At 41.8% G+C, this 136,589-nt stretch overlaps 3 protein-coding genes across 5 annotated transcripts; 2 read left to right on the top strand and 1 right to left on the bottom strand.

The window, feature by feature from the left end:
- Window positions 1-15,980: 15,980 nt before the first annotated feature.
- ntsr2 (neurotensin receptor 2) lies at window positions 15,981-42,018 on the top strand. Its single transcript, XM_018094482.2, has 4 exons — window positions 15,981-16,934; window positions 32,878-33,163; window positions 40,259-40,349; window positions 41,028-42,018. The coding sequence occupies exons 1-4, from the start codon at window positions 16,293-16,295 to the stop codon at window positions 41,299-41,301; spliced, it is 1,293 nt and encodes a 430-aa protein (XP_017949971.1). The 5' UTR covers window positions 15,981-16,292; the 3' UTR covers window positions 41,302-42,018.
- A 4,770-nt stretch (window positions 42,019-46,788) lies between these two features.
- On the bottom strand, window positions 46,789-113,103 carry greb1 (growth regulating estrogen receptor binding 1). 3 transcript variants are annotated; one of them, XM_012963456.3, is made up of 33 exons: window positions 112,984-113,102; window positions 91,372-91,528; window positions 88,403-88,519; window positions 87,753-87,929; window positions 85,146-85,328; window positions 83,594-83,734; window positions 82,202-82,315; window positions 81,296-81,421; window positions 80,688-80,825; window positions 79,436-79,621; window positions 78,065-78,415; window positions 75,262-75,390; window positions 74,621-74,728; window positions 73,637-73,834; window positions 72,072-72,252; window positions 65,669-65,861; window positions 64,672-64,808; window positions 63,141-63,480; window positions 62,358-62,473; window positions 60,928-61,127; window positions 60,147-60,221; window positions 59,513-60,036; window positions 58,482-58,584; window positions 57,416-57,574; window positions 56,190-56,332; window positions 53,832-53,993; window positions 53,202-53,406; window positions 52,918-53,092; window positions 52,017-52,235; window positions 51,680-51,815; window positions 50,169-50,369; window positions 49,575-49,713; window positions 46,789-48,762 (listed from the first exon to the last, which is right to left on the bottom strand). In XM_012963456.3, exons 2-33 carry the CDS (start codon window positions 91,526-91,528, stop codon window positions 48,599-48,601), a joined length of 5,697 nt encoding a protein of 1,898 aa, XP_012818910.1. In that variant the 5' UTR covers window positions 112,984-113,102; the 3' UTR covers window positions 46,789-48,598. The 3 variants fall into 3 exon arrangements, with proteins under 3 accessions (XP_012818910.1, XP_012818911.1, XP_012818913.1); XM_012963457.3 differs by having other exon boundaries at window positions 112,989-113,102; XM_012963459.3 differs by lacking the exon at window positions 74,621-74,728 and having other exon boundaries at window positions 112,984-113,103.
- Window positions 113,104-121,391: 8,288 nt separating this feature from the next.
- On the top strand, window positions 121,392-132,567 carry e2f6 (E2F transcription factor 6). Its single transcript, XM_002942183.5, has 7 exons — window positions 121,392-121,613; window positions 123,209-123,254; window positions 124,836-125,052; window positions 127,013-127,171; window positions 127,499-127,613; window positions 127,940-128,087; window positions 128,924-132,567. The coding sequence occupies exons 1-7, from the start codon at window positions 121,530-121,532 to the stop codon at window positions 128,926-128,928; spliced, it is 774 nt and encodes a 257-aa protein (XP_002942229.1). The 5' UTR covers window positions 121,392-121,529; the 3' UTR covers window positions 128,929-132,567.
- The last annotated feature ends 4,022 nt before the right edge of the window (window positions 132,568-136,589 follow it).

The following is a 136,589-nucleotide window of genomic DNA, read 5'->3' as shown; positions in this document are numbered from 1 at the left end:
TTCAAATCTCTGATCTGCTACTAACAATTTACTCCTGATAGAAAAGGTTTTACCCCCTGATCCCAAAACACTGGAGAAAATAGTAAACAAAAGAAAACGTAAAGAAGCAGGTTCTGTGGCATCATGTGAGGGCAAAGCATCAGATTTGCTGTACAAGTGGGTCTGATTGGTACTTGCTGCTCAGAACCACTGAGATCCGGCTGCCGCGCCTCTCTGCGAGCCCAGAGTGATTGTTTTGCCTGATGGCTGATTTTGTGCAATGACTGTAATTTACACAACACAAATCAATACCCAGTTTACTTTCTGATGATTCAGTACCTGTTCCTGCCATTCCGGCTATTTATTCAGGCCAAATGATACACTGCGAAATGACCCAAACTGACTTGAGAGCCACTCACTGCTGATTTGTCTTTGTTATTGTCATGTACTCCCCCACCCTATGGCATTCAGATATTTACTATTACCAAGTATTGCTAACTGCCTGTAGCCACCATTGCTTGTCCGGGACTCGTGAGTTTTTTTGAGGGTAATAATACATGAGGAGATTGGTCGCCCTTTGGTTAATCTCCACTAGTGTTGGTGTCTAATCTCCTCCATTGGTGAGAATGCTTTGGCTTTCCAAAGTCGCCTGAAGTTGCCTTTTGGGGCCACTAATCTCCTTGTCCTTGTCTCCTTGTCATTGCCCTAAAACCAGCTGTTTGGCTACAAACTCTTAGATTTTCCCCCTCAAAAGTGCCAAAAAACCAGCCCTGTATCCTCCTATTAATGGAGAAGGCCTAAACTATTGCTGCTTTTATACCCATTTGTACATTTCCAACTGTGCAAATAAATCTATTAAATCGATAACACTTCTGCCCTTTTATAAAGAGCAGCACTAAATCAATTGACAAACATCACTTATGGAGCTCACAAGGGTGCCAGGAATACACTGGGTGCATTGGGGTGTGGGTCAGGTTTGTGCCTTTCACTAAAGGGTCTGATAATAAACATCTTTAAAGGAGAACTAAAGCCTAACTATGGAAGTAGGCTAGAAATGTTTTACATTGTGTTTTGTGCTTCTGTACCAGCCCAAGGCAACCACAGGCCTTTAGCAGGGAAGATCTGTGCCCCCAAAGATGCCCCAGTAGCCCCCCATCTTCTTTTCTGCTGATTCACTGCCCATACTCTGTGCTGCTGTCACTTACCTGAGCTTAGGGGCCCACTCACACTATCCTGTATATATAGAATATAAATGTCACACTATCCTGTATATATAGAATATAAATGTCACACTATCCTGTATATATAGAATATAAATGTCCCACTATCCTGTATATATAGAATATAAATGTCTCACTATCCTGTATATATTGAATATAAATGTCTCACTATCCTGTATATATTGAATATAAATGTCTCACTATCCTGTATATATAGAATATAAATGTCACACTATCCTGTATATATAGAATATAAATGGCACACTATCCTGTATATATAGAGTATAAATGTCACACTATCCTGTATATATAGAATATAAATGTCACACTATCCTGTATATATAGAATATAAATGGCACACTATCCTGTATATATAGAGTATAAATGTCACACTATCCTGTATATATAGAATATAAATGTCACACTATCCTGTATATATAGAATATAAATGTCACACTATACTGTATATATAGAATATAAATGGCACACTATCCTGTATATATAGAATATAAATGTCACACTATCCTGTATATATAGAATATAAATGTCACACTATACTGTATATATAGAATATAAATGTCACACTATACTGTATATATAGAATATAAATGTCACACTATACTGTATATATAGAGTATAAATGTCACACTATCCTGTATATATAGAGTATAAATATCACACTATCCTGTATAAATAGAATATAAATGTCACACTATACTGTATATATAGAGTATAAATGTCACACTATCCTGTATATATAGAGTATAAATATCACACTATCCTGTATAAATAGAATATACATGTCACACTATACTGTATATATAGAATATAAATGTCACACTATCCTGTATATATAGAATATAAATGGCACACTATCCTGTATATATAGAATATAAATGGCACACTATCCTGTATATATAGAATATAAATGTCACACTATCCTGTATAAATAGAATATACATGTCACACTATCCTGTATATATAGAATATAAATGTCACACTATCCTGTATATATAGAATATAAATGGCACACTATCCTGTATATATAGAATATACATGTCACACTATCCTGTATATATAGAATATAAATATCACACTATCCTGTATATATAGAATATAAATGTCACACTATCCTGTATATATAGAATATAAATGTCACACTATCCTGTATATATAGAATATAAATGGCACACTATCCTGTATATATAGAATATAAATGGCACACTATCCTGTATATATAGAATATAAATGGCACACTATCCTGTATATATAGAATATACATGTCACACTATCCTGTATATATAGAATATAAATATCACACTATCCTGTATATATAGAATATACATGTCACACTATACTGTATATATAGAATATAAATGTCACACTATACTGTATATATAGAATATAAATGTCACACTATCCTGTATATATAGAGTATAAATGTCACACTATCCTGTATATATAGAGTATAAATATCACACTATCCTGTATAAATAGAATATACATGTCACACTATACTGTATATATAGAATATAAATATCACACTATCCTGTATATATAGAGTATAAATGTCACACTATCCTGTATATATAGAATATAAATGTCACACTATCCTGTATATATAGAATATAAATGTCACACTATCCTGTATATATAGAATATAAATGTCACACTATCCTGTATATATAGAATATAAATGTCACACTATCCTGTATATATAGAATATACATGTCACACTATCCTGTATATATAGAATATAAATATCACACTATCCTGTATATATAGAATATAAATGTCACACTATCCTGTATATATAGAATATAAATGTCACACTATCCTGTATATATAGAATATACATGTCACACTATCCTGTATATATAGAATATACATGTCACACTATACTGTATATATAGAATATAAATATCACACTATCCTGTATATATAGAGTATAAATGTCACACTATCCTGTATATATAGAGTATAAATATCACACTATCCTGTATATATAGAATATACATGTCACACTATACTGTATATATAGAATATAAATATCACACTATCCTGTATATATAGAATATAAATGTCACACTATCCTGTATATATAGAATATAAATGTCACACTATCCTGTATATATAGAGTATAAATATCACACTATCCTGTATATATAGAATATAAATGTCACACTATACTGTATATATAGAATATAAATGTCACACTATACTGTATATATAGAATATACATGTCACACTATCCTGTATATATAGAATATAAATGTCACACTATCCTGTATATATAGAATATAAATGTCACACTATCCTGTATATATAGAGTATAAATATCACACTATCCTGTATATATAGAATATAAATGTCACACTATACTGTGTATATAGAATATAAATGTCACACTATACTGTATATATAGAATATAAATGTCACATTATACTGTATATATAGAATATACATGTCACACTATCCTGTATATATAGAATATAAATGTCACACTATCCTGTATATATAGAATATAAATGTCACACTATACTGTATATATAGAATATAAATGTCACACTATACTGTATATATAGAATATAAATGTCACACTATACTGTATATATAGAATATAAATGGCACACTATACTGTATATATAGAATATAAATGGCACACTATACTGTATATATAGAATATAAATGTCACACTATCCTGTATATATAGAATATAAATGACACACTATACTGTATATATAGAATATAAATGTCACACTATCCTGTATATATAGAATATAAATGACACACTATACTGTATATATAGAATATAAATGACACACTATACTGTATATATAGAATATAAATGTCACACTATACTGTATATATAGAATATAAATGACACACTATACTGTATATATAGAATATAAATGTCACACTATCCTGTATATATAGAATATAAATGACACACTATACTGTATATATAGAATATAAATGTCACACTATCCTGTATATATAGAATATAAATGACACACTATACTGTATATATAGAATATAAATGTCACACTATCCTGTATATATAGAATATAAATGACACACTATACTGTATATATAGAATATAAATGTCACACTATCCTGTATATATAGAATATAAATGACACACTATACTGTATATATAGAATATAAATGTCACACTATCCTGTATATATAGAATATAAATGACACACTATACTGTATATATAGAATATAAATGTCACACTATCCTGTATATATAGAATATAAATGTCACACTATCCTGTATATATAGAATATAAATGTCACACTATCCTGTATATATAGAATATAAATGGCACACTATACTGTATATATATAGAATATAAATGGCACACTATACTGTATATATAGAATATAAATGGCACACTATCCTGTATATATAGAATATAAATGTCACACTATCCTGTATATATAGAATATAAATGTCACACTATCCTGTATATATAGAATATAAATGTCACACTATACTGTATATATAGAATATAAATGTCACACTATCCTGTATATATAGAATATAAATGACACACTATACTGTATATATAGAATATAAATGTCACACTATCCTGTATATATAGAATATAAATGTCACACTATACTGTATATATAGAATATAAATGTCACACTATCCTGTATATATAGAGTATAAATGTCACACTATCCTGTATATATAGAATATAAATGTCACACTATCCTGTATATATAGAATATAAATGGCACACTATACTGTATATATAGAATATAAATGGCACACTATACTGTATATATAGAATATAAATGTCACACTATCCTGTATATATAGAATATAAATGTCACACTATCCTGTATATATAGAATATAAATGTCACACTATCCTGTATATATAGAATATAAATGGCACACTATCCTGTATATACAGAATATAAATGGCACACTATCCTGTATATATAGAATATAAATGTCACACTATACTGTATATATAAAATATAAATGGCACACTATACTGTATATATAGAATATAAATGGCACACTATACTGTATATATATAGAATATAAATGGCACACTATCCTGTATATACAGAATATAAATGGCACACTATCCTGTATATATAGAATATAAATGGCACACTATACTGTATATATAGAATATAAATGGCACACTATACTGTATATATAGAATATAAATGGCACACTATACTGTATATATAGAATATAAATGGCACACTATACTGTATATATATAGAATATAAATGGCACACTATCCTGTATATATAGAATATAAATGGCACACTATACTGTATATATAGAATATAAATGTCACACTATCCTGTATATATAGAATATAAATGGCACACTATACTGTATATATAGAATATAAATGTCACACTATACTGTATATATAGAATATAAATGTCACACTATACTGTGTATATAGAATATAAATGTCACACTATACTGTATATATAGAATATAAATGTCACATTATACTGTATATATAGAATATACATGTCACACTATCCTGTATATATAGAATATAAATGTCACACTATCCTGTATATATAGAATATAAATGTCACACTATACTGTATATATAGAATATAAATGTCACACTATACTGTATATATAGAATATAAATGGCACACTATACTGTATATATAGAATATAAATGTCACACTATACTGTATATATAGAATATAAATGTCACACTATACTGTATATATAGAATATAAATGTCACACTATCCTGTATATATAGAATATAAATGACACACTATACTGTATATATAGAATATAAATGTCACACTATCCTGTATATACAGAATATAAATGACACACTATACTGTATATATAGAATATAAATGTCACACTATCCTGTATATATAGAATATAAATGTCACACTATCCTGTATATATAGAATATAAATGTCACACTATCCTGTATATATAGAGTATAAATGTCACACTATCCTGTATATATAGAATATAAATGTCACACTATCCTGTATATATAGAATATAAATGTCACACTATCCTGTATATATAGAATATAAATGGCACACTATACTGTATATATATAGAATATAAATGGCACACTATACTGTATATATAGAATATAAATGGCACACTATCCTGTATATATAGAATATAAATGTCACACTATCCTGTATATATAGAATATAAATGTCACACTATACTGTATATATAGAATATAAATGTCACACTATCCTGTATATATAGAATATAAATGACACACTATACTGTATATATAGAATATAAATGTCACACTATCCTGTATATATAGAATATAAATGTCACACTATACTGTATATATAGAATATAAATGTCACACTATCCTGTATATATAGAGTATAAATGTCACACTATCCTGTATATATAGAATATAAATGTCACACTATCCTGTATATATAGAATATAAATGGCACACTATACTGTATATATAGAATATAAATGGCACACTATACTGTATATATATAGAATATAAATGGCACACTATCCTGTATATACAGAATATAAATGGCACACTATCCTGTATATATAGAATATAAATGTCACACTATACTGTATATATAGAATATAAATGGCACACTATACTGTATATATAGAATATAAATGGCACACTATACTGTATATATAGAATATAAATGGCACACTATACTGTATATATATAGAATATAAATGGCACACTATCCTGTATATATAGAATATAAATGTCACACTATACTGTATATATAGAATATAAATGGCACACTATACTGTATATATAGAATATAAATGGCACACTATCCTGTATATATAGAATATAAATGTCACACTATACTGTATATATAGAATATAAATGGCACACTATACTGTATATATAGAATATAAATGTCACACTATACTGTATATATAGAATATAAATGGCACACTATACTGTATATATAGAATATAAATGGCACACTATCCTGTATATATAGAATATAAATGTCACACTATACTGTATATATAGAATATAAATGGCACACTATACTGTATATATAGAATATAAATGTCACACTATACTGTATATATAGAATATAAATGGCACACTATACTGTATATATAGAATATAAATGGCACACTATCCTGTATATATAGAATATAAATGTCACACTATACTGTATATATAGAATATAAATGGCACACTATCCTGTATATACAGAATATAAATGGCACACTATCCTGTATATATAGAATATAAATGTCACACTATACTGTATATATAGAATATAAATGGCACACTATACTGTATATATAGAATATAAATGTCACACTATACTGTATATATAGAATATAAATGGCACACTATACTGTATATATAGAATATAAATGTCACACTATCCTGTATATATAGAATATAAATGGCACACTATACTGTATATATAGAATATAAATGTCACACTATACTGTATATATAGAATATAAATGTCACACTATCCTGTATATATAGAATATAAATGTCACACTATCCTGTATATATAGAATATAAATGTCTCACTATACTGTATATATAGAATATAAACAGACAAACCTCATTTTCTCCTTGATAATTTGCGACAACCCCTAGGCTTAGCTTCTCAACAGCAGCCCAGAGCCCACTGAGCATGTGCAGTGCCACTGACACTTTCCAAGATGGTGACCCCCTGTGACAAGTTTGAAGTCCTGGTTCATTGCTGCTACTGAGATGCTGAAACTTTAGGTTGGTGCAATTAGTTCACTATATAAAATATGCCATATTTATTTTTAGGTTTAGTTCTCCTTTAAGTTAACTTTTAGGATGTTATAGAATGGTCACTTCTTAGCAATTTTTCAGTTGGCCTTCATTTCTTTATTGTTTTTGAATTATTTGCTATCAATAGGAGGTCACTGACCCCATTAGCCAAAAAACTATTTCTGTTTGAGGCTATTTCATTGTGATGGTTACTTATTACTTTACTTTCTATTTAGAGCCACTCCAGTTCATATTCCATTTTCTCATTCGAACCACTGCCTGGTTGCTAGGGTAATTTGGATCCTAGCAACCATATAGCTGCTAAAATTTCAGTCTGGAGAGTTGCAGACTATAAAGTTAAATCGTTAAAAATGACTATTTGGTCCTCTCTGTATCATGGCTATATATATATCACTGTATATCACTTATCACCAGTCACATAGTAAAAGGGGCGATTAGAGTGTCAAGTGCTTAATGTGCAGCCCTGTATGATAAGCAAACACCGGCCCAGCAGCAGCACCTGTGAGTTGTGTAATTCAGCAACGCAGCGGGGAGACTAGGAGTGTGAACACCAGATGGGCACACACATGTACTGCTAACTGTCAGTATATAGGGGGGGGGGGGGGGGCAGCTCCATCACTGTAACCTGTGTCTATCAAGAACATTAGGAGGGGGACTGAAAATGGGTGCAAGTTAAATACAGCCAAGTGCTAGCAAATAAAAGGCTTTGCTTTCCGCTAAAGAACAGCCTTTCTACTGTACAACATAGGGTACTCAGGCTGTCATGCTAAACTGCCAGCTGCCTGCACGGCCATCAGGGTAGGGGTGCAACCCGGGGACAGACTTCCTGCTATATATATATATATATATATAAAGCAGCATTGTCTGGTTTGTCAGCCATTTATCTGTCAGTAGGGTTCTGGGAGTATATTTCAGAAAAAAAGAACAGTCCCTTCCCAGAGGCTATTATCTCACTGCTACTATAGGCACCATCTCTCCCTATTATACCTGCTATCCCACAGCCACAGTCCCTTCCCAGAGGCTATTATCCCCCCACTGCTACTATAGGCACCATCTCTCCCTACTATACCTGCTATCCCACAGCCACAGTCCCTTCCCAGAGGCTATTATCCCCCCACTGCTACTATAGGCACCATCTCTCCTTACTATACCTGCTATCCCACAGCCATAGTCCCTTCCCAGAGGCTATTATCCCACTGCTACTATAGGCACCATCTCTCCCTACTATACCTGCTATCCCACAGCCACAGTCCCTTCCCAGAGGCTATTATCCCCCCACTGCTACTATAGGCACCATCTCTCCCTACTATACCTGCTATCCCACAGCCCCAGTCCCTTCCCAGAGGCTATTATCCCCCACTGCTACTATAGGCACCATCTCTCCCTACTATACCTGCTATCCCACAGCCCCAGTCCCTTCCCAGAGGCTATTATCCCACTGATACTATAGGCACCATCTCTCCCTACTATACCTGCTATCCCACAGCCCCAGTCCCTTCCCAGAGGCTATTATCCCACTGCTACTATAGGCACCATCTCTCCCTACTATACCTGCTATCCCACAGCCACAGTCCCTTCCCAGAGGCTATTATCCCCCCACTGCTACTATAGGCACCATCTCTCCCTACTATACCTGTAATCCCACAGCCACAGTCCCTTCCCAGAGGCTATTATCCCCCCACTGCTACTATAGGCACCATCTCTCCCTACTATACCTGCTATCCCACAGCCATAGTCCCTTCCCAGAGGCTATTATCCCACTGCTACTATGGGCATCATTTCTCCCTACTATACCTGCTATCCCACAGCCCCAGTCCCTTCCCAGAGGCTATTATCTCACTGCTACTATAGGCACCATCTCTCCCTATTATACCTGCTATCCCACAGCCCCAGTCCCTTCCCAGAGGCTATTATCCCCCCACTGCTACTATAGGCACCATCTCTCCCTACTATACCTGCTATCCCACAGCCCCAGTCCCTTTCCAGAGGCTATTATCCCCCCACTGCTACTATAGGCACCATCTCTCCCTACTATACCTGCTATCCCACAGCCACAGTCCCTTCCCAGAGGCTATTATCCCCCCACTGCTACTATAGGCACCATCTCTCCCTACTATACCTGCTATCCCACAGCCCCAGTCCCTTCCCAGAGGCTATTATCCCCCCACTGCTACTATAGGCACCATCTCTCCCTACTATACCTGCTATCCCACAGCCCCAGTCCCTTCCCAGAGGCTATTATCCCCCCACTGCTACTATAGGCACCATCTCTCCCTACTATACCTGCTATCCCACAGCCCCAGTCCCTTCCCAGAGGCTATTATCCCCCCACTGCTACTATAGGCACCATCTCTCCCTACTATACCTGCTATCCCACAGCCCCAGTCCCTTCCCAGAGGCTATTATCCCCCCACTGCTACTATAGGCACCATCTCTCCCTACTATACCTGCTATCCCACAGCCCCAGTCCCTTCCCAGAGGCTATTATCCCCCCACTGCTACTATAGGCACCATCTCTCCCTACTATACCTGCTATCCCACAGCCCCAGTCCCTTCCCAGAGGCTATTATCCCCCCACTGCTACTATAGGCACCATCTCTCCCTACTATACCTGCTATCCCACAGCCCCAGTCCCTTCCCAGAGGCTATTATCCCCCCACTGCTACTATAGGCACCATCTCTCCCTACTATACCTGCTATCCCACAGCCCCAGTCCCTTCCCAGAGGCTATTATCCCCCCACTGCTACTATAGGCACCATCTCTCCCTACTATACCTGCTATCCCACAGCCCCAGTCCCTTCCCAGAGGCTATTATCCCCCCACTGCTACTATAGGCACCATCTCTCCCTACTATACCTGCTATCCCACAGCCCCAGTCCCTTCCCAGAGGCTATTATCCCCCCACTGCTACTATAGGCACCATCTCTCCCTACTATACCTGCTATCCCACAGCCACAGTCCCTTCCCAGAGGCTATTATCCCCCCACTGCTACTATAGGCACCATCTCTCCATACTATACCTGCTATCCCACAGCCACAGTCCCTTCCCAGAGGCTATTATCCCCCCACTGCTACTATAGGCACCATCTCTCCCTACTATACCTGCTATCCCACAGCCATAGTCCCTTCCCAGAGGCTATTATCCCACTGATACTATAGGCACCATCTCTCCCTACTATACCTGCTATCCCACAGCCCCAGTCCCTTCCCAGAGGCTATTATCCCACTGATACTATAGGCACCATCTCTCCCTACTATACCTGCTATCCCACAGCCCCAGTCCCTTCCCAGAGGCTATTATCCCACTGATACTATAGGCACCATCTCTCCCTACTATACCTGCTATCCCACAGCCCCAGTCCCTTCCCAGAGGATATTATCCCACTGCTACTATAGGCACCATCTCTCCCTACTATACCTGCTATCCCAAAACCACAGTCCCTTCCCAGAGGCTATTATCCCCCCACTGCTACTATAGGCACCATCTCTCCCTACTATACCTGTAATCCCACAGCCACAGTCCCTTCCCAGAGGCTATTATCCCCCCACTGCAACTATAGGCACCATCTCTCCCTACTATACCTGCTATCCCACAGCCACAGTCCCTTCCCAGAGGCTATTATCCCCCCACTGCTACTATAGGCACCATCTCTCCCTACTATACCTGCTATCCCACAGCCCCAGTCCCTTCCCAGAGGCTATTATCCCCAGTGCTACTATTGACATAAATGTCACGTTGCATGTTGCAGCATCTGATCTATATCTGTGAGAGATTCAATTTCCTGTATGATATTATGATAGACAATCCTGCAGGGCTGTGGACCTTTAGAGCCTGAGGGAATTTATTTAGCAATATTGCATTCTGTATTCAATAAATGTTTTCAATTAAAGTTACAGGTATATGCTGTCAGTAAGTACATGCCATCGCCAGCTACAGAATTTGAGTATTTGTTGGTAAACCAGTCCCACTATCTGGGGCTGTTTGTGGGCTGATTTAGCCCCCTTGTCCAAATAGGTAGCAGATCAGCCTGTGTATGGGACCAAATCAACCTTCTTAAGTGATCAGTATCTGATAGGGGGGCATACCTGAACACAGTGGTTTGATAACCTGAAGGTCCACAAATTAGGTGGTTAATTAGGCCAATATAAATACCAACCTCCCGGCATCCCTGTAGGCCCCAAGTGACTGTCTGAGTATTGCGCAATTATTGCATCATGAAGGCAATATGGCCACAGCATTGTAGTGCATTTGCAAAGATGTTGGATTTCTTGGTAAAAAATGTTGCATATCAAAAATGTAACAAACCAGCTAGAGACATAATCAGGGGGGAAACATGACGGCACAGCTGTAATTATCTCCCATACTCATTCATTTCACAGATACGCCCCCAGCTTGTGTTAATGTAAAACTTGCTAACTTTTAACATTTTAAATAAGTACCTATTATTTTATAAAAATATGTTTAACCACTTCACAGCCAGAGAAGAGGGAGGCTTTCGGTTGGCTGCGTCAGGTGGTATTTGGGCCGGAACTGTCAGTAATGATGATGCATTGTAGGATGAGCAGAGCAAGGGGCAGATGGTTCGGCTGGGGCAGGTTACAGTGGGGCAGATTACAGTGGGGCAGATTACAGTGGGGCAGATAAAGTGGTAGCTGCAGGTTGCTTTGTAGTTTTGGCCTGATGTACTATGTACAGAGACTGGTCCAACACAATTATTATGTCATTGATTTGCTGTATAATGAGTGCCCTTTTGCCAGTGTGTGAGTATTTATGGAAGGCGAGTGTGTTTAAGGTGTGTAAATGTAGATGCACTGTGCTTCTCTGCAGCTTGCACTGGCATGACTCTATCCATGAAATTTATATCCCAGCCTCTGTATAGGTTCTCTATATTTTTAGAGCCAGGTCTGTCATGCCCTTCATTCAGCCAAGGATCAACCATGGATCTGCCTGGCATGGCTGAATTGGGCGACATTTGGGAGCAGAAATCTGAGAGCCGTTGGCTGTATGGCAACATAACAGTGTGAATGTATGTGCAGCAAAGGCTACAGCTGCTACTGTACTGGCAGAGCTCCATGCTCCATCCGCCATGTTTCAGGGGTGCCAGCTGTAGGCAGACATTCATTCCGCGTCGAAGACCCGAATGGGTTTCCCTTCTGTGCTCAAGTGTAATGTCATTCAGTGCCTGGCTGAATATAAGACCATAGTAAACACTGAATGATGATAAAATATCAGAGAGTCAATTACTGTAAATTCAGGTTTTTATATACATTATCAATCCATAACACACACACATATATACTGTATATAAAAATATATGTATTTATAAGTCTCTGTACATCTATTCTATCAGAAGTAATCTATTCCATATAAATACATTATTATATAGAAAATATAGAAATATGTGCACGTTATTGTCTGATTGTATCTGTCTTATACACCTATATTTGTGTTATAATTAATGTTCCTGTAAGCAAGCAATAGAGCTGTATTGTATTTATATGAAAGCTGCTGATATATAGTAAGATAGTGTATCCATCCCAAGTGCCATCTCCATATCAGTCTGCCTTCTAATATACTTTCTGCTATACAAATGGAGACGGAGCTGGTTTTGCTCTCCTGGAGTTAGAAGATAACTTGTAGGTGCAGTTTTTAATTTAGAAACCTTTTGTGTGCTCTGAATGAACAGAAAAAGCCTAGTTGTCCCCAGACCCAGACCCCAGTTGCAGGAGGTGTGTGACTTTGGAAAAATGAAGTGATACGTATGCCTTTCCACTGGCAATTTACTTTGTTGCTGGTGGAAAGACATTTTGGGGAGATTAGTCACCCACGGTAGCAGAGATTTAGGGTGAAGACACACAGAGCTACTTAGTAGCAGCTACTTGTCAAGGCTACTAAACTCCAGAAAATACCCTGCCATAGACAATACTGAGAATTGCCTCTGCTAAAACACACCTAGAGACAGTTATCAGTAAATGATCAGCATTGTCTATTTTAGTAACCACGACAAGTAGTTGCTACAAGTAGCTCAGTGTGTCTTCACCCTCTACAGGAAACTTACAGAGTTCTCCTCTTGTGAATCATGCGCAGGGTGCCTATAGACAGAGGGGAGCCCTGGCAAGGTGGCCAATTAACTAATTAACTATTAACTGCACCCAGCCCTCCAACCCCCTTCTTGTCGCATTTTTTTGCTGTGAATTCACATCTGAGAAAGCTTGTGGAGGGCCACCCAAAAAGTTGCGGACCCAAATGCAATCCCCGTACCCCTGGTAGTTCCGCCGTATCTTCAGGGCAATCAACTGCCGCACACAGGGAATCATGTACACACTTTAATTTGATGCTGAGCCCCAGAAGTGACACCATCCGAACACAGAATTGTGGGAAACACTGTGACTAATAAACATGGCAACTTGCACGTGAAATTTCCCTTCAATTCATAATGATCCCTATGATCTTTAAATAAGGTCCCTTACTATTTAGTTATAACTGTGTCCTTCAAGTAAAAACATAACCGTATAGGATTTGTATTTTCTATATACCGTAATAATATTGCTTATTGCACTGAGCACATTATAATTTTTTAGATTTCTATACACAGCAACTGCTTATGGGCTGCCTGATTTCCCTCTATCTGACGTAGATAAATGGTATCAACCTAAGCAAATAGGAGACAAATGATGTATTTTCACTCTGCAAGTGCAGTTGTGTCCATCGTTGCACCTTAAGGGCAATGTCCCTAGAGAAGATTAGTTGTCTGCGGATAATCTCAGCTACCGCCAGCTACAATCTCCCTGAAATGTCTTTCCACCGCCAATAAAGTGAATCGCCGGTGGAACCTTATAGGATTTGTGTTTTCTATATAATAATACTGGTTATTGCACCAAGCACATTATTTTTATTTGGAGATTTCAATATATATACAGTATAGCAACTGCTTATGGGCTGCCTGATATCCATCTCCCTCTATCTGACCATTGAGCTCCAGTCTATCCACCTTCTTTATTACCTTCTGTCCCATTTTATAAACCTCCTCTTATATTCTATATTATATATATATATAGACAACGCACACACAGACAGATGCACACATACAGACAGATGCACACACAGAGACACACAGACACACACACAGACAGATGCACACACAGAGACACACAGACAGATGCACACACAAAGACACACAGACACACACACAGACAGATGCACACAGAGACACACAGACAGATGCACACACAGAGACACATAGACAACACACACACAGACAGATGCACACATACAGACAGATGCACACACAGAGACACACAGACACACACACAGACAGATGCACACACAGAGACACACAGACACACACACAGACAGATGCACACACAGAGACACACAGACACACACACAGACAGATGCACACAGAGACACACAGACAGATGCACACACAGAGACACATAGACAACGCACACACAGACAGATGCACACATACAGACAGATGCACACACACAGACAGATGCACACACAGAGACACATAGACAACGCACACACAGACAGATGCACACACACAGACACACAGACAGATGCACACACACAGACAGATGCACACACACAGACAGATGCACACACACACAGACACACAGACAGATGCACACACACAGACAGATGCACACACACAGACAGATGCACACACACACAGACACACAGACAGATGCACAGACACACAGACAGATGCAGACACACAGAGCCCACAATCTGCACTGTATCTCTATACAATGTAGGATTCCTTGTGGGCAGATATGGGAGCCCAGAATAAGTGCAACAGGGATCTGCGATACTGTAACTAGCGACTGTGCAGCAAGTCCTCAATGAGAGTATGAAGTGTGTGCGCTCCAGTGAAGATAATGTGCCCCCCCCCCCTTCCCTCTCCCCTTCCCAATCATCAGCTTCTCAGCCAATAGGCACTGCTCTGGTCTCAGCCTGGTCCTGTAATTCTACGGTGTGTTGGCTACTGATGGGAGATGGAGAGATTGCTGGGGATATTAACACACACCAATATCATAAGGGATGATTTTAAAACATTAAATTCCCTTAGGAGAAATAAATGCAGCCAGTCTATAGATTGAACAAACGTTTTTTAGAAGCAGAGAGAGAACAATGGACTGTGGAAAGCAAGTGAGAAAGTCGGAAGATGTTGAGTATTTAGTGCTTAGCCACCTGGAATCCCCAACCTGCCCCTTGCTGAGGTGCCCCTGATGGAGGTAAGTCCATCTCTCTAGCACTCAAGCCTCTACAGGTTCCAAGTTCTGGCAGTGGGCTAAGAAGACTAATGGACGAGATGTGGGCTGTAAGGAACCTCAGCTTGCCCATGGCTGAGCCCAATTCCACCAGTGACCTTTCTCACCAGCTGGACGTGGACACTCACTTCTCCTCTAAAGTTTTTATCACTGTCTTCTACATTCTAATCTTCTTGGTGGGCACCATTGGGAACGTACTGACCATCAGGCTGGTGCTGAAGAAGCACAACCGGCACAAGCTGCAGGGCACGGTGCATTATCACCTAGTGAGCATGGCTCTGTCGGACATCCTCATCCTCCTCATCAGCATTCCCATTGAGCTCTACAACTTTATCTGGGTCCACTACCCCTGGATTTTTGGGGACGCGGTGTGCAGGAGCTACTACTTTCTGCGGGATATCTGCTCCTATGCCACCGTGCTGAACATCACCAGCCTGAGCTGTGAGAGGTACCTGGCTATCTGCCACCCCATGACCGCCAAGCGGATCATGTCCAAGATGAGGACCAAGAAGATACTCTCAGTTATATGGTTCTCCTCTGTGGTGTTTGCCATGCCAATGGCTTTTATCATGGGAGTCAAATATGAGAACACAACCCCAGAGGGAGAAGAGGATCCCTCCTCCCTAATATGCACCAATCTGGTTTCTACTGCCACCCTGAAGGTCTTTATACAGGTACCTTACTCGTTAGTCTCATTAGAACATATTGGGTTATTGCTGGGATGTTCAGCCTGTTGAACTCTTTCTTTGTAGGACAAATTGCAGCTGGGGTGCAACAGGTTGGGAGTGCCATGTTGTATTTGCCAGTTCTGTGTAATGATTATTAGGTGTAACCCAATACCCCGTGAAACTTTTCCTTAAATTCTGTATAGTCATTTAAATCTTAAAAATGAGAATGACTGCCATCAGCCTGCTATAAATCAGCCAGCACAAATGTGTGTGTGTATATATATATATATATATGTTGATTTATAGCTTTTTTTTTATTGATATAGCTGTTATATACCTGATCTTAAATATTGAAGTGCTTTATACGCTAGTGGGGGGCAATTATCAAAGGAGTGCAGTGTGTATGTACAATGCTCATCCTCACTTCTCTGTGGCAGTTCTGACCTATATACCCCCCAAATAGCCCCTCTGAGGTGCAGATTACACAGCACAACCAGACAGTTCATACAGTAGCTGAATATACAGTTGAATAGAAAGGGTCTATCAGTAAATGTTTTGCCTGTTTCTATTGTTTTCTGCATTCAGAAATGCCAAATTTCTGCCACACAAACACACCTTCACCCATAGGCACCGTACCCGTGTAGCCAGGGGTGGGCAGAAAAGTGTAAATATATGTACAGTTATCAGGCAGAATGTGGGCACATATTGTGAATTAAGCCTCTCATGAATTTTGTTCGTTGGACCCTAGCAACCAGTCAGCTGCTGGGATCCCAAAATGAACGGCTGCTAAGGAAAGGTCATTTACAAACCATGAAAAAAATATTAAGACCAACTGCAACTTGTCTCAGTATATCATGGTCAACATCAGTGGCCCAACTATAGGGGCAGCACACTTGGGGGCAGTGAGACCCAGTAAGAGAGGTTAATCGCAGGTCCCACACCATGTTCTTAGCTGGGGGGAGGGATTCCCAATGCACGTAGACATTTGGGGGGGGGGCAGTGCAAAGACTTTTTGTAGGGGGCATGAAATTCTTCCCAAATGGGTGGTTTACCTTTACATTAACCTTTATTGTGTTACAGAAAGTCCTATTCTTAGCAACTCTGCAATTGGTCTTCATTATTTATGTTTTATAGTTTTAAAATGATTTGCTTTCCACTTCTACATCTTTTCCAGCTTTCAAATGGGGGTCACTGACTCCTGCAGCAAAATTCTTATTGCTTTGTGATCTTACAATTTTATTATTATTGTTAATTTGTATTACTTATCTTTCCATTCAGTCCCTCTCCTAGTCATATTCCAGTCTCTCATTTAAACCACTGTCTGGTTGCTAAGGTAAACAAAACCCTAGCAACCAGATAGTGGCCATAGCCACTCCATATCCATATCCATATCCTGTGGTCATATTGTTTGTGTGTTTCACCACACATGAACAAAGTAGTTACCTGATTCAGGCTTCTCTATGGGGCTGTATTGATAGTCCCCATTATGAAACAATATAGTTACCAATAAAGCTGGAGTATAAGCAGCTAGTATAGAGTACATACAGGCATATTGTGTGAGCCTTGTGCATTACCTGTTGCTATAACACCAGCATTGCTATAACCAATGTGCCACACCTGGATTTCTAGCTGACATGAATAATATATACAAATCTCTGCAGAACTAGCATTGGGAATGTGTGGACTGAGCTAGAATTTGCTGTACTTTGGGGCAGCAACATCAACTCATGTCATTAAGGTCCATTTGGGCATTTTTTAGACCTTCACTCTACCATTTAAACTGGAAAGGAATTAGTACAGACAAAGAAATGAGGTCCTCTGCACTCACCCATTATACATATATATATATATATATATATATATATATATATATATATATATATATATATATATATATATATATATATATATATATATATATATCATGATTTTATGGAGTTCTTTTTATTTATAAATTACACTGTTTACATAGCAAATAATTCACTCTGCCATTTAAAATTTTATTCTTGAACCAACAAATGTATTTGTAGCTGTAATATTGGTGTGTAGGCGCCATCTCAGTGCATTGTGCCTGAGTCTGAGCTTTCAGCCAGCGCTACCCATTAGAACTGCTTTCAGCTAACCTATTGTTTCTCCCACTCCCATGTAACTGGAGGAGTCCCAAGCCGGACTTGGATTCCTTACTATTGAGTGCTATTCTGATACCTACTGGGAGCTGCTATCTTGCTCCCTTCCCATTGTTCTGCTGATTGGCTGCTGGGGGGGGGGGGGTATCACTCCAACTTGCAGCGCAGCAGTAAAGTGTGACTGAAGTTTATCAGAGCACAGGTCACATGGCTGTGGCACCCTGGGAAATGAAGAATATGGCTAGCCCCATGGGAAATTTCAAAATTAAATATTCTGTATGCGTTTCTGAAAATGGATTTCAATGCAGGATTCTGCCAGAGAAGCTCAATTAACTGATATGGTTTTCATGACAGCATTCAGGACAGGCCAGACTGGGGGTGAGTGAGTGTAGGACTGGCCAGACCGGGGGTGAGTGAGTGTGGGACTGGCCAGACCGGGGGTGAGTGAGTGTAGGACTGGCCAGACCGGGGGTGAGTGAGTGTAGGACAGGCCAGGCCGGGGGTGAGTGAGTGTAGGACTGGCCAGACCGGGGGTGAGTGAGTGTAGGACTGGCCAGACCGGGGGTGAGTGAGTGTAGGACTGGCCAGACCGGGGGTGAGTGAGTGTAGGACTGGCCAGACCGGGGGTGAGTGAGTGTAGGACTGGCCAGACCGGGGGTGAGTGAGTGTAGGACTGGCCAGACCGGGGGTGAGTGAGTGTAGGACTGGCCAGACCGGGGGTGAGTGAGTGTAGGACTGGCCAGACCGGGGGTGAGTGAGTGTAGGACAGGCCAGACCGGGGGTGAGTGAGTGTAGGACTGGCCAGACCGGGGTGAGTGAGTGTAGGACTGGCCAGACCGGGGGTGAGTGAGTGTAGGACTGGCCAGACCGGGGGTGAGTGAGTGTAGGACAGGCCAGACCGGGGGTGAGTGAGTGTAGGACAGGCCAGACTGGGGGTGAGTGAGTGTAGGACAGGCCAGACCGGGGGTGAGTGAGTGTAGGACAGGCCAGACCGGGGGTGAGTGAGTGTAGGACTGGCCAGACCGGGGTGAGTGAGTGTAGGACTGGCCAGACCGGGGGTGAGTGAGTGTAGGACTGGCCAGACCGGGGGTGAGTGAGTGTAGGACAGGCCAGACCGGGGGTGAGTGAGTGTAGGACAGGCCAGACTGGGGGTGAGTGAGTGTAGGACAGGCCAGACTGGGGGTGAGTGAGTGTAGGACAGGCCAGACTGGGGGTGAGTGAGTGTAGGACAGGCCAGACTGGGGTGAGTGAGTGTAGGACTGGCCAGACCGGGGGTGAGTGAGTGTAGGACAGGCCAGACCGGGGGTGAGTGAGTGTAGGACAGGCCAGACTGGGGGTGAGTGAGTGTAGGACTGGCCAGACTGGGGGTGAGTGAGTGTAGGACTGGCCAGACCGGGGGTGAGTGAGTGTAGGACAGGCCAGACCGGGGGTGAGTGAGTGTAGGACAGGCCAGACTGGGGGTGAGTGAGTGTAGGACAGGCCAGACTGGGGGTGAGTGAGTGTAGGACTGGCCAGACCGGGGGTGAGTGAGTGTAGGACAGGCCAGACCGGGGGTGAGTGAGTGTAGGACAGGCCAGACTGGGGGTGAGTGAGTGTAGGACTGGCCAGACCGGGGGTGAGTGAGTGTAGGACAGGCCAGACCGGGGTGAGTGAGTGTAGGACTGGCCAGACCGGGGGTGAGTGAGTGTAGGACTGGCCAGACCGGGGGTGAGTGAGTGTAGGACTGGCCAGACCGGGGGTGAGTGAGTGTAGGACAGGCCAGGCCGGGGGTGAGTGAGTGTAGGACTGGCCAGACCGGGGGTGAGTGAGTGTAGGACTGGCCAGACCGGGGTGAGTGAGTGTAGGACTGGCCAGACCGGGGGTGAGTGAGTGTAGGACTGGCCAGACCGGGGGTGAGTGAGTGTAGGACGGGCCAGACCGGGGGTGAGTGAGTGTAGGACTGGCCAGACCGGGGGTGAGTGAGTGTAGGACTGGCCAGACCGGGGGTGAGTGAGTGTAGGACTGGCCAGACCGGGGGTGAGTGAGTGTAGGACTGGCCAAACCGGGGGTGAGTGAGTGTAGTACTGGCCAGACCGGGGGTGAGTGAGTGTAGGACGGGCCAGACCGGGGGTGAGTGAGTGTAGGACAGGCCAGACCGGGGGTGAGTGAGTGTAGGACAGGCCAGACCGGGGGTGAGTGAGTGTAGGACTGGCCAGACTGGGGGTGAGTGAGTGTAGGACTGGCCAGACCAGGGGTGAGTGAGTGTAGGACTGGCCAGACCGGGGGTGAGTGAGTGTAGGACAGGCCAGACCAGGGGTGAGTGAGTGTAGGACTGGCCAGACCGGGGGTGAGTGAGTGTAGGACAGGCCAGACCGGGGGTGAGTGAGTGTAGGACTGGCCAGACCGGGGGTGAGTGAGTGTGGGACAGGCCAGACTGGGGGTGAGTGAGTGTAGGACTGGCCAGACCGGGGGTGAGTGAGTGTAGGACAGGCCAGACCGGGGGTGAGTGAGTGTAGGACTGGCCAGACTGGGGGTGAGTGAGTGTAGGACTGGCCAGACCGGGGGTGAGTGAGTGTAGGACAGGCCAGACCGGGGGTGAGTGAGTGTAGGACAGGCCAGACCGGGGGTGAGTGAGTGTAGGACAGGCCAGACCGGGGGTGAGTGAGTGTAGGACAGGCCAGACCGGGGGTGAGTGAGTGTAGGACTGGCCAGACCGGGGGTGAGTGAGTGTAGGACTGGCCAGACTGGGGGTGAGTGAGTGTAGGACTGGCCAGACCGGAGGTGAGTGAGTGTAGGACAGGCCAGACCGGGGGTGAGTGAGTGTAGGACTGGCCAGACCGGGGGTGAGTGAGTGTAGGACTGGCCAGACCGGGGGTGAGTGTAGGACTGGCCAGACCGGGGGTGAGTGAGTGTAGGACAGGCCAAACTGGGGGTGAGTGAGTGTAGGACAGGCCAGACTGGGGGTGAGTGAGTGTAGGACTGGCCAGACCGGGGGTGAGTGAGTGTAGGACAGGCCAGACCGGGGGTGAGTGAGTGTAGGACTGGCCAGACTGGGGGTGAGTGAGTGTAGGACTGGCCAGACCGGGGGTGAGTGAGTGTAGGACAGGCCAGACCGGGGGTGAGTGAGTGTAGGACAGGCCAGACCGGGGGTGAGTGAGTGTAGGACAGGCCAGACTGGGGGTGAGTGAGTGTAGGACTGGCCAGACCGGAGGTGAGTGAGTGTAGGACAGGCCAGACCGTGGGTGAGTGAGTGTAGGACTGGCCAGACCGGGTGTGAGTGAGTGTAGGACTGGCCAGACCGGGGGTGAGTGAGTGTAGGACTGGCCAGACCGGGGGTGAGTGTAGGACTGGCCAGACCGGGGGTGAGTGAGTGTAGGACAGGCCAGACTGGGGGTGAGTGAGTGTAGGACTGGCCAGACCGGGGGTGAGTGAGTGTAGGACAGGCCAGACTGGGGGTGAGTGAGTGTAGGACTGGCCAGACCGGGGGTGAGTGAGTGTAGAACTGGCCAGACCGGGGGTGAGTGAGTGTAGGACTGGCCAGACCGGGGGTGAGTGTAGGACTGGCCAGACTGGGGGTGAGTGAGTGTAGGACAGGCCAGACCGGGGGTGAGTGAGTGTAGGACTGGCCAGACCGGGGGTGAGTGAGTGTAGGACTGGCCAGACCGGGGGTGAGTGAGTGTAGTACTGGCCAGACCGGGGGTGAGTGAGTGTAGGACGGGCCAGACCGGGGGTGAGTGAGTGTAGGACTGGCCAGACTGGGGGTGAGTGAGTGTAGGACAGGCCAGACCGGGGGTGAGTGAGTGTAGGACTGGCCAGACCGGGGGTGAGTGAGTGTAGGACTGGCCAGACCGGGGGTGAGTGAGTGTAGGACTGGCCAGACTGGGGGTGAGTGAGTGTAGGACAGGCCAGACCGGGGGTGAGTGAGTGTAGGAAGGCCAGACCGGGGGTGAGTGTAGGACTGGCCAGACCGGGGGTGAGTGAGTGTAGGACAGGCCAGACTGGGGGTGAGTGAGTGTAGGAAGGCCAGACCGGGGGTGAGTGTAGGACAGGCCAGACCGGGGGTGAGTGAGTGTAGGCCAGACTGGGGGTGAGTGAGTGTAGGACAGGCCAAACTGGGGGTGAGTGAGTGTAGGACAGGCCAGACCGGGGGTGAGTGAGTGTAGGACAGGCCAGACTGGGGGTGAGTGAGTGTAGGACAGGCCAGACCGGGGGTGAGTGAGTGTAGGACAGGCCAAACTGGGGGTGAGTGAGTGTAGGACAGGCCAGACTGGGGGTGAGTGAGTGTAGGACAGGCCAAACTGGGGGTGAGTGAGTGCAGGACAGGCCAGACCGGGGGTGAGTGAGTGTAGGACAGGCCAGACTGGGGGTGAGTGAGTGTAGGACAGGCCAGACTGGGGGTGAGTGAGTGTAGGACAGGCCAGACCGGGGGTGAGTGAGTGTAGGACAGGCCAGACTGGGGGTGAGTGAGTGTAGGACAGGCCAAACTGGGGGTGAGTGAGTGTAGGACAGGCCAGACTGGGGGTGAGTGAGTGTAGGACAGGCCAGACCGGGGGTGAGTGAGTGTAGGACAGGCCAAACTGGGGGTGAGTGAGTGTAGGACAGGCCAGACTGGGGGTGAGTGAGTGTAGGACAGGCCAGACCGGGGGTGAGTGAGTGTAGGACAGGCCAGACCGGGGGTGAGTGAGTGTAGGACAGGCCAGACCGGGGGTGAGTGAGTGTAGGACAGGCCAGACCGGGGGTGAGTGAGTGTAGGACAGGCCAGACCGGGGGTGAGTGAGTGTAGGACAGGCCAGACTGGGGGTGAGTGAGTGTAGGACAGGCCAGACCGGGGGTGAGTGAGTGTAGGACAGGCCAGACCGGGGGTGAGTGAGTGTAGGACAGGCCAAACTGGGGGTGAGTGAGTGTAGGACAGGCCAGACTGGGGGTGAGTGAGTGTAGGACAGGCCAAACTGGGGGTGAGTGAGTGTAGGACAGGCCAGACCGGGGGTGAGTGAGTGTAGGACAGGCCAGACTGGGGGTGAGTGAGTGTAGGACAGGCCAAACTGGGGGTGAGTGAGTGTAGGACAGGCCAGACTGGGGGTGAGTGAGTGTAGGACAGGCCAGACCGGGGGTGAGTGAGTGTAGGACAGGCCAAACTGGGGGTGAGTGAGTGTAGGACAGGCCAGACTGGGGGTGAGTGTAGGACAGGCCAGACCGGGGGTGAGTGAGTGTAGGACAGGCCAGACTGGGGGTGAGTGAGTGTAGGACAGGCCAGACTGGGGGTGAGTGTAGGACAGGCCAGACCGGGGGTGAGTGAGTGTAGGACAGGCCAGACTGGGGGTGAGTGAGTGTAGGACAGGCCAGACCGGGGGTGAGTGAGTGTAGGACAGGCCAGACCGGGGGTGAGTGAGTGTAGGACAGGCCAAACTGGGGGTGAGTGAGTGTAGGACAGGCCAGACCGGGGGTGAGTGAGTGTAGGACAGGCCAAACTGGGGGTGAGTGAGTGTAGGACAGGCCAGACTGGGGGTGAGTGAGTGTAGGACAGGCCAGACCGGGGGTGAGTGAGTGTAGGACAGGCCAGACTGGGGGTGAGTGAGTGTAGGACAGGCCAGACTGGGGGTGAGTGAGTGTAGGACAGGCCAGACCGGGGGTGAGCGAGTGTAGGACTGGCCAGACCGGGGGTGAGTGAGTGTAGGACTGGCCAGACCGGGGGTGAGTGAGTGTAGGACTGGCCAGACCGGGGTGAGTGAGTGTAGGACAGGCCAGACCGGGGGTGAGCGAGTGTAGGACTGGCCAGACCGGGGGTGAGTGAGTGTAGGACTGGCCAGACCGGGGGTGAGTGAGTGTAGGACTGGCCAGACCGGGGGTGAGTGAGTGTAGGACTGGCCAGACTGGGGGTGAGTGAGTGTAGGACAGGCCAGACCGGGGGTGAGTGAGTGTAGGACAGGCCAAACTGGGGGTGAGTGTAGGACAGGCCAGACCGGGGGTGAGTGAGTGTAGGACAGGCCAGACTGGGGGTGAGTGAGTGTAGGACAGGCCAGACTGGGGGTGAGTGTAGGACAGGCCAGACCGGGGGTGAGTGAGTGTAGGACAGGCCAGACTGGGGGTGAGTGAGTGTAGGACAGGCCAGACCGGGGGTGAGTGAGTGTAGGACAGGCCAGACCGGGGGTGAGTGAGTGTAGGACAGGCCAAACTGGGGGTGAGTGAGTGTAGGACAGGCCAGACCGGGGGTGAGTGAGTGTAGGACAGGCCAAACTGGGGGTGAGTGAGTGTAGGACAGGCCAGACTGGGGGTGAGTGAGTGTAGGACAGGCCAGACCGGGGGTGAGTGAGTGTAGGACAGGCCAGACTGGGGGTGAGTGAGTGTAGGACAGGCCAGACTGGGGGTGAGTGAGTGTAGGACAGGCCAGACCGGGGGTGAGCGAGTGTAGGACTGGCCAGACCGGGGGTGAGTGAGTGTAGGACTGGCCAGACCGGGGGTGAGTGAGTGTAGGACTGGCCAGACCGGGGGTGAGTGAGTGTAGGACAGGCCAGACCGGGGGTGAGCGAGTGTAGGACTGGCCAGACCGGGGGTGAGTGAGTGTAGGACTGGCCAGACCGGGGGTGAGTGAGTGTAGGACTGGCCAGACCGGGGGTGAGTGAGTGTAGGACTGGCCAGACCGGGGTGACTGTGACGTAGTTGGCCAGCACAATCTCTGTAGCATTTAGTAGCTTAATGCACAGAATGCATATATATATATAGTTAGTGGGTGGGTGCAGAGGTCCCCCTGTCTCTGTAGGAAAGTCGCAGCCACAGCCTCATTGCTCCCTCGCCTAATGATTTAAAATTGCTTTGTGATGAGCACAATTTGAAACCCATAAATGAGAATGCACTCAGGAATCCCAACGCTGACAGGTTCAGTTAAAATAATAAATCTATTTTTATTAAAGTGTAAAGCTTTTCATGGATATGTAAACTTTAATAAAAATAGATTTATTATTTTAACTGAACCTGTCAGCGTTGGAATTACTGAGTGCATTCTCATTTATTTGTTTATAGTGTAATCCGCTCCCTCTGGCTGTAGGTATAGGGGCTTGGCACCCAAACCAGCGACTCTACTGCTGCACCTATGGGGTTGGGGTGCCTCTGCTCTCCCTTTGTGAGAGGTGGCATCATGTCATTGGCTGACACAGATCAGAGGGGGGGGGGATAAGGATTGAGCAGGCCCACCCGGGGGATCTTTACCTGGGGCCACAGGGGCCTTTTAACCAGTTGTTATATTGTTTGTTATTGTGGACGTTATGTGTGACTTTACATATATCTAATTATTCTGCTATTTTCTGCCCAGCCCAGTGTCGTGTCCCAGGCTTTGTGCAGTAACTGAAATGTCAGGCATCCTTTCATCCTATAGAGAGATGGCAGATAGACTGAGATAGATGATGCATACCTTCCAACATTTGAAAAATGAAAAGAGGCACGGCAATTTTTTTTGACCACACCCACTTTTGTGGCCACGCCCCAATTACCACACCCCATTTAAAAACAAAAATACTCCTTTTATATAGTAGAAATGGCGGGATCAGACGCAAATGTGCTATACCCTCATACTGTACTACCTAAGGAAAACAATATAGCAACTCCTACATTAAAATACAAATATAGAGAGAAGGCAGTCAGTTATAAGTGAGTTCTAACTATGTCCCAGTTTTGCCCCCCATACACAGTAGCCCCTCATACACAGTACCCCCATACACACTAGCCCCCCATACACACTAGCCCCCCATACACACTAGCCCCCCATACACACTAGCCCCCCATACACACTAGCCCCCCCATACACAGTAGCCCCCCCATACACAGTACCCCCATACACAGTAGCCCCCCTATACACAGTAGCCCCCTCATACACAGTAGCCCCCCATACACAGCAGTCCCCCATAAACAGTGCCCCCTATACACAGTAGCCCCCCATACACAGTAGCCCCCCATACACAGTAGCCCCCATACACAGGTGCCCCCCATACACAGTAGCCCCCCCATACACAGTAGCCCCCCCATACACAGTAGCCCCATATACAGTAGCCCCCCATAAACAGTGCCCCCTATACACAGTAGCCCCCCTATACACAGTAGCCCCCTCATACACAGTACCCCCATACACAGTAGTCCCCCATAAACAGTGCCCCCTATACACTGTAGCCCCCCTATACACAGTAGCCCCCCCATACACAGTAGAGTACCCCCCATACACAGTAGCCCCCATACACAGTACCCCCCCATAAACAGTGCCCCCCATACACAGTAGCCCAACCATAAACAGTGCCCCTATACATAGTATCCCCCCATACACAGTACCCCCCCATACACAGTACCCCCCCATAAACAGTGTCCCCCATACACAGTAGCCCAACCATAAACAGTGCCCCCTATACATAGTAGCCCCCCCCCATACACAGTACCCCACAGGTGCTCTGCCTTCTTCTACGACTTCTCTCCTTATGCGGCGGTGCCAGGCCCTTTTATAAGGTTGCGCCCCGTGCGTAATGACGTCACGCGTATGCACGGTGCGCAACCTTATAAAAGGGCCTGCGCGCTGTACAAGGAGCCGCATAACGAGCAACGCCGCAGTAGAAGCCGGAACGTCCGGCTCCAGCCAGCGCATCCTGCTGTGCTGGCTAGTTCCATGAATGTCCCGCAATCCGGGACAGCGGGACGCGCCATAAAAAGCGGGACTGTCCCGCGAAAAGCGGGACAGTTGGGGGGTATGATGATGATAGATGACAGATACATAGATAGATAGAGAGACAGATAGATAAATAGGTAGATCGATGATAAATAGATAATTAGACAGACAGACTAGATAGATAGATAGCTAGATAGATAGATGATAGATAGATAGATAGATAGATAGATAGATAGATAGATAGATAGATGATAGATAGATAGATAGATAGATAGATAGATAGATAGATAGGTGATAGACAGATAGATAGATAGATAGATAGATAGATAGATAGATAGATAGATAGATACTGTAGATAGATAGATAGATAGATAGATAGATAGATAGATAGATAGATAGATAGATAGATAGATGATAGATAGATAGATAGATAGATATAGATGATAGATAGAGAGATAGATAGATAGATACATAGATAGATTGATAGATAGAAATATAGTTAGATAGATAGATAGATAGATAGATGATAGATAGATAGGTGATAGACAGATAGATAGATACTGTAGATAGATAGATAGATAGATAGATAGATAGATAGATAGATAGATAGATAGATAGATAGTAGATAGATAGATAGATAGATAGATAGATAGTTATAGATGATAGTTAGATAGATAGATAGATAGATAGATAGATAGATAGATAGATAGATAGATAGATAGATAGATAGATAGATGATAGATAGATAGATAGATAGAGAGAGAGAGAGAGAGAGAGAGAGAGAGGTAGATAGTTGATAGATAGATAGATAGATAGATAGATAGATAGATAGATGATAAATAGATAGATGATAGATGAATCATTTACCTGTGAGATCAAGTGCTGCGTTACATACTATAGCACTTACATAGCTGCCAAATCATTACAAATCAGGAGGCACTTCATGCAATTGAGCTTATTTAATATGAATATGAAGCTAATAATTAAGGGGGCTGAGGGGGCACTGCATAGAAAAGTACATTTATCTGTTTTTAGCTGCACAGCGCCTGAAGGCTGGAAATACAGCAATAAAAAAATATGTGTCAGAAATAACATATGGTACTGTGTAGTGCATAATTATATATGTTGTGGATCATTGTGGTTATATATAGGACACTGGAACACAAATTGGCTATGCCCAGACCCTGTGCAAGTTCAGCAATGCCTAGCCACCATTCTTTCTTGTTGGCTGATCACTGCCCCGGGGGGGGGGGGGGGGGGGCAAGAACTGACCTCACTGGGGTTAAGGCTAATGGGACATGCTGCATTTTGCCTGCTACAGTAGCCAAACTCAGCTTTACCAGCCTGTCAGCACTTCCAATACAAACACATGGGAAATGCACTGCTGGGACCAGTTGGCAGGTCAGCATTAGCCAAGCTTTCCTATGGGAAGCAACCAAGAATATTATGGCTGCTGTGGTTCTTCCAAAGTGTATCTTAAAGGTCAAAACTCTGTGTGTGCCAAGGAACTAACATTTTTCCATTTCCATAACTAAAGCAAGGACCCCCTAATTCTTCTCATGGCCCTTACATAACCATTCCATAAAACTATACTAGCACGGGCGTACCCCTGTACTAGACACAATTCAGGTGGAAGGGTATAGGGCAATGATCCCTAACCAGTGGCTCTGGGGCTCTGGGGCAACATTTTGCTCCCCAACCCCTTGGGTGTTGCTCTCAGTGCCCCCAAACCAGGGAGTTATTTTTGAATTCCTGACTTTGTGGCAAGTTTTGGTTGAATAAAAACAAGATTTCTTACCAAATAAAGCCCCTGTAAGCTGATAGGGTGCATAGAGGCACCTAATAGCCAATCACAGCCCTTATTTGGCTCCTCCATGAACTTTTATGGTGCTTGTGTTGCTCCCCAAGTCTTTTTACATTTGACTGTGGCTCACAAGTAAGAAAGGTTGGGGATCCCCGGTATAGGGTATAGTGTCCATATAAAGATCCAATGTGGACCATTCACCTAAGACCCCCAAAACACATCATCATTAATTCTTTTCCAGTAAAGACAGTGACACCACCTGTAACAATGGAGGGACATTTCACACTATACTAACAAGGTGCAACTGTCGCCCAGTTACGCCCATGGCACGCGCTTCTGCCTACCCCTAGTTCAGGCCCTGGGAATAAAGCACTACGTTGCCAAAAAAGGCAGTGGGTATAAAAAGTCCCTTTACAAAAAAATATAAAAATGGAAAAACAAGTTTGCAATTTTTTTTTTTACTCATTTTTAAAGATGATTTGGTTATGTTTGGTTATGAAGCTGGACGTAATTGTGTTTTCTACTGATTACCTTGTGTTGCAAACATGGGAAAGAAAGCGAGCGGCACACCTAAAGCGGAGGTGTATTCTGGCAGAACAGTTGTGTACGACTGGGCCCATACTCATTTCAGCATGACGGCTCATTAGTGCATTTATATATCCTTCATCGCCATGGATACAACATTCAGGGCTAGAGGTCTTACTTTGCCATACTTAGTGAATGACGCGTCTGATTGGTGTGTTTAAGTCATGCAGAACTATAGGATGTGATTTCCTTCAGAATCCAATTCATTTGGAAGTCAGAAAACAAAAAATGAAAATAAAAGCCATTCTGACATCAATTATGAAAGCATAAAGAAATGCTATTAGCCTATAGATATAGAGGGATAGGTGGGACAATTATAACTGAGCGTGCATACATGTACTGTACGTGCAACATTGTCATTCTTACTGTGTACATCATGTTTTTACTTTATTATTATATCAACTAGACCTTTATTTGATGTACCAGAAAACAACCTATAAAGGTTAAAGGATACATAAGTATTTTAATATCCCCTAAAATTGCTTTGTACAGCCCCCAGAATAACATAACTTTCTCCCTTTATGCAGATTTATTTTGTTTTTCTATTACAGGCAGCCAAACTGCAGTTTATTAGCTGACTTCCTTGTCTAGTATGAAGCTCCACCCCCTTTTGCTTTCTGAGCACTCCTTCTCTGCCTACTGGGCAGGCTCACTGTCTCTCAAAAAGGTGCCTACTGGGCATGCTCACTGTCTCTCAAAAAGGTGCCTACTGGGCATGTTCACTGACTCTTCCCCAATTAAAATCAATCAGGCATGCACAGCAGGCATCTTTTTGAGGTCTTCATAGTCAGAGAGAGAAGGAGTGCTCAGAAAGCAAAAGGGGCGGGGCTTTACACTAGACAAGGAAGTCAGTTAAAGAGCTGTAGTCGAACTGGCTGTAATAGGGAAACAAAATAATTCTGAATGCAGGGAGAAATGTATTTTATTCTGAGGGCTGTACAGAGTAATTTTAGAGATTTTTTAAAAATCGTTTACGCTTTCTTTAATACAAAAGACCCAATAAAAGCCAAGGAGGAGTGCATCAGTGCAATGATGTGGTCCTCATCCAATTGATTTCTGGTGAAGGTCTAGTGCAGGGGTCCCCAACCTTTTTTACCCATAAGCCACATTCAAATATAAAAAGACTTGGGGAGCAACACAAGCATAAAACATGTTCCTTGGGATGCCAAATAAGGACTGTTATTGGCTTTTTGGTAGCCCTGATATGGACTGGCAGCCTACAGGAGGCTCTGTTTGGCAGCAGGGTGGGCCAAGCCAACCGGGCGCCCAAGGCAACCTCGGCCACCTCGCCCCTGCACCTTCCCCTCATGTTTCAGCGCGCATATGCAGTTCTGGGGTGGGGGGGGCAGCTACACTATAGTTTATTGCCCCCACTGCGTATTGACAAGCGGCGGGGGCAATGAAAAAGGAGGGGGCTTACCACTAGTTCCGGCCCTGTTTGGCAGTATATCTGCCAGGAATTCAAAAATAAGCTTTAAGGCCACTGGGAGCAACATCCAAGGGGTTGGAGAGCAACATGTTGCTTATGAGCCATTGGTTGGGGATCACTGCTCTAGTGCATGAAGTGGTCCCAGGGCCAAACTGACTGATGGCACAGGGGTGGCCAAATCAGGCAAAGATCTGACAATGTATGGCCACCTTAATTTTAACAATTGTAGTAGAAAATAGCATGTCCTTTGTCTGAACCTCAAATCTGCCTGGATTCCCCACACACATTCCCGTTTTTAAGATCTCTTTTTTACAAACTCGTTATTCCATTATTCAAGGGGCTACCTCTAGGGGTTTAAAGAATAAAATGTTTTAGACCAGTTTTTGTCAGGCTTTTCCAGTTCAATCTCCTTTTTCTCCTCCAGCATTGGTCTACACCTAAAATGCTCTTTTGGTCCTTCTGATCCTGTACTGAAGCAAATTAATTGAAATATAAATCATCAAAAAAATCTAGGTTGCAAAAAGACTGACTGGAGCTTAAGTGCAGGTAACATGGAGATTCTCGGCAGCTGATGGAACTGTGGAATATGGGGGGAACCATCCACTAAGCCTGTTGTAATGTGACTTATGATGACCAGGTATCATCCCAGTAGAGAGCAGGTAGATAGGAAAGTGTGGTACATGGGCTAGAGGTCCGGCCAGGAGATAAAAACAGAATCTTGAGAGAGTTAGAACCAGGAATACCACAGAAGAAGACAGATAAGTGAAGAACCTCAAGAACTGGCAAAAGACATAATAAATAAGGCAGGGATGGATGTTTAAAGCTGCTCAATTCAACTATAAACAGTATTTGTCTGGGTTTTATTTTGCCCCAGCTCTTTATGTTATGACAAAGTTGAATGTGTTTCCTGAGATATATAGGTACCTTGCAACCTTGCAACCCAACTAGATCCCAACAAGAGCGCTAGCTGCAAGGAGCTGGGTCTGAAGGCTTTGTCTGCTACCACAGATATATTTATATAACACAGTGAATTAGTGGTTGGAGTCCTAAATTTTAATCTGACCAGGGAACTATCTGCAAGGAGTTTATATGTTCTCCCCATGTCTGTGTAGGTTCCTCCGGGTACTCGGATTAAAATGCAGCAAACCACCCTAACCAGGTCTTCATTAGAGCGTCACAAGTCAAATGACACAAGCTGGGGTACAGGCATTTACCTCACTGCTGCATGTCCCATGGGTGCTAACCCATAGGGAGTTTGGAGGCCCAGTGAGGATAAATCAAAATGTTTTATGGACAGAATGCAGTATTACAGTGTTTAAGAGAATTATTTTCAATAGAAAGCACAGTAGATAACTCACTTTAACCTTGTGGTCTCTTTCTTTTAGGTAAATGTATTTGTGTCTTTCCTTCTTCCTCTGGCGCTGATCTCCTGCTTGAACTGTGTGACAGTCAATCAGCTCGAGTCCTTGCGCTCTCGCTACTTCTTGTCCTTGCATTCCTCAAGCAAAGCTCCTCAGGCTTCCTACAGAGCCCACGTGTCCCTCAAGCCTGTTTCTTCATCGCCTGCAGTTAAAAAACTGTCTGTCGCTGGAGCAACCTCCAAGAGTAGCCTCACTGTGTCCTGTGAACCAAACCGCATACAGCCTATCCAGCACAGCATTTACATGCTCAGTTAAGTAAATCCAGCCATTTGCACTCTCTCTATATATATATTTATCTAAATATTGAGCATTTGTGACAGTCATCTATAGCACAAGACAGTAACAAGTTCAACTGTTTAGATAAAAGTAAAATAGTGAAACCATCCCAGATTTGATCCAACTAGTCCTAGCAAGGTGTGTTATCCCAGTAATTTTGTGTTTCCTGCATTGCCTAAAAAAAAGCATTTGGTCAAGTGGATCCACCAAAGAGCTCTGAAGAGAAGGAGAATGTCTCAACTTTACTACTAAGTCTTTTGAAACCCTTTCTGTGACTGGAGAGGAACCCCCCCCATTCCCCTTCCATCTAATCACATGCCATGGTCAGTGTGAAGAGCTAGTTAATGGGTTCCTAGAGAATGGTATAGCCCTCGTGTAGTATATCTTTTCTCTCTTTTCTGATGTAACACAATGTCACGTTGGCCTGCAGAGCTTCATAATCAAAATGTTCAATTCCATTCCTTAGGGCTCTGGCACACGGGGAGATTAGTCGCCCGCAACAAATCTCCCTGTTCGCGGGCGACTAATCTCCCCGAGTTACCATCAGTTGCCATCCCTCCGGTGAAAATGTAAGTCACCGGTGGGATGGCACACGCTGTGCAAGCGATTTCGCGAGGCATTTTCGGCGAATTTGCCGAAATCGCACCGCCGCGTGTGCCATCCCACCGGCGACTTACATTTTCACTGGTGGGATGGCAACTGATGGCAACTCGGGGAGATTAGTTGCCCGCGAACAGGGAGATTTGTTGCAGGCGACTAATCTCCCCGTGTGCCAGAGCCCTTAATGTAATTCCCCTTCTAAATTACTCACTACTGTAAATAAAAAAAATCCTTCCAGGTAATGTTTATAAAAATATTAGCAGGGTTGGACTGGCCTGCAAGGGTACCTGCTTGGCCCTGGTCCTTGTGGGGACCCATCCAGGGTCAGACTGGGCCGCCAGGACACCAGGAAAAAATCCCAGTGGGCCCCGGCGGCCCAGACCCAACCCGTGCCGGTGCTCCCACTGCCTGACCTCCCCTGACCCGTTAAATTTATGCACATTTGGGAAGGACGTCGGGTGGGGGCCCCTGTAGGGGAGGGGTATGGGACGCGGCCGGAGGGGGCACCTACAGGGTCCCTGGGGTGGGAGCCCCGGTGGACCCTGAAACCCCCAGTCCGACCCTGGACCCATCAGCTACTTCTTGTATAATCCGCAGGGCTACATAGCACCTATAACTTTTAGCAGTAACTATTTCTAATTCCAAGAGATCAGGTTCTCTGAGGGGCCCAAAGAGCGCCAATCCAACACTGGACCTTCGGTCTAGCACACTATCCATACACACAGTGTACACTGTACAGATCAGTGTTGTACAGGCCCTGAAATAATATGAATCTGAATTAATCATACATTAATGCAAATGACTTTATGTATGAGCAGACCCTATGACCACGTACGTCATGCAGAGGTGACATATCCAGCCTTCGTGCATGCTATTTTAAAATTAAAAACACAGATTTTTTTTTTATTCATCCCTGCCCATTTATTTGAAATATCAGGGCAGAAACTTTAAATTATGCATCTTTTAATTTGCGTGCAGAGAAATGTAATTAATTTCCTTGAAATGGGGAAAATTGCTTTTTTGTGGTATGTTATTATTTGCCACATAGTCATTTAGGGTTTATAAAGCAGCCGGGTAAAATGCTATATCATTATGAGTCATTTAAAGATCTTATATGGGAGAAATCAGCATGTAATAATAATATTAATAATGAAAGGTAAGGGCGCCATTGGTCTTTTATGGAAGCTATTCCCTGGCTTCATAACAGCTCAGCTGGGAGCTATACATACGGTATATTGTTCTGTACATATTCAGAGGAAGCATGCTAGCGGGTAACAGGGTCACATGGAAACACTATTTATTATACAGAATTTTATCAAGCCAAATAAGTACAAAGTTGTTGGGGCACACCGGCTGCTACCTTAGGGGCCCTCACTCCCCCTCACTCTGGGTGGTGTGGGTCGGTGAGGGGAGAGCACCCAAGGTTTCAGACAGGGAGAAGGGCTGAGTTGGTGTGGCCCACAAGGGTTGAGGTTTTTTTCCCAGTGTCCGGCTGGCCTAGTCTGACCCTGACAACAAACATACAATACTGACCAGGAAATTGGCACACAACAGTATACTATTAATCCTCTTCCCTAATTCGCAACAAAAGGCTTGGACAAAAGTGACCAGGTCCCACCAGGATAGGGGACAACCATCAGTACCTTCATCTGCTATAGTTTTGCATGGTTCCTTCCCCAGAAACGTTACATTCCTCGTTTTATTCAGCTCAAGCAAAGTTTCTCAGGCTTCCTATAGAGCATAACTGTCCCTGTTTCTTCCAGGAAGTCCTGCCAGTAAGTGTGTTAGGAAAAAGTCACATAATCACAGTAGATAGATGTTCCCTAAGTGGGGGAGGCAGAAGTTGGAGTTGCCCAACCTTTAAGTTGTTCCAACCCTGCCTCCATTTTGCCAGCCACGGTAGAAAGCTAAAGCTGGCCGTACATGCACCGATGATATTGTACAAACCTCGTTTCTTGCGATATTTGGTACGTGCATGGCGGCTCGACGAGGAGACCAATATTGCAAAAGGCTGTGGATATCAGTTGACTCGTCGATCGGCCAGGTTAAAAGATTTTGAGCAAAATCTATGTTCAGGGCTGAATCAGCAGAAGGAGGTAGAATTTCTATTGTTTCTACCTCCATATCTGACGATTCAGCCCTGAACGTCAGTGGAGGGTGGGAACGATCTTTCGTGTAAGATCAAAAATTGCTACATGAATGGCTACCTTAAGAGAAGAGTCTGTTGCAGGAATATATATGTTAGAACTGGAGACATGGGGGAGAGAAGGGAAGCGCTAAAAAGTAGTAAAGAGAATATAAAGGTGAAGAGCTATGACGGAGCTGAGAAGATAGAATGACAAATTGGAGGAAAATTGAAAACGTTCATAGAATCTCATTGACTGCGTTATCGTAAACAGCAATTTAAAGTTGAACTGCCCCTTTTAACCATTTCAAAAAAATCCCTCTTGCATGAGGTTGATGTCAGGCAAATGTAACTCTCCATCACTAATGTAAATGTCTCTCCGTTCCATAAAACTCTGCGTACAGCAAATACATAGCAGTAACAGTCGCCAACGTGAGGAAATATCCTGATTACACACTGTGCAATCTGTAGCTCAGGTTAAACAGCGGAGAAGAAAATATCCCCCCATGAATGTATTTACTTTACTAAAGAGCTTTTTTGTGCTTAGAAATTCATTTAATATCTCAATCTCTAGATGTGAGCGTGATGGACATTGGTTTCCATAGCTCCCCGTACCTTAGCACAATCCATTTCCTATGTCTCGGCAGGGCACTCATTGCATATGTATTTATAAATCACAGCAGCCGCAATCTGTGCCCTGTGGGCTGGAGAGGCCCTGAGATCCCAATAGCGACCTGATGAAATCTCCTTGATTGGCACTTGCATAGAGAGAGCACGTTTCAGGTGTTTTTCTGCTATTTTATATTGATCTGGGGAAAAACGGACACTAAATAAGGAACATCCACAAATAGTGCTCTAATACCAGCTCTGGAAACCTATAATCAGCAAGAAAAGTAGAGTAAATTGCGCCGTTGAGATGCTAACGTGTGCTCTGAGATGAACTTGATGAATTTGTCATTTAATACTTATATAGCTACTGGATTTCATGTTAAAGCACTCTGTCTTTTCACCATCACCCTGACAGCTGAATGGCAATTGCTTCAATATCCATGATCACAGCTTAATTAAAGATTCAGAGGGATTGTCCAATGAGAAGGCTGCTTTAGGCACAGCTGCCTGTTCTGTTTCCCGCCTTGGAGGGATCAGACATCTTTCCTTTAGTGCCAATTTGGGCTAGCCAATTTGGCTAGCCAATTTGGGTCAGGCTAGCCCCGGATACCCGGGAGAAATCCTGGTAGGTGCCTGTCCTAGTGGCGCCTGTCCTAGTGGCACTTGCCACCCTGGATCTGGGCACAAAGGTCAATATGGTGTGTGCATTAGACAGGTTTGCATGTATAGGGGTGGGGTAGCGGGGGGGGGGATAGATGTTATCAGTGGTCAGGCCATTCAGTGGCAGTGGGCAAAGCTAAGACTCCAAGGCAAGATCCCCTAGGTTACCCCCACCTTATGCTCGGTAACCCCCACCTCTGCAAGCAACACCCCTCTCTTTTACTCCCCCCCCAACTGCATTGCCACTCCTGTTCCCCTCTGCTTGTCCCTATCACTACCTGATCATTCAGGGCAAAGGTATGTGCCTAGGATCCTAGCACCCCCCACCGTGGCACCCTAAACACATGCCACTATACACAGTGATCTCCCTATGTTATAATGAATACAGGGTCTGTCAGGTGATACAGTAGTAGAATCACAGCACAACCCTACATATTTAATTTGCCATTATATTTTCAACAATGGTTATTTTAATTAACAGTTGGGTCATCTCTATATAAAGAAAGAATTATCTGTGTAAACAGACACTGACCCTGACCTCGGGTAGCTCATCCTAAATCCAGTGCTAAAAATAATTATATGGGGAATTATCAAAATAAGAGTAAAATAACTGCAAAAGGAATGATAATAATCACTGTGCCCTCTGGCTGGGAATGCGCAATATGGTGCCTTAATAACAAGAAACAGAATCTAGATTGTGTCCCGCAGGGTGCACTGAATAGAGGGATTAAAACAAAATAAATGATAAAGATCAATCTGTAGAAAAGCTGTAATAAAAAGAACAATAACTGTGATTACTGAGATTGGAGCCTTTATGTTCGAGTCAACTGATAAGAAATGAAATACACAGTGAATAAAATATACTAAATACTGCTGCCTGTACTACTGTACTGTGTGTATATGTTGTACATAATGCCTACATGGTTTGGCTGTCTGGCCATATTGGCCTTCGCTACCAACTGCCTGGGCATGACCTTGGGGGAGTGAAGTCTTACTCGATTACAGTAATTCTGTCCAAATTGAGAATGTGGACCAATGAGACACAGCAACCTCTGACTTGTGCCCCACTAGTCATATAATAGGGCTACAAGCCAGGACACTGGCACTACAGCTCTAAGGGGTACAAAACCACTCCACTGAGTATTCATTCACTTACAGGTCTGGACTGGGATTTACAATAGGCCCTGGCATTCCAAGTACACAGAGGCCCAAACATCCCCCCACCAGCCCAATAAATAGTGACCCCTCTGGCATATCCTAATCCCAGGATGCCACATTGTAAGTCTCCCTCATATGTCACTGACTTGCCTCTGACACCATCAACTTTGCCCCTGATGGCATCCAGCCCCTGTCCAAATTGTCTCCAGGTAAAAGGTGGCAGCCCATCTATTCATTGGGGAAGGGGTCTTCATGCTCCATTTTGTAGTGCCCAAGCCTGCAGACGTTTTGCATAAGCCGGGCAAGGAGGAAAGTGCTAAAAACATGACAGATTGAACATGCTTTGCACCATGCATGGAATATATGACCTTTAGTAACTCAATGAATTAGTGCAACTTTGGCCATCTGGGTGGATGTTGGACAATATCCTACTATTTGGCCCCGAGCTGTTTGGGCACATAGCTACTAACTCCGGGCACCTCTGGCTGCCTTCAGTATAGATATTAAACATTTGGAGCGCAATGAACATTCTTTAATTTGGGGGAGGGGGGGCTGTAGTAATGAAATATGCTTTAATGGAAGCGGCTTTGTTCCTAGGCTGTATTACCCACAATGCATAAGGAGCAATTACAGTTTAATAGGGTCGCTCTCTCCTTTTGTCCTTAGAAACATTAGTCCCATTATTACCCCATTCAGCTACAGGAATTAATTTCAGATTTCATGCAATTAGCATTTAATGAGGCATTCCTAGCTGTAAAATCTGTCGGAGGCGCAGATAGGAAAACGCTAAAAATAAAATGTAAAAACCTGTTGTTACTGGAATTCTCAGCATGAAATGACCCACTGACCGGAAGCTCAAGATGGAGAGGTTCTGCGCACTCAACCCTGAGGCCGGCTATGCCTGCACCATGGCTATGGCCCGTTGCTCTAGGAGAGGAAGGGTACAGTTATGGAGGCAAGAATAGATAAGCGCATGTAAAGGTGAGAAGAGAGGAGGAGACAGGGCTCTGGTCTAAGGTCTTCTGGTGGGCCCCTGGAGCCATAGTTCAGTACTGAGTATATATTAATAGAGGAAGGGAATACAGGAAAAAAACATAACCCTATGTCTACCGTATGCATTCCCACATTCTAGGTACAACTAAGAATAGAGTTAGGGCTAGAACTAGAGGTTGGATAAGAGTGGTACATATCTAAAGGTGTCCATACACGTAGCAATTCCGATCTTTTGTGCTACGATTGGTTACTCGAAAGATCGTTCCCACCCTCCACTGACGTTCAGGGCTGAATTGTCAGATATGGTGGTAGAAACAATAGGAATTCTACCTCCACCTACCGATTCAGCCCTGAACGTAGATTTTGCTTGGCAGCCTTCAATGGCGCCCAATCACAGTCTTTTAACCTGGCCGATCGATGAGACGACTGATATCTGCAGCTTTCTGTGATATCGGTCACCTCTTTGAGCAGCCATACATGCACCGAATATCGTACGAAACAAGGTTTGTATGATAATATCAGTGTGTGTGTGGCCAGATTTAGTTGCTGCCATATGTTTAGTGTTTGTTAATAGTTTTGTATCGAGAAGTAATACATTTTGGGGTTGACAAGGAAAACTGATTTTACTCTTTTCATAGAACAGCATATGTTTCATTTCTTTGCCCTACTAGTCCCCCTTCCGAAGCTCCCTCTCATTTCCAGCTTCAGATGGTTAGTATTGCTGCCACAGGGGTTCTGATTCTGATTCTGACTGGGGGGCACTCTCAGCAAGAAACTGAAGTGCATGATGTGCAGTCTCTGCCTATGTTGGGTGTTATATAAATGAAGGATAATCCAGTAACAAGAATAGAATAGCCAAGACCCAGGGTCACACTAAATGAGTATGAATGGTTATTCTAAAGTGATTCCTATCTTGCATTGCAGGAGCTATTGTGATTGCCTATGTTGTTTGCTGGCTGCCGTACCATGCAAGGAGACTCATGTTCTGTTACATCCCAGATGATTACTGGACTGGGTAAGTCTGTGAGGGAAGATTATATAAGATATGTGAGAGAGAAAGCACAAAATGAAATCTCTTTCAGATTCATCAAGCTTAATATTTGTGATTTAATTCAGTTTGCATGTACAATGTATGGCCTAAATTATCCAGACACCCCATCAAATGACTGGCAAAGGCTAAGTGAAACCATTCGGTGTATAATTAAGCAGAAAACCATGTAATATTAGGATACAGAGATGTGGTACAGTGGACGATGGGGCACAGGGATTCTCAGGCATAAAAAGCCTCCTGTGGCTCCCATGCAAGTGAAGATTAAGGGGCATATTTATTATAGTGTGTAAGCCCATAGCAACCAATCAGAGCTGGGAGGGAGATAGAGGGGCAGAAGAACAAAACTGGATATGGGATGAGGGTTTGGCTGGGGGTGGAACAATATATGGTATCTATTATTTGTACCTCTCCTTCTGATTTCCATCACCTGCAATCATTGTTACTCTCCCTGCTGTCCTGATATACTCAATAAACTGTCCAATCACAAGCACCGGGGCCACAAGGGAGTGGTCTATATAGTAAAGACATAGTGGGCCATGTGAAGGAAGCAGTTGGTAGCCATACAGTAGCCAGGACTACATGGATGAGACTGCTCATAAGGCCCTGATTAGAAATATTAATGTTTTTCCTTGTTGTCTGCAGGTTTCTATACACATTCTACCACTATTTCTACATGCTGACCAACACCCTTTTCTACGTCAGCTCTGCAGTTAACCCCATCCTGTACAACATGGTTTCCTCTTCCTTCCGAGAACTGTTCCTAGAGACACTCGGCTTCTCCCGCCGACGCAAAGAGCAGCAGCTGAATTCCTCTGTATCGCTGCAAACCAGCCTCAGGAGCGATACATGCACTCTCCATACTCCGACCAATCACCGACAAGCAAGCAGGGAAGAAACCGCCAATGGGAAGATGTAGAACAGCTCATTAAAGGGCAACTTAAAGTCAGAACTAGCAGTGCACAACTGGGCAAACAGACAATGCTTTCAAAAGCAATTACATTTATATATACAGTAACTGTGAAATCATTGAAAATGTGTAATTATTGTTATTGTCCGGTTAACTAGAACGGTATGAAATGGCCTCAGAATATAGTGGGAGAAAATCATGTACCAAGTAGGATGGAGAGGACTGTCTTCTGCAAGTTCCTGGGGTCCATTTACTAAGGGGTCCCCAAGTAAGGCTAATCCTGCAGAGTTTTGCATGTTTTCCCCAGAATGCCGCAGTGCTGCCCCCTATCTGTACTTATGTTATGGAACCCTCAGCAATAACGAAGGATGCTGGGAGTTATCCTTTGCAATAACCTATTAGAGATCTGTGGTCCATGACTGTGGTTCCTAAATCATTCCTAAATCATGGCCACCAAGTCAGTAAAGGACTTTGCAAGACTATGGCAGAATTTTCATCCAACTGGATCAGCGGAATTTGAACTGTTGACTTCAGGCCATGTATTTGGCATGTACAGGACACTGAGAGTATGCTGTGTGCTCTGCTGCATCACCTCAAGCCTTTAATAGAGCAAGAACTCTCCATAGATGTCCCTATACCTGAGTGCCCTTAAATATTCCTAGAACTTTCAGCTGTCTATGGGAAACTGTACAAAACTGTCTTCATCATAAATCATATTTACTGTAATCCTGATGCATCCGCCCATTGTTTTACTAACCAAGCTGGTCTTGGGGGGGTTTAGTTTTGGTCTATGACTCCCTTCCTTTATTGTTCCACCCAACTTGTTTGCTTCATAAAGAGTGTCTGGGGTTGACTGACGTATTTGGCCATTAAGGCTGTGGCATTGTTCCTTTATATGGTCAGGATGACTTTTAAGGCCAATGGCCAATGGGGCATTTTGACCAGAGCTGCTGTTGCCAGTAATGGGAAACAACAGCGGCCAAAATGCCTTTGTCTGTCTCTCAACACTGATATACACTCTCAACAATGCTGATATAAATAGGTAAGGCCCCTGGCTAACACAGAGCAAGGACAGCAGTCACCGGAGAAGAAAACATTTTGGTGCTGAGGCCCGACACCACTCCATGTATGGCAGGCAAAGTTCTTTCTGAAGCAGTGACTGCCAGTTAGGGGCATTTGTTTCCCTCCAGGCAGCAGATACAGATGTCCTGTGTGCACCTTATAACCATATTAAAAGAAAACACTACTTGATGCAGCGTGCAGCGCTCTGGAACACAAAGTATAGGGTTCTCTGACTGTGGCTTGAGGCCCCTGGAGCTCTTGAATAACTAAGGGGGGGATGCCAGGAAGGGGTGTATCCTATCTAGGGATGCACCAAATCCAGGACTCAGGTTGGGATTTGGTCAAGATTCTGCCTTTTTGAGCAGAATTTGGATGGGCAAATCAACACGCCTGGCTGAACCAAATCCCAATCCATAAAATCACATAAACACAGAAGTTGACAATTTTTAACCACAATTAGGATTCAGATTCAGTTCAGTATTCGGCTGAATCTTTCATGAAGGAATTCAAGGTGCAGACGAATCCATTATTCACTCCGAGATCTGCCCAAATCCAAATCCTGCATTCAGTGCTCCTGCCCAGACGAACCGCATCTGATCCAGACAAATTACATCATCAACTTTTTCTTAACAGAAGATGCACATTTTGTCATTTTTCTTAAATTTTAAAATTCAGATTGGTGGTTAGTTTTGGGTCGGCATAGGATCAATTGCCAGTAAAATTGTAACTCCGGCCCGGCCCTAGTTGGGGGTTTACCGGCTAGGTCAGGCAATATTATCTACAAATGCACAGAACTATGCCTTAGGGTGCTACCTGCAGGCCAAAGTGCAATAAAATGGACATATTGCACCTGCCTGTTCTTTTTCATGTTTTATAAATGAGGTCTATAGGGAAAGCATATTGTCTTGATTGAATACTAGATTACTGCCAGTTTATAAACTGGTTTTTGTTTTTTTTTTATTTATTTAGTTCAAGATTTCCTTCAAGGCTGGATAAGAAAGATATGGGATTTATATTCCAGAGGGAAAATGAGGCCATGCAACACAAAGCTTGGGTCAGGTTGTATGAGCAATGTCAGTAACCTACACACTGACTGGAGCAATGGGTGATACATCATAAAGAGCCCACAGGTTTGTGAGGCTAAATGACAGCCTCTGAGCTAGAAATGAAACCAACTCAAAAAGATGCTCTTTAGGATCTTGGAAGGCCTAATAATGGTGAATTTAATTCCAGCATGTCTGTGGGTGAGCATTTGGTACAGTCCATAGCAGGGTACTCTTTGAGATTATGTTACAGAGACTGTTGTGTGAAGGAGAGACAAAGACCCTACATTTTAGCTTGAAAAGGGCATTTCTGCAGCATATTCTATATTTTACAAAAATTGAAGCAAGAGCCAATAGGACCCTTGGTATAGAGTAGGTGAGGTCAGTTGCTTGATGGATAGATTTTAACAAGTGGTGATGAATGGAACATTTTTTTAGTTGGACCAATCTTATAATGGAGTGCAGCAGGGGTCCTTGGTTCACTGATTTTTAATTAACTTATAAATGGTTTAGAGATTGGCATTAAAAGTCTCATCTCTGTGTTTTCTTATTATACTAAATTATGCAAAGCAATATGTTGCAGTCAGGAAGTCTCCATTTAGCAAAAGGATTTGTATAAACTGCGGACTGGGCAGAATGAGACGATAAATCCAAAGTTATGCATTGGGGCAAAACAACTTTGTAATGACCAGAGTCCTTAGTGCAATTGTAGGGGCAACTAATTGTAGTGTTTGGGGTAGAGGCCTAGAAGGAGGCTGAGAAACAGACAAGGCAGGAAAAGGCAAACTGGATATAAGGCATGGGCCTCCCTCATTGTGAAGGATTGGGGATTATTGTGGGTAACAGACAGTGAACGTCTAGGCAGTGTCAGTCAGTGTCTACTAAAGCTAATAGGGTACTCTTATGTATAAAAGTGGATTGATCAATAAAAACTCTGTTACAGGCTCATCTGGTATATGCAGAGCAGTACTGGAAGTCATTACATAAGAAGAATATTAGTGACCTGGAAAAAGAACAGGGACATAAAACTAAACCAGTAAGTAAAACGAAAGTTGGGCTTGGGAGGGCTCCTTTCTACTATGTGCCTGCTGATGCCTTCTAATCGGTATACCTGAACGATGCACAACTTATAGGGCAGGCAGAGGGCAAGACTGGGGAGTCTACATTCCCAAATCCCCTGTTACAGTTTATATAGAATAATACTGTTTTTTAATGGGACCAGGATTTGGCCATGGGGCGTGCTTCACATAAAAAATAACAGATAAGGTCTGTAGATTACAGTGGGTTTAGTTCTTTTATGGAAGATAAACATGGGTCAAATATCGTCCATGGCTCTCTACAGAACTAGAGTAAAACTTCTATCTCATATAAAAAGGTATTTGTGTAGGTGCTGAATGAACAGAATCAATTTATGGTATTACTGGTCCTTTAAAAGAGACTTTGAGGGGCTCTGGAACAAGCAAAATGTCTAATCTAAGCATGTTATATCGATACACACACCCACACATATATACTGTATATATGAAGATATCCAGAGTCCACGTACCCAGGCCTGTGTGCTGCTGGTCAGCTGAGAGTAGGAACAAGGATTTATTCTTTCCATTTTAATCTCTCATTGTTCTCTGAACACACTGGTTACATTGCCCCAAGTTATTTCATTGGTTTTACTTCAGCTAGCTGTCTGTGTTCATTATATATCAGAAAACCACACGACTGAAACTGAACAGAGGTAAGTAGCCTGTAAAGGTCCCCATACGCGTGAAGATGCGCTCGCTTGGCGAGACCGATATTGGTAGCTACAATCGGCCCGTGTATGGGGACCTTAAATCTATGGATGTCGGTCTTTGGTCAGGGATTCAGCCAAACAGAACTAGATTTGGATCTGCTCAGGGGAAAGGACTCTATGCCCGAAGCAACGCCAGTGGCTCATCACTGTGTGGCCCAGGGGGCTGTGGGATGCTCTTCCTAGTAATGTAGCGATGGTGTGTCCCACTAATGGAGGGGGGGGGGGGGGTGAGTGCTGCTGAGAAATACACTGAAGGACTGAACCCAATGGTCCCTTTTTTCGACTAAAATTGCTGGCTGCAAATATTGCAGATTTCCAGGCACAAGGCTGAAGGCCTTTTTATCCTCATATTTTACAACAGGGGGGTACATTTTATAATACACACATTTCAGTGATTTCAGTGACTAATTACTTCACTTATTACCAACGATAACTGGTGGCATCTTGTTTTTGCAGGATATTCATGGTGCTTGTGTAAATGTAAGGGATCCATTATCCAGAAAGTTCCGAATTACAGAAATGCCATCTCCTCTAGACTCCATTTTAATCAAATAACTCACAATAATAAAACAGTACCTTGTACTTGTTCCCAACTAAGATATAATTACCCCTTATTGGGGGCAGAACAGCCCTATTGGGTTTATTTCATGGTTAAATGATTCCCTTTTCTCTGTAATAATAAAACAGTACCTGTACTTGATCCCAACTAAGATATAATTACCCCTTATTGGGGGCAGAACAGCCCTATTGGGTTTATTTAATGGTTAAATGATTCCCTTTTCTCTGTAATAATAAAACAGTACCTGTACTTGATCCCAACTAAGATATAATTACCCCTTATTGGGGGCAGAACGGCCCTATTGGGTTTATTTAATGGTTAAATGATTCCCTTTTCTCTGTAATAATAAAACAGTACCTGTACTTGATCCCAACTAAGATATAATTACCCCTTATTGGGGGCAGAACAGCCCTATTGGGTTTATTTCATGGTTAAATGATTCCCTTTTCTCTGTAATAATAAAACAGTACCTGTACTTGATCCCAACTAAGATATAATTAATCCTTACTGGAGGTAAAACAATCCTATTGTGTTTATTGTATTTAGTAGACTTAAAGTATGGAGATCCAAATTATGGAAAAATCCTTTATCCGAAAAACCTCATGTTCCTAGCATTCTGGATAACAGGTCCCGTGCCTGTATTTTATATATATACAGTATATCATATACAGTCCATATAGAGCACACTATATTCATGTACAAGACTTGAGTGCCAGAACCATATATAGAGAATAATGTACCCCCGGAAAAATAAAAGGACATTGGAAGTCACTGAGCAGTTCCAAGGCCATAAAACTGTCAATGAATGCTATTATTCTCATATTTTTCAACAGCAGATATATCATTTTTTTCCTTTATAATACACAAGTTACAGTGAGTCATGTGACACAATGACACCACCAAGTGTGGATTATAACCGATGACATCACTGAGCACCTTTTATAAGGATTTTATGCACAATATGTATTCATTATACATTTCCAGCCACTGGAATGCGCCTCTTTGCCGCCGCGTCGGCCGTACACGTTGAAAGAAAGGCCACACCATTCAGACAAGTTTAAACTTTATAAAGGCAACCTTTAAATTAAAAGTAAGGCAAAACATGACATAAAAATGCTGTACACAGTACATTTTCTATTTACATACAAACAAAAGGGATGTAATTTCAAGATTGAAATGCAAAAAATACAAACTACGCCGAGTAGTTTTCTAAATACAGCAATGTTGCACGTGGCTTTCTATAACACCGGACGATTCGATTAAATGAAACAGCGCCAAGTGATTTCCACAAAGACAGAGCATGTAGCAGTTACGTATGGATAGAGATTACGCCATGATGATACATCACACACTCAGTACATTCAGCCTTTGTCCATCTTAATGGCTCCTAATCAGTTCCACAGAGATGCTAGAGGCCCTGATGGGGACTATGTTGACATTTAGTACATTATAGATAGACCTACCCTAACCAACTTGCTCTTCATTATTTATTGGGTATCATTTCTGAATTACTAGTGTTCCTATTCTGCCTGTTTCCAGCCTGAAACTAAAACTGGCAAGAAAAATAACCCTCCAATTTATTGCTATTATTATCTTTCCTTTCATGGCCTTCTCCTATTGATCATACTTTCTGACTTCCAGCCTACTGCCTGCTGGATAGGGTAATTAAGCCCTAGCAAATAGATGGCAGTTGATATCCCAAGGCTGAAGCAAATATGCAAATCTTAAATATAATTAAAAATAAAGGCTAATTGCATATTGTCTTAATATCCAGTTGCCCTGCATATTTCTTGAGTCTTTACTAGCGATGTGCAACCTGACTGATCCAAGGCTGGATATTCTTGGCTTATAAAGAAGAACGAGTGTCTGTCCGTCTGTCCAAGTCCATCTTTAGTGATGGCAAGGCCCACAGCAAAACATACTTGAAGGGTCCCCATCGACTGCATTTACATTTATATAAGGTAGGGTGAGCCATCCTATCAGCCTACAGGATTGTACATTAATAACAGTTAAGGAGTCTCAGCTAGGGTATCGCTGCTTTACCTGATAATGAGATGGCCTGCTACCATAGGTGCCCAACTGAACCAGAGCAACCAGTCAGATTTTTGCTTGCAACAGGCAGATCCCAGATATCCTGCCCAGAGGCTATTATCCCCACTGCCACAGGGGTCGCAGCACAATTAAGAGGTTAATATATGGTACATTATTGGAGCTTCAACATACTCTTCTCTTCTATGTGGCCCCCTTATCTGTAGGCCCAAGGGCAATCACCCATGCAAGGACCACCATGAAGTATTCCTTGCATTGGCCCAACACGGCACATAGGAGGGAAAGAGAAAGAGCCTCTCCTCTGACACCTTCATTCAAACCTTTCCCTTTATCACAATTCTTTTCATCTCTTTTCCCCAGTAAGCATTACATAGTAACTTATTATCACAACATGGCAATACTAACAATATTTAAGAGCACTTTGACTTACTATAAGGGCAAACGAAATACAGTTTGTCTGTTATCAGTTATTAACACATTGTTAGGATGGGACCTACTGCATCTACAGATAAAAACTAAATTACAAAAGTCCTCCTTTTATAGTGCTTGTAAATATATATATATTAAATAAAAGATAAGCTATAAATTGCCTAAAACTGTTTACAGTGTTTCCTCCCGCTGTGTAGAATTTCATGAATATAAAATATATCTGAAGGGAAGGAAATGTCCTTTATTGCTTTCATAGCAATATAATATCCAGTGCAAAAAAAATGAATCCCTATAAAGTTGAGAAGTTGTGGCTTAGGAATAAGAACCGGAGGAAAAGAGCATAAGTCTGTCAGTCTGGCCACAAGGCACTGGGGAGCTTTACACATGGCGGCCAGTAAGGATGAACAGAGGCTTGTCTTCTTTAGCATTAGCGGTTTGGAATTCATCTCGTAGCCGGAACTGCCATTCTTCTTCCAGTTCCAGCCGAACGACGGTCTGGCGCAGAGAGTTGCGGTCCTGACATGTCACGCACAACGTCGCCCCTGAGTAAGAGAACACACACAGTTATAAGAGTCTATCAAGGTTCCCAGATAGGCAACAACACTAGGGATGCACAATGACATTTTAGTTGAAAAAAGGAGAATATTCCCAGTGCAATGAACTCCAGTGTGCAGCCCTAGTCTCCTAGTAGGGCACAAAACATTACTCCTTTGCCTATCATAGATCAAGATATACCTAGAGACATGGATTCAGCAAGGTGTGACTGCTGGGAAATACCTTTCAGAAACTGAAACCCCCTCTTCCTCTCATAAATAAAGGGATACCCCATAGACTAATATTCAGCAAGGTGTGACTGCTGGGAAATACGATTTACCTTTCAGAAACTGAAACCCCCCTTCCTCCCATAAATAAAGGGATGCCCCATAGACTAATATTCAGCAAGGTGTGACTGCTGGGAAATACCTTTCAGAAACTGAAACCCCCTCTTCCTATCATAAATAAAGGGATGCCCCATAGACTAGTATTCAGCAAGGTGTGACTGCTGGGAAATACCTTTCAGAAACTGAAACCCCCTCTTCCTATCATAAATAACGGAATACCTTACAGACTATATAGATTGTAAGCTCTACAGGGCAGGGACCTCCATCCTCTTGTGTCTTTGACTCTTAACTTGTTGCACCCGTATTTATCTTGTATTTATCTGTATTTATTGTTATACTTTGTATTTATCTATTATTATTCTTAATAACCCCCTGTTTGTATTAATGTATTCTACTGTACAGCGCTGTGTACATAAGTATCTCTAGTACTATTAGTATTCAGCAAGGTGAGTCTGCTGGAGAATAACACTTACCTTTCAGAAACTGAAACCTTTTCAAAAACCCAGCAACCACAAAGGAGTCAGAAAGGTGCAGGAGGAGGCCGCTGAAGAGCACTCCGGGGCAGCTAATGTTGGTAGAGTGAGGGCGAGAGCTCACATAGCAAACTCTTATCTGAAAGAGCAAGGTAACAGTATTCAGTGCCACGTAACTCAACAGTCAGGCTTCTTTAGTAATAATATGCTTTGCATATGGAGCTTTAGCTTCATCCATTCCAGCTCTACAAGTCCACCTACTACCATGTATCAGACCATGTAAGCAGATACAGCATTGCCCTAATTAAATGAGCTACATCAGGAATATATTTATTAGAATATAGTCAAATATATGTAATTGTACCCCACTTTCACAGACCCATTGTAATCTATAGGTATAGGCCAAAGCTCACCCCAAGTTTTAGAAGCACAGCTAAGGTACATTGATGATTACTCCCCAGCTACAAACCAGCCAGTTCCAATGGCATCTACTAACAAATAAGCTCCATCTGTATTGAGGAATAGGTGGATCCTATGAACACCACATTCTCTATGCACTGTACTTATAGGATAACTGTACTTCTGATTCCGTACCTGTGGCCCCAGGTTAAGGTAGCAATCCACTATAAGCACAGGGTGGCTGCTATTGTTGAGTGATATTGGAAAGAATCTGTGGCTGTGAAACTGAAGGAATTTCTCGAGCAGCAGATGAGCCGGTGCAGCTAGAATTGTGTGCTTGCTGTCTGGGGCACAGATGTACTGAGCAGGGGAAACGGACACTGAAGGGTCTAGAACCTGGGGGACAAAAGATAAAATAAAGATTAATATTACACAGTACCAATACCTGCACTTATGACTACATGTGGTTAGTGCTAACAGGGGAATTAGGTGCCTCCTGTGACACTGTTTATACTTTAGATGTGAGGAACTTCATTTTGTTTTGATAAATCTGCCCATTTAGGGAAAACTATACCCCCAGAATGAATACTTAACCAACAGGCAGTTTATATTATGTTAAGTGACCTATTAAAGAATCTCGCCAAACTGGGATATATATATCAGTAAATATTGCCCTTTTACATCCTTTCCCTTGAGCCGCCATTTAGTGATGGGCTGTGTGTTCCCTCAGAGATCAGCTGACAGGAAATAATGCCGCTCTAACTGTAACAGGAAGTAGTGTGGGAGTAAAAGGCAGAACTCTGCCCATTCATTGGCTGATGGGGCCTAGCATGTATGTGTGCCTTGGCTTGTTTGTGTGCACTGTGAATCCTATGATCCCAGGAGGCGGCCATTAATTCTAAAATGTCAATTTTCTATTTAGGATTATCCAATGGCACATACTACTAAAAAAGTATATTTTTATGAAAATGGTTTATTTAGATGAAGCAGAGTTTTACATATGAGCTGTTTATACAATATATTTTTATGGAGACCTACATTGTTTGGGGGTATAGTTTCCCTTTAAAGGCTCCTTGCTCTGGTGAGTACCAACCAATAGCAGATGTGAGGCCACAGTGGCAAATAAACCCCTTTCTAATGACATCCAGGGCATCTGTATTGTGATTGGCTTCGCTCTACTCACATGATAATCTGCCCCAACTGGTAGCAATGCAGACTAGAGGGATTTATGTAATAAAAGACAATAATTTTGCCCAGGAGCAGTAACCAATAACAACCAATCAGCACAAAGCATTAACAGGTCACCTGTTTAGAATCAAACATTTTATTGGTTGCTATAGGTTGCTGCTTCTGGGCAAACTTGTGTGCATTTTATTATTTATGGGGGTAAGAGTCATTTAACCCCATATGTAATATCAGATAAGACTAAATTGGCCATACGTGGGATGATTTCTGTAATTTCTGACTGATCAGCCCTCAAACCCACATATGTGAATGACCAAATTACATAGATCTGACCAACTGGCCCCAAGACCCATAATGACCCAGCAAATAAATAGCTTCTTATAAAGTGGCGTGTCCTCTAGCACCATGGACTTATGGGCACTGTCTGCTCATCAGAGGACACCCGCCTACCCAAGGCCCAATATACAGGGCAGCAGTGAGGAGCTTAACACAACATTTTAATTGCTATCCTTGTGGCTCACCTTTGATTTGATATGTAGGGATCTATGGCCACCAACTGCAATCTGCTTTTTCATAACACTGAAGCGGTTGAATCGGCCTATTAACAGTCCAGAGCTGTTCACCCGAAGATTGAAATCAACATCATCGCAGGTAAATCTAGCACAGAAGACGCATATGGTTATTACGAACCATTCTGATACCCACAGGAATCATCCTTATTTACCCAAGAGCCAATGCTCTGTATCAGTTCTCTGTATCTACTACAGTGTATATTATCAAAGCACCACTGTAGTCTATGTTGGATTTGGGCGTGAAATTGAATTTCACATGGAATAAGCATAGGCCCATAATACTAACCTGTTTTGGTTGTACTGTACATCCTGCGTCAGGTTTACGTTGAGCAGGACAAAATCATGGACATGGCAGCGGGAGAAAGGCTCCTTCATATCCCTTTCATTGTTCTTACTCGTCCACTTCCGCATTCCAAGCAGAGCATACTGGGTAATGTCCTGGGAGGCTTCCATGTGCTGAAGGATGTACTTCAAAGATACGTTTCTTTCTGAACATGAAGAATCCCTGTAAGTTATATTTTAAAAAAAAAAGGGGTTAAGTCAGAGGAGAAAAGGAGCCTAATAAAAGAATTAAGGCTGTGTGGGGCCCCATTTTTTTAAACTAGTATTATTCAACCAATGGCCCTTCAGCCAATCCCCTACAACAGTGGCTGGACTCTATTAGAGGCTTCTTCTGAGCAGCTTCTTCAGTTCAACTGACTGGTATGGGAAGTCCTCAGCATCTCAGCATGCTGTGGAGCACAGCATTCACACCTGTGAGTTTCACATGTCACCTTTCTAAAGAGTTACAAAGTGCCATTGTGATTGGATTAGTGGAAGAGTATATATGCTGAGGACTTCCCATACCAGTCAGTTGACCTGAAGAAGCTGCTTGGATGAGTAGTGAAACATCTTCAATGATTACTTAACAAGTCCAGTTGCTTTAGATTTATTTATATTAGATATACCATGACCTGGATGAATGAAAAGAGTGCCTGATTTTACACTGCACTACTGAGCACTGTCCTTTATGCCTTGGCCCAGATTTTCAATTTTGCACCCCATACAACTCTAGTATGGACCCCTAAATGTCTTGACTGAGAAATATATATATATATATATATATATAAAATGTAACTAGCAGCAGGTGATATGTATGTGTGAGCACCCTTCCTTAGACAAGAGCACATACGGTTATAATACATTACCTAGGTTGATCCCCCGTTACGCTGACATCCACAGTGTTCCACATGACACACGAATCGTCAGCAATGACGACGAAAGGCCAGACATCTTGTGGCCTGATGCCCAGCTCCCCTTGTCTGTTGCGCTCCAGCTCCAGGTTATGATAAGAAAGCTCTTTGATTAGGAAATGAGCTGCCCCTAAGGAAAACAAAGCACAGTAAGTTGGATGTACGGCCATGCAATCTGATCATATTATGAAATGGAGGATACAAATATAAATATATATGTATTTGAACGTCACTCTTACCTACACCGGCGCTGTTAAAGATACTGGGGAGAACCAACATGATGTGGTTTGGCCAGTATTTTTTATATATCGCCATCTCATATTCCTTGACCACCAAAATGTGCAAATGGCTGCTGCCATCCATAGCATGATAGAGATTGAAGAGCCCGTGTTCATGGCGGCCTGTGGTTGGAGTAAAGATGGGACTCTTCACACAGTCAGGATTCTGTTTGCAAACAAAGATAGAGCAAAGAATGAAAGCTCTTCCCTTGTACCCCAAATTGAAGCAATGTAGTACCACGCCTTCGTATTGGCAACTTTACTCGTCTTTAACCAGGACCAGACAGGCAATCTGTGGGTTCTGGCAAATGCCAGAGGGGCTGCTGTAAGATGCCATAGTCACTCACTATTTATTGGGCTGGTGGGGGCTGTTTGGGCCTCTGTATTTTGAATCCCAGGCCTGGAAACTCTCTAATCACCCAGTGACAATAGGACAATAGGTGTAAAGAAAAACGCAATAATATTTAGGCCACACTAGAAGGATACCAGACTGCAACACCTCACCCCCGCCCACCCCCACCAACAATACAACTAACCCAGCAGGCTTTATAATGATTACAAAACCATTTATGCCCACTACCTTTTACTTACCTTATCTGCGACCAATGGCAACCTCATGCTTTCCAGCTGGCCCCCCGGCTGGCTAAAGACAAAGTGATGTTCTTTGGACTTGGGTATGATGAAGTGCAGCTGAATTTCTTCACCCAACAGTGAATAGGAGAATGCAAAAGCATGCAGGGTGGATTCGTACATCTAAAGGGAAAAGTGAGATGTTTAGAAAGGCAAACATTAAGTAGAAAAGGATGGGAAGGGTCATTAAATTAAATACTGTATAACATAGGGATTATTTGTGCAAAGTACAAGAAATGCTGCAATTGGATGTGTTCTTGCACCCAACAGTTCTCTAGTGTCAAAGTTGCCAGCAGAGTTGTATTAAGCATCTCTCAGAGTCTAGGGTGCAATAGCTCTTATACTGTAGGCAACTGTAAACCCTAATGAGAAGGGACCTCTAGTAACTAAGAAAATCCCACCGACCAAAGTTTACCCACAACTTATATTTAGCATTAAGCATAAAACACATCAATCCCCAGATCAACACATCTCTCTAATTCTCTTTTTCCCAATTAAGGAAACCTATACAACGTTTGAAAGTGGTCTGTAAAAGAATATTTTTTGTTTATACCTCATTCGACTGTGAGTTTTAATTGGGAAGCTCTGCATAATAATCTGACAATGTCAAACTGAAATTGCTCTGTGCTGACTTCCCACAGTATTAGAGCATGGACACAATGTGACAGTTAGTGGTTGTCACACTTACTGCCACCTGGTAAACAAAGCAATGCCATTACATTCCCAGTACATAAATGGCCTGTGACAGAGCTAATTGGAATCATGCTGATGTAACATCTTGAATTCTGTCAAAGTTTTAGAAATTTCAGTTTATGGTTGTTGTCACCTTAAATTACTTTTTCTTCACGTAATCCTCCAGGGACCCAATTGAACAGTGATGTTTCTGGGGTCTATGCGGCCCAGAGGAGCCTTTCAGATGCCGGCGCCCTCGCAGGATTTTGGCAGAGGTGTGAGAAGGGGGGGGCTCATTACTTGTGCAGAGAGTGCAATTGTACTATCTCTGCGCTAGCAGAGACTAAATTATGGAATTATGCAAAATTGGAATTTTAAAGTTACCAGGAGCAGATTTTTGACACATCTGCCATAAAGCAAGGTACGTTTCCTTGCCTTATGGCAGCAGCGCCCCTGCAAATAAAGTTGCAGAATCAGCTTTGAGACTCAAAATTGGTTTAGAACCTCATTACTATTACTATTTTTATTGGAAGAAAACATTTCATATTATTAACCCTATTACTGCCAGCCAATTTGGTCACTTTCAGAACTTGTGTTTTCATATTAGAGAAAGTACAATGGGAAGTCCAATGTCTCCTAAACATGCCCATAACAAATATGTGTAGTTTAATGGAGATTTCTCACTTGTATGGCTAAAAAACTCCCAGCACCACATTGCCAAATTTCCAAAACACCACTCCACAAAAATTCCCCTAACAGTAGGTTTACCCTAGGAGAATATACATTTTTGGAAATAACCGATTCTGATGAATCCAAAATAGGTACATATGTCTTTCTACCACAAACTACCAAGTTACAATACTTTCCTAAAATTATCGTTTTATAATAAAAATTTGTGAATTTTTTAAAGAAAAATAATCTCAAAGCTTCCAGTCTATAGCATCTTACCTCCTACAGGTCATTAGGTAACCAGATAAAACATCTTAAATATGAATGACAGGGGTCCACTGAACAGTTTGTTGCCCAATGTGCTTAGGATTACCATGTGGCATGTAGAGGCCCCAAGGTAAACATACCCCACATGATCTATCATTTCAGTTACTGCAAAATAAACACTTTGGAAAGTACACATTCTCCCAAATCCAAAATGGGTAAAGGTGTCTTTCCATTACAAACTACCAAACGTCAAAGCTCTCTTATAGTGGTGAATTTAATAAAGTTTACAAAAATTATGCAAAGCTTCCAGTTTCCAGCATCTTATCTCCCAAATATCATTAGGTACCAAGATAAAATATCCCAAATATGAACTCCAGGGGTCCACTGAACAATTTGATGCCCAATATGTATAGGTTTACCTAAGTATGTGGCATGTCCCAAAATGCTGGAGCGCACTGCCATGCAGGAGGCTGCTTGTGGGGCCACAGATGCCTTACAGAGATATAACATAAATACGCTATATATTCTGGGTACAGGTTGCCCTACGTGTGCTCTTTTGCCATTTGGCCAATATGTTTCTTAGTAACAACAATGCCAAATGTTATTCTATTTTTCTCATCTCTTTATATATGTGTAACCTAATGGGGCCATATAGTGCCAAGAACAAGTATTCTCTTTTGTATTTTTCACTTCTATGTGGCCCCTGCTCACCTGGAACCTGGGGTTGTATCCCATGTATTGGTGGCACTGCTCACAATGGTGGTACGTGTTGTAGGAGGCATACTTTGATAACCTCATTCTGGTCGTGGGGCGCCTCATATAAACATCTTCATTCTTCTTTCGGACTGGTTTACCTGCAGGTATATCATGTTATTGCAGTCAGCAAGAAACTAGAGGGGAAAATCTCAGACATGTCATGCTGTTATCTTGTTGCAAAAAGCTGTGGTCTGCATCTGTTCCTATTTAGCCTTTTTACATTCCAGTGTGCACAAATAATCATCACAAAATATACTTTAATTTGCATAAAATGAATTTTTATCATGATAAAATACATTTTGTCAATATAAACTAATGTTAACACTGAACTGAACTGACCAGAAAAAAATTAGGGGACTAAAGTTTCTGAGCAAAGATAAGACTTTCCTTTTCTCAGTTACTTAATTTTCTGCCGACTGTGTATGGTTGGCCAAAATAAACAACTGTGGCTACTGTTCAAATTAGCAGTGTAACAACTGGTAGTATTGTGCAAAAGTGCTTAAAGGGATACTGTTGTGATTTTTATGGGGTACTTTTTATTTCTAAATTACACTGTTTACTTAGCAAATAATTCACTCTACCATTTAAAATGTTATTCTTGAACCAATAAATTTTTTTTTTTTATAGCTGTAATATTGGTGTGTAGGCGCCATCTCAGTGCATTGTGCCTGAGTCTGAGCTTTCAGCCAGCGCTACACATTAGAACTGCTTTCAGCTAACCTATTGTTTCTCCTACTCCCATGTAACTGGAGGAGTCCCAAGCTGGACTTGGATTTCTTACTATTGAGTGCTATTCTGATACCTACTGGGAGCTGCTATCTTGCTCCCTTCCCATTGTTCTGCTGATTGGCTGCTGGGGGTGAGGGGGGGATATCACTCCAACTTGCAGCGCAGCAGTAAAGTGTGACTGAAGTTTATCAGAACATAGGTCACATGGCTGTGGAACTTTGGGAAATAAAGAATATGGCTATGTGAAATTTCAAAATTAAATATATATAAATCTGTTTGATATTTTGATTTTTGAATGCAGGATTCTGCTAGAGAAGGTCTATTAACTGATGCATTTTGAAAAAAAAATGTTTTCCTGTGACTGTATTCCTTTAAAGGAGCGCTCTGAGCAATCTGCCATTCATTTGTTTCTTGGGTTTACATCTCTTTCAATGGCTCAGCAATAAGTTTACCTTCAGTGTGGAAATCCTGAAAAGCTGAGCAAATGGCACTGGCATCTTCATACTTGGGGTCATGTAAAGTGTAATCAAAAGCCATCTCCTTTATAGTTTCCACATTAGGCCACGTATCCAAAATCTGGTGGAAATGCTGGTCGGATTTGTCTCTGGGGCCTGCCATGGATGCACACAAACATATTCACTCATGCAGTATCATTTTTTTTTTTTTATTTTATATTATTGCATTTTATTGTTCATTGAGAAATGCAACTAAGCAGTGTGAACCAGACTGCAGAACGTGGGACAGAGTAGGAGGCCATAAGGCCCTTGTAGAAGAGCAAAGCAAGAAAATGAAAATCTAAAACCTCAGTCAACCTTCATGGATTAGAAAATACATATTATGGAACATGGATTCCATCAACATTTGAAGGGCAAGTAGGTCAGGAAAGTCTTGTTAATTAATCTATAAGTTTTTTTGAAAGGGGCATTGATTTTCATATCTGAAGTGTAAGTATCAGTGTTGGGTCGGGTATGGGTAATGTTAAAGGACCTCTTTCCAGAAGCTGTGGATATGCAGACAGCTCCAAAAGGCATGATATATTGGGCCAACTTCAACTGCCATTTGGGGCACTGGCCAGGCATCAGTAGATACATCTTTGCAACAGGAAGCGGGGTCAGGAATGTTCTTTATTAAATGTAATATGTATAAACCTGAAATAGCTCGGCCTGGAAGCTTTAGGGTTTCACTCTCCACTTTTGAAGAGGCCCTACTATGGTTTAAATTGCATATAACCATGAGAGGACCTGTATAAACCATAAGAAGCAGTAGATTCTACCAGAGTTTAACTCCTTCCATGAAAGATGGTTCTGACCAGACAAGAATATGATCTATTATTAAAGTACAAGTCAACCCATTTTTTGCCTAATAAAAGAAAACATGGTTCTAAACAACTTTGGAAAAAATTAGGCAAAAAATTATTTTTGGGGTTGACATGTCCTTCAAGCGCTATCACACCTTAGCCAGTAATGTGGCACTCAGATAACCAAGACCAGTTAAACCTTACAGCAATAAACAACTTACTGATATTGATTTCTTCTTCATCATATACATCCACCTCTGTCAGTCTAATCAGCATTCTGGACAAGACGCTGAGGAACTGCAGATAAGCTCCAGTTTTGCCTATCTATAACCACAAAATCAAAAATAGTATACCGTAAATACAATATATTGTAGCTACTGTCTGATGAGACTCTATGAGGGTATGTTATAGCACAAAATAAAGGTGTTCAGCATAGGCAGACATAGCAATGGAACCTAGCCCCTTCCTTATCATGGGGCCAATCCAAAAGCAATGTGAGAAATGAATTCAATTTCGCAGGCAAACATTTAGTCCATTGGTTCAATGTGAAGAATTTACTGTTCATGAAGTCCAATGTGCATAAAGTCTGTAAAAGTTCAAAGTGAAGTCAAAGTGATTGGACATTGTGTGGAAGGTTAGGCTCCAAAAGGATTGCTTGTGAGCAGTCCCCTTCTGTTTAATTCACTTCCCACATTGCTTTTGGATTGGTCCCATGATAAGGAAGGGGCTGGGTTCAGTTAATTAACTATATTGTCTTTAAAAGGGTTGTGTATGTTTGGCTATCTTATACACTTGATAAGGGGCAAGCTTGTCCGAAACATGTAGTGTTGGGAACTATGTATAAATTAATTGCAGCACAGTTCTGTTCTCCAGCTTCCTTCATCTTTTCGCTTATTTATGTAATAGCACAGACACTGACTCCTTCCCAGCAAAAAAGCAGCTGTTAATTCTTAGGGTGAAGACACACAGAGCTATTTGTAGCAGCTACTTTTTCACAGCTACTAAACACCAGAAGATACTAGACAATACTGAGAATTCCCTCTGCTAAAATACATGTAGAGACAATTATCAGTAAATGATCTGCATTGTCTACTTTAGTAGCCACAACAAGTATCTGTTACTAGCTCTGTGTGTCTTAAAGGTCTTATACCCATGTAACTACATAATCTCTATATTAGAAACAAATAATAAGGTGGTCTTCCAACTATGCCACCATCTTATTCAATGAATCTGTGCAGTTATAATGAAATACCTGAGGTGGTCCACTGAGTAGCAGCCTCCTGGGGTGGAAGGTATCCATTCTGCCTTCATTAATATTGCAGTAGTCCATGTGGCTCTGTTTGGGCACCGTCCATTGGCGGTAGTACAAAGACTGCTCTGTACTAGTCATCATTTTACTCAGAAGGGGGCGGAAAGAGCTGGCCCATGAGACTTCACAATGTGGCAGGAAAGATGAAGATTTAGAAAGGCCACTGCTGTCAGTGGAGGTAATAATGTCATAAACCAGTTTGGGGAGAAAAACTATTGGCGGCTGCTTATATGCCTTGGACATAGAACATTGTGAAGTCTGCAGGTCGATCCCATTGGGGAAACAGGAAGGTGAGGAAGAGGACGGTGCAGATGTTGAACTTGGAGTGTTCTTCACAGCTGGATCAGGACTGTTAGTTCTCTCTGATTGTTCACAAGAGATGGGATTCCCGGTGCCTTTATCCACTGTGTGTTTCATCTTCTCCACATTAGCAGCACTCACTTGCAATGGTGGCCTTAGTGTCTCCTCTGAAATGGTCAATAGACAGTAAGTAAAATTATACAGAGATTTCTATACAAAGTATAACTTGTTTGCCTGATATCTTTATATAAAGAATAATAAAACCCCTGTCATTTACCTGAAGCTTTGGAACACACAGATGACGTTGAGTTGTGCGAGCGAGAGCTTTGTATTTTACAGGGGGTCCTTGAGCCTAGTTAATAAGAGATTAAAAAATATCAGCCAGGCCCTGCTCTACCCAATCTTATACTGTCCCAAAAATGGTTTATAACTAATAAGTGAAAATAGCTCCATGTATTGTTTAAATGGCATACTAATCACTGCAATCCAGTCCATATCAGTATAAATCAGGGACAGTTTTAACATGAGGGAGTGCATTTGCCCTGGAACCTCCAAAAGGAACAACATGTTGAAAGAATACGCCAGATATATAGAAGTACAGGATCTATTATCCAGAATGCTCCTGAATTCATAAATGTCATTTGTCATGGGGTAATATGTGAACAGGTCATTATTTTTCAATTTTTATTTTAGGCAGTATGGAGCTCAAAGATCCCCTATCTGGAAAACTCCAGGTTCTAAGGCATAATATATAAACATTCTATACCTGTTTTGCACAAGTGAGAGATGCAGTGCAACAACAGATGGAGGATCACAAGTCGGACATTGATTTCATGTCTTTTTTCTTTTCAGATCATGTCCCCAGCCTTTCTGGGTTGCCTGTGTCCCTCTCTCTTCCTTAACTCTAGCCTGATTTATGCAATGATATATTTCTATACAGTTATACCTGTATGTGATTCATTTAATTTCTACAGACCGATATAGTAAAACTTAGATATACTACAGCTATAAACAACCTATTATTTACTGATGGACAATAACCAGGCTAGCTATCATACCATCGATCACCATTTCCTCATCTTCATTGTCCGTGCTGCTGAGTTTCTCCGGGTCACTCTCAAACGTGTCCCTGCCCAAACTTTTGTCAGTGTATACAGCTGTGTTAATGAAGCTTGACGCTAATCCCAGCTCTTGCTCCATCTTGGTCCTTTCCCAGGTGCAGAAATGTACTAACCTGAGGTCACAGTATCTCAATGACCTAGAAATCCAAATATGATTTGTACAAAATAGTTAAAAAAAGACAAATTGCCACAAAGGGGGAAAAAGTATTGTTTATGCTTCATCTGTAGAACACAGTGACATGTAAAACATAGTCAAAGCCCACCAGAACACTTTATATTTAATCAAGATTAATGCAGACCAAGCTCAAGCAAGCCAGTTGCCACTTCAGCCTAGGGTTACCACCTTCTCTTGTTTATAAAACTGAGCAGTGACATCAATTGGGGTAGGGTGGTAATGACAGGGAATGGGGTTGTCTAAGGGTGGAGTAGTGTTGTCAGGGAATGGGTGATGATGTAGCTTGTTGGGGACTGGGTGGATCTGGGGTCCCAGCGGGAGAGTTTTGTCATGGTTCCAGAGTTATGAAATCTAGACACATCTCCCAATATATAACTTGTTTGTGAATCCCACTCCTGGCTCTACCTAAGCTGATCAGAAAGCCCTGCACTACACTGATGAGCCCCAAGAAGGGCGAAACCGTTAGTTGGAAATCTGATCAGCTATTATCCTGGCTTCTGCTTTAAAAACCCAGTGGGTGAGCTGTAGCCTATAAGATAAACCCATGTAAATGGGATTTTTCTGAGAGCCTTAAGGAATTTGTCCCAGAATCCCTTATTTAATATATAACTCACTAGCACCTCCCTCATTAGTGCATTTCATACTTGGCAGCCCTTAATGTAACAAAGCCATTTCTGTGTTGATGGTGAAACCACCTTTTTTAGAAGAAGTCCCAAAGTGCACTGTGTGTAGAGTTTACAATGGAACCAATTATGAAGATAATGGCATCATCATACCTCCAATGGTCCCATTTTAAAAGACCCAAATCACAGACCCAAAAATTTACTGGATTTGATGGGAAATGGGTGTAGTTGTGGGCAGATTGGGGTGGGTCAGGGCATGGTAGACTGAAGTGGTGCCTAAATTGCAATGTTTTGGGTATTCTTTGGGAGGTATGCACCATTACAATCATTTGTCTAACAAAGGGCACAAAATCACAAAATTTGTCTAACTGCACAAAATCAAGATTTATAAAGCTTCTGGCCTTAAGGGTAAGTGTGAAAGTATAAGTCATCAATGCTGTGTTTTTCCAGTCATTTCATTACTATGGCTGCCTCTATGGAAATAATGGGGGCACAGATCTTATTTAGAAGTAAAGAGGAATAATAACTGCAATTGGTGCCACAGTCATTCTACTGTGCCATAAAGTTACCTTGGCAAAGACTCTCCTAGGGGATCAATTCCAGTAGAAATCAGGATACAGGGCAGACCTTCCAGTTCCAGATATGTATGTGGCTGCCAGTTTGCATCTTCATTCTTCTGCCAGGCCTGTGAGTATAAAACACAAACAGATGCCGTTGGGCTTTAGTTATTTGGAACTCAGACATATGCAGCAAGAACTAGCGCAAGCAAGATTTAAAGGAAACTATTGTATATATTTGTATTGCCTGTAGATCTATCCTCAGTAAAAGGGGGGTTCTATTCTGACATCCTTTTATTGTCTCTATCATCTCAGGCAACAGAGCTGTTCAAACGTGTCCCTGCCCAAACTTTTGTCAGTATATACAGCTGTGTTAATGAAGCTTGACGCTAATCCCAGCTCTTGCTCCATCTTGGTCCTTTCCCAGGTGCAGAAATGTACTGAAGCCTGAAAAATGCCTTCTTTGATTAATTTCTATTGGTCAAACCCCAGGAGAATCATTCCAACCTACTTATGACCACTGGGGGTGCTGTTGTGTAGTAGTCTGCATAGAACAGGTCTTTGCACTTCACTTCTTAAGCTATGCCTGCATACTCTGCAGTCTCTTTACGGGAAACGTTAATGGAAAATAAAAGGCTACTTGTGTATGGGTATATTTTCCCTTCATTATTCACTGTAGGGCTAGACTGTGATCTGACTGACAAGTGAAATATATAATTTTATATACACATTTTATATGGATTTGAGTGACATGAACATGCCACTAGCTGGAAATATCATCAGAACATGTCATACCCGTAGCTGGTCCACAAAGTGCTTGCTAATACTTATGGTTGAGTTCGATGTAGCCATTATAATTTCAAATCGATGCTGCAGCCCGAGGCGTTCTCGAACGTGACACAGGCGCTCGTAGGCAAGAGTGGCCAATGGGATGCATGGGATCCTTAAAAGGACCATGAGGCCGTGGGCACTGGCACACTGCTGAGGGGAGCTCAGGAGGTTCTGAATGATCTCCAGTGTTTCCACAGACGTGTAATTCTTCATTTGCGATAAACCACAGACAGACATCATAGCAGCAGAGTAATGCTGGATGAGAAGGAACGTCCGGATAACGGCACTGTGGAGCTTGGGGAACCTGCCGTGAAAATAGATTTATTCCTATATAAATCAAAGCTATTAGTGTTTGGCTTATTTGGACTGGAGCCATAGTGCCTAATTCAAATCTGTAAATGGAACCACCAGACCACAATTATTTGACACTGCTGTTCCCACAATCCACTGACACCAGAGCACCTTCTTGCCTGGTAAAAAACAATCTATGGTCAGGTTTAATCAGAATCAATCAACATGGAGCTGCATTTGCAGTTATAAGTAATAACTCCCCGACATGGCATTTATCAGGAACATAGAAAGTGTAGATTAGCAAAGTGCTGCCTCCCAGTGGTGGGAGGTAGCATTAGAGTCACTGGGGGTCATTTATAGACAATGGGCAAATTTGTACCTAGGCAGTAACTCATGGCAACCAACCAGATGTTTGCTTTTACTCTTTACCTGCAACTAGCTGAAAAGAAATCACTAATTAGTTGCTATGGGATACTGCCCAGGTGCAAATTTGCCCAGTGTCTATGAATGCGCCCCAGAATGTATTCCCTCAGTGTAGCAGTTTGATTCAATAAATGCCAGGAGAGTGAATGTGCTATTTAAAGTTTGAACCTATATGACTTTCTTCACCCCTCCTGTGGCGAGTTGAAGAATATATTTTAGAAGATGAACATGGTTAATGGCCTTCTTAGACCCAACTTAGCCCCTGGCTGAAGGCTGGCTGTCACTGGATGGTGACAGTTGCTGCCCAATTAAGTTGGAGAACCACAGGCCTGACATTTACATTTCTGTTTCTTAGAAAGCTAATATTCCTGTAAGTAAAGACACTTGACTAAAATAACTTTTCTAAGATCCTGTCTCTATTTTGGGTTATATAAATCACAGTGGGGCTAATTAATTCACCATCTGCAAATGTTGGCTCCCCTTAGAGACATTACCAAGAAGCAATGTCAAATAAAGGCTGAGATGGCTAATTACCCACTATATAAGTGAATTTTAGAGGGCTAAATGATCAACTCTACAAGTACATATTAGCAGGCTAAATCACCGGCTATGTTAGCACATATTAGTGGGCTAATTAGGCTTATAATCATCACTAATCCCGGCAGTAAGCAGAGGCTCCTGCCACAGCACTCAAAAAAGCATCACTGCAGTAATCCGGTCTTTCACAAATGATTCCAAGTATCACTTGAAATTCATATTTACAGTAAATACGACATGGTACCTCTTTCCTAGTGCCAGTACGATGGCTTCAAAGGAGCTGTCATGGCGGAGCAAAGGAAGGCTGTGGCCAGAAACGGTTGATTCAATAAACTCGGACAGACCGAAGTATTTCCTGCTCTCGTGGTACAATTCCATCCCCTACAATAAGAATTTAAGGGCAAGCAATTAAGGAAAATAGTTACTTTGTTCCCTTTGAGATCTTACATCGGAATAAATTAAACTGTTACACCCATTTTATTCTTGCTCAGGGTATGACTGGCCTACTAGAGCACTAGAGGATATCCAAGTAGGCCAAGCCCTGCACTATGAGAACTGCCTATCCATTTTTCCAACATAGGGCTAAGGGCTATATAAAAACCCTCACCATTTGGTACTATCTATATCTATCTATACCCTGGAGAGTGCCCAGGGTGCCCAGTTCTCTGATGGCCCTAGGAGACTTAGTTCCTGCTATAGTATGGTAAGACGGTCTCCAAGGGCCCACCAGAGCCCACCCTATGCCTACATTCTACAGATAGATAGATAGATAGATAGATAGATGATACGATAGAGAGATAGATATAGATAGATAGATAGATAGATGATAGATAGATAGATAGATAGATAGATAGATAGATAGATAGATAGATAGATAGATAGATAGATAGATGATTGATAGATAGATAGATAGATAGATAGATAGATAGATAGATAGATATATAGATAGATAGATGAGAGAGAGAGAGAGAGAGAGAGAGAGAGAGAGAGAGATATAGATAGATAGATAGATAGATAGATAGATAGATAGATAGATAGATAGATAGATAGATAGATAGATATAGATAGATAGATAGATAGATGATATATAGATGATAGATAGATAATAGATGATAGATAGATAGATGATAGATAGATAGATAGATAGATAGATAGATAGATAGATAGATAGATAGATAGATAGATGATAGATAGATGATAGATAGATAGATGATAGATAGATAGATATAATCAATACATACATGACTGTGTGAAGCAGGCCAGTGTATTTCATTGTATGGGCTGATCCGGGTGTTCTGTGTTTGCAGAGCATAAGGAAAGGAAGTCACGTGTAAAACCAAGATATTGGGCGCGTCTCTCACTTCTCTGCAGTTTAGCAGTCGATCAACAAGGCCCATGTTGGACTCACTTTGAGCATAAGGGCTATAAACAGAACTGGCCGGGAAGACAAAAAAAAAAAGCAAAGATTATATTTAGGGGAGCGAACACAAAGGGGTAACCAGGGAGAGAAGATCTGAAAGTGGAGAATCATTTCAGTGTCGATTCCTTTAATGTGGGAAAGGCTGACAGTTACACAGGATGCCACTTAGGTTATAGTGTATGTGACTCTGGCCCTAGTGACTTTGTTTGGTTCTGATATAGACAGGGGACTCAAGTGGCTGGCAGATAAATGGGTCTTGCTTTACCCTTGTATACATTGATTCACAGCTACATTTTCAGTCCATGACCAGCGTATATACTGTATATGCGTGTGGTCTGTGCCCCTTATGCCTCTCACTTTTATTTGTAATTGGTTACTGGTGTTTAATCACTAATGTCTGTGAAAATTCCTGAATAAAATAAGGAAGGGGGTTTATTTAATTTGGAGCAGCAAAAGGGACACTATCACTAAAATATACAGGTACGATTCTTCTCTGTCTTTGAGAAAAAAGGAAAACAGTAAAGAATCATATAGATATCAGTACAATTGGATCAGGGGGCCCCGTGCAGATTTGCAGAGGCCCAATACAGTCCTTGCCTCACAGGATTTAATCTATATTTTCCTATGTTTTTGCCATTAAAAAGCACTCATTTGAAAGTTTGGCTATGTTGACTGAACTCACATCCTCTTCTTTATCTACCTATACAAACCAGCCCCTCCCTTCTCTAAGCAGCAGCCTTTGAGCAGCTCATTACCAGGGGGCTTTTCAGTTGACTGGTAATTAGTTTTTTCAGCTCCAGTGAACTTCTATAAACAGAATGGATAGGAGGTGCTTAAAGGAAAACTATTCCCCCAAACAATGTAGGTATCAATAAAAATATATTGTATAAACAGCTCATATGTAAAACCCTGCTTCATCTAAATAAACCATTTTCATAAAAATATACTTTTTAGTAGTATGTGCCATTGGGTAATCCTAAATAGAAAACTGCCATTTTAAGTACTAAGGGCCGCCCTCTGGGATCATAGGATTCACAGTGCAAACAAACAAGCCAAGGCATACATACATGCTAGGCCACATCAGCCAATGAATGGACAGAGTTCTGCCTTTTGCTCCCACACTACTTCCTGTTACAGTTAGAGCTGCATTATTTCCTGTCAGCTGATCTCTGAGGGATCACACAGCCCATCACTAAATGGCGGCTCCAGGGAAAGGATGTAAAAGGGCAATATTTACTGATATATATATCCCAGTTTGGTGAGATTCTTTAATAGCCCACTTAACATAATATAAACTATCTGTTGGTTATTTATTCATTCTGGGGGTATAGTTTTCTTTTAAGCTTAACTGGCTTCATATTCTTGTATAGTGCCAGACATAAACAGAAATCATAGATATTTCTTAATTAAAATAATAATCAAAAAGTATGTTCAGCACAAGCCCTATGCACTTATCTGATGTTAAAAGGCGTGTATACTGTCCCTTTAAGAGAACTGCCAAATGAGTCCCATACATGTTCAGCTGTTTTATATTTCTGTTTAATGGAAATGAATTGGAGGGCAGAGCATTTGCCATTTCATTCCATGAGACATAACACATATTTCATTAGTGTGCAAGTGGTGCATTAGGCATATGCCCTCTGAGAATAAGAGAAAAGGTTAAATGTAGAATATTAATTGTGCAGCAAGCGTAGCATTTAAACACTGCGTATCAGCGAGGCACAAAGGCTTCAACCTGCCACCTAACGCCCGCTGTCACCTGTCATCTGCCCATAATAAATCTCTGCCTTGGGTAGAACTTATTTCAAAGGGAAATCTACTCTTTTCCCATTAAACTGACATCCACAATGAGAATGTGACATATTGTAAGCAGAGAATATTCTGTCTCTGAATTATTCCTGTATATGTGTGAGTGGGAGCTGCCATGATGTATTTCCGCTGATGATTTCTACAGTTAATCAGAACTCTTATGGCTTAAGTCCAAACAAAATGGAATCCGCTGAGGAACACACCACTTTAACTTCCATTCATACATTGAAAAGCAACTATGCAAAGAATGAATGTACGGTGCAAACAGCAAGATACTTCTTCAGGCCTATGGCACACCAGCCATAAACATTTGTACCTTTAAATTAACTTGTGTTGTAGAGAATAATATTCTGAGACCTTTGGCAATTGGTCTTCATTTTTTATTACTGATATTTTTTCAAATGATTTCGCTTTTTGTTATGCAGCTCTCAAGTTGGTTGCTAGGGTCTTATTTACCTTAGCAACCAGGCAGTGGTTTGAATCAGAGACTAGAATATGAATAAGAAAAGACCTGAATGGAAAGACATGTAATAAAGAATAATAATAACAATAACATTGTAGCCTCAAAGAGCAATAGTTTTTTTGGTTGCCATATTGAAAAGCTGGAAAGGGTCAGACGAGGAAAGCAAAAAAATTGAAGACCAGTTGAAAAGTTGGCAAGAATTCTATAAAACGCTAAAGGTTAACTTAAAGGTCAACCAACCCTTTCATGCAGGGCCAGAAATAGAGCTAGGCAGTGGAGACACCTGGCTAGGGTACAAGCGTGAAGGGGTTAATTCCCAGAGAGAGGGTCTGCTTACTTTTTTTATACAAGGATGGAAAAAATAACCTGTATAAATGACTTGGCTTGCAGTTTTGTCCATATATACAGTATATATGGCCATGGAACTAAGATATATACAGGTATGGGATCTGTTATCCAGAATGCTCGGGACCTGGGGTTTTTCCGGTTAAGGAAAAGCTACTGACGCGTGGGTCACTCAGGAGGAAATTCAAAAGAGACTTGAACATGTAAAGGTAAACAAAGGTCCAGGGCCGGATGGGATTCATCCCAGGGTATTAAATGAGCTGAGCGCTGTGATTGCCAAGCCTCTTCACATAATTTTTCAGGATTCGTTGAGGTTTGGCATGGTGCCGAGAGACTGGCGGATTGCTAATGTGGTGCCGTTATTTAAAAAGGGATCTCGTTCTCAGCCTGAAAACTATAGGCCTGTTAGTCTGACATCAGTAGTAGGAAAACTTCTGGAAGGGGTAATAAGGGATAGGATAGTTGAATACATTGCAGTTCACAATACTATTAGTTTGTGCCAGCATGGTTTTATGCGTAACAGATCTTGCCAGACTAATTTAGTCGCCTTTTATGAGGAGGTGAGCAGGAACCTTGATGCTGGAATGGCAGTTGATGTCATCTACTTAGATTTTGCTAAAGCGTTTGATACAGTACCTCACAGAAGGTTAATGATCAAATTGAGGAATATTGGCCTAGAACATAATATTTGTAATTGGATAGAGAACTGGCTGAAGGATAGAGTACAAAGAGTGGTGGTAAATGGAACATTTTCTAATTGGGCCAGTGTGGTTAGTGGAGTACCGCAGGGGTCAGTCCTTGGTCCTTTGCTTTTTAACTTAGAGAGTAATGTTTCTATTTTTGCTGATGACACTAAATTGTGCAAAACTATAAGTTCCATGCAGGATGCTGCCGCTTTGCAGAGCGATTTGACAAAATTGGAAAACTGGGCAGCTAACTGGAAAATGAGGTTCAATGTTGATAAGTGCAAAGTTATGCATTTTGGTAGAAATAATATAAACGCAAACTATCTACTGAATGGTAGTGTGTTGGGGGTTTCCTTAATGGAGAAGGATCTAGGGGTTTTTGTAGATCACAAGTTGTCTAATTCCAGGCAGTGTCATTCTGTGGCTACTAAAGCAAATAAAGTGCTGTCTTGTATAAAAAAGGGCATTGACTCAAGGGATGAAAACATATTTTTGCCTCTTTATAGGTCCCTGGTAAGGCCTCACCTTGAGTATGCAGTGCAGTTTTGGGCTCCAGTCCTTAAGAAGGATATTAATGAGCTGGAGAGAGTGCAGAGACTGCAACTAAACTGGTTAAGGGGATGGAAGAGTTAAACTATGAGGTTAGACTGTCGAGGTTGGGGTTGTTTTCTCTGGAAAAGAGGCGCTTGCGAGGGGAAATGATTACTCTGTACAAGTACATTAGAGGGGATTATAGGCAGTTGGGGGATGTTCTTTTTTCCCATAAAAACAATCAACGCACCAGAGGCCCCCCTTTAGATTAGAGGAATGGAGCTTCCATTTGAAGCAGCGTAGGTGGTTTCTCACGGTGAGGGCAGTGAGGTTGGGGAATGCCCTTCCTAGTGATGTGGTAATGGCAGACTCTGTTAATGCCTATAAGAGGGGCCTGGATGAGTTCTTGAACAAGCAGAATATCCAAGGCTATTGTGATACTAATATCTACAGTTAGTATTACTGGTTGTATATATAGTTTATGTATGTGAGTGTATAGATTGGTTAGTATAGGTTGTGTGCTGGGTTTACTCGGATGGGTTGAACTTGATGGACAATGGTCTTTTTTCAACCCTATGTAACTATGTAACTAAGGGATCTTTCTGTAATTTGGATCTTCATAAATTCAGTCTACTAAAAATCATTTAAATATTGAATAAACTCAATAGGCTTGTTTTGCTTCCAGTGGGGATTAATTATATCTTAGTTGGGATCAAACAGGATTCCGAATAAGGGATCCCATACCTGTATATATATATCCTCCTTCTATTTGACATTATGAAGTATACTATTCCCTATATATAGAGCACAACACTCTGACCGACACAGCTATGATGATTTTCAAACCTCAGTAAGTTCTGTACTTGTTAGGATTTTATTTAGCAGTGACTCCCTATGCACTGACCTATTATGGGAAGAAATAGCACTACGTGTGAATTGAAAAGCTGCTTGCTTTATCCGGCTGAAATATCACGCCATCTCATCTATCTATCAGTAAGTAGGGACGGCTATATAAAAAGCTATTAAAAAAAACTTGCATCTCAAAGTTAGGGTTATATTTAAAGAAAGGATATATTTGCCCAAGAGCTGAAAAGAACTGAAAATTACATGAAAACTGGAACTTTCTGTAGCAGGGAATGGGTATTTTATTACGGCACATAGTCTAATGATAGGTGGCTATTTGTCTTTTGCCAAAAACTAACCCCAATGAGACCACAGATCCACTGGAAGAGGTGCACCATCACCAAAATGGCAAAAAACTGTTATTAAAAAAGCAGTGTGGGGTGGATAAGAGCGAGCGATTAACTATAAAACTGCCAAAGCCCCAGATTCCCTACCTGCCACCCTGATTTTTATGTAAGCGTACTTAACAGCCAAGCCAGTAAAATAACAGCCTACTGGCGACTGGCTGCACTGCTCATATTCCAAAAAGTGCCCAGAAAATCCCTATTTCGGACAGTGCTCAGGCCCAAATAGAAATATAGAGCCCACAGGATTTCTTGTCTCCTTTTTTGTAAATATGTTCTTTGGTATCTGACTTCCTCTATCAGAAATTTTCTTCATTCCCAGGGCCGGAGTCTGCGCAGCTCTCTTCCTTCTCCTGCTCCGCCCTCCCATCAGAATGTTGGATCTATGCTACCAACGGCTAGAGCTGCAGCAGGAAGCTACTAAGACCAAGCTAAAATGGCAGCTGTTATCTTAAACAAACAGAGGGAGCTTCTAGGGCTGTTTACTCAGCTTTGGTAAAACTTTCTGCAGAATAAATACAGTGTTCTATCTTGTACTAATGTGGCAAATCTATTGGCAATAAAATGCCAAAATGCCTTTCCTTTTCATTTAATTCAACACTCTCCAGGTTTCCACCATGAAAATGCTTTTATTCGTAAAGTGCAATTGAAAATAACACTATATAATATAACAATAAAAACACATTAGGAAAATGGATTACCAGTGCTGTATGCCTACTTCATGACTAAAGTGCAACTATAACTCCCTTTAGTGACATATTTGGGAAACTCTATGCATTTGATATGTGGATAAGCTGAGCAGTGCAACACCTGGGCTTGTAAACAAGGGATGTGAGCACATTGTTAGGCCGATTTACTCTATCCCCTTTGGGAAATATTATGCGCTTTATAACTGAGAAGTGAAGCAGTGTACAATCTGAATATTTTAAGAACTATGGCGTTCTCATTTGCCAAATGCAGAGTGGCAGTAACATATTTTATTAGGAAGTGATTTGCACATGTTGATTTTTCGACAACAATGGAGAGTTATAGTTTCACATTAAAAGGCTGATTCACTCCACGCTTTTAGGAGGTGTTATGTGCTTGATAATTAAGAAGTAAAGAGGTGTAGAATCTGAACATTTCTTAAATAAAAAAAAGTACCTGGTGAGATCCCAATGTGCGTGGTCATGAACGAGCACAAACAAGGTGTGAGGGTTCTGCAGGGCTCTGTGGAGGAACGTCTTGAATTTATTGGGCGCGTCGGAATCCAGTTTCATTATGTACTGCTCCAGCAGCTGCTTTGTGAGCAAGGCCTTCTCCACACCAAGCTCCAGTAGCACCCCTATATATACCAAGGAGATAGACTTAGTACAGCTCCAGTAGCACCCCTATATATACCAGGGAGATAGACTTAGTACAGCACCAGTAGCACCCCTATATATACCAGGGAGATAGACCTAGTACAGCTCCAGTAGCACCCCTATATATACCAGGGAGATAGACTTAGTACAGCTCCAGTAGCACCCCTATATATACCAGGGAGATAGACTTAGTGTAGCACCCCTATATATACCAGGGAGATAGACTTAGTACAGCACCAGTAGCACCCCTATATATACACCAGGGAGATAGACTTAGTACAGGTTCAGTAGCACCCCTATATATACCAGGGAGATAGACTTAGTACAGCTTCAGTAGCACCCCTATATATACCAAGGAGATGGACTTAGTACAGCTCCAGTAGCACCCCTATATATACCAGGGAGATAGACAAAGTACAGCTCCAGTAGCACCCCTATGTACAGTTCCAGTAGCACCCCTATATATACCAGGGAGATGGATTTAGTACAGCACCAGTAGCACCCCTATATATACCAGGGAGATAGACAAAGTACAGCTCCAGTAGCACCCCTATTTATACCAGGGGAGATAGACAAAGTACAGCTCCAGTAGCACCCCTATTTATACCAGGGGAGATAGACAAAGTACAGCTCCAGTAGCACCCCTATTTATACCAGGGGAGATAGACAAAGTACAGCTCCAGTAGCACCCCTATGTATACCAGGGAGACAGACTTAGTACAGCACCAGTAACACCCCTATATATAGCAGAGGAGCTAGACATAGTAAGTAATAGTTTCTGAACCTTAAACCATTTTTTGTAAATGAGACTCTTTTCGTAAATGAGACCCTTGGAGTCCCAAGAAGGATTAACTGCTTCTTGTGGGATACATTTGCCCTCTAAATGTTTATTGAGAGCATATACAGGAAAGTGTTTCTTTATCGCCTGCATTTTGGTAACAGGGCAGAAGTTATATTTCTTCATACTACGCACTTTATGGTCAAAAAGGCAGTTAAGTTTCCATGGAAATGTAAAGCAGGCTGGCGCGTGGAGTGAACTGAGAATAGCAACCTCCATCTGGCACAGGCTATGTATAACTGCTGTTGGGGTATTTGGGTACAAGCTGTGCAGTGTTTCCAGTATAACAGAGAATATTGCTGCACTGGCACATTGCACTGTTAGAAACTAACAAGGAGTGAGTGGACTGTACCATATATAACAAATCTGATCAAGAACTAGCCTCCCCTCTCAGTGCAAGCACCTAGGCACAATGGGCAGAGGGATGCAATATCGTTTCTTTATGCTGATAGCGCAATGTCCATGGAGCCCCAGCAAAATGCCATTATTCAACAACTGAATTATTGCAGTTCTAGGAGGGGCCTTACCTGAACTCCACAGATGAGAGAGTGTTTGCTGGTAGGTTATCTCCGATGGAGGAACACAGATAAGAAAATCCACTTTCTCAAATGAGCCCAAATCAAGGTTCTGAGTGCTGGAGTCGGCGATGGAGCAGACATGTGATAAGAGCTTTTGTGCCACGGCCAGCTGGGACGGGCGGACATGGTGCCACTCAGTGTTGTAACCTGCAGTAAAGGAAAATGCCAAGATGGATTGGCCCCTTTCATCATAGCAGTGAAATACAATGGAAAAACACAGGGGCATATGATCAAGTTTGGTTTCTAGCAGGACACCCAGATATTACAACTTTTAGGATCCATTATCTCAAAACAGCCAAAAAATGAACCGGTGTGAGATGTTGAACATCACAAAAGGCTACGGGGAACGATTCACTTTCTTTTCTGTTAACTCAATAAATTATTGATCAATATGAATGCTTCCCTGGCAGATCAATCACAGATCAGTTCAGGGCAAATTATTCTAAATCAGTCTAATATGATCACAAAACCCCAAAAATCTTTATGGACCAATGGGTATGACACCTGGAAAAGTGGAGCAGAAATTAACTCCCACCCATAATACTTAATGTAAAGTTGCTCTTCTGAGCACTTTTGCAACTGAAATTGAATTTTTCTTTGTTTTCTTGATATTAGCAGTTTAACACTGCTATTATCGAGAATGTGTAACAAGAGTGCCCCCCCACATATATTCATGACATTAGTAGTGTTAATCTGCTAATAGCATAAAAAAGAATTAGTTGCAAAAGTGCTCAGAATAAACCATTTTAAACTATGAGGCATGGGTGGTTATTTGAGATGGTATTTTCTCAAGAGAAATTAAGTGAAGTACCGGGAACTGCCTCTAACAACAACTGAGGATGATGGAATGAGTAGTTCAGTCAGGTGCTACAGGGTTAAACCATAACATTACTAACCCCAGTATGCAAAAGGGCGTGTTGCCCCCTTACTTACTAGTGCATATAGGACGTGGTGTTTCCGTGCTTGGCTTAATTGGTGATAACGTGGCAGCGCCTTGATTTTCCTGATAAAACTTGTCCAGCAGGAAATCTAAATCACCATCTAACAACAGATTCAAAGCATTCAGTACATGCAGGTGAAATACTCTTCAGTGGGGGTTAAAACTTTTAGGGGGTACATGATAATCAACCCACTGGGCTATTCATTCTTCCTTTGTATGGTGCTTATTTGGCTGTCCCATGTGACCACTGGGCATGCATAAAGTTATATAACAAGTCTGTGACTTTTTTAAAGGCGCATTCTCCACCAGTGTATTTATTTTATTAGATGGGAAGCACCCAGATCTGCCTCATCACTCTCCTATTCACTTCAAAGGAAACGTGTGGTGGCATCGGAGAAGCACCGTATCCACTCGAGTAAATAGAAGGCCAGGTGGCTATGGCCCTGATGTTCCCTGATCACGCCCAATCACATCCAGACATGATCAAATTGATGTGAAACTCCACCCACATTCTAGTAAGTTGCATCTTTAAAGGGCCCATTATTTGGGGCTGCACTCCTAAACAGGGACAACTGGAAGGTATGAAAGTAGAAATAACCCTGCAGAATCATATCATGTAGATAAAATCATTTACCTGGGCACAATGCATGAAAAAAAGCTGCTAAATTCTCCATCTTCCCGCTGGCTAATTCATACGTCACCTCTTTTAGGTAATCTGATGGAGAGAACATGCTTTCTACCAAAATCCGGGCCTGGTATTTTCCTGTGGCAAAAAAATACATACAAAATTGATATGCAGCGCAGTGTGATTATACAGATAGATAGATTATACAGAAATATTTCTCATAAGCGCTGTCCCTCAGCCTCCTTTCTTTGGTTTGAGTGGGGAGCAAACAATGTCACAAATGGACACAAAATGGCACAATAACCCTATGAGGTCACTGCTGCTTTCTTTGGCATTTCATTGGCTGCTAAGATGAGGAGCATAGAATTACCAGCTACTCAATGGCTCTTAGGCTACAAACACAACAGAGCAGGTAAAGCTTCCAAACAAGTGGAAAGTAACACAAAGAATTTAGAGCTCAATTAGAGAAGTCACTCATGTACTGTGCCTCGTAGAGCACTATGGGCCCGATTCACTAAAGTCCGAAATAAGGAGTGCTATTTATAGCATGCGTTAAAAATATTATCACTTCCTATTTTTCACTCGATTCACTAAAAGGACACTTGTCATAATTAAGAAGCGATGTTCTTGGCGTTATTTATCTTCCGATGACATATTTTCAAGCAATATATTACGCAGCGCACAAGATATTACGCAGCGCGCGATATTTTATGCAGAGCGCAATATATTACGCAGAGCGCAATATATTACGCACCTAACCATTACTTTCTGAAAACCACCATTTCCCTGAAAACTGGAGGATGCATCACTCTAGGGCCAACATATACTTGAAAAAATACGACTGCAAACTCCATGTTGTGTTGCCAATAGCTCACGAACCGCAATTTTCTTTAAGTACCGCCTGCCCCAAGTAGGGTTAATAGTCACACAGATTAACATGATATTTAGCGCATTTAACGCTTCATATGTGTTTGTGAATCATGCGTTAATACTATTTCTATTCGCTAATTAACGCAATGCGTTTTTTGGGGCATGCGATATGCGGATTAACACATGCGAAATGACTTTGATGAATTGGTACTTAATTATCGCATGCTTTTTAATGAAAAAAACTATGCGATAATCGTTATTGACCTTTAGTGAATCGGCCCCTATAACGCTTATCGCATAGTTTTTTTCATTAAAATATGTCATTGTAAGATAAATAACGCCAAGAACATCGCTTCTTAATTATGACAAGTGTCCTTTTAGTGAATCGAGCGAAAAATAAGAAGTGATAAGATTTTTAACGCATGCTATAAATAGCACTCCTTATTTCGGACTTTAGTGAATCGGGCCCTATTTGTCTGATTTTCATTACAATCTATTGCTGTGCAATAATAACCATAGCTCCTGAACCTTTTTTTTGCGTTTTGTTAAATAAATATTTTGCAGTGGATTCCCTAGTGTCTATTAATGTGTTTCTGCAATTTCAGGCTGGCTAATATTGCCACAGTTTTAGGTTGTTGCTATTTAACCCTACGATTCAGCAGCCACAGACCCAAAGGCTATTATCCCCCCACTGCTACTATAGGCACCATCTCTCCCTACTATACCTGCTATCCCACAGCCCCAGTCCCTTCCCAGAGGCTATTATCCCCCCACTGCTACTATAGGCACCATCTCTCCCTACTATACCTGCGCTATTATCCCCCCACTGCTACTATAGGCACCATCTCTCCCTACTATACCTGCTATCCCACAGCCACAGTCCCTTCCCAGAGGCTATTATCCCCCCACTGCTACTATAGGCACCATCTCTCCCTACTATACCTGCTATCCCACAGCCACAGTCCCTTCCCAGAGGCTATTATCCCCCCACTGCTACTATAGGCACCATCTCTCCCTACTATACCTGCTATCCCACAGCCCCAGTCCCTTCCCAGAGGCTATTATCCCCCCACTGTTACTATAGGCACCATCTCTCCCTACTATACCTGCTATCCCACAGTCCCAGTTCCTTCCCAGAGGCTATTATCCCCCCACTGCTACTATAGGCACCATCTCTCCCTACTATACCTGCTATCCCACAGCCACAGTCCCTTCCCAGAGGCTATTATCCCCCACTGCTACTATAGGCACCATCTCTCCCTACTATACCTGCTATCCCACAGCCCCAGTCCCTTCCCAGAGGCTATTATCCCCCCACTGTTACTATAGGCACCATCTCTCCCTACTATACCTGCTATCCCACAGTCCCAGTTCCTTCCCAGAGGCTATTATCCCCCCACTGCTACTATAGGCACCATCTCTCCCTACTATACCTGCTATCCCTCAGCCCCAGTCCCTTCCCAGAGGCTATTATCCCCCCACTGCTACTATAGGCACCATCTCTCCCTACTATACCTGCTATCCCACAGCCCCAGTCCCTTCCCAGAGGCTATTACCCCCCCACTGCTACTATAGGCACCATCTCTCCCTACTATACCTGCTATCCCACAGCCCCAGTCCCTTCCCAGAGGCTATTATCCCCCCACTGCTACTATAGGCACCATCTCTCCCTACTATACCTGCTATCCCACAGCCACAGTCCCTTCCCAGAGGCTATTATCCCCCCACTGCTACTATAGGCACCATCTCTCCCTACTATACCTGCTATCCCACAGCCACAGTCCCTTCCCAGATGCTATTATCCCCCCACTGCCACTGAAGGCACCATGTCTGCCGAAAAAAAATCACTCATGACTAATTGTATCCCTTCCCTAACAGAAGTGCATTGGAAACAAGCCCAGTCAGGACACATGCAGTGCTATAGGAAGTACAGGAGAGGTACCTGTTATTACAATGCAGGAATCTATACCATTGCTTCTGGAAGGGCAGATGATTACCACATAATTGGTCTTTGACAGTTTCCCTTCCACCAGCAGCTTGAACATCTCACAGAGCCCCTCCGCTAAGGAATAGCTGCACTCAATGATCTTCACACTCTCGTTACAGGAGCTGGCGGCGAGGCCGGCGAGCCAGGGAAGCTGCGCAGCAGTCACAGGAGTTATGGGGCTGGGAAGGTGCGGGAAAACCTGCGACACGGTCTGCTGATACTGGCGGATTTCAGCCAGGTGAGTTTCCCTCCATGAACGCATGAATATCTGCTCTAAGTCCTCTATCAAGGGAACCTGGTCTGGAGCTACAAAACCAAGAAAGTTGAGAATATACATATATAAATACATTTTATTTAAACTTTTGTTTAGGGTGGGCCAGGAGGGCAGTCAAGGGCAATTTCCATCAGCCCTTTCTTATTACAAGAATAGGTCTATATGTGGTGTACATTATATGTCATTGTTATAATAACAGCCCCTTGATGTCAGGTTCCCTGGTGGGCCCTAGGAGGCCTAGTCTGACATGGCCAGATGTCTGCTTTTATATTTCCAATGAAATACAGCTAACCCACATACAGATATAAAGCAGGCCATGGGCACACCAGTCATCTATATGAGAGTTGGGTTTCCCCTGCCTTGGTAGTGATGGCTAATTTATTCATAGGCAAGTGTATTTACTATATGTGTAACTAGATCAGAGTCACAGACTCAAGCGATGGGCCGACTAGAACACTGAACAGGCAGTTTACAAGTGACAGGAGCCAATGGCACATGGGACATCATACTTTTGCAATGAAATACTAAGATCTACCTCACATTCCCTCCCATTGTCCTTGGAGAATTGTAGGCCCAGTCCGACATTGCATTTTTCTACATTTAGATATTTTTGGCACACAGGAGTAATATTATGCTATAACATGGATTGTGCCATTAATCTAAATAGTGGGGGTTGGGCACAAAAAGGAATATGAGGCTGGGTGCCTTTTATTATTTTATTGGTTTAATGCCAACGTATTAAGTAGCACTTTACAGCGATTATACATCAATCCCAGCCCCAGTGGATCTTATGATCTAAGTTACATATCATATTCCCACACAACGGTCATTATTATCAGTAGCCAATTGACCTGTCTGTATGTTTTTGCAATGTGGATGAAAACTGAAGTACCTAAAGGAATCCAACATAGACACAGGGAGAACATACAACTTTGCAAATAGAACCAGATTCCTTATCTGAGAGTTTTCTCCCTGTCCCAGCTCTATACTTTGCCGCCAGTAGCTAGGATTAATATATAATACAGGTTTATAAGTGGGATGTCTCTACTCACCAAGCTGGACCAGATAATAGACTGTCAGCAGGAGCTGCATTTCCTCTGAGATGGGCTGAATTGTGGTGGGGCCGTACTGCTCATAGGCTTTGGGCATAGACTGAGAGTTTGTGTAGCAGTTGTGCAGGAGAGGGCTCACAATCACATCATTCACATTTCCACAGAGGTAGGGGAAGCTCCCGTGGCCTATAGAGAGCAGCAATAACATCAGTTACACAGAGATTAGCCTGCTTGTTCAACAATGGTTACAGCTTTCATTGGTGCTGCACCTTATTTATCGATCCTTGTAAGCTGCTTTAATAAACCAAGTGCTGTTTAAGAACCTATATAAATCCCTGACAACAGGGCTCATTTCCTTATGCAAGTGCAATTTCAGGCACAAATCACCACATTTATTACCCTATTATTTACCAAAATGCAGCATTTTCCACAATTCCAGCGTAAATGAAGCTGCATAGGGACCCTAGAATTACAGGGTGTTGGTAGCTCCAGGGTTCTGCAGCATCAAAATGTGCACTTGCTTCCAATTTGGCAGAGGAGACAGGACAGAAGCAAAGATACTTAGGGGAAACTTGGCAAAGTGTTTGAAACTGCATTTGTAAATGACCCCTTATATGTAATAAAATATTAAAAATAACTCTCAGAAGCCTGATATGTCCGTTTATCTAGAGCAACCCTGTCCAACATTACATGTAGTGGGCTGATTAATTCATATAGCATGTTTGAGGGTCAGACTACATTAAAATTATGAATTAAAATGATGATTTAGTACAGTAAAATCTATGGAGTTTTTGAGCAAACAGGGGGCCATAACATGGGTCACATCTAGCCCACAGGTCTCCAATTGGAAAGCCCTGATCTAAAGAATATGTTGGCATTCATGCAGCGGCACCCGGTGGTGAAAATAAGCACTGCATGTAAATGAGAATAGTGATTATTTAATTGCCTGGGCTGCTGTATGTGCAAAGGCTAGCCTTCCAATGAGCGCTCAAAGCAGTGATGGAGGGACCCAGCCTAAGCGCCAACTAGGGTGAGACTTGGGATAAACTTTCTTACCTGGTTATTGCAGTGGGACTATAGCATGATGGCTTATACAGCAAAGCTTTCATAAATGTGCAACCTTATTCTGATGAGGCTCTCATTAAATGAAAGACGACAAATAGGCTTGAATCCTGAATCTCTGAAAACCACTGCACTGTTCCACATAGGCTCAGTGTGTTCTTAGTGAACCAAATCTTCAATTCTTACTCACCCTTGAAAATGACAGGCTTAATCATGCTGGTTTTCAGCAGGTTCTCGGGTACAGACACAGACTCTCCTCTCACCACCATGGATGAAGACAGAAGGCCTCCTGGGGTGGATTGTGTGGCACACATCTGAGGCATGGCATCTACCAAGAACACAATGATGCACATTGGTAAGTACTAAACATGTGCCTCCTTCATCTTTTCTTACTCTCTCTCAATACCGGGCATTTAAGGGTCACTATGCATAGGCATCAGGGGATCAGATTTTTTGCCCAGAGTGACCCACCTTTCAATTACCTCCATAGAGAGCCATGGAATGGTATTAGGAAAAGACTTAAGGGGATCATATTTGTTGCCCAGACTGACCCACCTTCCAATTACCCCCATAGAGAGCCAGGGGTAAAACACAGAGAACCCTTCATTAACCCTACATTTGCAGAAACATAGTAAATTCTCAGATGCCCAGCCATACAGTGATGCTATAGAGAGTCATTTGTCATTTGTTGAAACGTAGGGATAGGGTATTCCTGCTCTCCTACTCCTTCCATGACCCAATAGAGACACAACTGTCAGACCCCAGCTATCCAATGACCCTATGCTACTCAAAACTTACCACCTTTTCCACAGATACTTGAGTTAATAAAATTGCTCTGTGCAAAGCTGGCATCTGTTGATGTTGGCGACTCTGGAGACCATCCTTTGTGGCGTTTTTTTGGGGGGGCAGAATTTGTCAAATTTCCTATTATTTAAGAAAAAAAGTAACAAAAGTTAGCAGCATCCAGTCACCTATTTGGAATCAATTTGATATACACCCTGCTTTGTACTTCTTTGCAGAATATGTTGACTTTATCAATACAGGATAATAATATACATGGTAAAATGCAGCTGTGCAATTACCCATAGCAACCAATCAGCGCTAAGCTTTATTGTCCTACCTTGACCTGAACTGATCAAAGCTAATTGCTGATTGACTCATTGCACTGAAGCAAACCTCTGTTGGTTTCTGGTGCTGAATATACACAGCTCAGTACTGCACTCTAGATCTAAATCAGCGATTAAGAAGTCCATGCTGGATATGTTTCCTTCTACAAGGGGGCAGTGTAGCTCTAGATTTCTGACATGCCTTAGTCTTTTATAATGTAAAAAGTATAAGAAATTCCCAAATATTTACAGAAACACAGGCTATTGTTGCAGAAGGTGCCTGTCCCAGATATGCAGGGCTTAAATGGGAATCCAGTACAACTGCAATTCTCCAAAAAAAAATTATATGTATTTTGAACATTATATTGAACTTGAGAACTGAGCATTCCTCATCTACCTCTTGGCATTTATACATTTAGGTGGAAACTGCCCTATTGTTTGCTTCCTTGATGTTTAACTTTAATGATTTGTTTGCAGAATTACAACTAACAAAATATGACATGCAACAATTTAAGAATATTTAGATTACAGGTAGCAGGTGCGATACACATGGCAGGCTTTACTTCCCCTTTAAAGAAAACGCATGTTTGAATTGTACCTAAAACCGAGGCCCTTGCTGGTGCTGAGGGATTCACCTTTGCAGACTGCTGGGGGCACAGGTACCCATTCATATTCTGGTATGAGGAGCTGACTTGTAAGTAGCCATTATCTCCTGTACAAAAAATAAATGATATAAATAAAAAAATACAATGTATAATACATTTTTAGTGATTTAGTATTCAAATAAGGTCATATTAAAATTAACTGTGTGTTTGTATTATGTATTTATTTAGGTTGCCATGCTTCAAATATAATATTGAAAATACCTGCCCTACCTCCTGTATCTGGCAATGCATGTAGCCAATGAGCCAGTAGTATCTATACTATCACCTGTCAAGGGCAGCACTACCAACACGCAACAATCATCCACCCATGCATTGTGTACCCTGCTATCCCTAGCCTGATTATCACAGGGTGTAGACATGCCACAATATTCCAGCGATGGCTGACAACTTGGGCGTCATGGGTCTCCATGCTACTAAGTTAGCAACATTCCCTTGATCCATCCCAGTCATGCCCATTATGCCAAAAAACAACTTCCAGGACTGGCCTAAACCTGCCCTGTCCTCCTTGCAACCTACAAATCCCACTCTTATGTTTTTAGGGGCACTCTCTGCCATGAGGCTTTGACTGCAGTACAACCTGTACCCCCCTAATAGCACCCCCACTGACAAATATATAACATACAGGCAGTTAATTGCCTCCTAATAAGAATTGGCTCTAGTGAACGTTATAGGGACCTTAGATTGTAAGCTCCACTGAAGCAGGGACTAATGGGGACGATGTATCATCTCTGTAAAGAACTGTGGAATATGTTGGTGCTATATAAAAAATAATAATAATATTTATCCACTAAAGCTAAGCTGAAAATGTAATAGAAATAATATCAGCCATTACTGATTAGAACTAATGATATCACTAAGCACTGTTTATAAGGATATCATTTACAAGATATTCATGACTCTTGTGCATTATACCTGCATTATACACAAAAGCCATGAATATCCTGTAAAGTATATCCTTATAAACGCTGCTTAGTGATGTCATCCATTATAACTGGTGCTTAATGATGTAATTTCTGTCACATGACTCACTAAAACTTGTGTATTATAATAAATAAAGTACCCCCGTTGAAAAATATGAAGATATTAGAAGTCACCTCGGAGTTCCATGACCTGTATAAAAGCACTCAGCCTTATGTCTCATGCTTTTATATGGTCATGGAACTCCTTAGTGACTTCTAATATCCTTATATTTTACAACAGGGGGTACATTATTCACTATATAATATCTATATGTAAGTCAAACAAGAGGTCTGTCTGACAGCCAATGCAACAATTACAATGAAAAGAATGCACAGACTGATAAATGTGCTGTTTTGCCTCCATACCAGTAAGGACACCCCCACTGTTCAGATATGAATTGGGGGCAGTAGGTGGGTCACTTGACTTGTTCATGGATCCAGGTCCATCCTGCATAGCAGGTACAGTACTTGAGCACATGTTAGCAGAAAGGTTCTGGCTTCTGACCTCTAAACACAAAACAAAGGGACACTTGTTACTGGTACTACTCAGTGCTCTATTTTTCTGCAAATATCTGGGTTATTTTAATCATGAATTATCTCTATTCAAAATGTAATTCATGTTAAATATCAATGTGAGTTATTTTTAAACAACTGCATTTAAAGCACAGCTCTTTGTTACAGCCAAATGTGTCCCAATGATGTTAAAAGTTAAATAGCCAAGAATCCACATTTGCCGAACTGCTAGTTTGAGTTACTTTGGACCTGATTTAGGGTCGTGGCAGACGGGGAGATTAGTCGCCCATGACAAGGTAACTTCCACGATTTCGGGAAATCGCAGCGCCGCATATCTCATCCCACCGGCGATTTACATTCAAGCCAGTGGGATGGCATATCGGGAAGATTAGTCGTCCGTGACAAGGGAGATTTGTTGCCGCGACTAATCTCCCCTTCTGCCACGGCCCTTACACACTGAGAATAAACTGAAATAAACTGAAACATCAATATTACTGTAATATACAGGCTAATGCAGTATATTAAAAATCAACACATCACAACATAATAGCAACGTTTCAGGCAAGCTACGTGCCCTTTCAAACCATATACAAATCAGTGATAAATTGAATATAAAGGCATATGCAGGAAATGACCTCACATAACACACTAGCATATAGAAAGCCCACATTATTGGATAAATAGGATCTCATAACAATACAAAACCATACTGAACTAAATAAACAGAAATAAATCATAATCTTTATTCAAGCCTAAAGGATGATAAGTTCCCTATCACCTCCTCTTTTCAGAGGGGGTATAGTTTCCATATATTTTTTTTTTTATATATATTTTCTATACATTTTATTGATCTGAGTTATGGCCTTTATCCAAAAAAATTGTTCGATACAGGTAATGTGGTATTGCCTAAATTGATATTATGTATATATATATATATATATCTTTAGGCTGGGCACCCCATTACACAGCTTTTTGCCCCGGTAGGGGCCATCAACACAGTTTGGGCACCATCCAAAGTATGGATGGAAATGGAGACACTGAATACAAAATATCTGGAAATTCCTGTTGCTACTGTGAGACTTCTTTCCACAAGGAAAAAAATTAGAACCTGCCACTTCCAGGAGGAAGTATATATCTTATATATAAGGAAGCGCAACATTGGCACTATAAACAGTGTCTTCCCTAGAAGCAGCCCTGGGAGTAATGGACAGGCTCGGAGACAATCTGTGGATTCTGGCAATTGCCACAGACAGTCACTATTTATTGGGCTAATCCCAGTCCAGATCTGGTTATGAAGGACCCCAAATATTACAGGAAACTTGCCAGGATAATCTATCCCACACACAAAATGTTAGTACTCCCCTGAAGTGGAGGAACCTACAGCCACATTTTGCTATTTACTCACCCGTGCCTTTCCAGGATATTATTGCTCCCTTGGTCAGGTTCCCCTGCGCATTCCTGATGAGGTAATACTTCAAGTGTTTCTGCTTTTTGGGCTGAGTCGCGAGCTTTAGGTTGATGTGATTGGAAAACTCTGTGAAATATCGGAAGCCTTTTTCTCCACAGCCAACGCAGTTGCCAGAAAACCCTTAAAAACGGAACAACCAAAGTCATATTTCATTGGCTTCATGGCTGTTAAAGTATCCTGGCACATGTTCCTCTCCATCTGTTTTAGTTTAATAGGTGAGTCCTTCTCTGGTGCATCCTATCCTGCCTCTCATGGTCCAATAACTAGCCCAAGGGCACCCCAAAAGTAAATGAATCTACATTAATGCAAGGTGTCAGTCAACCATATTCAAGCTTTCTGAGGAATCATGTATTTACACCCAGTTTAGCCCAGGGATACCTTAATTATGTGAAAATTAAGAGCATCTATGAGAACACAATGCCTATAATGATTCACATGAATCATAACAATGGGTAAGTTAATAACACTTCTCCAGCTGAATCCTGCACTGAAATCCATTTAAATCCATTTATTTTGAAATTTGACATAGGGCTTGACATATTCTTTCTTTCCCAAGTGCCTTCAGTCATGTGACTAGTGATCTGATAATCTTCAGTCACACTGCGCAGCAAGTGGTATATATGAGATTAACACTGAGTAGTAAAAAAAGTCTGCCCGTGACTCCTTCAGTTACACTAAGTAGCACAAACAATAGCTTATCTGATAGCAGCTCTGTTGTGTAGCGCTGGCTCTTTCTGAAAGCTCAGATGGCTGCCTACACACCAATATTACAGCTAAAAAAATACATTTATTGGTTCAAAAATAACATTTTAAATAGTGGAATTAATTATTTGCATTGCAGATTGAGCTCTGGTACGAGAGCTCTGTGTAAAAGAAAGTTCTTAATTGTTCCAATTTTTGTATTTTGCCAGTCTGGCACAGGTTGAATATCACTGATATAAATACTAAGAATACAATGCAATAATTATACTGAGTACTTACATGCAATTGGTACTTTCACCAAGAACATTTCCTGCCTAAAGGTGTACAAAAAAAGACATTTGTGCCCTGTGCTAAAAACTATCCCTGGTTCCAGAGTATATTTATATTTTCAAATTAATTTCTATGGAGCAGCTGGCCGTGAAGTATTGGAGCCTGGAGGAAGGCATTGAAAAGAAACTCAATTTAATTCATATAATATACAGTATAGTGCAACATTAAAGAGAAGATGAAAAACAAGCCAGCGTCATTCGCTCAATTATTTGGCATTTCATAAACCAGAGAAATTGTAGCCTCATTCATCCGGCCTGCTGTCTGGTTTCTATGGGTACCGGAAAACCTTTCCTTGCATGGGTACGATACGAGGAGCTAGACGGATGCATCACGCACTCTGCTATATGGGTTGCTAAAGGTCACCGTGACTTTGGAGGTCATGACAACTCAGCAGTGTGAACAATTCGTATGGGGTAATGAAAGTATTTGCCGGCCATCTGCTTAACATCCATGAAACGACTGCAGGAACATGAGAAGGCCTATAGCATTATCCCAAAGGAAAGGGGGTCATGAAAAGCATAAAACACGGAACTGCTCAATTAAATATTACACACCCAGTGTAACATCAGAAAGCAACATTTCCTCTGGGGCCCCATGCAGAGTTAATATTTTAGGCCGACAAGTAATACCAAAAATGTTTTTTGGCAGTGATAGGGCCCGCTACAGGCTGCCCTGCATTCTACAGCTGGGGTTGAACCCAGTCAGCCCTAAAGCTGCACACTATGGATAGGGGGTATTATTCACTGGAAATAAAATAGGTAGGGCACAGTCGTATACGGAATCTGCAGAAGATAAATCTATATAAAAATGTACTATATTAAAGGGGCAGTTTACCTTTACATTAACTTTTAATATGTTATAGAATGCCCTATTCCTAGCAACTTTGTGATTGGTCTTCTTTATTTATTTTTTTCTATAGTTTTCAACTTATTTGGCTTCCACATCTACATTTTTCCAGTTTTCTAATGGGGGTCACTGACCCAGCAGCAAAAAACTATTGCTTCCTGATCTTACAATTTTATTGTTATCATTACTTGGTATTACTTATCTTTCTATTCTGGCCCTCTCCTAGTCATATTGTCGTCTCTCATTTAAAACCACTAAATATGGGCTGTGTTTGGTAGCCCTATGTGGACTGGCGGCCTACAGAAGGTACTGTTTGTCAGTACATCTGTTTTTATGCCCACATACAAGTATCTGTTTTAATTTGCCTCCTACCGGGCCGTGCTGCTGAAAAGGTTGGGAAGCCCTGCACTATATGACTTCAAACCAAAAATTCAAAAATAAGCACCTGCTTTAAGGCCACAGGTAGCAACATATAAGGGGTTGGTGAGCAACACTGGGGGTTGAGGATCACTGCTATGTAGTATCCATTCAAAATTTTAGCCATAGTCAATCATTTTATAAAGTAAATTAGGTTCTATAAAAAAAGACTAAAGGGAAATAGTTTCATTATCTCCCTGCCTCTTGTCAATAAAACACCCCAAAATCAGGCCACAGTCCTAAACTTACCTAGTAGTGCATTGCATCCATTATCATCTGGTAAAAACCTCTTGTCCACTGCACACACTAATATGTGATCAGGTAGACTGGGAGACTTGACGCCAACCAATAAAAATCCAGGTGGCACATCAAAGTAGTCAGTAGATAGTGAGGAGAGCCTTAGGTCCTTCCCAGCCTGACAAAATCCTACAAATCATCATGAAGAGAATGTTATTCAACGTATGGTGTAATACAACATGAGAATCAATCTGCTGTAAATTGTGGTCTTCTCAAGATCTCAGGTATATAAGAACAAAGTGCAACTGGTCTTCAGGCTTGATCTTTGACCAGATAGGGTGGCAATGTACAGCCTAAAGGTAAGGAATAACTACCATTCCTTTATACATTCATTGGGTATAGGTTATTAGGTACCCAGATGATTTCTCCCTTGCATACATATATTGTATTTGGAGAGGTGGAGCTGCCATATATTTACTAAGCTGAGCATTCATTATGACGGATCTACCATGCCTGTTGAGATATAAAATTGCACACAAACCCTTCAGTTTTTGAAAACATTATGAATATCTATGTACCTAGTGAACTCAGGGAACACAGGATTCATTCATTCCATAATCTACTAGTAATCCCATTTTTTTATTCTTAGAACTGAGTCTTACCATCGGTGGTACAACAGCCTTCTGGGGGTGGCTTACTCTGGTAAGAAAGGGGTGGACTGCTTGAGCCAGATCCATCATCCTCATCATCTTCTTCATCATCATTGTCTGCTCGGCCACCTGTAGAAGAAACCCTATGCTGAGATCTAAACTTTAAAAAAGATGAAGGGCATTGGCATACTAGACACTGCCAGGGTCATTTATCAACACTGGGCAAATTAGCCCATCGTCAGTTACCCATGGCAGGCAATGAAAAAAAGCCAAGCACTGGTTGCTATGGGTTACTGCCCACAGGCAAGTTTGCCCAGGGTTAATAAATGAGCCCCATTGTACACAGATATATGGGATCTTAGGATGACTTGTTAGAATGTCCTCCCTCATAAATTGAGAAATTATCAGTGTAACCTATGCCCTTCCATTAGAAGAAATTGGTACCTTAAGAGTCTTAATGTAACCCATGCCCTACCATTAGAAGAAATCTGTACCTTAAGAGTATTAGTGTAACCCATGCCCTACCATTAGAAGAAGCTAGACTGAGGAGCCAAGAAAGGTTCATAGTATCCTACAGCAAAGGACATCTACAGGCATTCATGACTTTTAGTATAATAGGCATGACTGGGGTGAATCAGGAACTTGGCCATTCTTCTGTGGATGATTTTATTTGCATTAGGGCCCCATGCTACTTGTTGGGAGTATTCAGCGACCAGGGGACCAAATGACCAATCAGTTAATAACTGGGGGGAGGGCCTTGCTAACTTAGTATGGGGACCATGATTTCTGCCTAAGCAGCTAACCCTGTAAACTGCAAATGCTCCTTTTTATTTTCTGAAGAGTTTTCCCCTGAGAAGCAGATGCCTGAGTGGTGCTGTTAGACACCTTGTGGAATTTATTGTATCATTAAGACACTGTTGGGCAGCCATTGTTATCACATCCACATCAGCATGTCTGGATGCACATGCCCCAGGCTGAGAAAGAGAAAGGCTTGCTTAGCTGCTCCTCCTACCGTCTCCACCAGAGAAGGCAAAAGCTTACCTAAAAAAAAAGTTCACAAGCTTTTCTATAATAGTTTATTCCTACTACATTTGTATGAGAAAAGTCTTCAGCAAAACAGTAACAGAACTCAAAGATCATTGCCGTGCTGCCATTAGACCTCAAATCAATGTCTCTCTGGGATATTTTGAGCGTAAAGCCCAACGCTTGGTGAGGAGGAGTGTAAATAATAATCGCAGACCAGACTATGGCCTTTTTGAAAATAATGGCTTCACTGAGTTAAATCTCTAAGGGCTACAGATGTCTAAAGGTAAAGGAGGAGAACATCTGGGGCAAAGTGAGTGGTTTATGTATATAGTATGCTTGATAAAGGGGTCACTTTGCCCCGAAACGTTGCACCTCCGCAATAAACTTTTGAAAGGGTTTTTGCCCTTGTTTGCAGCCCTGAGTGCCATTTGCTTTTTGTTGCTTATGTATATAGTGCCACGGATGCCGTGTCTGTCTGTGCTCACAAAACAAGGGGCAGCAGATTACCCCGGTGGAGAAACCCCCACATGTGATATCAGCCTACGGACCGAGACACGGAGCCTGCACTTTGCACCTTGGGCAGCGCAGCCCTGTACATTACAGGATAGTACATTATAGAATGTTGTTTTCTTAGCCTCTTTCCAACTTTCAGAAAGGGGTTATAAACCCGGAAGGCAAAAAAAAAAAACTATTATTCTGCGAATTTGCAATTTAATTTTATTATTTCTTATCTTTTTATGCAGGCCCCCTCCTATTCATCTTTTTGTCTTTCGGTTATATATATATATATATATATATATATATATATATATATATATATATATATATATATATATATATATATATATATATATATATATATATATATATATATATAAAGCAAGACAGTGAGCCGCACACACAGGGACTTAGTTAGAAAACGAAAAAAATTTTATTAATGAAAAAAATCCAACGTTTCGAGCACCAACTGTGCTCTTCCTCAGGGACAAAACCCGGGTTTTGTCCCTGAGGAAGAGCACAGTTGGTGCTCGAAACGTTGGATTTTTTTCATTAATAAATTTTTTTTTGTTTTCTAACTAGGTCCCTGTGTGTGCGGCTCACTGTCTTGCTTTATACATGTTTTTTGCTAGCACCCGGGGCAGTTGATTACTATTAGGGTGTGCTCTGTTTGTCTCTGTATATTTATATATATATATCCAAATGGTGTCCGCACTCCAAGGCTCAATATTCTGCGGGGTGCTAGCCAAAATTATGTATGTATAGAAAATAATTATCTGTGGCCAGCACACCCTTCAATGTTTCATCAAAAAAAAATTTATTGCAGATATATTGTTAAAACCAAAGTTTCGGTCCTTATTAGGACCTTTCTCAAGGAGAAAATTTTTTTATTGAAACATTGAAGGGTGTGCTGGCCACAGATAATTATTTTCTATATATATATATATATATATATATATATATATATATATATATATAGTAGTGTTTGTGATAAGGACATTATATTTGTAAGCATTGGGGAAGGGCACTGTGAATGATGTATTAACTGCTGTGGAATATGATAGACAGATAGATAGATAGATAGATAGATAGATAGATAGATAGATAGATAGATAGATAGATAGAAATCTGGAATACCCACCAATAAATTTGTATTCAAATATACTGAGCTATATTTATAACTATTCACTGATCTATTATAATTATCATTATAATTTGAGTGTCCACAGTGCAGGATCAAGGAGTAATAAAACACAAAGTCTTGTGCGAAAATCTTGATTATAAGAGCTTACAGTCTACATTATAAAGCGTATAATACTGAATGTATGGTTTGTGTGAGTGTTGAACATGTACTTAGTGAGGCTATGGAGAACATAAATAAAGACAAGTTTCACTAAGAGGTTTATATCCCCCACCCCAATAATATATATAATACCTAATAATAAGGAATTTCTTACCTTCCAGGGATGAAAACTGCTGTTCAGCTTCCAAATACAGCTGGGAAAACACAGGTCTGGGGACCAGGGTATTGGATCTCAGGGAAGCCTCAATAGAATTGTGCAGAACTTCTTCAAACCTCGTTGTCTTCAATTGCCCTGCATACGAATTTCCCATCTTCACGGCGAGAAGGAACAGAAAAAAGTTACACTTCCAGGAGAAAGGGCAGAGAAGCCCCTACGTGGGGGATATTGTGGGGGGATATGCTGATGGTGTTCCAATAATCATAATCAGTGATCTGACACCAGCATCAAGTCTGCCCTGCCAGAGGTAACTCAGTAGTGAGAAGGCTGCAGTGAGGCAGAAGATTCCTCCTCCTCCTCCTTCAGAGAGAGAGAGATGAGACCCTGCTGATAGATTGCAGGAAACAATCCAGCCAGCAGCCTTTCCTCCAACTCAGCAGTGACCACGCTCTGACACCTTATAAAAGAACTTCCCAGCTCTCTGACCCTTATTGCTCCCCATGGGTTACAAGCTGTCCAAGAACATCACAGTGTGTGCAACACTCCACTCCTTACATTCCCTGCCTATTATCCAGGAACGCTCAGTCCCTGGGGGGCACTCACTGCAAATGCTCTAGGGATTGCAAATAACCACTTTTAGCAACTGCTTTCTATTTTTCTTTTCTCTTTTTTTCCCTTAAATGTAAATGTTTAGATGAACAGGTTTTATTTTACCAGCTTTAATGTTTCCCAGTGGCCGCTTTGTAAGCAACGTTGCTGACTCTCTGGTACAGACTTAATACTTTTTCAGGGAGAATGCTCCATAGGGGCTGGCAAAAGATTAAAGAAGAATAGGCAGGGTTTGGGGCATAAGGCAAGAGGAGATAAAATGACATAAAGGGCTACGACAATTGGTCACCTGTTTCAAAGTAGCTGATGGTCGCTATGGGTTACTGGACTAAGGATGCACTGAATCCACTTTTTTCGGATTTGACCAAACCCCGAATCCCTTGGCCAAATACCAAATCGAATCCGAATTTGTGTTTGCAAAATAGTTTACAGAAGGGTTCAATTTCTGTGTTTACATGACCATAAGTCACATGATTTTAAGGATTCAGTTCGGCCAGGAGCATGGATATGGCCAAATCCTGCCAAAAAAGGCAGAATCGTGTCCGAATCCCGAAACTGAATGCTGGTTTCAGACTAATTTTGCACTTTTTTTTTTTTTTTTTTTAGAATAACCCCATAGCTTGTCTGTGATAGAACAACACCCTTGTGAAGGCATTAAACATATTGGCACACTAGGTATTGTCTCCACTGGCAATGCTTAATGCTGCCCATGCCACCTCCCAATGACTTGAATGGCAATTACTTGGCTATCTCCTCTCAAACAAGCAGATTTCAGGCCAAATAAGCTCCATTTTCCATTTAATGCAGCAGATTTGGTTAAAGTTTAATAGAAAGTTGCCAGGAAACCTGCATTCAGGCACTGAAAAACATGTAACCCACAAGCATATAATCTACGGCGAGGGCACGCTGGCAATTTCATGAGAGAGCTATAGATTCTACAAGGGGTTAAAATTGCCATGAAGTTGTTTACTCTGTCTTGCCAAGGTTTCCTACTTCAGTCACTAATAAATCCTGTTAATGGTTTAAAATCCTACGGTATGTAAACAATAGATTTTATGCTTGTAGACCACTGTGGTCTGACTGTTCTGTTAGGTCCATGGTACACAGGATGGTGGCAGACATTTTACCAACCGTAAATGTATAAGTAGATACAACATCAGATAAAAACTGTAGAAGATGGTGGCAAAAAACATGGGGTCTCATGTATGTATGTGTATCTTTATCATTTATTTCTGACCAGGACGCAAGTGCTACAACACTAAGGGGTGGGTAGAGGGTAGGAGTTGGGACCCCCTACGTGCCTCCCACTGCCCTCCCCTTATGAATACAGTGCTGCCAATAACATCAATGGTGGGGCAGGGTTTAAAGTGCAGTAAACTTTAGAAGTTTGCACCTGTTTTTTTACACTGTATGCCCTGACGTCATTTGTAAATAAGCCCTATGGAGTGCTAATGTTTGCACTCTGTATATTATTCATTATATAGTTATGATACATACTACAGAGATTATATACACCATTCACATCAGTTTGTGCAGCAGTAGAGTTTACAATCTAAGGTCCCCACCTGAAACAAACAAGGGTTAAGTTGGCCATACACAGGAAGATTTAAGTTGCCGGTTTGAGTCCTTCGGACTGATTCAGCAGCTTATCCCTGTGTATGGGGACTTAAAACGGACCCTCACGGTCCTGTTTCCTTCATTGTAATTCAATCGTTTGGTCCTTAGGTGGGCATATCAGTGGAAAGATCTCCTCGTTTTGAGACCTCACCAAATGAGTGGATCTTATAGTGTATGGACATCATTAGTTTCACTAGGAGCCTCTATAGTTTTTGAGGGGGTTAAAGAGTGGGAGGGCTAACCTCAGGCCCCCCGCACTGATAACCAATGAGCCACTTCACTGCACAAATGAATAATATAAAAGCACTACAGTAATAAGATCAAATAATGAATAGATCACGGTACAGTTATTTGCCCTAATGAAGCAGTAATATGAACTTACAGTAGCCTGCCCACTATTATTCTGTGCCCCCGACCCGTATGACAAAGCCTGGCTGTATTTGAGTAATTCCTTGTGAAGTGGCTCTAGAACGCAATGTGCATAAAGAGTGTTCTTCGAGGCAGCACTAGAATGTTCTGTGCCAATGCTAGAGGACATGACGTTTGTTTTAGTTATGGCTGAATATGTTCCGTTATCTTGAAGTGAATTAGAATAACATCTATTATGTCTGGAATAGCCACAATACATCACATTATGATTAGAAACTGCTCTAAAGTTAACGCTGTGTGTGTGTCACAGTGCAATTAATGGAACATTTCCCACGTAGACTATTAGCGTATCATTTGTAGTGGAAATGCATGTGGAACAAATTAAGGCTGACGTTCCACGTTTAAAAAAACACGGGATGATACAGAAATACAAAATACAGAGCTTTCTCTAGGGGAAAGGAAGGGGAACCTGTAGCTCTCAGTATGTTGCTGAACTACAATCCCCAGTATCCTATCAACAGCAAAACATTGGTTATTCCAGATTTACATAATGAAAATATCTAGCAATTACTACATAATACTATTATCAGTGTTCAGGGTCAGACTGGGGTGTTCAGGATCAGGTTTGATTTTTCCATTGGATCAGAAACCGCATCGGCTCTTTGATGCGGTCCTAATTAGCCCAATATCCCCCACCCTTAGGTGGGCATATCGGGAGAAGATCTGCTTGCTTGGCGACCTTGCCAAATAAGAGGATTTTACAGTGTACGGCCACCTTTACTTTTTGCTGCAATTGGGGGAGGGCAGAGGGGGAACAATGGGGGAGAGGAGGCAGGGATCTAGTCTGTTGGGGCCCACCAGGTTTTTTCCAGCTGTCCCACCGGCCCAGTCCAACCGGTGGGACACCTACAGGGGCCCTACAGATGCTCAGGGCTCTATATGACCATCTAAACCAGCTAACATTGGCCCTGGTACAAGGCATCATTTAGCACGGGAGTGATGTAGCCAAGATACAGACATACAGTTAGCGTAGGAGTGATGTGGGCAAGACATAGATATATATTTACATGTGAAAAAAATGGAAAAGTTAGGAAGTCCAAGATACATAAATACGGGCAAATAAACTAAACTGAACAGTATACAAAGAATCCCCCTAGTGATCAACAAGGGGTAAAACAGATACCAAATATATATACTCATATACCACTCAAAATTAGTTAAAAAGTGGAAATGTATTTCACTCCATTTAAAACAGTAAATAGCCCAAGGATCTAGGCTACATCTTTGGGGTATTTACTGTTTTTCATGGACTGAAATACATTTCCACTTTTTAACTAATTTTGAGTGGTATATGAGTATATATATTTGGTATATATTTACGTGTCCCTAGGTTGTCCTTAATATTCAGGGCAAAGCATTTTGGCAATTGTGGGCATGTGCAACCTGCACCTTATGTCGAGTCAGTGACGGTTCTCCCACAAGCCAAGGAGAAATCTTTGTCCCAGACGCATATTACTGGGGGCTGCAAAAAGCTATTAAAGAAATTAACTTTATATTTAAAAACAGGACATTTAGCTATTAATGTAGGACAGGGCCATAGTGCTCTCTGCACTAGAGATCCCACGCATACCCTACCGTCTGGCTACAAGAAGAAGGGTTCTGGCCACTACAGTGCCCCTGTGTCTCATTCACACTGATGGGTGCAACAAATCTTTTCATTTATATACATAGAGTGACTACTGATCATCCATTGAATTCCAAAGTCAAAGTGATTACAGAATAAAGTATATATATATATTATCAAAGAAGCTGGTGAATTCATAAACAGAGCAAGTCCCTCTTCCAAGGGAAGTCCTTCCAACAAATGGGTTCCCTAAATAAATGCTATCAATCAGCTCACATGAAGGACTTTCCTGAGCATTCCTTAGATAAGCGACACAGACCAGACAGGAACTGGAGACACAGACGGGGAGTGGGCTGTTTGCCTAGGTGAACATGGATCAAGCCCCACCATCAGATAATGGCATGTCCCCAGGACAACCATTTACCACCAGCATGGATAGCTGCAGTTATAGCTGGTAGACAGGCAACTCACCTCCATTTGTAAAAGGCAAATACACCCACAATTTGTCCATCTTCATTGCATGTAAATGAGACTACAGACAACCCAGATTTTCTCTCTCTCTCTCAACAATATTTTGCTGGCTGGCAATTTAAAAAGTCCAAGTACTAAACCTATCATAACCTCCTTTAAAAGAATAACGGAGGCTTTCTATACATTGATCTGACCCTACCGATTAATAGGATACTGGCCTATAATGCTAATTGTTAAACGCCGCTCAGTGATGGCTGCCTAGAAAGTGCCCATTATCACATTATCTTTGCATTACCTTTCTAGGTATGGATCCAGTTTATTATAGATTATTGATATATATTTTTACTTCAAAGGACTTTGGCCAGGTCCTTCTGCACTAAAAACAATACCTTGCATTCCAGTCAAATTTACCAAATAAACAAACAGAATAATTGAGGCTTCCTATACATTGTTCTGACCATACCGATTAATAGGATACTGGCCTATAATACTAATTGTTAAACGCCGCTCAGGGATGGCTGCCTAGAAAGTGCCCATTATCACATTATCTTTGCATTACCTTTCTAGGTATGGATCCAGTTTATTATAGATTATTGATTTTTTACTTATAAAGGAAGGACCTGACTTTGGTCAGGTCCTTCTGCACTAAAAACAACACCTTGCATTCCAGTCAACTTTACCTGCCTGGCAGCAGGCTCCAATAGCCGATATCCCTCTGGCTTAACAATTAGTACACACCTAAAGGATAGATATGAATAAAGGATGACCCAGGGAAGTCAACAGGGAATCTGGGGGCAATCAGCATAAAACAATTAACATTTGGTTACAGCAAATAAAAAAACAAATCTACTTGTAGGGAGCTAAAGGTTTAGTTACCCTTTATTCAAATAATCCCTATGGTTTTGGCCACCTAAGTGGGTTCTAATTTACAGTTGGGAGGGAAAGCTTTTTCCTTATGCTAGGTTAGAGTATTTTTCTGGCAGTTAAGTAACTGGCCAGGAGGTGTCATTGTTCTGTCGTCTAAAATAATGGGATCTGCCTCTTTCTTTGGATTCCACCTTCTTGGAAGGTGGGCACAGGTTACGGCCTGGGGGAGGTAGGTCCAGTAGAATTCTCCTCACCACGGACGAGAATAAAGGTAGCCATACACGTACCAATAATGATCTAGGAAAGATTGATTGTTCCTTCCACTGACGTTCAGAGCGGAATCATCAGATATAGAGGAGAAACAATAGGGATTCTACCTCCACCTGATGATTCAAAATCTTTTGTCCCGTCCGATCGACGAGACGACCAGTATCCAAACCTTTTGCGATATTGTCGCCTCGTCGATCCGCCATACACGCACTGAATATAGTACAAAACTCGGTTTTTCACAATAATATTGGTGAGTGTATAGCCAGCTTAAGAGTCCTGTGTGTATCACCCACCAAACTCTACCAAAATGTAGGATAAAGTAACTAAAATACAAATCAGAGGATGTTCTGAACATGGCAGACACCAATCGTATGAAAGTGACTTCCATTGTGTGCAGATTTTATTGTTATCCAACCAAAATTTTCGAACCTGCCCGATCGACTAAACGACCAGTCGCCACAGTACAAAAATTATTGGGACGATAATTCGAAGTCCACACACGGTCCGAAAATCGTACAAAACAAAGTTTTATACAATTTTATCAGTATGTGTATGGCCAGCTTTCCTGGTAGTGCCTACTGTAGCTCGCCGTGGTCCCACTTGAAGGGCTTGGTACTTGGCACTGGGCACCAAGTTCAATAAACCCACTTTGATTATTGACCATGGGTAAATTCTTCTGGTAAAATTTGTACATGAGTAACTGCTAAATATTTGAGCTATATATATGGAGGTTATGCTACATTTCTGTAAATAAAGAATCATCATTTGTTTAAGAATCACTTGCGCCCAATTTATTTGCTGAACCCGAGGGCTGTAGTTCTTTGATACCCTTCCTTCAAAAATACCCGAGCCCCATACATGTCGATAAAAGGTCCCGTGGTTTATTAATTTTTTTAGTTTGCTGGATTAAAGCAACTCCACGTAACTATCACTTTACATACCTGTAGTTTTAATATGTCCATTAGACAAATCCATAGGGTCAGTATTAAAAAATGAAGATATAGTTGCCCAATAATATCATTTCTTTGCCCATCTGCAGAGTATTGATGATCAGTATGGATCAGTCAGTTCAGCTTTCTCCTAGGTACCATGGCTGCAGTCACGTAATGCCGCTTGTTTAGCAGGGAGAGAGCTGCTCAATATGCAGTCAGGTCACCATGACATGAACGTATTCCATGCACAACAGGAGACATTTTCAAAGCTCTCTATTCAGTGGGAAGAACAACAACAAGAAATGCGCCGCATTCAGACGACCCAATGTTTTCTGTAAATGTGAATATGTGCTTTTTTGTCTAATTAGGGGATTTAATAACTCAGCGGCGCTGAAGCACTTTCCTGGGTCAGGCTGCCCTCAATCAGTCACCTGTAACAATGTCATTGTGCTGGACAGTGAAACCCAAGATTGTTTTTCTTAATGGAGACTTGTCTGGATAAATGATAAAGGCAAAGACTGGAATTCTGTGTGCGTGCCAGGAAAGGATGAAAGCTGCTACTAGGGCTTTAATAGCATCAGGGTGGTGTCAGGGGCCCCAGAAAAACCACTACAGCCCAATGACAGCATTTAAGTTTCTTTTAGAGCCAAGGGCCCTCCTTTTTCATAGCTTAAAACCACCCATGTGAAATATGATGTATCAGAAAGCTATTGCATCAGCATATTCAGTATATGACTTACGGAGCTCATTTAATAAAACAGGCGCTTTTCTGTTGCAGTTTGGTTATGCACAGCAACCAATCAGATCTTAACTTGCAGTATTTTACACAAAACAAATCGCAGCTCGCTTCTTACCAATCATGGGGATTCCTCCATAAAGAACTCCCTCTAAATCTCTTTAAATAGAAACTGATCCTAGCTTTTGGAGTATTATTATTTTTGGAGTATTATCTGGTCCAGTCTTGGCACTTAAGGGCCAATTCCCAAATCTCTGTGCATAGCAGTACTTTTTACCTTCCTACTCGTGTTAAGCACCCACCTTTGAATATAAGCTCTATGGTGGAGCGATCTCCTTCCTCCTATGTTATCTTGGATATGGCTCTTAACCGTTCTAATTTTTTATATTTAACTTGTTTATTATATTGTTTCTCATCCCTGTTTATTCTTTTACTGTATTGTAAAAATATACAGCACTGGGTATACTACTAGCATTATATAAAATTATTTATACGTACATTCGTACGTACGTACGTACGTACGTACATACGTACGTACATACATAAATAATTACAGTGACTTTTAATTGTGGCTGATCAACACCTTTCTGGCTTCTTTTTAGGGATTATAACACAATGGGATGGATAGGGGAGGTGATAGAAAAGACTGTAGCCAGCTGAGAGACTATGGTAGCTTAGGCAAGGCTAAAACTCAAGCTCACCCATAGATACCTTAATAGAAGCCAAAAAAGAAATGGAAAATAATTCAACATTGACTTTAATATTTCCAATAGAAAAGTACAAAAGCACTGCACAAAATTAACTTATAGAGGCCATTTAAAGGGGACCTGTCACCCTAAGAAATAAGTTGTTTTCTGTTGTGTTTGTCAAGCAAAATAAACTTCACTTACACTTTACAAATTGTTTTAATCTTATTTTCTTCAGCCTTGAAACTCATAATCACAGCAAGCAGCAGGCGCCATTTTGTGCACACTGTTATTTAGGCAAGCTTTGTGTCACCCCAAAATCTTGTTTCTGTGCCAGTATGGGGGGGCCTGATACCCATGTCCATGCACTGGTTACAAAATTAGATGGTGAGGAGGGAGGGGGGATGTGAGGAAGGCAGCAATATCTAAGAAGTTCTGAACTGAAAGTGAAAGTAACTGGATGTGTTAATAAAAAAATGTACACTCTAAGTCAAGTGGTGGACCAAACTGGTTGATCCCCCAAACTTGCACCCCTAGGTCAATTGTGAGGGGCCCTGCAGACTTAGGCTTGCTGATTCATAATGATTATAATTTTGTCCCAAAAATGGTCTGAAAAAAAAAGGCTTTTAAAAAAATCTTTCCCAGCCAGCTTTACTTCGTCTTTACAAGCCATATTTGCTCTTAGAGTTTGTATTTACTAGATCTAGCAGTGCTTACCAGTCCATATAACCTTTCCAGTTAGCTGTCAGAAATTAGTACAGGTATAGGACCCGTTACCCAGAATGCTCGGGACCAAGGGTATTCTGGATATGATTCTTTCCATGATTTGGATCTCCATACACTAAGGGGCAGATTTATCAAAACACAAGTTCGAATCCCGAATGCTAAAAATTCGGATTGGAAACGAAAATTTCTGAAGATCGCAAATATCACGAAAATGCGAGAATACGCTCGGAGCGTTCGGGTCTTTGTAAATCTCCCCCTAAGTCTACTAAAAAATCAATAAAACATGAATTAGCCCCAACAGGATTGTTTTGCCCCCAATAAGGATTATTTATATATTTATATACTGTTTTATTATTACAGAGAAAAGGGAATCATTTAACCATTAAATAAACCCAATAGGGCTGTTCTGCCCCCAATAAGGGGTAATTATATCTTAGTTGGGATCAAGTACAGGTACTGTTTTATTATTAGAAAGAAAAAGGAAATCAGTTTTAAAATTCTGCATTATTTGATTAAAATGGAGTCTATGGGAGATGGGCTATCCGTAATTCGGAGCTTTCTGGATAACGGGTTTCCGGATAAGGGGTCCGATACCTGTACAGGTCTCTGTACGGTCAGAAAAAGAGGGAGCTATAATTTTAGCAATTGCTTTTTTTGTCTTTCTAAAATGTCTTTCCCACATTTGATCTGGGTGCTTTAGACCTAGTCATAACATTAAACATTGCAGATATCTCTGTACGTAGAAACATCACTGATGTCATTAGGTGAAATGTGAACATTCCATGCTAAAGGGTATTTAGTCAAGGCAGTTTCCCCAAATGCCCTTGTCTGCACAGCACTTCCGGGCCTCTAGCAGCTCCATTGGCGGGTAACCAAATAACCTGAATTGCTTCTCTTTCATTTTAGAGGCAACAACCTTGACCCGTGTTCATTCATTAAAATGAATTTAAAGCAATTCTGAGTGCCTTATTGCCTACCAAAATGCCCAGAATTGTTGCAAATGATATTTCCCCACAACAGTGTTTATCAGATACATTGGCTTGAATCCTAGCTTTAGCGTCCGGACCTCAAACCCTTACTTTATAAAATGACATATAAAATCATTGTTACTAAAGCTATCGTGTGCTATGGTTGCTATTTCTAGGACAGTAAATAAGTGTTTAGACAAAATCTGTTATCATCCAAAATCTTTATTAACCCCCACAGTCTGGCATTATTTTATCTAAAGGGAGTGTAGCATGAAATTTGCCCATAAAATTAACCCAACCTTTTGTTACTGTGTGCCTGCTGCTACACACTAATCAACATGAACAGGACGAGATCATAAGAATATTAAAAGTTATTAATTGTAAAAAAAAATGTACTGGTTGCTAGGGGAGGTTTTCCTTAGAAACCAAGCAGAAATTAATCAGTGAGAAGCAGAACAGAACAAACATACCAACAAAAATATATAAAAATGAAACTGCATCAGAAAAGTAGTGATTTCCCCTTTAAAGGCATCAGGGTAGTAACCTCTTCCCTGCCCAGAATAGCTGAAGGTCATAACAAAGTTACACCAAGGGTGAGGGCATTTATTGTGGGCACAGGACATTCCTTTTTCTTTTGCTTATTTATAGCTTTAACCTAAGAGAGGATTATACTACACTGCTTACCTTAAAGGGGTTGTTCACCTTTTAATTAACTCTTAGTATGATGTAATTTTTTGTTATTTGCAGGTTTTGATTTATTTGGCTTTTTGTTCAGCATTTCACCAGTTTGAAATTTCTGCAGCAAACTGGTTGCTAGGGTCCAGTTTAACCTAGCAACCAGGCAGTGGTTTGAAAGAGGCAGGAATATAAATAGAGGAGGGCCTCAATAGAAAGATAAGCAATAAAAAGTAACAATGACAATAGCCTCACAGAGCAATAGTTTTTTTTTGCCTGCCAGGGTCAGTGAAGAGAGAAGAGGAAGGCAAATAACTTTAAAACTATAACAAATAAAAAATGAAGACCAATTGAAAACTTGCTAAGAATAGACCGTTCTATAACATACTAAAAGTTAACCTGAAGTTAAAGTTGATCTGATGTTATTTACCAAAAACCTACAATGTTGTTTGCATGAGTATTGCTTTATTACACCCTTTTTAAGCATGCATTTCTTCAGCCTATACTACTGTGTAAGTTCTGCAGTGGCCTAGTGTGTGAATATGATAAGGACCTTGAATAACTAATGACTGTGTAACTAATAATTGTCCAGGGCTGTTTGGTTTCCATCAGCCCAAACAAGAAAGGCCGGATTTGTCCCTGGGAGTATTAGATCACTTAGTTCAATTCCCTGGCTGCTTTTGGAACACAACAGCTGACCCTGAGGCAAGGTAAGGGTCACTCTAATCGTGGAACAACATAGGAGAAAAGGAGCAGACTGTGGGGCTCTAATTAAGCTGTGGGAACTAGTAGTTAGATCCCTTCCACTTGAAATCTGAGCCCTCAGCCTGGAGAATTTATCCCAAACAAGCTGAAGCCGAGCATTAGCATGACAATAGCAGCAAGGTCCCAGCCAGGGGTCCACATGGACCAAACCCCAGAGACATGATCTTCTAAGGTCACTGCTAGCAGAATGCTCTGTATAATAAGTCACAGGGGAAGGCCAGCAGTAGAAAAGCCGTGCCATTTGCTCTGGTGAATATGGGGAACAGATTGATGACCCTAAATAATAAATTATCAGTGCCATGGAGGTAACTATAGAGAAGGAGACCCTGGGACAACTGGAGGAGGTATAGGATGGGGCCGACTCAGTATAAGTTTATTCAAATGTTTTCATTCCATAGTTTAGGGGGACTTAAAATGATTTTGTTATAGGGCCCAGTATTTTCTAGCTGCCACTGAGTGCCACAGACTAAGTGCCATCGGTATTAGAGTGGCTCAGTAGGGCAGGGAATGCAGGATATCAGCAAGGGAAGTGACTATGCCTCTCTCCTATAGCACTAAATACATCACAGGTAAAATGTTAGGAATGCACCGAATCCTGTGTTTTGGGAATCACAGCAAGATGTATGTGTGTATGTATGTATAACTTTATTTATAAAGCGCCACAAGGGTACGCAGCGCTGTACAATCTTACAAAGCACAAAATTACACACATATATATAAATAAATATATATAAATGCACAGGGAATAAGTGCCATGTGGTATGAGACACAGTAGGAAGGAGGTCCCTGTCCCGCAGAGCTTACAGTCTAAGTATTCAGATTCAGTCAAACCCTTCATTTCACCCAAACCCTTGGCCCCCAGCACGTATGTTTTTTCCTGCCAACACCATTCTAAATTATTGGCACCAAACTCTACCTGTCACCATCCTACGTGCATATTAGGGGCAGTGTAAGACAGACAGTGATGTTTTGTTGGCTACTGCATTCCGTATGGCAGTGGTAGGCAAATACCCCTTTATGCCTGGACAATTATCAACAGATAATTTACTGTTATGTACAAATATGAGATCCTTTGTCTGGAAACCAATTATCCGGAAAGCTGCAAATTAAGGCAAGGCCATATCCCATGGGCGCCATTTTAATGAAATAATTCAAATTTTTACATTTGATTACCCTTTTCTCTGTAATTATAAAACAGTAGCTTGTATCTATAACTTGATCCGAACTAAGATATAATTAATCCTTACTGGAGGCAAAAACAATTCTGTTAGGTTTAATTCATGATTAAATTATTTTTTTAACAGACTTAAGGTATGGAGGTCCAAATTATGGAAAGACCTCTTATCTGAAAAACTCCAGATCCCGAGCATTCTGGATGACAAGTCCTCTACCTGTACAACTAAGTAGAAGAATAATGGATCCATTACTTAGGGACTTAGGGAGTTTAAAACCCACAGTGAATGCATCACACTGCATAGATTCCATTAATATGCAATATTCTGTACCGCAAGTGTGTGTTCTTGTGAGTTCAGCATGCATTCTTCTACCGTAATATATTTTGTACATGCATCCAAAGTATAAAAATGCAATACACTGCCTTGAAATGTATTTGGGAACTGTATGTCTCCATACAGAGAAATAACAATGAGAAGGATTCTTTGCCAGCCGTACAAATGTACTATTAACAGCAGGCTGCACACAGGCTTAGATGACACTGCTCAGGCATTGCTATAATGTGTGCAGGCATCAGGCATGAGAAGTGACCAACGGAGACAATAGGCGCCTTGGGAAGCATTCCCATTCTTCTCGCCCATCTTTCCGATACGTAGAGATTTCTATAGGGTGACCTCTAGCCTCTCACACAAAGCTCTGCTCTAGCGCCCAGCATGTCAAAGGTCCTCGCCAGTCTGGCCAGTACAGAGAGATTAATCTTTTGGAGAATGGTAGCGATCGACCAAGCTAACAAAAGCCAGCTTCAAATCTGAATTTCAGCAACAATGGCTAAAAGTAGAAATCAATAAAAAGCCACCAGAGGCTTACTCTGATCTCATGACATGGAGGGAAAGTTGTGCATGGAGAGTAGGCTGTTGTCTTTATCCAGCCTTGACTACTAAGTAAGGTAACCTGTTAGTTCTTATGTGTAGAAGTTGGACAGCCATAAAAATATACAAAATACTATGCCATAGGTGTTTTGTTAAAAACATTTTCCCCATAAGGGGCCCCTTAAGTCCTGGGGGCTCATAGAAAATTAGCATGGATGGGAAATGCTGTATGCCAGCAATGCAAAGCAAGTATCACTCAGGAACTGACACTCTGGCCTGACAGCAACAGAAACTGCCCCCAGTCATTCCCATACAGTCACTGGAAAGAGCATTTTTGACTTTTATGGGCCTCTCATCGAAAACCATGAGGTGTCATTTACTAAGTGCAGGGTGCAAAGTGCAAAGTGCAAAAAAAAGGGGGGGGGCAATATGCAGAGAGCAAAGTGCATTCCAACTTTGCGCCCTGGACTTCTGTGAATTTCCACAGGTCTCTGCCACTCCAGTTTGGAGTGCAAAGGCCTGCAGAAATTCAGAAAAAAACCTGTGTTTCTCCCATGAATACAGTGCAGCCTGTGTTTAGCATCCCTGCATTCATGAGGGGTGGGCAGGCATGCAGATGCTAGACAAAGAGTGCAGCAACACCCCAGATGCAAATGCGTTTAGAATGAACTAAGGAGAGTGATTTTGTGCCCTTTAGTTCTCCAGCACTTCTGTCCAGTGTCATAGTCTGTGGAGTCAAAATACATCAAGAGCCATATGTGTCTGTGGATACAGCGTATGTAATGTTTGCTTTACCATTGGACACTATAGAAGATAAGAAGACAGGATCCCCTAGCTTTTGGGATAATACACCATTAAAATATTCAAGCTTCACACAGGTCTCCTATTACTACTCTATCACAAAATCACAAATTATCTAAGAAATACCAACTGCAAAAATCCACAGTAATTTCTGTGATCCCATATGGTAAATACACGGGTGGGAAAAGGGTGGTTTTTAGGTAATCATGCCATAATTAGTGTGGGCTTTGTTCCAAAACAGCACACTATTTGTTATAACATTGCATCAAAAATTGTAGACCAGGCCCAGACTGGAATCTGTGGATTCTGGCAGAGGGACTATTGTAAAATGCCATAGACAGTCACTATTTAGTGAGCTGGTGGGGGACTGTTTGGGCCTCTGTGTATGTGATATGCCAGGGCCTATTCTGAATCCCAGTTCAGGCCAGTTGGATAACTTAACATAAACACCTACTCCAGTGACAACATGCTCTGCCGTTTATGAAGGAGTCATTAGCCCATATAGTCCCCAAGACACACTCTGATCCCATCAGGGCCCTAAGAGATAGAAATGTCGGTTATAAAGAGAAGTGCTATTTAGAAGTTCAGCACCTTTCTGCAGCACCCAGTACTTGCCTGGAGTTGGGATAGTGATTAGCAGGACGTGGGAGGAGAAGCATGAATAGACCCCAGGCCCCTTCTGTCTGGGAACTACAATGCTGCTTCCCTGTTTACGTCTACCTCTTTATAGCAGGCCTGCATCCTGGAATGCTCTTTTATATATAAACAAGGGACCTGCAGCCTGGGGGGGGGTGCACCTATGCTGTGCAGGCATTGTTATTGTATTTAAATAATATACTAAATATACTAATTAGTGGGTTTATTTACCAACACTAGGCAAATTTGCACAAATTTTTGCTGTTTTTCTTAAAAAAACTAATTTCCGATGGACAACACTGGTTTAATTCTCTGAAGCCAAAACCCCAGTACTGCAGTAGCCTTGGGCTGGTACAGAATCCAAAAACTTAAGGTGTAACATTTCTATCCTATTTCTTAGTAAAGCTTTAATTCCCCTTTAAAGTAAAATTAATTCCCCCCCTCAAGTTAGGCACCCCCAGTAATGCCAGTCACTAAATTTGTACCTCGGACCAGCAGTCCTCTTCAAAAATGAGCCGGCCTGGGGTACATTTCCACTGAGCGTTGCTCTATCATTATCTATTCCAGTGTAGGGTGGACATACCATTTAAGTATATGCATCAGAGATCTGCAACACGCAGCTCTAGCCATGGCATCTTTAATTAATGGGCAAAAGGGCCATTTGTCCACATAGCTGTTTTTGTCATGAGGCAAAGTGAGACCCTTGCTTCTGGCAGCAAATTGCTGCTCCTGGCGGAACCGGACCAAAAGTAAATGGCACTCAAGGCAAGTTCCTGGGTGTCATCTACACCCCATCCCACACCAGCAACGGTTCTGCTTGGCAACTCCAATCCCCCCACTCCCACTTGAGAGCAGCAGAGTTATGTTTCTAGGCTCCTAGTGGCCCCCTCCATTGTGCCCTACACATGTGCCTCTGCTGTCTACTCCTATTAACAGGATGCAGTCATTTATGACTGGTATTAATCAGGGAAAGAGCAGTACTGCCACAACTGTTGGTAAAGGGCCCCTCAATATCCTGGAACCAGAAGGTAGCACAGCCTTCTGCTTTCGGCATCCCAGTGACAGCTGAAGGCTGTCAGGGGATGCTGGGAAATTGCACATTAACAGTAGTTGGAAGTTTAAAGGTTGGAAATCTCTGAATTATGCATTTTTCCCCTTAATTAGAAGGCTATGATGATCATTTTGGAAAGTGTAACAGGGACCTTAGCGTGCAGGCTGGCGCAGGAAATGAGCCGACTTGTCCGATGGTTATGAGGTGCTAAGGACATAAAGGTCAGACCTGGCCGGCTAATACAAACATGAGGCATAAATTAGTCCTTCGCCTATCTGGAAGCACAAGCTAAAGTGAAATAATCAGTGCAGTCCAGACTGGCAACGACGAAACAGGACCAGTTTATCAAAGCACAAACTGCAGAGCTTGGTTACATGAGAATAATATTACTTGCCCCTAGTATCAACGCTGCAATCCTATCGGACACCTGGATGGTCGGCCAGCTCTGATGCCACAAATCCCCATAGAGCCAATCTGTCTTTATAACTATCAGTTCTCTTTGTCATCTTAGTAACTCTTCTCTATAGTCTCATGTTCCATTACTTATGGGCAGATTTATCAAAATGTGAGTTTAAAGCTTGATACATAAAAACTCCCCATAGGAATGAATAAAACGTGGGTGAGTTTTTGTGCATTAAGCACTAAAGTTTTGATAAATCGGCCCCATAGTGTTTCTTACCTGTGTACTGGACACCGAACTAAGGAAGTACAGTTCTTTTATAAATGGGAAGAATTATACGCTATATTTGATATAACACTAAAACTAGCATGGACTATTCTGGAGCAAAACTGTACTCCTCTCTTTATTGGTTCCGACATCATTTATTTATGACTGGTCAGTATAAGTTAGGGCAATTAATCCCTTCCATAATGAATAGCAGTTGTTAAGATACAAAGACAATGAAAAGGAATAGCTACTTTCACTATTTATGAGGGCCGGTGCTTACTTCAGAGCCCAGCTTTATTCCTATGCTAAACACTAGCTTTTTGTCATCCACTAATTACTGGCAAACCCTCATTATAAGAAGCAATTTTTGTCTAGAAAGTGAAACTTTCCTGTCCTGTTATTAACAGAGCTAACCCCCAAACAACTGGCATTTTGTTGAGATGCTATAGCCTGTATTGTTTTATGATCAGAAAATGGGAGGGAATGTCCAGGCACTGGGACCCACCAGGGGGCCATAATATGAGCCCAACTTAAAGCCAGAAGCTTACAGGAATCCAAGGAATGGTTGGCTAGGAGTTAAGAGAGTCATTAGCACAAGTAGCAACAATAAAGCCAGATTTTAAAGAGTTGCTTGAAGCTTATAAATTCCACCTTATAACGCCTCACAACTGATAAACTAGAGGTTACTAGGATCAAAGCTAAGGCAAAAAATCCAGCTTGTTAAAAATAGCCTAATTGGAGTTCTTGGGAAAAACCTGTAGGTTACAGGAGCCAAGCACCTCGGTCTTTGCTCAATACCTTTTATTATTTAACCAAAATTAATAGCATTTTATATTTTATGTTTAAGTTAACTTTTATTACACTATTTTACAATTGTATAATTGTTTTAATATTTGCCCTGTCCTTTTGCCTCATTCCAGATTTCCAATGGGTCACTGAACCTAGAAATCAAAACACTCATCCTCTGTAAGGCTATATTTATGTTGTTATTGTTACTTTTTACGACTTATATTTCCTCCTTTATTAATATTTGATATTAATATTGGACGTTCATTTAAACCACTGTCTGGTTGCTAGAGTTACCTGGACCCCAGCAACCAGATAGCTGTGGAACTGCAGAGCAAAAAGCTAAATGTTACATACATAAAAAAATGAAAATAAATTACAAATTGTCTTAGAATATCAGTTACTACTTCCATGGGAAAACATCAGTGCTACCAATGTAAACAGTTTAATGAACACAGCATTTTAAAGCTAAAATTCATAAAGATTTGGAAGGGAATACAAGTTTGGGATTCATTATCCGGAAATCCATTATCCAGAGAGCTCAAAATTACAGGAAGACCATTTCCCATAGACTCTATTTTAATGAAATAATGCAGAATTGTAAAATAATTTCTCTAATAATTTTTCTCTGTAATAACAAAACAGTAGCTTGTACTTGAGCCAAACTAAGATATAACTCATCTCTTTTTGCAGGCAAAACAATCCTATTGGGTATTTATATGATTTTTAGCAGCTGAAGATCCAAATTACAAAAAGAATCCCAGGTCCTGAGCATTTTGGATAACAGTTGTATACATGTATCTATACTATCTGTTATCCAGAGACCCAATATCAAGAAAGCTCTGAATTACGGAAAGCCTGTCTCCCATAGACTCCATTTTAATCAAATAATTCAGATTTTTAAAAATAAAAGTGTTTTGTATTTGATCCCAACTAAGATATAATTAATCCTTACTGGATGCAAAATAATCCTATTGGGTTTAATTCATGTTTTATTGATTTTTTTATTAAACATAAAAAAAATAAAAATTTATTAGCGTAATAACGCCACGTGTGGCATCAGCCTTAGGTATGAAGATCCAAATTACGGAAAGACCCCTTATCCGGAATACCCTTGGTCCTGAGCATTGTGGATAACGGGTCCTATACCTGTATAATACTAGTAAACTCACATAAACCTAGAGAAAATGTTTAAGAATTCCTCCTTTACAAGTAAAAATGTCAGCACTACAATAATAAAGGTTATTTTTTTTAAAAAAAGACTGCTTTTTGGAGGGAGTCTTCTCTAAAAGGAATTGACGTTGATCTCAATTACAGTTGTTATGAGTGATGGCTGTAATTTAACTTTTTAACTATTCCACAAGCATGCTGGATGCCATATTTTTGCCTCCGTGGAATGAAATAGGGTGACCAGACCACTTGAAATTTCAGGGACACGTCTTAATAATCCAGCTAGCAGGGCTGAACTGACTGCAGTTAATTTTAGGGGTAGGCAGAAAAGCCACATGTCTATGGCACAATGGTGAGACATATTTTAACCACAATTCATAAAAGCACTTGCACATTTACACACCTTACAGCTAGTATCAATTCACCTGCTTTGATCAAATTGCTGTACTAGGGGTCTGTTAACCCCAAAATTGACTGTTCCTGAATGTTGCTCATCTTTCCCTAGCCCGTCATTGTACACAAACCCCCCTCGGGATTATGGGGCATTTTCGCAGGTGCTGGTTTAGCAACCAAAGTGCCAAAGATATGTCAACATTACCCACTTGCAATAACTCCTTTTGACAATTCTGTTTATAATGTATTTACAGTATATCTATATATATTGTATATTTAAAACTTTCCCATGCTAGTATGTTAAATACAATACTAGTACAAGTTTGTCAGGTTAGAAAAAGAAGGGCTTAGCAATGGTATATTTGACCTAGTTCCCACTAGTGCTTTAAAGCAGCCATATGTCTCATGAATACAGCGGACAAATACAGCAGGTCACTTTTGATCCTGGAACTGCAAAGTACAAATTAATAATACATGTAAGGGTGAAAACACACAGAGCTACTAGTAGCAGCCACTAGTTTTGGTTACTAAAATAGACAATGCTAATCATTTACTGATAACTGTCTCTATGTGTGTTTTAGAAGAGGCAATTCTCAGTATTATCTATGGCAGGGTATTTTCTGGAGTTTAGTAGCCATGAAAAAGTAGCTGCTACTAGTAGCTCAGTGTGTCTTCACCCTAAAGATCCACTAGTTTGGCGATGTCACCAAAACGGATATTTTCTCAATCCAACTGAGGGCAAATGATCAACCGATGAACTCCGTTTCCAATGGGACTTCGGTCAGGTATGAGTTGGTCAGGCAGTCCCAAGCATCCCATACATGGCCAATAAGCTGCTGACATGGTCTGGAGGGGCCAAGTTGGCAGCTTTTACTGTCCCGTGAATTTAAATGTGTTTCATTATATTTATATAGAATTAAATTGCTCTACATTTGAATTAATACACTCATAAAACAAAGGTCGGAACAATTCAATAACAACAGTAATAATACTAATACCGTCAATAGAACAGAAATAATTCAATTACAATTAGACAAAAAGCAGCATAATCTGAGTTTAATGCTATCAAAGAGACATGAATGCCTGCAAAGAGGAAACCAGAGATAAAAAGCCCCCCCTGAGTGGCATAAAGCCATGTCACAGGGCTAAATCCCTTCTTCCTGTCTGTCAGCCGAGGGATGCCCAGATTCACACAGGCGCTATTATCTGCACCCAGCACTCAGACAGGCTGTCATTATTATCAGCTTCCCTTTTATTGGCCGTCGTAAAGGCCAAGCTTTACATTCTCCATCTAAATGACAAAAGCCGAGGGATATCCGAAAAACTTCAAGGACCATAAAAGCTGCTTCCCCGCAGCTTTGAACTATGGCACCTTGGTAGAAACCCATATACAGGAAAGATGTTCTATATTGGTGGGTCAGATTCTAAAACAACTATAAAGTGCTTGGCATTTACCAGCCGGTAGGGGCACCGGGTGCCAAGGGCAAATCAGATACTGTGCCGGCGCGGCTTGCAGTACTAGAACACTATCTGATTTACTCTTGGCACTTATCAGCCCCTCCAACTGTGAATGACTGCAATTATTATGATGCTTTTGTATTTGAGTTACCAACCTACTTAGATTGTAAGCTCTGCAGCACAGGAACCTGCTCCCACTGTTGTTTCTTGACACCTATACACTGTATATATACTGCTGATAATTATAATTTTTAGGGGAAAAAGACTTAAATAAAAGTGTAGAGCAAAACGTAAAACACTTTATTTTATAAAATAAATCTATTTGAACTGGAGAACAGATACCTGGAACTTTTATTCTCATGGAATGTTCTGCATTACACACACTAGGGCTCCTTGTATGAGAACATACCTATATACCCATATCAGGGGGGACACAGGATCGGGGTTCTTGCATTTGATTCTAATCACATCAGTATGTATGCAGTTAGTATGAATTTCCTCTGGGTGCCCGGGTTCCCTCCAAATATATAGTTACAAGTTAAATGGTTTGGATAACGCTAAACTAAGCATGGGATAACTAAATTAGATTGCAAGCTCCACTGGGGTAGCGACAAATGGAGAATGACTGTGGATTCTTTAAAGTACAGATATAGGACCCCTTATCCGGAAACCCATTATCCATAAAGTTCAGAATTACAGAAAGGCCATCTCCCATAGACTCCATTATAAGCAAATAATTCTAATTTTAAAAAATGTATTTCTGTTTTCTCTGTAATAATAAAAACGTACCTTGTACGTGATTCCAACTAAGATATAATTAATCCTTATTGGAGTCAAAACAAGCTGATGGGGTTTATTCAATATTTGAATGATTTTTAGCAGATTTAAGTTATGGAGATCCAAATTACAGAAAGATCCCTTACCCTGAAAAAAAACCCAGGTCCTGAGCATTCTGGATAACAGGTCCCATACCTGTACTGTGTCATATGTTGGTGCTATATAATAATAATGCAAGCTTTTAAAAATACAGAGGCTGCGATTGATATATATCAAAGTAAACAGCAAAGTAATGAATGAAGGCTGACCTGAAGAGCTTGCAATTGAGCATCTGTGCATACAGCTCAGTGTTAAAGTGCTGGACTCCATAGATATAGATATATTCATACACATCATACAGTGACTGACACATGCCATCATCCTAAACTCAGATCTCCACAGAAAGTGCCTTATTGCTCCTAACTAATCCCTCCCCCCCCACTGCAGGTAAGAAGGAAGGTTGGTGGAACTTACCTCACCTCTGGGCGCCCCGGCCGGACGGATCCCTTAGGAGAGAGTTGGAAAAGCAGCAGCAGGCACTGTAGGGGATGAGAGCTGTCTGCTCACTGGAGGCTTTTGCTCTCCTTTTGCTGAGTTGCTCCCCTCCCCCTGCCCTGTTGCTCCTGCAGACACATCCCCTCCTTGCAATGGGCTCCCCCTCCCCAGCCAACTGCCTGTTTGCTTTTTGAGAGGCAGCAGTTCTCCAGAGGAGTGCATGAGAAAGGGGGGTGGGTGGGTATCACTTGAAGAGAGAAAAGGTGTTAAGAGGGCATAAAGGGGAGAGGGGCTGCTGGGGCAGGCTGGGACCTTGCAGCCAGAGGTCAGGGAGGCTCTGACAGATTCCTGCAGTCCCATCACTCTCTCACACTGTGTGACAATAGCCCTGTGAGAGAGCCACAGCCATTCCCACCATTAGGAAGCCATAGGGGTGAAATGTCTTGTCATTAAAAAGATGGTATATAGAGTGACCACCTGGCCCCAGCCTGCAAGGGAACAGACGCTTCATACTGAGCAGCAAGCAGGCACATTACTTATATGCAAGCTAAGCACTCACTCTGGGGCTGCGCATCACCGTCCTATTCACTTGGGGCACAGTTGGCTTTTATGGGGTGCAAATAGGGCTGGCTATCCTGAGCCTAGCACAGCAGCTGTTTTGGTCAGGAAACAGCAGGGCTTGGTCATTATACAGGTATGGGATACATTCACTGGAAACCCCTTATCCAGAAAGCTCTGAATGATAGGGAGGTCATCTCCCACAGACTCCATTTTAATCAAATCATTCAAATTTTTAAAAAAGTTTTTCTCTGTAATAATAAAACAGTACCTGTACTTGATCCCAACTAAGATATAATTACCCCTTATTGGGTGCAGAACAGCCCTATTGGGTTTATTTCATGGTTAAATGATTCCCTTTTCTCTGTAATAATAAAACAGTACCTGTACTTGATCCCAACTAAGATATAATTACCCCTTATTGGGGGCAGAACAGTCCTATTGGGTTTATTTAATGGTTAAATGATTCCCTTTTCTCTGTAATAATAAAACAGTACCTGTACTTGATCCCAACTAAGATATAATTACCCCTTATTGGGGGCAGAACAGCCCTTTTGGGTTTATTTAATGGTTAAATGATTCCCTTTTCTCTGTAATAATAAAACAGAACCTGTACTTGATCCCAACTAAGATATAATTACCCCTTATTGGGGGCAGAACAATCCTATTGGGTTTATTTAATGGTTAAATGATTCCCTTTTCTCTGTAATAATAAAACAGTACCTGTACTTGATCCCAACTAAGATATAATTACCCCTTATTGGGGGCAGAACAATCCTATTGGGTTTATTTAATGGTTAAATGATTCCCTTTTCTCTGTAATAATAAAACAGTACCTGTACTTGATCCCAACTAAGATATAATTACCCCTTATTGGGGGCAGAACAGCCCTTTTGGGTTTATTTAATGGTTAAATGATTCTCTTTTCTCTGTAATAATAAAACAGTACCTGTACTTGATCCCAACTAAGATATAATTACCCCTTATTGGGGGCGGAACAGTCCTATTGGGTTTATTTAATGGTTAAATGATTCCCTTTTCTCTGTAATAATAAAACAGAACCTGTACTTGATCCCAACTAAGATATAATTACCCCTTATTGGGGGCAGAACAGCCCTTTTGGGTTTATTTAATGGTTAAATGATTCCCTTTTCTCTGTAATAATAAAACAGAACCTGTACTTGATCCCAACTAAGATATAATTACCCCTTATTGGGGGCAGAACAGCCCTATTGGGTTTATTTAATGGTTAAATGATTCCCTTTTCTCTGTAATAATAAAACAGTACCTGTACTTGATCCCAACTAAGATATAATTACCCCTTATTGGGGGCAGAACAGCCCTATTGGGTTTATTTCATGGTTAAATGATTCCCTTTTCTCTGTAATAATAAAACAGTACCTGTACTTGATCCCAACTAAGATATAATTACCCCTTATTGGGGGCAGAACAGCCCTATTGGGTTTATTTAATGGTTAAATGATTCCCTTTTCTCTGTAATAATAAAACAGTACCTGTACTTGATCCCAACTAAGATATAATAAATCCTTATTGGCGGCAAAACAATGCTGATGGGTTTATTTAATGTTTAAATGATTTTATAGTATACTTAAGGTATGGAGATCCAAATTTCAGGTCCTGAGCATTCTCAGATCCAAACCCCAGGTCCCGAGCATTCTGGATAACAGGTCCCATACCTGTAGCAGAGCAAAATGGCAACAGTAGGTCAGGATGGTGAGAGAGAAGCTGGGCACACACTTAAAAATCCAGGCTGATCCGATTATATAGCCACCGAGCCAGTGATCACATAATAAAACAGGCCCAGTCCGATGAAGTGCTTGCCCTTCTACTTTTAAGGGTATATTTTAAAAAATGTAAGGTTATTACACAGGGGGATGCCAATTCTTTGGGCCATTGTGCATCTGCCATAGAAACTGCAGTGGGTGAAGGACATTTTGTGAAGATTGTTGTGCCACCATGAAAGCATGGCTCTGCATAAATGTACCCTGGGTTTTATAATAGGTATTGAACCACAATTTTACAAATATTAAAAGCAATTATTTTTAGAGAACCAGGGGACTGTTTATGGATAAAAGAATTACGTCCAGTCATCCCCCCCAATCTGATGCCAATCAACTTGCAAGAACAGGAGGTTTGCCTGGTCCCTTTTCCCTGCTGCCCTGCTCTGAATTGTCTCTCTCTAAACCCAGCAACATGTCTGCCTATATTCTATACCTTCCCAGCCCCTGCTCCAGGAAAAACCCCAGCCCCAGTTCTGCCTGGATTCACTGCCTCTGAATCTCAGAAGAAATTCTTACCCTTGTCATCTTCTGCATTTCCTGAACCCCTCGGTGGCCTCAGCTCTGTTTAAATCACCTGCCTCACTCAGACCTCAATTCTGCTTGTTTCTTCTCCCTCCAAAACCAGTTCTTCTTGTATATTCTTGCGCCTAAGCCTCAGCTCTCCCAAATAATTTATTTCAGCCCAAACACTGGCTGAATCTTTTCTTCTGTGACCATCACTACCAAACACTGTGGGCCTCACAGCCACATACCCTGTCTTCTAGTATGTCTTTCTAATCTTAGGCCTGGATGGTTGCACATCCTGCCACAAGGTAGAATGCCCCCTCTCAACAAGTCTAAACTGGGATTCAAAATAGGCCTTGGTATTTGAAGTACACAGAGGCCCAAACAGCCCCTCACCAGCCCAATAAATAGTGACTGTCTATGGCATCTTACAGCAGCCCCTCTGGCATTTGCCTGAATCCACAGATTGCCAGTCCGGGCCTGCCCCTCAACATGTACAGGAAGAAGGATCTTCTGTTAGATTATTTATTATCAACCAAATCAGACAAATTTCTCTCCAGCCGTGTCTGTCTGATCCTTTAGCAGTATATCATTGCATAATAAGTCTGTACCTCTAGCGGAATCTCTCTCTTTAAGGGCTAAACTCCACCGGAGACAAAACGCATCCTACAAGTCAAATGCAGTCAAGTGGGTCAAAAAATAATTATCAGACATATCAAAATATAATGGGACGGATACAAAAATCTGATGAGTAAAGTACATGAAGCTTGTGCCATGTGACATAATGTGCCTGTCGGAAGGGAACACCGAATGCTGCATTTTCATCCAACAAGATAAAATCTGATGGAGTCTGACAGACTTTTTTTCTCATTGAAATACATTGACTGTCAGATTTAGATGCAAAAATAAAACACACAGACTTTATCTGATCCGACTTTACATTACAGCCAGTGTCGGACTGGCCCACAGGGATACCAGGAAAACTCCCAGTGGGCCCAGGTGTCAGTGGGACCTCCAGCTTTTGGCCTAATTCATGGTCATTTCTATTTCTCTATGGGAACACATTGACTAAATTTAAAGAAGAATTATGATAAGTAAACATAAAAAAACCTAGGAAAATATAGAGGTTAAGTGAAAAGTGGATGAAAAATAGTTTGAAGAGTGGGTCCATGGTCTAAGGTTTTCCGGTGAGCCCCCGGCATCCCCATCCCACACTGATTACAGCCTATGGAGATCAGATTTTGTAGGATCCTACAAAATCTTGTGCTGTTGTGTGGTGTTGCTTGATAACATCAGATAAAAGTTAACCCGCAAAATATGCTGAAAATCTGCAGTGGAGTTTAGCTCTAAGAGTAAAGATTCCCTTTATAACGTTCTGTATCTCTAGCAATAGGTCTCTCCAATAATATGAATCTCCCTCCAGCAGACAGCTTGTTCATCCAGTGGGTACGTAGGCCCCATCAACAAACCATTGCACAAAATTATTTAGTTTATTAATTAGTTCATTTACTAGTTTACAATTCCTTTCCTTATGTCTTAGTACTGATTGTAATAGCAAATGCTCAGTACCTGATCATTCCAGCCAATAATCCATTGGATCAGAATCTGCTAAACACATTGTCCTTGATCGGATGCAACTTAATAGAATATTGCCTTGCTTCTAAGGGTTCAATAAATTGATGACAGTAAGTTGGTTCTAGAATGTAAAGAAGGAAACATAAACCCTCAAAACAAATAATATACAGTTGGTCAGAGTGTACCATTAACCATAACAGAATGGGTTCAGAGAGATCTCAGCATATGTTTCGGGGCAACCTCCTTCTTCAAGTGCTTTAGGTTATGGGGGTACATTTATAGTTCTTCTATGAGCAGCAGAAAGAACAAATAGAGCATCACTTAAAGATTTGTTCCTGTATATAGCCATATGCATGGACTTACGTATGGTTCTAAGATGCTCAGAGTGATCTTCTGAGCACTTTAGCAATTTATAATATTGTTTGTTCTCTAATTTTCAAGATATTAGTTTTTTCCTTTTACAATAGAATGAATCTGAAAATACGGCGCCACCTGCTGTGCTTTTCAGTCATTAGAAAATTGAGGTATTAAACAAGTTTAGTTGAGCTGTTGCTCAGAAAATGAAGTTATTGCGTAAAGAAGAGTCATTTGATGTTTCTCTGGCCAGTATTAAAAAGAGCAGCAGACTTTCCTATGCTCACTAACTTAATTTTAACTTAATCTGAAATGACATTGTTGTTTCAAATTCATTATATTAGAAGTGGTTTAAAGTTTTTACACTAATTTTCCTGATCTCTGTACTAGAACCACTATATGTTTCTCCAAAGTAGACAAAGCCAAACATTCACAGGGAACAGTGGATAATTAAAAGTAAACAGGGGAAGTAGATTCTGTAAGTGCTTTGGGTAATGGCACAAAGGGAGACTATATATCTGCGCTACCGTGGGCAACAAATCTTCCCTTGGGCAATTCCCCTAAAGGTTCCCAGAAACACAGTAGGTTCCTGACCAATAAGCTGCTGGTCAATGGAGCAAAGCTATTTCATACAATAAGCCTTTGTGTGTCGAGGTTTTAGAAATTTGGTTAACCGATACATGTTTTGCTGTTGGCTATTTAGCTTTGGAACAGATGATTCTTGCTAAAAAAAAAAAAAAAGCTTTTATTATTAAATATAATTAGAACACAAGCTGTTTTAGTCACTGGGGGGCGGTCAATATGAATTTAATTTTCTATAAAACACTATGACAACATTGCCTGTACCCTAAAGCCTATGGAACATGGAAAGTCTGCGTGCCATAGATACAAGAACCCTGGATTAGCAATATCATAGCATAAAACACAAAAATGTTGCTTTTAATCATTTAATTTTATTTAACAAATGGTTATCCTGCCACCTAGTGGCATTGCAGGACTTTACTGGATTCTGGGCAATGTGATGCAGGTCTCCCAGTGGGCCCGACAGGGTAAGCAAGCTCCATTGCAGCTGCACCTCCTGCTACCCTGGTAGTTATACCATGGTTTGTAAATTACAACAAAAGAGATGTTCTGCATAAATATGTCAGAAAAAAGAAATATATGAGAGACCACTGCAGTTTTCATTCTGCTATGCAGCCGTCCTTCAACTTTTCTTGCCCATGGGAAACAGACTGCACAGACATAAAGGAGTTGTTCACCTTTGAGTAAACATTTCGTTTGATGCAAAGAGTAATATTCTGAGACAATTTGCAACTGGTCTTCATTTTTATAATTTATAGTTTTTTAGTTACTTTATTTTCAGTTCATTTCAGTTTAGTCTCCAGTTTGGAGTTTCAGCAGCTATTTAGTTGCTAGGGTCCTAGTTACCTTAGCAACCAGGAAGTGGTTTGAATGAGAGACTGGTATATGAAATGGAGAGGGCCTGAATAGAAAAGAAAGTTACAAAAAGTAACAATAAGACTGCAGCCTCACAGAGCAACTGTTGTTTAAAAACTGCAGAGTCAGAAGAAGAAGCAAATAATTCAAAAACTCTAAAAACTAAATAATGAAGATTTTGAAAAATTTAGAAAATTTGCTTAGAAATGGCCATTCTATAAAATACTAAAAGTTAATCATTTCGGACAGGCAGCACCTATTGTGGGATAGAGTGCTACTGTATTCTAATATTAGACCATTTCTACGGATCTGATGCCAACCTCAACCTTTTTTCCCCTTTAATGCAAAACAAAATCTGGCTGAGCTTCCTTACTACATCTAAGGAGCAGAATTTTCAAGATATGAGATGAGATTTTACCACAGAAAAACTCCTTTCCTATGGGAGTTTTAGAAGCGTTTTTATCAAATGGTGAACTCTAAAAAGTGTATTTATTAGTTGGTGAAAGTTAAAGTCTCATAGGAATGAATATAAAGTGGGTGATTTTTTTCTGTGGTAAACTCTAATTCCATTTTGATAAATCTACCCCTAAGTCTTTTACTCCATAGTATTCCTAGGTACTTTCTTACCATTGTTCACCTTAGGCTCATTTAGACTATAAGAAACTTTTGCATCAGGGCTGCATTTCCAGACTGAGATTCAACAGGCCCTGGAATGTCAAGTACAGGAAGGGCCCACAATATATTTGCTACAATCCACAGATTGCGGTCTGGGCCTGCAGGACTGTCAACTGTCAGCCATCACATATGGAGAGCAGACATCCTCCATTGCCCGTAAATTCAAGAGACATCGTTTTTTCCCTGCCAACACTTGGAGCATCTCTGAGCAATGTTTCCAGACTGCAGAACAAGGAAACAAAATTGTAAAGGTAAAGCTGAAAAGTTGAGGGGAGAGCAAACAAAAAAAAGACATGTTGGGGAAGAAGGGAGGATCAGTCCTGGTAATCTCCCAACCCTCAAAGTGCAACAATATCTGGCCCTTGCTCTCTAAAGCTGGCCATACTCGCACCGATACTATTGTACGAAACCTCGTTTCGTACGATATTCGGTGCGTGTATGGCATGTAGGCAAGTCGACTGATATCGCAGGAAGCTGCTGATATCGGTCAACTCGCCGATCGGCCAGGTTAGAAAATTTTGATAGGGTGCCATAGAAGGCGCCTGACCAAAATCTGCCGTCAGGGCTGAATCGGCAGAAGGAGGTAGAAATCCTATTGTTTCTACCTCCTTATCTGCTGTTTCAGCCCTGAACGGTGTGTGGCGGATCTGACGATGTTTCGTGCGACCATGTGGCCACCTTTAAGCTGCCCATTACAGGCTGATTAAATGTACACACTGCAGCCCACCAAACCAGACACCTTGAACGACCAATATCTGGCTTATGGAGTTCGACAACAGGGTTGTGTCTTTTTAAACAAACCCTAAACATACATGTATATAGAACAGCCCTGTCTGGATTCTATTGACCTACATGGGTTTGTGTCACTTGTACACATTGTCTCAGGACAATCATTTTATAGCTCGCAGTTAAAACCACTCACTGGGGATATTTAGCAAAGAGAAGCGAGTAAAGAAAAAGGACTGGAAGGTACTGAAATGCTTCTGTGCAATTAGTCTTCTTTTAAAAATCAGCAACACAGCTATGAACATAAACAGGCCCAGACTACTCCCCCCAGCAGCCCAATAAATAGTAACATGGCACCTTACAGCAGCCCCTCTGGCATTTGCCAGAACCCACAGATTGCCAGTCTGGGCCCAAGCAAAGACACGCTGGTTAATCCTGGGCAGAACAACACCGACCCAGTAGCCCACAGGTACCACTGATTAGTTTTTATGCAGTTACAGCAAAAGCAGCAACCTGATTGGCTGCCCTGGATTACTGTGCAAGTTTCCCCAGAGTTGCTACATAAGCCTCACAGCTCCGTCCCCCATAATATCAGTTAGCAGCTAAGGAGCAGCTATTAAGTAGCAGGACTGAGCAGTTTCATTCCCCCTTAGACTTCAGTCACCGCATGAAGCAACACCAGGCGCCAACCCGAGCTCGCTACGCCTTAAACCCTCGCCCACAAGTGCTGATAGGCTGACTCGCCATGACGACATGATTGCGCGACGCAGAACCCTCGCCCACAAGCGCTGATAGGCTGACTCGCCGTGACGACATGATTGCGCGCCGCAGAGCATGTCAGGTGACTGTCCCACGGTTCTGCGTGTGTGAGAATTCCCGCGGGTTCCTGGTAACATGTCTTCCCCGTCGCCGGAGCTTTTCAGCCCACTTCCCGCGGCCACAACGAGTGACTTGGTTGAAGCAGAGGAAGTAGTGAAGGTGAGAGCCGTGCACCTTCCCTCGCTGGTGTGTTCTGTGTTCCCAGCATGCACAGCGGTGTTATACAGCCGCAGGGATATAATCATTTATTAACTTGTGATGTCACTTGTGTATGTTATACATCTGTTGTGTTTCATTTAGCCTTAGCTACACAGTCTGCTGCTTCGCTCTCACAGTTGGCAGGGCTGCTGCTATACATGCCCCAGTGGGCCCTTAGGGGAGGCTCCTGTTACCATTGTCACCTACCTATAGTATATTCCCCAGGGATGTACCATTGTCACCTACCTATAGTATATTCCCCAGGGATGTACCATTGTCACCTACCTATAGTATATTCCCCAGGGATGTACCATTGTCACCTACCTATAGTATATTCCCCAGGGATGTACCATTGTCACCTACCTATAGTATATTCCCCAGGGATGTACCATTGTCACCTACCTATAGTATATTCCCCAGGGATGTACCATTGTCACCTACCTATAGTATATTCCCCAGGGATGTACCATTGTCACCTACCTATAGTATATTCCCCAGGGATGTACCATTGTCACCTACCTATAGTATATTCCCCAGGGATGTACCATTGTCACCTACCTATAGTATATTCCCCAGGGATGTACCATTGTCACCTACCTATAGTATATTCCCCAGGGATGTACCATTGTCACCTACCTATAGTATATTCCCCAGGGATGTACCATTGTCACCTACCTATAGTATATTCCCCAGGGATGTACCATTGTCACCTACCTATAGTATATTCCCCAGGAATGTACCATTGTCACCTACCTATAGTATATTCCCCAGGGATGTACCATTGTCACCTACCTATAGTATATTCCCCAGGGATGTACCATTGTCACCTACCTATAGTATATTCCCCAGGGATGTACATCCTGCAGTCCTATAGCTCTTGTTCAGCTGTTTTGCCTTTACTCATAGTTTGTTAGAGTCGTTCTGAGTGTTGTAATTCAGCAAGAACCTAATGGTTGCAGCTAAAATTACTTGTAATTCCCTTTACCTGCTATTAAAACACACACTTAGAGAATGTGAAGTCCATTTTTTTCTTCCATGCATTTAACCTGTACGTTAACTTTTAGCATGTTGAATGGCATATTCTCAGCAACATTTCATTTCATTTGGTCTTCTTTTTTTTTTTTTTTATAGAGTTATTTTCTTTCCCCTTCTGCTCTCAGCTCTCAAATGGGGGTCACTGACCCCTGCAGCTGAAAATCATTTGCTTTCAGTCCCCCTGTGATTCATATTTAAGCCACTGACTGGTTGCTATGGTAAAACTACCCTAGCAACTAGATAGTGGTTGAAATTCCAAGCTAGAAAGCTGCTAAACATATATTCAAAACACTCAAACACTTTACCCAGGATCACACAGTTCTAATAAATCAAGAGGTGCTGTTTTTTTCGGGTGTTAGATGTTTGCTAGGACTGTTCATGCAATCGTGAACAATGTGGTATTTTGCCTTGTGTGTAGTGATACAGTGAAACCAGGAATTACCCTTGCCTTACTATAATGCACAGCAAGCAGTGCAGGATACAGGCCCAAAGAAAGCTTAATTCTTTGTGTTCTTTTGCAGATGAAAACAGAAATTCAGCATGAAGAAATTAAGATACCGACTAAAAGTATGTTCATTTTACTCTTTTCCCACAACAATATGTTCCACCGGGATATCTGTGGCTTTTGCATTATTGCTTCTAAATATATAATACGCAAGAGAATATCACAAGAGTATCCTGTAAATGATATCCTTATAAACAGTGCTTAGTGATGTCATCAGTTATAAATGGTTCTTAGTGATGTAACTCACTGAAACTTGTGTATTATAATAAGCGATTACATTTTTCTAGAATCTTTCTTTGCGGGCTGTTCACATTTTTATAATCACTGCAAACGTGCTTATTTTGGCAGCTGTGACACATAGACAGTCCATCTTTTGCTAACAAGTGACGGTCTCTCCTCTCATTTGTCCTAATAGCAGCTCAGTAAGCCTGGGTGCCACCTCTAAAGGTTTGATATTTAATGGAGACCTAAAGAAAGGCTCTTTATAGCAATAATGCTCCCAGTCTTTAAGGTTATGTACAGGAGCTCTCCATCTTGTATTTTTTTTTTTTTTTTTTTAGAAGTGTCGCTGCACATGCTCAGTAAGGTCTGGGCAGCTGTTGAAAAGCTAAGCTTAGGGGCTGTAGCAAATTATCAAGCAGAAAATGAGGCTGGCCGGTTATAGAAGCTGATGCTACAGGGCTGATTCATTGTTGTTGCCGTGTAATCTGAATCTAAATCAATAACTAATCAGCTTTGTATTGTGACATTTATAAGTTGCCCAACTTTGGAGGCACAGATCTTCCCTGCTAAAGGGCTGTTGTTGCCTTTGGCTAGATAGAGAGAAACACAAGGAAAATAATAATCACATCTAACTTAGGTTATTTGAATGTTTCCTTTGGAACTCTGTCTGGTCAGGCACATTCTCAGTAATAAGCAGAGACATTGAAAAATGCATTTAATTAGTTAACTGTAAATAATGAATCCAATGAGCTGATACTTGCTGAACTTGGGTACCTTCCACTGGTTTTTCTATGTTGGTATCTCAGTGGGTTAAAAAGGTTTGGAAGCAAATTCATTGTTTTACTTCTCAACCTAAAGGTGCCCATACACGTTAAGATCCGCTCGCTTGGCGAGGTCGCCAAGGAGGCGGATCTTCTCCCGATATCCCCACCTACGGGTGGGCGATATTGGGAAAATGTAGGCCAAACGATCAAATTTGAACGGCGGCAATGGCACAGTCAGTTTGGGGACCACATCAACGTGCCGATATGGTCCCTGATCTGACTAAATCTTTTAAGCTGCCTGATCGATATCTGGCCAATTTCAGGCCAGATATCGGTTGGCTATGGCCGTCATTTCTGCCCCTACACGGGCCAATAAGCTGCTCAATCGGTCCAAGGAACCGATATTGGCAGCTACAATCGGCCCGTGTATGGCCACCTTAAGTTGTTAAACAGAGGTCTCCATTTTATATAAGCTACACTGTGGCCAGTAGTATATGGACACCTGCCTGTCCAATATCATTCTCCAAAACCAAGGGTGTTACTATGATATTGGTCCTCTTCGTTGGTCACATGTGGAAAGGCTTTAGTCTAGATGTGGTAGCCTAAAGCTACAGTGTCTTCATGTTTTTTAAAATCCTCTCCTTTTGCCTACTTCAGAGTCGCTGAAATTGCCGAGGCCTCGCTTTGACGTCTCATTGTTCTACCTGACTCGGAAGTTTGTGGACATAATCAAAGCTGCTCCGGAGGGTGTTGTGGATCTAAATGATGTTGCTAATACGTTGGGGGTGCGGAAAAGGAGAGTATATGACATTACCAATGTACTTGATGGGATCAACCTAATTCAGAAGAGGTCAAAAAATCATGTCCAGTGGATGTAAGTGACAGTTGCATAAAATCCTTCACCAATTTTTTTATTTTTCTTTAAGATTTTAGCAATCCTATTTTTAAATGTTAAAATATACAAATCAGCAGTTCTGTTCAGTGTTAGTCCCCCCCTTCTGCCCTCTACTTGTCCCTGTGATGGGACCGAGCATGTTCGGATGAAGACACACAGATCTACATAGTAACAGCTACGTGTCATGGCTACTAAATTCCAATGATGCTGATCATTTACTGATAACTACATAGTTACATAGTTACATAGGGTTGAAAAAAGACCATTGTCCATCAAGTTCAACCCATCCGAGTAAACCCAGCACACAACCTATACTAACCAATCTATACACTCACATACATAAACTATATATATACAACCAGTAATACTAACTGTAGATATTAGTATCACAATAGCCTTGGATATTCTGCTTGTTCAAAAACTCATCCAGGCCCCTCTTAAAGGCATTAACAGAGTCTGCCATTACCACATCACTAGGAAGGGCATTCCACAGCCTCACTGCCCTCACCGTGAAAAACCACCTACGCTGCTTCAAATGGAAGCTCCGTTCCTCTAATCTAAAGGGGTGACCTCTGGTGCGCTGATTGTTTTTATGGGAAAAAAGAACATCCCCCAACTGCCTATAATCCCCTCTAATGTACTTGTACAGAGTAATCATGTCCCCTCGCAAGCGCCTCTTTTCCAGAGAAAACAACCCCAACCTCGACAGTCTAACCTCATAGCTTAAATCTTCCATCCCCTTTACCAGTTTAGTTGCACGTCTCTGCACTCTCTCCAGCTCATTAATATCCTTCTTAAGGACTGGAGCCCAAAACTGCACTGCATACTCAAGGTGAGGCCTTACCAGGGACCTATAAAGCGGCAAAAATATGTTCTCATCCCTTGAGTCAATGCCCTTTTTTATACAAGACAGCACTTTATTTGCTGTAGTAGCCACAGAATGACACTGCCTGGAATTAGACAACTTGTGATCTACAAAAACCCCTAGATCCTTCTCCATTAAGGATGCCCCCAACACACTACCATTCAGTAGATAGTTTGCGTTTATATTATTCCTACCAAAGTGCATAACTTTGCACTTGTCAACATTGAACCTCATTTTCCAGTTTGCTGCCCAGTTTTCCAATTTTGTCAAATCGCTCTGCAAAGCGGCAGCATCCTGCATGGAACTTATAGTTTTGCACAATTTAGTGTCATCAGCAAAAATAGAAACAGTACTCTCTATGCCCACCTCCAGGTCATTAATAAACAAGTTAAAAAGCAAAGGACCAAGAACTGTCTCTACGTGTGTTTTAGCAGAGGGAATTCTCAGTATTGTCTATAGCAGGGTATTTTCTGGCATTTAGTAGCCATGACAAGTAGCTGTTACAAAGTAGCTCCCTCTGTATTTGCCCTAAGGAAGGGCAGTGGCAGGGAAATTAGTCGCCCACGATAAAACTTTGTTACCGCAGGCGACTAATCTCCCCTACATACCATCCGGTGGGATGGGATGTGTCGCTTTGATTTCCCGAAGTTGCCTGAAGTTTCCTTGAGAGGCAACTTTGGGAAACCGAAGCGACTCAGATGCCATCCCACCGGCGATTTATATTCTTGCCGGTGGGATGGCATGACAAGGAGATTAGTTGCCTGCACTGAAGCAGATTTATTGCAGGTGACTAATCTCCTGATGTGCCACTGCCGTAATAGGCAGCTTAACTAAGCCCACCTTAGCTGCATATCGGATAGCTTGTTTATATATAATAGACCCATCATGACTTTTACTGAATTATGACCTTCTAGAATGTTTTTCCATTTACAGATTTGCCCTGAGTGTTAGCCATTGACATTTCCTGATTGCCCAAATGAGTGTTTATGCCCTCAGTTTAATATAATGTACTGAGCTGAAGGTACAACCCATCTACCTTATATTTCTGTAATGCGGTGCACATATAATTTACAGGGGTTCTGACCTGAATCACTCTGGAACAAAGATCCCAGAAGAACAGAAATTGCGTAATGACATCAGTGATCTCACAGCTATGGAGGAGGCCCTGGATGATTTAATCAAGGACTGTGCTCATCAATTGTTCAAACTAACAGAGGACCGTGCCAACAGGAAATATCCTTTTTATTGTCACCAGTACAGGAAGCTGAACTGGACTGTAGCAACTGCCTATGTCCCCTAGAGGAGCAGGTTCTACCTAATATATTGTTGTTGAACAGGTTGCAGATTTAATTGCTTATAAGTATTACGAGTATTTTCGAGATAGCAGGTGTGACCTACCTTTCAGCCCTTCCTACTGCTTGCATTGCTAGTCTGTTCTACCCAAAATGCATGATAGTTTAGGTGCTTTTGGGCTGCTTCACCGCACAGACTATATTATTATCTTTAGCTGCAATTATAGATGGAAAGCTTCTCACCAACTATTCTCCTTAATAAGTCAACGATGGCATATGTAACTTATCAGGATATACATAGCATTGAGGAATATCATGAGCAGATAGTGATTGCAGTGAAATCACCCGAAGAAACAAAACTGGAAGTGCCAGCTCCCAAAGAGGTGAGTGGTTAGAGATTAAAGGGATCATTCTATCAATCAATGCTTCCTTATAGAGAGGTTTTCTGTTTTTTGTTTTTTTTTTTTGTTTGTTTGTTTGTTTTTTTTTTTTTGCCCCAGACCCTCTCTCCCTATACTGATAGATACAGGTTATAGATTGTAGGTAATATCACTGGTTGGTTTGGGAAAATGATGTGCTCCTGGTAAATACCTAAAGTGTCACTGTCTGTTTAATGCCATTGCAGGGATTATTTTATTTTATCTACCATTTTACTTAGATGTGTCCTTTATTATTGCTAAAAGTTTTGATGACTGACCCTATTTGGCAGGATTGCATAGAGATCCATATAAAAAGCACAAAGGGTCCCATTGATGTGTACTTGTGTGAAGTGGAACAGGAGACTACCAATAAGAAGTCATTTGAACGGTTGTCCAAGACTCTAAAGTTAGAACCAGAGCCGATTCCGATTGATGACGGTAAGAAGGATTGGGAGCTGTCTGAGTTGCCATATTTTAACCATTTTTTTAGAAGCAGGCCCTTAAGTTCTTGTGAGACTTCTAGTTTTTTGCCAGTATGACGCTGGTCATAAAATAAATAGGTTTCCTTGTTTACAGTCAAATTGGCCTTCAGCAGTTATATCAAACAATCATTAATTTCAAATGTCATCATTGAAACCAGAATGTGCACCTATATCAGTGCAGACATTGTGTCTCAACACCTTTATCCTTATTGGCTGCTTTGTATGTAAAATGTATAAACCCACTTAATGTACAGAGCTGTGCAATATGTTGGTGCTTTATAAATACATGATGATGATATGACATCAGCTGACCTTAAAGAACTAGGAAATCGGTGTACTTTGCAATTTGGCAGTATTACCTGACTCCACCAGCTAAATCACCTTAAAGGCAAACAAAAGCCTAAAACACTGACAGTGCCAATTAGTTGGGCTTCCTGTAGTAACTAAAACGCTAACTTTTTACCATGCTAGGCATGCCTTTTCATTAAAGTAACACACCAGCCTGGGGTATGTCCTACTAGACCATTGTGCTGCCCTTTTGTCCCCAGTCCCAGGGATTCCAAGGAGAGTTCATGGACAGTACATTTAAATCCAATAAAAGTTTTATACTGAGCATTCACCAATGAAGGATAGCATAAGGTTTACCAGAAAGCTGCTATAAAATGGTGGTGCCCTGGGCAAGAAAGCAAAATAAGCAGTCTGTTTGAGAACCAAAGAGATGTTATGGTTTTCCTAAGCCTTTAAATTTCCAGTTCCACTGTATCTAACTTGGTATTCTCTGTTATGTTTCAGACTGAAGTTCCAGCATTTTGTGTTTACCAGACAATCTGACTTTTCAATGCAGATGCATTTTGCACAGACACTTTAGTTTCCTGTTTCATGTTCTTTCCCATTTAATGAGAATCGTTGTGGCATTCTGGAATTAGTGCCATCCTAACCTCAGTCCCTGCAGACTAAGTTAAATCCAAGATCCATTGATCAAGGGAACAGAATTACCTTATGGATTTGGGAAGAAAACGCATACACAGCCTGGAAAGAGAAGCAGAACCGTTGAGCAGCACTTGCAACATGCAACAACTGTATGCAGGGGTTGTGAATCATTGTTAGAGGGCCATGGTTTGTTCAACTTGTCTTACTGGTGTGTTAAGTTATTATGCTGAATTGTTTCTCTTGATCCTCCCCTTTCTGTTACAGAGATCTGTTTAAGGCACCTAGTGAGTTTTGACTAATGCCGTCACTGATGTTATAAAATCAGGAGTGCAGAGTTGGGTGCCAAACAGGCCAAAACTCTCTTGGCACTTCAGATTCAATCACATTAGCAGAAGTGAAAGACTGAGAGAGGGGTTGATGGCTGTTGTTTTTTGCCAGAGGGCAGCAGCAGTCAAGGGAAAGGCCAAATGGTTAGTGTAGGATATGAGTTAATGTTGCTAATCTGTATCTGTACAGGAAGCAAAGATCATAACTGACCTCAGACATAAAAAGGGGCTATCGGGTAAGATTTATCATTTATACATTTTCTACGCTTAAGTATTTTGTTAGGGAGATGCCCTGCTGAAGTCAGACAGTAGCAGCAGTTGTATGGCATCAGCCTGGCTTCTGTAGGGGCCCTAAAGACTGTTACCCTAGGTAGACTTGGTCTATAGTTATGATGGGATAATACTTTGTTTAAATCATTTTATTCCCTACTTGGTAAAGCTGCTCATATTTAGCCTCTAATTTGTATCTGTTTCTTACTAGCCGATAATGCAGTTGCTATCGAGTAAGGATCTTCTGAGTAGGCTCCACTGAACCTCACAGGTCCTGCAGATACATTAGAAATGCTTACAAACTCTTTTACCTCAATGTAGTTATGAAATATACAAGTTTATTTTGCAGATTGATATGAAGTGGATCTGTAGTAAAAAGAATTCTATATAAACCAATAGAATTCCATCTTAACTGATGATTAATGCAGTTTTTAGACTTGTAAGTATAATACCTTGAAGGAGAACTAAAGTTTAAGTGTCAAACTGATAGTCACCTTTAAGAAATTATAGTACCTTACCTGATACTCTGGGTTAGTGCTTCCATTTGCTAAAAACTGCACTGGCCTGAGGTATTACTGTAGAAGATCCTCTTTGGGGTTCCTCCGTGGTCTTTTTGTTCCAGACTGGGCAATCGCATGCGCAGTAGATCAAAAGCTGAACTTAGAACCGTAAACCTGTTTTGTTATTGGCTGCCTGCCCCCAGAGAAAAGATGACAGAAGAGGATGCAAGATTGTGCCAGTAAGCCTCTACAGAAATACCCATGGTTAGTGTAGTCTGGGGGAATCCGGTAAGTGATTACAATGGGGGGGAATTTAAACTTTAGTTCTCCTTTAATGCAGCCCTGTTCAGCTAACAAATCGGAGGGAAGTTGCAGTTCAGCATCATTCGCAGACTGCAGGATCCCCATTCTCTATCCCATACCCGCTCAGCATGAACAAGTGCATGACAGAGGATAAATCCTCTCTTGCCATAACAGTGCTTTGTGTTGGAATCCGCCACTGTAAGGGCTAATGTGTCCTTGATCCTACAGATACATGAAGCAGTAATGGAAACTTCCCTCCCGATTGTTGGTAATTGCAAGTGCTGTTAGCACTGCACCGTAGATTGCTGCCTGAAACAGACAATAATGCATTTTTAGATGATATTCTCTGGTCTCTGGCAACCTGCTATGATCCACAGCGTTTTGATATCTGCTGCTTGTAATGGCTAAGTATGCAAAGCAGTGGTAAAGGAAAAGTAACACCAAAAAATTTAAGTAATTTAAATATAATGTACTGTTGCCCTGCACTGGTAAAACTGGTGTTTCTGCTTCAGAAAAATTACTTTATATAAATAACCTGTTGTGTGGCCATGGAGCTGGAAATAAAGGACAGGTTACATAACAGAAAACAGATGAGCAAAATGCAATGGGTTTTGTTCTTACACAGGAAGGTTACCATAGGTTAAATGTCGTGGCTCTCTGGAACTAGAATGAAAACCCCACTCATGAAATAGGATAATTGCCACAGTTGCCAGTAAATTGATTACTAGCAGGTTCTAGAACAACAGATACAAACTTTAAAGTTTCACTTTTTGGCATTACTGGTCCTTTAACATAAACTATCAGCTTAAGCAAGTAGCTGTGCCCATGTATGGGTAGATTGATTTCTGCTTTTTGTAAATTAAGCTTGGAATTGGCATTGAATTTAGTTTGCTTTGGTTTGGTATGCCTATTTGGCTTCCATGGATCTGTTAGAGGGATCTATTTAACTTACATGGCAGCATGTTTATTATCTAGGGGCTCCAATGCTGAACACTCCCCCCTTTTATTTACACTACATGAAGTACAGCAATCAGCACCCCAAATCTGTAAAAACAATTTATTTGCAAAGCCCACAGTCAGCAGTGGGTTTGATTGTAGCAGCAAATGACTTTGTATGTGTAGAGATTGTAGATAGATCATTGTAAATAGCCCATTAGAGAGTACAATTAGGTGTAAGCGTGCCACGGCTTCAGCACTAACTGGTCCCCACATTTGTATGTAAATCCACTGTACATTTGTTCTGAAATCATCTAAACCAGTTTTTTTCTAAGTTTATGTTCATATGAAAAAAAATTAGGTTGTCGTTAGCTTCTAGACTGAATGCTGGGAGTTGTGGTTAGGAGAGCCTCAACTTGATGGGTCCTCACCCGATCTTCCCATGTATTGTGCCAGCTTTACATTTAAATGTGCCTTAACAGCAGCTTTTTATTCTACTACACTTGGGAAAATGTGCCTTCTTCTAAATATAGGGCCATCTTAATGGGAGAATGTGTGTCCATGGTCTCTCAGGGCCCATTTGAGGTATAAGTAAATAAGATATTGTGTAATAGCCTTTCTACATCATGCAGGTGTTTCCCATTGTCCAATGAGAGCTACAGTCAGTCGACATCACTGTGGCCTGTTTTTCTTTTTTGTCTGATCTGTTTTTTACGAAAGGATAAAGCAGCCAGGAACCTTGTAGCAACCAGTGAGCTATCAATAGTAAAGCAGATTAGTGGCCATTTCCACTTGCCCTGTATACTCCCAGGCTGGCTGGCTCTCTGTTCTACTACAGTTCCCAGCATTACCAGCAAATGTAGAACCCACTGTCTGGATGTATGTTGTTGTGCTATAACTCCCAGCATAACCAGCAACTGTAAAACTGCATAGTAAATATAACCGGTATGTACTATTGATAGGTAACCTGTGGCGGTAGCTGCCGCGCTAGAGTTCTGGGACAGCCATTGGGATATGTTGGGGGCTGCAGCTGGCAACCCTTGCCACAGGCAGGTTATCGCTAATGGTCCTGTTTGTTTTGTGTGCTGCCAGTCACACTCACTGCAACTTTCCAAGCCTTTGTACAGTTTGTTTTTTTTGTATTCTGTTATTAAACTGTTCTTTCCAGAAACCTGTCTCGTCAGTACCTGCCCTTTCACCCTCTGCTCAGCATACACGGTAGGTACCCTGAGAAAACAGTAAAACAGGGGGACAGTTCCTTTTGCACAGATAAGACACAGGGTTCCAGACAGAAGTTTGTTTGGGTATTTCACACACACAATTTGCTGACAAAATGTCTCAGCCCAACCATCCTATCACTGTACCCCTTTCAAGGTCAAAAGTGTTTTGTGGTGTTTTTGGGGCTCCCTGCAACTTTGGCCTGAGCAGCCTTATGAGCCTGATTGTGGAACCTGGCTCTCCTGGGAATCCCTCATATCCACTTTACAGTAGGGCTCGTTTTGACCCATCCCCAAACGGGTGGCTTTCAACATGTATGGTCACCTTTAGATATTGTTTCCTTTTTAAAGGGGAACTTTTAGCTTTAAATGAATCCAGTGGTTTATTCAACATCCACAGAAGGAAATTTCGAAGAAAAGACATGGAACCCTATACAAACCTGTTCTCCACTTATGCCAAACAGTATGTAGGTGCATTAGTAATGTATCCATCCTGTTGTATACAGCCCAAGGCAACAACAACCCTTTGGCAGGGAAGACCGATGCCCCAGTAGCCCCCCCATCTTCTTTTCTGCTGATTCCCTGCCCATACTCTGTGCTGCTGTCACTTACCTGAGCTTAGGGGCCCACTCACACTATCCTGTATATATAGTATATACATGTCACAATTAGGCTGATTAGTAATTTATTTATTCACATTAGAATTAGCATTTGAATTTAATAATCAGCCCTGTAGCATCAGCTTATATGACAGACCAACCTCATTTGCTGCTTGATAATTTGCGACAGCCCCTAAGCTTAGCTTCTCAACAGCTGCTCAGAGCTCACTGAGCGTGTGCAGTGTCACTGACACTCCTAAGATGGGAGGCTACTATGACAACTGTAAAGGCTTTGAACATTACTGTTAGGCTGGTGCAGTTAGTTCAGAATATAGCATTTTAAGGCAATTTTTAGGGTTTAGTTTTCCATTAACTGTTTGACACTAATTAGCTGCTGTTGCTCCACCTAAACCATCAACAGTGGAGGAAGTGTCCCCCTCCCCAGGACATATGTGCCAGTATCAGTTGAATTTAAACCCACACACTAGACAGAACTAATTGCTTCTTTAACATGGTGAGAAATGGGTGCTGTTAAGTACAAACGTTAGTGCTGGTGGGCAATGCCACATAGGTGTTCAGTTTCTGTTTGCGCATAACATGAGAGCCGGGGAGTGGAAGCACAGCTAAGTAAATGTACTGTGGGTTTGTTTGGCTTCTCATTGTGTTGGGAAAGGCTAGGATGAAGCAGTGACTGTGTGAAGCTGTACTGCATAACTGGAGGGTAACCCAGTGTATGGGAACTGCTGCATGCTTTGTCACATACAGGCCAGTGTGTTCCAACCTACCCCAAACACTATGCTTGCAAACATCTGCAACTCAATTTCTTCCACCCTCCCTTCATCAACAAATCGGTCAGATTTCCCCTAGCATCTTATAGGGCAGCAGATGTCGGAAATGATGTGCTATGCCAGACAGCAGAATTATTACCTTAAAAATTCTTTGGGATAGTGCCCCCCACCCAAAACACTGCTGTGAGACCCACAAAATGGCCAGACCTCCAGTTTGGAACCACTGATCTTGGCAGCTCCATGTTACATACATGGTGAGATTCGCTCATTTGGCAAGATCACAATCTGGGCAATTTCGCGGTCGGTCAGGGAGGCCCGTCGGTGGTGTCCATACACGGGCAGCTAATTTGGCCCTACAGAGAAACAATCAGCTTAAGATGGGCACCTACGGGTGGGCAATATTGGGGGAATTTAGCCTAATTTGGTCGTTTGGCCCTGGGGCCAAATAATCAAATTATAACAACTGGAATAGGTGCAGTCGGTTCAGGGACCACATCAATGAGCCATATCGGCAGCTACAATCGGCCCGTGTATGGCCACATTAAGAACCCACCTTAGGTGGATATATCAGAGGATCTGCTCATTTGGCAAACTAGCAGATCTTAAAGTGTGTGGCCATCTTTATTTAGTCCATAGAAGGAGTTATTTTTATTCTGGATACTGTTCTGTAGGTTTCTGCACATTCCAACCCTGTACAAATAAAAAGCAGAGTAGTACCAGCACATTATTTAATCATGGAAAGGTTCATCAGAAACACAGCCTGTAGCAGGCCAGATACAAATCAGCCTAATTGCCTCTCCCCCCAAAAGAAAGAACATGCTGAATGATTTCTTAGTTTATACTGTGAAGCCATTCAAAGCAGGTTATATAATCAATTCAGATCATAGAATCAATGGTGCTGAATGCTTGGGCCATAGATTCAACTTTTACAAGTTACATATAACCCTATGGGAAAACATGCTGGCCCTATGAAGGGTTTTCTAGGGAGAATACTCAGAATATGTGATGCCTTGTATTGTAATATCCTCCATTCCACTGAAATGGAATAAAATATAACTTTGGGTATGATTTAGGCAGTGCTAATCTGAGTCAATTTACTTATATGGTTTACAATGTGTAAAAAGTTTTCCTTAACTTGCTTCACGTAATTGTACCTTTTAGTAGCACACATAAGCACACTTCAGTATATTGTAAATTGCAGTTTGATTATGGGTCAGCACCTCATTGGTTAATTATATACACCATTCTGATTGGTTCTTTACCTTGGGTATCTTCCCAAGCTTGTTTGTATTGGTTGTTGTATTTTGTATACCCTATAGAAACTTTGTACAGGGAACTGGATGTTTAGCCTATGAGTGCGCCTTAGGCATGAAACACATTAGGCTTTATATGTCCTAATAAAGGTTATATTTGTATATAATAAGTACTTCACTGCTGCCAGGACTTTGTGATTGTTCTCACTCTCTAGGTAATTCTCCTTGATTTTTGGATTTTCGTACTTTTTGAAGTATTTGTTCTTTTTGGAACTTCTTGTTCCATGGCTCTCCAATTTGGAATTTTAGCTGCTGGCTGCTAACATAAAATGTACCCTAGCAACCAGCCAGTGTTTTGAATGAGAGAATATGGAAGATGAATAAGAGAGGGCCTGATTAGAAGGCTAAGTTATTAAACGTAACAATAAAATTGTAGTCTCACAGCTGCTGGGGTCAGTGACCCCCATTTAAAATCTGAAAAGAAGAAGGTAAAAAAAGTATAAACAATTGTGGGTAAAAAAATGCATTCTATAACATTCTAAAGGTTAACTATCCCTTTAATTAGATTGCCCACCTCTGGTCACACAAATATACCAGCTATAACCATTTTTTATTAAGAGACAGGAATATGTATGGCTCCCTTGTTATGCAGCTAGTACTCTGCTGTCCTTTGCAGCCCCTCTCAGGCACTGAATGCTTTCTGTGTAAGGTGTGTAGTTAGGCTATTGTATCTCCAACCCACAGGGGGCGCTGTGTCACCTCCATGTGTTGCACTTGGTACACTGCTTCTTATAGGAAAGCAAAAGTGCATGTTACAAGGCAAAAAGAATTTAAATTCAGAATGAATGGAGAGGTGATTGTGCCTTAGTGGTGTCCCACTATCGGGCCGCTCCTGGCCCTAGCCATGTGGCCCTGCTGCTGAATGGGGAGCTGACCGTTGCCAGATTTCTCCCCTGAATAAGGGGAAAAGAATGCAGGGCTTGGGCTAAAAATAGAGCTACGGCCCAATCTCTCCACACCCCTGGGACAGGAAACAGATAGGAGGCCAGAGGGCTCCGTCTGCTCATTGTGCCGAGTTAGAGCCACATAGCACTGTATCTGCCCCTGATCTCTAGGCGGCTGTACAAGTGTACATTCCCCTGTATTTCTACTCTTTCTTCCCCTCCTGAACTCTGTGGCATCAGAACAGCTCTTTGTGCTGCAAGTCCTGGAAAGAACCTGACGTTCTCGAACACACAAATCTGAAGAGCATATTCCATATAATGCCAAGGCTTTATCTCTGAATGAAGGACAGACAGGAAGCACTGATTTGTGACCCTTTTTAACAGGAAGGACC

The sequence above is a fragment of the Xenopus tropicalis genome, chromosome 5 (genome assembly GCF_000004195.4).
Source record: "Xenopus tropicalis strain Nigerian chromosome 5, UCB_Xtro_10.0, whole genome shotgun sequence".
Taxonomy (NCBI): domain Eukaryota; kingdom Metazoa; phylum Chordata; class Amphibia; order Anura; family Pipidae; genus Xenopus; species Xenopus tropicalis.
This window is presented reverse-complemented; position numbering and strand designations above follow the sequence as displayed.

What these genes read in the sequence shown, in the direction of transcription:
- ntsr2 (XM_018094482.2), top strand. Translation starts at nt 16,293, where the DNA reads ATGGACGAGATGTGGGCTGTAAGGAACCTCAGCTTGCCCATGGCTGAG. An exon ending in CCCTGAAGGTCTTTATACAG is followed by an intron (nt 16,935 to 32,877) that starts GTACCTTACTCG and finishes TCTTTCTTTTAG; the next exon opens with GTAAATGTATTTGTGTCTTT. An exon ending in CCAGATGATTACTGGACTGG is followed by an intron (nt 40,350 to 41,027) that starts GTAAGTCTGTGA and finishes TGTTGTCTGCAG; the next exon opens with GTTTCTATACACATTCTACC.
- e2f6 (XM_002942183.5), top strand. Translation starts at nt 121,530, where the DNA reads ATGTCTTCCCCGTCGCCGGAGCTTTTCAGCCCACTTCCCGCGGCCACA. An exon ending in AAGCAGAGGAAGTAGTGAAG is followed by an intron (nt 121,614 to 123,208) that starts GTGAGAGCCGTG and finishes GTTCTTTTGCAG; the next exon opens with ATGAAAACAGAAATTCAGCA. An exon ending in AAAAATCATGTCCAGTGGAT is followed by an intron (nt 125,053 to 127,012) that starts GTAAGTGACAGT and finishes TATAATTTACAG; the next exon opens with GGGTTCTGACCTGAATCACT.
- greb1 (XM_012963456.3), bottom strand. Translation starts at nt 91,528, where the DNA reads ATGGGAAATTCGTATGCAGGGCAATTGAAGACAACGAGGTTTGAAGAA. An exon ending in TTCCTGCATTGTAATAACAG is followed by an intron (nt 75,391 to 78,064) that starts GTACCTCTCCTG and finishes TTTTTGCCACAG; the next exon opens with GAAAATACCAGGCCCGGATT. An exon ending in TGAAGAAGAAATCAATATCA is followed by an intron (nt 57,575 to 58,481) that starts GTAAGTTGTTTA and finishes CATCCATGGCAG; the next exon opens with GCCCCAGAGACAAATCCGAC.